General features: G+C 35.3%; 4 protein-coding genes and 1 long non-coding RNA gene across 12 annotated transcripts; 3 read left to right on the plus strand and 2 right to left on the minus strand.

The window, feature by feature from the left end:
* The first annotated feature begins 13,149 nt into the window (after window positions 1-13,149).
* On the plus strand, window positions 13,150-59,131 carry LOC127840871 (signal recognition particle subunit SRP72-like). Of its 2 annotated transcripts, none has more exons than XM_052369299.1 (16): window positions 13,150-13,316; window positions 30,686-30,803; window positions 36,395-36,518; window positions 40,936-41,079; window positions 42,741-42,852; window positions 43,298-43,454; window positions 46,367-46,424; window positions 48,577-48,708; window positions 49,404-49,532; window positions 50,770-50,907; window positions 52,374-52,469; window positions 55,543-55,646; window positions 56,237-56,446; window positions 57,114-57,166; window positions 57,386-57,499; window positions 58,416-59,131. In XM_052369299.1, the coding sequence occupies exons 1-16, from the start codon at window positions 13,211-13,213 to the stop codon at window positions 58,598-58,600; spliced, it is 1,980 nt and encodes a 659-aa protein (XP_052225259.1). In that variant the 5' UTR covers window positions 13,150-13,210; the 3' UTR covers window positions 58,601-59,131. The 2 variants fall into 2 exon arrangements, with proteins under 2 accessions (XP_052225259.1, XP_052225260.1); XM_052369300.1 differs by lacking the exon at window positions 13,150-13,316 and adding an exon at window positions 20,357-20,474.
* Window positions 17,913-20,335, minus strand: LOC127840872 (uncharacterized). Its single transcript, XR_008030610.1, has 2 exons — window positions 19,915-20,335; window positions 17,913-17,946 (listed from the first exon to the last, which is right to left on the minus strand). It is a non-coding gene; the product is annotated as an uncharacterized LOC127840872 (long non-coding RNA).
* A 1,322-nt stretch (window positions 59,132-60,453) lies between the features above and the next one.
* Window positions 60,454-81,783, minus strand: LOC127840870 (zinc finger protein 91-like). Of its 3 annotated transcripts, none has more exons than XM_052369296.1 (3): window positions 81,490-81,783; window positions 65,429-65,851; window positions 60,454-63,422 (listed from the first exon to the last, which is right to left on the minus strand). In XM_052369296.1, exons 2-3 carry the CDS (start codon window positions 65,796-65,798, stop codon window positions 61,042-61,044), a joined length of 2,751 nt encoding a protein of 916 aa, XP_052225256.1. In that variant the 5' UTR covers window positions 65,799-65,851; window positions 81,490-81,783; the 3' UTR covers window positions 60,454-61,041. The 3 variants fall into 3 exon arrangements, with proteins under 3 accessions (XP_052225256.1, XP_052225258.1, XP_052225257.1); XM_052369298.1 differs by lacking the exon at window positions 81,490-81,783 and adding an exon at window positions 70,330-70,373; XM_052369297.1 differs by lacking the exon at window positions 81,490-81,783 and adding an exon at window positions 69,800-69,906.
* On the plus strand, window positions 69,966-112,675 carry LOC127840869 (protein mono-ADP-ribosyltransferase PARP14-like). 3 transcript variants are annotated; one of them, XM_052369294.1, is made up of 28 exons: window positions 69,966-70,035; window positions 71,106-71,173; window positions 82,406-82,480; window positions 85,779-85,937; window positions 86,416-86,705; window positions 87,475-87,613; window positions 87,947-88,041; window positions 88,493-88,625; window positions 89,072-89,311; window positions 89,582-90,895; window positions 91,136-91,416; window positions 91,632-91,743; window positions 92,240-92,553; window positions 92,864-92,966; window positions 93,352-93,518; window positions 95,002-95,232; window positions 95,325-95,546; window positions 99,106-99,181; window positions 99,527-99,643; window positions 100,176-100,241; window positions 100,355-100,534; window positions 100,747-100,905; window positions 101,046-101,257; window positions 106,749-106,882; window positions 108,291-108,556; window positions 109,382-109,530; window positions 109,896-110,070; window positions 110,245-112,675. In XM_052369294.1, exons 2-28 carry the CDS (start codon window positions 71,122-71,124, stop codon window positions 110,517-110,519), a joined length of 5,736 nt encoding a protein of 1,911 aa, XP_052225254.1. In that variant the 5' UTR covers window positions 69,966-70,035; window positions 71,106-71,121; the 3' UTR covers window positions 110,520-112,675. The 3 variants fall into 3 exon arrangements, with proteins under 3 accessions (XP_052225254.1, XP_052225253.1, XP_052225255.1); XM_052369293.1 differs by having other exon boundaries at window positions 69,974-70,035; window positions 71,082-71,173; XM_052369295.1 differs by having other exon boundaries at window positions 69,982-70,035; window positions 71,095-71,173.
* A 3,037-nt stretch (window positions 112,676-115,712) lies between these two features.
* Window positions 115,713-121,263, plus strand: LOC127842532 (uncharacterized). Of its 3 annotated transcripts, none has more exons than XR_008031691.1 (4): window positions 115,713-115,923; window positions 116,280-116,374; window positions 116,817-116,978; window positions 118,990-121,263. XR_008031691.1 is itself a non-coding variant. In XM_052372068.1 (4 exons), exons 2-4 carry the CDS (start codon window positions 116,314-116,316, stop codon window positions 117,625-117,627), a joined length of 447 nt encoding a protein of 148 aa, XP_052228028.1. In that variant the 5' UTR covers window positions 115,713-115,923; window positions 116,280-116,313; the 3' UTR covers window positions 117,628-117,668. The 3 variants fall into 3 exon arrangements, 2 of the variants coding, with proteins under 2 accessions (XP_052228028.1, XP_052228029.1); XM_052372068.1 differs by lacking the exon at window positions 118,990-121,263 and adding an exon at window positions 117,404-117,668; XM_052372069.1 differs by lacking the exon at window positions 118,990-121,263 and adding an exon at window positions 117,404-117,668 and having other exon boundaries at window positions 116,284-116,374.
* Window positions 121,264-128,690: the final 7,427 nt, after the last annotated feature.

A 128,690-nucleotide genomic window follows, 5' to 3' on the forward strand; every position in this document is an offset into this window, starting at 1 on the left:
GTGCTATTTTCGACTTTTTTTTCTTTTATAGAGTGATTCTAAAAATAAATTTGTTCGTCTAGTATTTAAATTATGTTTGTTATTTCTTCGCCATTTACTTACATCATGTGTGTATAAGTTTTGTTCGCTTCTGCGTTTTCAATGTTTGCGAGGTATTTTTTAGATTGTGTTCAACATACTGTGCCCACGCTCATAGTATAATGCCAATGAGTTGTGCATGATAGATTCGTTATAATATTTGTTTATTTGATGCAATTTCATTTTATTGGCGGCGGTATCATTTATGTTTGTGACATGCAATTGTTTTTCAAGTGTTTCGGTGACTTTGATGGTTTCAGTTTCAAGTTTATGAATATCTTTATGTTAAAATGATGTTTCGTTTATGTCCTTTAATTATTTCCCATGGGGTGTTTGGGTTTGCAGCTTTACCATTTTTTAATTGTATTGAATATTTCCTGTTTTATTTGTGTTTGATATTGTGTATCTTATAAGATGCTTTTATTAACTTTGAAGTATCCGTGGCCTATTTCATGTAATGTGAAAGTAATTATTTTACGTGAAAAGACTAATAATTCGTGTTGTAAGTCATGTTTGATCTAAACTTCTGAATGTATCAAATGATCTAAATATTTAACATCAGATAAATATACACGCCAATGGCCTAGTATCACGAACATACTTAAGTCGATATTTTGACTCAACCTTGAGATTTCGCTCATTTTTTAGATTAGTGTAAACACCATGCTCAAGTTGGTGTTCACGAAACGTTTTTAAGTACTGAGTCGAACTCATCTTTGAGTTTGAGCAAAAATATGTGTCATGCCTGATGCAAGTGTCAAAGGCACAAGTTAACTGTTATTTTCTTCTTAGATGGTCCTCTTTTGAAATTGCAACTCAATATTGATCCTTTAATGTGGTATATTCTTTTAATGAATGTAAGCTTTTGTTTCAAGTGTGGTTTGGATGACTTTCTATTGCAGGTGTAGTTTTTAACTATAATTTTATTTATTAGCTGTTTATGGTGTGTATGGAACTTCTCCTCATTGATAGCTACATACCTACATGTATGCAGTTTTATGTTTATATCTTATAAAGTAAATGAGATATAGTCCTAAACAGTTGTGTGACAGACGGATAGACGGGCGGACGGACGACGCCGACTCTATAAATAACAGTGTACTAATGCATTTAAGTTATAATAGCATATACCTATATGTTTATATAATAAGTATTTTAAGTAATTGTGCTTGTTTTTAGTCATCGTATAATATGCACACAACGTACATTATACATTGTAGTTTGAATACGAATACGTCAACGCAAGTTTTCTATATACTGGATTTAACATCGAACTGGTAATCTTTTTCAAAATCAAACTTATTTAAATATAACAACAACATTGTAATAAGTAACATGTTTGATTTTAAATGCAGAATTATCTTATCTTATATTTAAATGTACTCACTGGAAGTAGAGAAAAGTGAATCTTAAGTACACTAAGTTCTTCAATTAATTCCTGGCCATCACTTCATTTCCTTTGAAAGCCTAATAGCATCAACAGCCTTGCATCAAGAACCAGACCTATTTGTAAATGGACGGTAATATAGAGAATACTTTTGAAAAAAGAGATTTTGTAATATAGATTCGTATGTCGTGTTACACAATAGAATCTAAAATGCCATGTATATTGATGTACATGTTTGTGCTTAAGCGTTTAAAATCATTGTCTTCTTCTATGCGTTTTTTCCCATTTGATTTCTTGTCGGCTTAATGTTTTGATTTTTGAATAGAAAGACAAAAAACGCATATAATATTTCCGTAAAAGTCTGTATAAAGTGTTTGAACCATATTCGATATCAACACAAGTTTTTTCAAACTCGTTGTTTACATGTCCAATCAGAAATACGAACAAAATGGTATCGTTGTGTAATGAGAATAGTTTGCAGTTCGTACACAAGATGCGCTCGTGATATGAAGACGTCCTTTATATAACGTCATAGAGCGTCGTCCGCAAGATTTACCAAGCGGCAAATCGACTCTATACAAACTTTTACAAAAACGTCTATCAACCAATGACCAGATCGGGCATTCTTGGGAGGCGATTAACGGTAAAAATGAAAGTAATAATTTGGTCGAAATGACATTATAAAATACCAATATCAAAGAAACTACATTAGTAGAAAGTGATCAGATTTTAAAATACAGTATTTATGAGGATGATATTGATATAATGTGTGAGGACTTCGCGTAAGGATAACAACATCTATCGACAATATTCCGGTTTCAACAATAATCGTCGCAATGATGAAGATTAATTTACTTTTTTTGTGTTCGGTAGTGGTAAAAAAGTGTTAAGTTGTTCAAAACAGTATTTTGTATCAAAATGAAATGTGTGTAACTTTAAAGATAAGGACACGATATCCTGTGATTTCATATCAACGCATCGTGTACAAGAAACTGTCCATTTTAACAATAGCCAGTGTTGACCTTCGAACATAAAATTGTGAACCAAACTTTAAATTGACTGGTTTAGTGTTACCACATGTACATCCTTATCTGTCTTCAACGGCCGAGATATATGTGGGGAAAACAGATGTGATATTTGCATGTAACTTGTAAATGATTGTTATATATTCAACAGGGAAATAATATAATTTATTTACAGCACAACCACCAACATAACGGTTAAACAATACCGTTTAAATATTAAGGTGATGAAATTCGTACATTTCGTTACCCAATTTCATGTACTATTAGTCATTATATATAGTAAATGTTGTGATAGAAACCTTATGTTATAATGTTTAATGATCTAATACAGATTTCAAAGATTCAAGTCGTTCATAATTTACATACATAACAACACAAACTATAGGTTAAGAATCGATCTACCAAGAACATGTCAGACAATATAGATGTATACGAATTCATAAATAAGCAAGTTTTACTTCGACAGGACTGCTAAACAGTAGATACCATAAACTTAATGCAATTTTTAAAAAACTTTTTCAAGACTGTATATCACGAAAAGAGAATCTTAAATTACCAGCATGCATTATTCTATATCATACAATAACAGGGAAAAGTCTGAAGATAATCGCTAAATACATGATATAGCAGTCTGAGATAAACGAAAATGCGTGAGCGTTTTCTGCATAACAGGAAATGTGTTATGCTTGTAAGGGTTCATTTACAAACATACTTTTAAAACACTTCAATATTGACTTTTTCGATTATTATTTTTTGATTCGCTTAATGAATCTATTGTAATTGTGAAAGATAATAACCACCCAATGTGGAATACTGCTTTCCGTTATCAATCTGTCTCAGAAGGCTTATATCGTAGTAATGACGGGAAAGGGTGGAGGAGAATATTTTAAAACAAAAGCATAAGAACAGTATTCAAATTAGAAGTAATTTTTCTTTTGCGTTCTTTACAGCCTTAACAATTGACTCCTTATAATTCGCCATTGTCTCGTCAACAACGAATCTTTGCATCTGTTCACCGCGCCTTCTAATGGCCTTAAAGTCGCCATCTTCTTGCTGTCTGTAATGATGCACGGCGGCATAAGAGTCGGATATTCTCACTGCTTTATCGCCGGGGCAGAGGCCTTGACCAAGATGATGAATTTGTAACTCGAAAACTTTCCGAGGATTAATAACAACTTTTGAACGAATTGCATCAGATGTTTCCGTTCTCAGGTTTGCTGTTATGGTAGCTAACTGCAGATAATTGTTGGTTTCCACTCGGCGATCATTTGAAGATGTCTTAAACGTGTAACTGTTAAATTCGAAAGCCGCTATGGACTTATCTGACACGAGCTTGTGACGAAAGAATGATTCAATCATTTCCTGCCAAGTGTACGATTTTCTGGGCACAACAAATTCATCAATGTCATTGAATGCTAAGTAGTCAAATGCGTACATATTGTCAAGCAAACAGTCCCATATGCTTGCACTTTGTCCGTAATACCAAATCTGACTCTTCGTGAAATTGTGTTTCCAAGCTTTTATAGTGATCTCTCCAAGTTCAACATACATGTTCAACAAACGCTTTAGAGAGTCACTTATTTCATAAGTGTGAAATATAAAGTGACTTGCACCTAAGATTTTAGTTACCTCAATGAACTCCATGATCTTCAAAGGAGAAATATCCCCGAACAGTGGCGGGACACACACTCCTATCTTTAGATCGCGCGGTTTAAGAGCCTTTTTTGTTGGAATTTTCACTTTAATTTTTGCTTCAGTACGCAGCGATTGTGACTCGTGATTTTCTAGTAGCACTCCATTTTGGGCCAAAATATCTGTAGTAACAGTGATCGGTATTTCACATGAAATTAATACGGCGGCATATTCTAACGAGTGACTCTCGCGCGATTGATAAAATGTTGCGTTCACCTTGTTTCCCGCCATGTTACAAATTAAATCGCCCGGTTTTCTGTACATTTCGTCGACTATTATTCCAACCATTCTTATAAACCGACCTTGTCTATCATCAAAATATGCAGAATTAATGAATATATCCGTGGCAACCTGAACGAATTCCATTGGCGTTTCACCATCGTGCCCATGATGGTGCGTGGTAAACCGAGCGTTCAATGATGAAGACGTTCGGATATTGTTAATCCGAACGATGAATATATATATTCCAATGAGAAAAAGTTGAAAAGTCATTATAAATAATAGACAACTGCCTTTTATCAACATAATCACAGCTTGTATGGACCTAACACTTGTTGACTCTCAGGCTACTTTTGGAAATGAAAACGTGTTATCTTGTACAATCTATCTAATACCGAATACATTTGAGGACACGTTTAACACATTTTGAATCGCTATCATAGCCATAAAGTACGTCGTATGGGCCCTTACGTAAAATAAAATATAATTGTAGGACATTTATAATGCATCCGAAGACATTTGAAAAGCTCGCTTTAGTACAAAGACCTTCGTTTGCGATTAACTGTTACATAATAATATGTATTTATAGTATATAACTTTTCAAAGGTAGACTAACACAATTAGTGATAATTTTTATTTGACAACGCTCAAGTATGGCTAAATAAAGATTCATAATAACGGTGTATATGATATGGTTTAATTTATACGTATATTATTTCTCAAATCACAGATTGTTCACCAGTTTCTAACAGTTTATTATCGTTCGTCGTTGTGCTAATTTAGGGATGCAAGAGGTTAACCCGTGTTATATGTAAATTTATAGTTAATTGTGTATTCTTTGACATACCCACGAAAACTGCATTTAAATCGGATTTTTTTACAACATATTGGCTAAACCTTGCTCCCTATAGTAATCTGTATTATGTACTATGGGTCTCATAGCATCGGCCCTTCTGATTGGTTGCTAAGATTTGTTAACATGCGCATGTGCTTGTTCTAAAAAATGTTTCCTAATGGAAAAAAACTAAACTCTTGCTCATATTGCTCTTAAAATGTTTTTATGATTTTGTTTTCCAAAATAATTGGCTTATAAAACATTAAAATAAGCGGCTTATTAAACATTATAAACTACTATTAATCCATAAAGAAACTAACATCATTGTGTCTTACGTAATGCAATATGCATTGTACGCATATTAACTACATATAGCAGTCACTTTGACAACAAAATACCTTAGCAAAGTGTAATATATTGAAATAGTACTATTCCTGTTGCGTAGCAACAACCTAGCCACTGTTCAATTTTAAACCTGTGATCTATCCATTATCACATTACGTTCATACAGAATGCATTGGAGAGGTTTCTAAACTGCCGCTCTAATAAAGATACCACCCGTTAATATTACCAAAACACTTTGTGGGAAGCTGTGAATATCAAGGAACGCGAGAACTTTTATTTGTATCTCTGTTGCTGCTAATTGAAACTTTTAATTATCCATCTCTACGTACACGTACACATCAATGCTCGACATCGCTTCACATGGTGACATTCTTTGGTTTCTAGCCGCATATGCGTGTGTGTCCGAAGCAACATCCATTAATATGCACCTGTAATATATCCATCGTTAATATAAATGTCATACACAAGCTACAATAAATCCGATGGATTTGATCCGGAATTGTAATTCTTTCAGTGGAATCATAAGCCTATCTAAGTGTTTCCGCATGTGTCACTCGCTTTACAGTCGTGGGTGGAACTTTCAGTGCGTTTTGGAGCATACTGATTACCAAAGTATGTCCAGTGTATCGACGACACATAGCTCAAAATACAGTTGGTGTTCTTCAAGCGAAATATATACCCAATTATCAGCACTGTGAATCCCTAACTGTCAACCGTTAATGAGACGGCATTCCCGTTTAGAGGATTGTTACAGGGAAAAGCTGACGGCAGACGGGCACGCAGAAAAGAGCCGACTTCTCCTTCACGATGTTGTTCTTATAAACATATTTATTTACATGTATAGTAATAAATGTTTATGATGTCAGAATAAAACATACAATTCCACATTAGTTACATGTCTATATTTTTCACGTGGACAATTCGCATATAATAAGTACAGCAATATTTTGAAACGTATTTTTCATCAGCATGTGTATATTTAATTTCTTTTGGACAAGCCTGCAGAAGAGTATTGTTAAATTCCATCCAGAAATGGCACGTTTTCCTTAAAAGAAAGTTTAAACTGTGTTGCTCTGGTAAATTTTATACCAATGAGTAAATAATTATTTTACAATAAAATTGAATTTGTAATTTACTCTCTTTTATTCTTTTTACAATTGACAAGCAATGCAATAATGTCAAAGTTGACCTAAATATGCGTGTTGTTTTTTTTTACTTTGGGTTGTGCGTGAGGTGCAGTGCACCTTTAATCAGGTTTAAACTCAAACCACTTAACAATAACCGTTTGAAGGTTGCTTTCCCAGCTTTAATAATGTTATTTCTAGTGTTTTGTCAGATTGTCGTATGAGAAAATTGACACTTACACGCCTTTAATTAGACATACGGATGGGAAGAAGATTTCCTGCTTCATTATGTTTAAAAGGTTTCATTAAATCAAATCCTACATGCACGTACATTGACAGGACACCAAATATTATCTTATCTTTGTAATTTGTCCTTTAAGCGTTACCTTGATCTTGAAGGTATTGACAAACGGTCTATAAGTGCAACATTGACATATAAGATGCCGACATGGATATTTGCCATTTTCAAATCATGATTGTGAATTGAAAAAATAGTGTTAGGAAATGACAATTCACTAAGTTTAACACGAAGTGGAATGTACGCAATGACCCATACAAAAAAACTTGTTTCAACAGCTGAATATTGACCATTTGCAATTATACACACGCGTTAAGTATTGTAAACGTCACCGGGATCGATGGTGCAAATTATTTATGCGTTCTTGTGAGCATTATCAAACCTCCGCAAAAAGATTTGACTATAGCCATCATGGTTGGCTCCAATCCCTGCCGTTATAACCAACCACGTGATGATAGCCGAGCCACGTGGTACAATAATGTTGCCGTTTTCTCGTTATTATTTTTACTTTTTTTATTTAGATAATTATTTTTTATTATGGACCTATGTGTTAATAAAATAGTATAGAAAGATCACGATGATGACTTGACGTGCTTGTTTTTACAATCGCGGTAGTACATTTTCCCCAGCTGACTCGTGTGTTATTGGCGCCGCACTGGAGTGCGGCGACTAGTATGTAATGCGTTTTTTTTTCGCTTATGGGAGGAGCAGTTATTGTACGGATCAATGTATATATTTTTGTTTTAAGAATATCTTGCATAGTGGTGATTTTTTGTGTAAATTAGTGTAAATAAGTACTGCATTTGTGCCTATTATATTTATTACAACATTTATTGCCAATAATGCAAATTTAATTCTTTTAATTAATAGCTTAACACACATATATATTATATTATATATTTTTATATTGTTTAAAATAGAATTTAAAAATACTGCGTTTGAATGCGACCTTAATACAACGTTGCATATTTTTATTAAAATTAATGGATGCCGCGTGGTGACAGCGTTAATTAAAATTTCTTACATCTCTTAAATATCTTATTAAAAAATATACACGTGTTTTTATATTAACAAATAAATGCAAACAACACATCTATTTTGCATGTATTTTTGTTGTTGTTAATGGTTGTCTATCATAGGCCCTAAGTACTATCCCTACCACATATAGAGCGCGAAGCGCGACACGTATTATTGAATGTAACAATGAGTTGTGGTAAAGGAAGCAGCCGCTTATCAAGGAGGAGCTGTGTCGCAGCAACCCGTTTCCTTAGAGTCAAGCACTCCTCGGAGTTTTTTTTTTAAGAACCACATATAGAGCGCGAAGCGCGACACGTATTACAATCCAGGTGGTATGGACCCTTTGGTATGGACTTTTTAGGTGACACTGTGAATGCGCGTTTTGTGACCCTTTTTCCGTTCCTTAATTAGCGCGAAGCGCGACACGTATTACTATCCAGGTGGTATGGACCCTTTGGTGTGGACTTTTTTAGTTGACACTATCAATGCGCATTTTGTGAGATGAAGCAGATTTTTTAAAACCTACACAGTTCTGTTCCAATTATGAAAATTGCACACGGATGCCAGTTAAAAAAGGAAACCAATGTTGATAAAATGAACTATGGAATATTTGGGGGCTACAACACAAAATCATAGATAATGGTTATTTGGGGGTTATAACACAATATCATAGATAATGGTTATTTTGGGGTTATAACACAAAATCATAGATAATGGTTATACAAGTATCTTTTTCTATTTTTGTTTAAAATAATCGGCCAATATATTAATATTTACAGTAGAAAAAAATCGTTCCATGTAACTTCATTGAGTGCCTTTAACACTGAAATTCCCGACGCCCTTTGATGCTTTGCATCAATACTTATCTTGTTTCGCAACTACAGTGTATGATGAAAAAACAAATGATTGTCTTAAGAGAATGTTATTTATTCTATTAAAAAAAACACGTTGAATATGCTGATCTTGACATCCAAAATTTATTTTAAGAAGAATTTCACAATATGTATGCACAATATGAAACATTAAAAATGCGATCACGTCAGATAAAAAGAAAATACATGTTTAGAAAAAACCTAATAGGATGACACCAGGTATAGTTTTATTGAAAAGACTCAGGGTGCAACAATTAGTAAGCATAGTATTTTCATTTGCAATTGAACAGCGGAAAATAAATATAATATAATTTAAAAACATTTTTGTGGTGACCATGGTTGAGGGGGGGGGGCGAAATCTACAGGGCGAATGACCCTGCTATTTAACGTCAGGTCGTATTTGCTTTGCATATCGAAACCCCGTGCACAATAATGCATGACGTCACACAGGTTTCACACTAACACATTATTGTGCACAACAATTTACATATGCAAGTGCCATGCCAGATGTATATCACGAATTATATTTAAAATATAGATGAGCTACTTATTAACGTCCTTTAATTGCCTGTTTGTGAAAATAATATGACTGAAACAAATTAATGTGTGCATGAGTTATTTTTTTTATTTAATCAGCTTGCATTTTTTCTTCAAATAATATAATACAAGTTTTGGCGTTTTGGCTGTATAAAATCGTGCAAACTTTCATCACTCCATACTACACAGATATTATTTCCGTATTGCTATGTATCAATCCGATCATTAAAGCCCATTGCATAAACGAGACAACAATCATTAAGGAAACAAACTCGCAATAAAAATCTGTTGAATTCAAGCATATTATCTATGATTTAATAAAACAAACATGAATGTAAAGCATTCGAGAACAAGAGTCGGCACTCAACAAAAAGCCATCCCATATTTGCATTTTAGATCAATCTATATTCCAGCAAGCATTGATTTCGCATAAAGGAAGGATCACCATATTCATTGGAGGCAATAGCAACCACTCCTTGGCCAGTGCACAAAAATGTACGGAGCTTAATGAAACACGTTCAATTATGCCAACAAAATGGAACTCGGAAATAGTTTCCGTTTACTTCACGACATTTTTTAAATATCCTTACAATGAAAATGATGTTTATTGGCAAATCATCGGTTTTAAAAGAAGTCTTAATTACGTTGATTTTGATTCCGAAAAATGCCTTAATTTACATGAGTTAACTAAAGGACTATGCTGGTTTAAACATTTGGCCTTTCGTTCATTAAACAAAGCATTTTCTGCCAATTGTAGGGACAAGACGGAGGCTGAAATTCTAGTATAATCGTGTGACAACATATTCGAAAATGTACATTAGAAAAAAACACACCATATTACCATGTCGAAAAAACAGTTCCGTTATACTTAAATATTTTATGCTATATAACAAATTGACGAAGTTTAATTGTGTTTTGCAGAAGCTGAACAAACGTTTTTTCCAAAACTGTCTTTGACTCTTTCCCACTGTACATTTATTTTTCATTACACCAAAAGAAAAACAGAATGCGCAAAGTTGAAATTTGAAAAAAAAGATTGTATTGGCCAAGAATAAGCGAACACAAACAACAGATGTCTACCTTGTTTCTATAACCTATTCAAATCTAAAACAATGCATGGTCATAACACAATAAAATGTTTTAATAGATTCTATTACTGTTTGTATGGAAGCAATGTAGAAGATTTGTTTCCAGACCCAAACTATGTAGCATTCCCTTCGCATCCATCATTTAATGACTCTATCCCGTTTTATAGCACACATTAGAATTTAATAATTAATATTTCTTCGAGACATGATCGAAGCGACACTTGTCAACAGCGTTTTATACTGGACGTTTAACTTAACTTGGAGTTTGGAAATTCCTTTTCGATGCTTTCACCATACAGAGTGTGAGTTTGGCATGTTTTGCAGTAAATTCTCCCATATAGTGTATCAAAGGTCGGGTCATTCGTTCTTAATATAATTTGACGTGAAACTACTACTTTACTAATTGTACTTAACATTTCGTATAAATGTATTGTTTCATTTTCTGGTAGACGACCATTAATAATGTGGATTCCAAGACAAAATAAATATACATTACAGGCGGAATATACATTAGATGAAATGCCAACTTGTTCGGAAGCCCAGAGACTTCACTGAGGCGGACGAGCTTCTGTAATCGTAATCTCATATATCACACTATCACACTAACGACACAACAATGTCTCCGAGTATCTCATATATCACACTATCACACTAACGACACAACAATGTCTCCGAGTACGAGATCGAAAACCATAACATTCGAAAAATCTTAACCGAAGCACCAGTAGAAAATGTATATACTATCGTTATTGGGAGTCTTGTGATAATTATTCTACATGCAATCTAAAATCGGAAAATTATCTGCAAACGTAAATGTAAGCATTATTTTGTTATTACCAGTCTTTAATACTATCAGCATGTCGGACGGCAGGTCATTCAAATGTTGCGCTCGATCCACTTTTATCTGCAATCTTAATAGTTGTATTTTCTAATTTCTTGCGTCTAACGCGTCCAATCGGCTATCTTGTTGACCCGATATTGTAACAGTCAAACATAATCACGTATAACAAAGAGCTTTTGTTTTAAGAGAAAATGTTTATTTGAACGATTTATCAGTCTGGGTAGTTATCCGCAACAAAAGAATGTGATTCGCTCTCAAACAGCGCCTTTCCTACTTTTGAACCGCGATCAGTTTGTATCTCAATACAACATTGATCTGCTATTGCATCAGCCATGACTTTAAATTGTTCGGTTGGTATTTTGTGTACGATGTTCCGTTCAGAAGGATTGTGATGGTTGTTGAAATCATAACTTTTTCGTCGGTTCTATGCACATGCGTGCCAATGTTATCTGCAAAATTTTAAGTTATACTACAAAGAGGTTCCAGATTAATCAACGATGATTGCGCAGAATTAGAACTTGCACAGGAATCTAGTTTTTCACACTTTTAATTTCTTTTTGTATTAGATAGACGTTTTCCTTTAAATACTTTGTGAATGAAGCTCTTTCGATTACATGAATAAATAGCTGTGCAAAATCAAATGAGTTTCGGTATTTTACCACGTTACATTTAACACCTTTGAGTGTGACAAAATGTTTCCATTTTCTATGCGTTTGTCTTGGAAAATGGTAAACCGGTAAGCTTTCAATATTACTTCGTCGCCTTTTTGGCCAGCTTGACATAGCCAAGGTGGCATATTCATCCCGTGTATTGTTTATTTCCGCGAACGTATCTCGGATGACTTTTAAATTGTGCTCGTATTCTGAAATTACCAATCTAGTACCGGTGTATATCATAGAAGTGTCAATTAATAGTGTCCAAAGTGAAACGTGTGCTTATATATGAAACGTAATCAATCACGTTGCCTTGTCTTTAGTACGTGTTGTCTAAGACATAGAACACAGAATAACATTTTGTGATTAACATGTTAAAATTACCAACATCCTTTCGTGGTGAGTTTTACATTTTGCCAATTTTTTCAGAGTAACATATGGTGATGTAGACTAAGGTATGTTATCATCTCGCAAGACTATGTAATTTTTTGTGTGGTCAAGACAACAACCGTGCATTTAACACGATATCCTTTCGGCGTCCTTGAACACTTTCATGTGCACACCTTAAGCATACTTCATCGATTGCACATCTTGTACTTACCGGTAATTATCGTGTAAAACTATGGTGTTCATTGGCCAGTTTTTCTTCATAAAGCTCTTTATTGTGTACGTGTTACTAAATGATCGAACAGATGATGAAAGCAGAGACGTAGATACGTCGACGTCTCTGATGAAACCTAGTCATAGTTATAACCGCTGCAGATATCGCTATCATTATTTCCAATTTAAGAAAATCCGAGCAACGCCAAAATGTTGCGTATGTCATGAAAGTGAAAGTTGGCTGTGTCGAGCGTGAAAACCACATGGGTTTCTAATATTTAATATTTATTTTTATCTGTGTATGTATATAAGGGTCACACCAACAATTTATTGATTGCTATCTTTGAATTCTATGATTAACTAACATTCAGTTTATTACTTATATCAGCCAATGCTGAAGACAGAGTATTTGTTTTTATATTCGGTCATTCTACCAGTTTCCTTTTCGTGTGTAACAATTAAACGGTTTAAATATATTGACGTATCGAAAATTTATTCCGGAGAGGTCGTTGTGTTTACTTCTGTGGTCCGCATTCTAGCCAACATTCGGTGAAGAAGTCAAATATACTCGTTTGATTAGCCCGTCCGGTTTTGCCAACATGTCACAAGCACAAGGTGCTGTTTCTTTATCTTCGCTTTACGCGGAGTTAAATAAACATGGACAGAACCAAGACTTCGAAAGAGCATTAAAGATTGCAAATAAAAGTAAGTGTTTGGCCTTTCAAATAATCAAAATTGGTAATTTTATAATAAAACAAAACTCCGGATAGCAAATAGCATCCACCATATGCTAATTGATACTGACTACTGAGAATAGTAAACCATTTCGGTGGCATTGTTAAGGTTTTGAAAAGTAAGCCTGTTCCTTCTCCTATATAACATTATTTGCTACCCTTGTTTCTTATAAAAAGATTGAACAAAAACTTGTTACATTTTAAGAAGAATTTAAAAAAAGTTTTATTTATGTTTAAGTGTGTATAAAAAATGTTCAGACTTCAGTGAATCAAATTGTTCAAATAAGTTGGCCTCATGCCAGTTGCGATAGAGTATTCTCCTTTTTCGGTGTTTAGTTACCACTGGAGTAGTGAGTAGCTGAAATAATTTGCGTTCAGAATAAATCTGAACGCTGAAACTCCGGTCTGTAAAAACCATAACGAAAAATAAATACAATACCATACATGCCATACGTCCCGATCTCGGCTGGACAGTCCCGCTTTTGGGCCCTTTGTCCCGCCGTCCCGATATGAGACGATTTGTCCCGACATTCGTAAAAAACGATGTAAGGTCTATAGGTTCCCAATAAAATTCGCTATTCAAGCTCTGTTTCGCTAACACTTACCCCTCGCTAATCCCTTTATTTCCCCAATTAACAATCCGATTCTACTTATCGTGTGTACCAGTGTTGTTTATGACACCTTATCAGCGATTTATCGGCTAATTATTGATTTCATCAGGCATTCACACCATGGTGGTCTTCAAGATAGTGGTCGCTTATTGCTATCGATAGTTGTATTATAATGAAATAAATATTGAAAATGTGTTTATTTTTGTATTTGTTTGAAACAGTTAACAAAACAATTGTTTTGTGAAATTAACTCTACGTCATTAATGAGTCTTTTACATTCAATGCTTAGTTCATAAATAGCGGGATAATCCGAAAGTGCAATATACCAAAATCGCAACAAAAAGTCCAATAAGTGATACCCATCCTGTCTAGTGTAATTGGGTGTAATTGTAATAAAAACAACGAGGTGCTATGCATGACAGTTTGACCCTACACCAATTAAGCTAAAAACAACGAGGTGCTATGCATGACAGTTTGACCCTACTCCAATTAAGCCGCGACAATTGACAAGTAACAAACTGCGCATTGATACATGCTTAAAAAACAACGTGTTGTTATTCATGACAGTTTGACACTACCCCAATACAGCGACGGACAACTCACAATTCAGTTTAATCTGTGTATATAAGAAGAAAACAAAATATGATTATTAACATTAGAGAAAAATATTCAGAAAGAAGAAAGAGAAAAACTTGACCATAAAACGGTTGAGGCGTTGTTGAGAGTTAAAATGAAAACATAGACGGTTTGCTTCCACCAAAAACCTACCTCGGAAATGTGTACGGCCGCGCATTCCGTGTGTAACTGATGTAACTGTTCGGTAGACAGTTTACTGTAACCCATACTTTCAGTGTACTGGATAGCCTCCCCTGCGTTTATGTTTGTCATTAAAATAATGAGTATTGTCGTAATGTTCTAGATTTTGTACTCTAAAAAGATGAATATTATCCTCGTTGTTTGCTATTGTATTATTTTATAAAACTGTTATTGTTATGTTTTAGATTCCATGCTTCATATCAGATGTTTTATGTCTTGAATAAAAGTATCAATAGTTTTTGTTAGTACTTTACCAGTAAAGGTGGAATGATAGATCGTTTTAGGTGTCCCGCTTTTTGGTCAAATGTCCCGACAATTTTTAATGGAATGTCCCGCTTTTGACCAAAAAAATTATGGCATGTATGTACAATACTATTATGGGAATTACAGTATTTTCAAGTGTATATATCTAAAATCTATTCGTTGTTTGACAAATATGAACTAAGATCACAAAAATTACCTTTATTTCATTCAAAATCATAGACATTGAACGATCATTTTCTCAAAGGCATCCATTTTGGCATTGTTGTTGTTCTTCTTATTTCGTACCATAGCTATTTCGTACCTATTACTTTTGGGGTATTTCGTTACTGTCGATTCAAATATTTATCCCCACGCTTTTTGAAAAAAAGGTGGGGATATTGTGGTCATCTCCGCCGTCCGTCCGTCTGTCTGTCCGTCCGTCCTGGCCACTATCTCCTCCTACACTAAAAGCACTAGAACCTTGAAACTTACACACATGGTAGCTATGAGCATATGTGCGACCCTGCACTATTTGGAATTTTGATCTGACCCCTGGGTCAAAAGTTATAGCGGTTGGGGTGGGGCCGCGTCAGAAATTATCACTCATTTTTTTAGGTTATTTTACATTTACTTCTTTATTTCTACACCGATTCACTTCAAATTGATACTGGACCTCTTTTATGACAATACGGTCAATCTCAACCATGCATGGCCCCATTCCCAACCCTGGGGGGCCCCGCCCACATAGGCCACACCCACCAAAAATTTCCATTTACTATAATTTTTTCATTTCTACACGGATTCACTTCAAATTGATACTGAACTTTTGTTATGACATTAGGGTCAATCTCAACTATGCATGGCCCCAATCCCAACCCTGGGGCGCCCGCCCACATAGGCCACACCCACCAAAAAATTCCATTTACTATAATTTTTTCATTTCTACACGGATTCACTTCAAATTGATACTGAACTTCTCTTATGACATTAGGGTCAATCTCAACTATGCATGGCCCCATAACCAACCCTGGGGCCCCGCCCACATAGACCACACCCACCCAAATTGCCTTTACTATAATTTCTTCATTTCTACACCGATTCACTTCAAATTGATATTGAACTTCTCTTATGACAATACAGTCAATCTCAACTATGCATGGCCCCATTACCAACCCTGGGGCGCCCCGCCCACATAGACCACACCCACCCAAAATTGCCTTTTACTATAATTTCTTCATTTCTACACCGATTCACTTCAAATTGATACTGAACTTCTCTTATGACAATACGGTCAATCTCAACTATGCATGGCACAATTACCAACCCTGGGGCGCCCTGCCCACATGTCACACCCACCCAAAATTGCCTTTTACTATAACTTCTTCATTTCTACACCAATTCACTTCTAATTGATGATGAACTTCTCTTATGACAATACGGTCAATCTCAGCTATGCATGGCCACATTACCAACCCTGGGGCACACCTAGGTCAAACATTCGGCGTGGGGATACGCGTCGGCCTCTGCCGCGCCATTTCTAGTTTGAGTTATAATAGTTATAATTATTCTTTTGCTTCTTCTTCTTTTTATGATTATTATTTCTAATTTCATTTCTTACTGTTTTGTGCATATTGCACACTTTGTTTGTTCGAACTCAGTTTCAAACATAGTTGAATTTAACCTCCACCAAGGTAGATAACATGAACCTTTACTATACAGGATTTATATTGGATGAAACAAACCTGAAATATAGTTTATTAACAGGTAAATTTCGATTATTTTGCTCATTATATACTATTTAGGCAACGTTCTTTCATAATAGTCACAAATATGTGTGTATTTAAATTCAGGAGTGATGCGACCAAAATTCGTGTCGGAACTCTCGCTATTAAAAAGACAGAGTGGACTATTGACGCCAAGAGTCTGCCAAAGCAAAAATCATCAAAAGACTATATGGCGGCAATTTATATTGACTAGAGTAGTGAGTGTTATTGAAGGTGTGTTTGGAACTAGAGGCTTTGCATGGATAAAGCCCCATAAACACTCAAATATCAACAAATGTTTTGTACAATATTTTGTAAAATAAAGTTAACACATAGAAAATCAATGATCTTTATTGAAATAGCCAAAAGTTCAATGATTTAATGATTTAACAAGATACAAAATGCTTTCTCCTTTTTTTTATGTGTGTGACAATATATTCCATGTGAATTTCCTGCGACAATCATTTACAAGCCAATTTGATATTTGCTTCGGGCAGCGTCGGAAGCACGACATAATTCTCATGAGAAGCATCTAAGATGCTATTTTCTCATACTAGCTCATGAGAAGCACCTAAGATGCTGTTTTCTCATACTAGCTCAGGGGTTCCACTGGCCCAAAAAAAGTTGTCGCCACTTTTTGCGGCGTGAATACTGTCAGTTATTCCACCTTATTAATAAGAACAATCATTTTAAGAAACCTTACTACATTAATGTCATTGACTATATTATCACTTTAAAAAGTATGTTATTTCATAAAAAAAACAATAAGTACCTTCATAAGTCATACCTTCATAAGTCTTAATAAGCTTTATTTGTATATAAATAACAATTTTTTCAACTTGATAAACAACACCGATAACCAAAATAATATAATAATGTTAACATCAATGTATTAAACAGTATGCTGCATAAATGTTTCGAAATTAATTATTTAAACATAAAATCACACCAATGTTCATCATTTGAAAGGGAATCAGAAAATAAAGCATCTCACTTCAAATTGTTTAACAGTTATATTTGGTCATTTGGACATGATATACATCAGCTTCTGTTGTTAACAAGTTTTCTGTTAGTGGTGGATGATTTCCAGGTTCAATTAAATGACTGTTGTTCACGCCTTTTTCCTGACAGAAAGGCCCAGATAATTGCCACAATCCATTCTAGTTGCCTGAAATAACATAAAACATATTTTTACAAACTATCAACATCAAACCAACACATAAATGTCCCTATCTTTAAATGTCCGAATTTAACATATCCGAAATATAGTACATCAAGTGAATGTTTTATATTTAATTCAGAATTTGTTGTTATCTTACTCAATTTTTATCCTTCCCAGAACATTACAATAATGAATCTATTAAACAGAAATGCTCACAAAAACCTGTTGAAACAAGTTTTTATTCGTTGATGTGGAGAAATTAAATGCTTTTGCCAGCCCCATGGTTTTGATTTTAACAAAGAAATAGCGGCCCTAATAATCATTATAATTATTGATCGTCGTGACAGTTTGTCCCCGTGTTACTTAACTTATTGCTCAATATCATAAAGGAGCCGTTAATCCGATAATAACCCCCATAAAACTTGACAATAGCAGTAACAAGAAATATCTTTAAAAAAGATATACGGCGTAAATAGTTTAATGAATGATATCAAGTATAGCGAATGTCTTTTTCTGTGCAGTTCTTAGCTGCATCACACGCAGTACGGGATGTTACGGGGAGTTTTCGCGGCTTATTTTACATTATAACATATTGCTGGTCATAAACCTATAGATACAAAACAGAAAACCAAAAGAAGAATGGAAGTGAAATTTAAACATATGAGTCAACCGGCCACACGAGAAGTATCCGTATTTATAGGCGCGTTCTTCGAACAAACCTGTTTTAGTGGTTTGTCGGGCATTGCTATTTGATTCGATTATTAACAGTATCAATTATCATCGTGCTAATGCTTAAAGTGATATTATGGGCATTTTGCACTGTTGAATTGAGCTGAAAAGAATTAACAGGTCAAAATAGTTAGTTAAAATGTGGTTACTGATTAATTATCTGCAACTACCAGTTGTTTATAAAAATATATTTTATATTCGATATTCTTACGTGACCCACCCAGTCCTGTAAGCTGAAATGATCCGTAAAACAATTTCGTGTCTTTGTGTCGTATGAACAAATCTGCACTAAAACTAAATTTAGGTTCAACTCGTAAACGCATGATCAGTTGTCAAACGAAAGTACGGTTGATATTCAAATGCATTATTTTTCTCTTTCTGGTATATTGTTTTAGTATGATGATGCTGCATTAATTAATATAAGTGTATATGAAGTAGAAACATCAAAAATAATCAACGGTTGCGATAGACACCTATAAACTGTTACATGCTCATAATATCACTTTAGTACATTAGGCAATATGGACGAATAATTATTGTTAAATTTATCAACAATAATATTTATCATTGTATTGTTGAAAACACATTAAGAATCTATTATTTACATACCATAATTATATTGCTGAATATCTTCATTTAACATATTTCTGGTCTAAAGAAAATTCCAGGTCACCTAGTTCACGGATAGCGTCTTTATTATATAACGATTATTTTACTGGCCGCCAACTCCGGTGATGACCTGTATATAAACTCTGAATGTCCGCGAAATGACCCGATATACCTCGCGGGTTGAAATGCAATGCTTTAAAGTGAGGCCTCGCTTCCATTGCTCTTTATACTTTTACATGTTAACATGTTGACAGGAATAAGGAAGTAAGAACTAAATATGAGAAAATAGCCTTTTAAGTATAAACGCTCTTGCGCTGGTAATACTCTGAAAATAAAAGGTGTGCGCACAAACTGTATTGATGTCGAGAATTGAGTGTAAAACTGTTCTATCTATAAAGCCTTTTCATTCGAGATAAAATTGTTTCATACAGTAAAACAGTGTTACAAAGACGCGGATATGTTTCCAATGTTCTGGTGGTAAACTCAAATCAGCCAATGGAATAAATGAAGTGTATTCATTCGTATCTAGCCGCGGGAAATTTTATTGGAATTTTATTGGACACTTACAAAGGTCAGGCTAAGGTGAAAAGCTGGCTTATGCAGCTTACGCCGAAAAACACCGTTTGTAACACTTACACGCTTCGGTGATTTCTAATGCACTCTGCACTGTAGGTCGCTTACATCGTCGTAAGTCAATATTTACAACTGACAGACGCTGGCCGCTATTGCTCGGTCGCGTGCTTTCGACTCGCAGTACATTTTCGCAATCGTGATACATCGGCTATCTCGGATTCCTCCGTAAGATAGGCCTCGTGGCCAACGGTCGCCATATTGCCTTGTATTACTACTTTACTACCCAAAAGGTTGTCAGTCTATTGTTATGAGGCTGTATACGATGCGCGTTGAACTAGCGCCAAACTTTTTACCGAAACTTTGATATTAATAGCACTATTAACGTTCATTTGTGTTGCATTTTGACCTATTATCCAAGTGATTTACTTTTCCATTATTATTTAATCACCCTATCATCCAATTTTTAAGATGAAATTACGGTGTTTACAAAACCAACCAAACCGAAAGTGAAACTGGATGCATTACGTTTCGCGATGTAAACATTAAATATTTGTTCAGTTTGAGGAAGCGAATCGATAATAGACGTTGGAATATGTATGCAATACAGACTATCATTGCCGATTGTAATACTGGCTAAAAAATACCTTTTATGACAGGTCATGTATAGAACGTTAATCAAATAGTGACCATAAATCACTACAAATGTCTGGGTTGTTCATTAATATAATTAATGCACGTTTCTGATCTAATTGCCTGTATCTAAATGTAATTACCATGATATTGATACAATTAAAACGTTTTTTTTTCATAAATTAACATTACATGTTTTATTTTTATCATTTAGGGAATATATAATTGTATCATTATCATCATTAAATATTCTGAAGATCTAAATTATCATGATTACTTTAAAGTAGAATTTTTAAATTTTACTCATTATTTTTAATGAATTTGCACATTTGCTTGATTCAAAATAAAATGTATTAATAAGGGTTTCAGTTGTTAGTTTTAACCCATTTTTAGTTCGATTAAATTTAAAGTACTAACTACGTACATGTATGTGAAATGCTCTTGAGTTCGTTTCCTGGGCCTAGAACCAGTACTTGGGTGTCTCTTGGAGATTTCTTAAGAATGCTCCCACACTGGGGATCACACCAGTGACCTCCAGAGCATTATACAATTGAGGATGCATCAAGATTAAAAAATGGTACATGTATAAATTAATAAAGAATCAATAACAATCAGAAACTGTGCATTTTTTTCAGTATTGTGTGAAAGGATTTAAAGTAATTATGTGTTTTTGAAATATGATTTATGTGAATTTGAATAAATATATAAAATTTAGTGATTTTCTCAGACAAAACTGTTTATTACATACTAAAGTATTCAGAATGTATTATTGTAATATTCATTCAAATTTTTTAGTACAAAAAGCACTTTTCCCTGGCATTTGTATTTATAGTACTTACATATTTTATAATTCTGACAGCATTTATAAACTGTGTTCATGCAAGCATGAAACCGGTTTCATTTTTTTAGTATTTAAACAAGAGGGCCATGATGGCCCTGTATCGATCGCTCCACTGCTGAAAAAAGGCTGAAACAAATTTCTCTGCATGTGCAAATACTTAAATATAGGCCCTATTTAAGCACATGTACACTTTTGTGACCTTCTGGGCTGGGTCAAATTTAACCCCAGGGGCATAATTTGAGAAAACTTTGTAGAGGACTACTATATCTCACTACATACAAAATGTGGTAGCCCTAGGTCCTAGAGTTAAGGACAAGAATATTTTTTAAGTTTTCACAAAATAAGCAAGATATAAGCGTATATAATGTTCAATTTTGTGACATGCGGTTCAGGATCAAATTTGACCCAAAAGGCATAATTTGAACAAACTTGGTAGAGGACTATAAGATGTTACTGCATACCAAATTTGGTAGCCATAGTCCAAATGGTTTTCGACAAGAAGATTTTTAAAGATTTCACAAAATAGGCACTTTAAAAGCGTTTATTCAATTTTGTGACCCCCCCCCCCCCCCCGGGGCAGGGTCAAAGTTGACCCCAGAGGCATTATTTGAACAAATTTGGTAGAGGTTTATTAGATGTCACTACATACCAAATTTGGTAGCCCTAGGCCCAATGGTTATGGACAACAAGATTTTTAAAGTTTTCACAAAATAGGCTCCATATAAGTGTATGTTCAGTTTTGTGACCCCGGGCAGGGTCAAATTTGACCCAAGGGGCATAATTTGAACAAACTTGGTAGAGAACTATAACATGTCACTACATACCAAATTTGGTAGCCCTATGCCTTATGGTTAAGGACAAGAAGAGTTTTAAAATTTTCACAAAATAGGCACTATATAAGCATATAATTGATTTTGTGGCCCCCGGGGCAGGGTCAAATTTGACCCCTGGGGCATAATTTGAACAAACTAAGTAGAGGACTATAAAATGTCTCTACATACCAAATTGTGTAGCCCTAGGCCTTATGGTTATGGACAAGATTTTTTTAAAGTTATCACAAAATGGGCATTATATAAGCATATGTTCAATTTTGTGACCCCCGGGGCAGGGTAAAATTTGACCCTAGGGATTAATTTTGAACAAATTTGGTAGAGGACTATTAGATGTCACTATATACCAAATTTGATAGCCCTAGGCCGGATTGTTATGGACAAGAATTTTTTTGAAGTTTTCACAAAATAGGCCTTATATAAGCATATGTTCAATTTGTGACCCTCGGGGCAGGGTCAAACTTGACCCCAGGGGCATAATTTGAACAAACTTGGTAGAGGATTATAAGATGCCACTACATACCAAATTTGGTAGCCCTAGGCCCAATGGTTATGGACGAGAAGATTTGTAAAGATTTCACAAAATATACCCTATATAAGCATATGTTCAATTTTGTGACCCCCGGGGCAGGGTCAAATTTGACCCCAGGGGTATAATTTGAACAAATTTGGTAGAGGACTATTAGATGTCTCTACATACCAAATTTGATAGCCCTAGGCCCAATGGTTATGGACGGGAGATTTTGAAAGTTTTCACAAAATAGGCCTTATTTAAGCAAATTTTCAATTTTGTGACCCCCAGGGCAGAGTCAAATTTGACCCCAGGGGCATAATTTGAACAAATTTGAAAGAGGTTCACCCCAGGAACATTCCTAAGAAATTGGACCAGTAGTTTAGGAGAAGATGTTTAAAGGAAAAGTTAATGCACGGACGCACGATGGACACAGGACCTTTGGCCAGTGGAGCTAAAAATCAAATTAAACATTTAGTTTTGATGTAAAATCAGTTTTTATATGCAAGTGTCTATTTCACTTATTAATTAAAACAGCATATTATACATTATTGAAAAGATTATTCCAAGCTTGATGTCATATTTCAACTTTGCATAGTGTAGTTAATTGAACATTGTATTGAACTGTATGGGCAGCTATATTTTTTAATTTATGTATGATGTATTATACAAAATGCATTATTTCTACCACAAGTAGACCATATAAGGCCTACTGCTACTAAATAGGCACTGGTATGAATTTGACACTGTTTTTGATGCTCTTACAAAACTTTAATTATTACTTCACTTTAGTATATTAAATAAGTTTTTGTTCAACATTTTTTGCAAAAGAGTGTCTTAATGCATTTGAAAATATACTTAAAACAAACTAAAAATGCATTTTAACATACCTTTTTCCTGGTAAAGTGTATTTGGGATGATAAAAAATACACTTGAAGAGTATTAATGCTGGAAAAATGCAGAAAAAAATACATTTGTTTCTGTTAGAAGTGTGTCTGGTCTGCATTTTTAAGTATATTAAATGCACATCAAATGCAGATAAATACAATGCCAATACTGTTACATGTATTGTAATGGACATAAAATGCACTTGTTCTTGTATTTAAATGCTTTAGTGAATTGAAATAACCTTTTATAACGTTTTAACAATTAATTATACCTTTTTATATAAATTTTCTTTTGAAATGTGACACTTAATTGATTTTTGCACCACTAGTAAGAGATATAATTTGTGCTCATATTGCTTTATCATTACACTATATAATATCATTTGTTGTATGAAAATTACCCGTAAAATTCATGTGAAAGCTCAAGAGATCAATAGCAGCGTGCTATACCCTGCTCCTTTTTACATGACTTGATGGTATTTAGTCCCCAATTCTACATGGCCAAGGGCAAATTAATGTGCAGATTTGACAAATAAGTCATAACTGGAATCAAATACCGTATTTTACCATGTATAACGCGCTACCATGTATAACGCGCATGCGATTTTTTAAAGCCAAAATGGAGAAAAAAAGAATTCAAGACCAAAAACCCGAAAATTTGGCCGAAAATGGCCGCCATTCTTATATTGCGCAATCATTTAATCTGAGTTTTTCGGGCGCTTAATTTTTTGTTTTAAAGTAGGGAGCGTTTTTACGATCAGGAGCATGGGTTGCATAGCACTATATTTTTTGATAATTTTTTTATTCTCTCGTGAACACCGATATGTCCTTATTGCTGCGCACTGCGCGTGTTTTTTCAAGACCCCTACGCGTTAAATTCGAACCACCATTACCTTTTACTCACATTTGAACAGTGTACCATTTTCATTACCTGCCGCTCACAACATCGTATGACATCTTCTTCTGCAGACCCGCAACATCGCAATGTCCAATTTTACGCAAATCGTCCGTGGATCCCATTTTATTTTTCATCGACTTAAATATTTCCCCATTAAGAGATGCTCCCCATTAAATCCAGTTTGACCCGGTATTTCGCGCCTTCACTGCGTCTAGTTGATATCATTTGTTTGTCTCTATTGAAAGAAAATAAAACGAGTCTATATCTCTATTGTTGGTTTGTAACCTACGTAGTATACTCGCACAGTAGCATATTTATGCAGAGATCGGAAAATGATTGATAAACGTATTCGTCGTTTCAATGCTTAGGGCCGAGTAATTTCGGCAAACCGGAACTCAACCTACGTAATACACTTGCTCAATTAACCGTTGAACTCCACCTCCGTTTTCTTCAAAAGGTTCGAAGGCGGAGCTTTGCACGTGCTATTATTTAATTGGACGATTGCCATTGAGGAACAAACACAATTGGTTCGGCATGTTGATTGCTAGACAAAGGAAGCCAATTTTGTCAGCGAGAAACTTGTCGCTTTATTGCTTCAGACAGGAAGCGGCTTTCCTTTGATGACGTCAAACTGTCAATTCACATAGAGTGCAAATTTTCGGAATTGCTAACATTAAACTTTGGATTAAATTATCAAAATAAAGCAAAAGCGAAGTTGAAAAATATGATTGAAATAATTAGCCTCAGTTCAAATAAGACATTTTGCGTTGTAAATCAACGAGTTTTCATGACAACAAAAACTACAATACCGCGACGCACGGGGATCGATATAGCTCGATTTTTTTAATGAACAATCAATGAAGAAGTGTGAAAACACCAACAAAGACATTTTTTTCATCTTTTAATTTTTGTCAAAACTGTTACTACCCCGTTCATTCCTAACCTTTCCCGCTATATGTTGTTTCGACAACGGCCCCTTCAGTCTATAACATTATAGGGTGTAGTTTTCTGCAATAACAAAAATGGCGGCAATTGTGAAGATTTACGATTACGAAATGGATTTTTTGCAATTTAGCAACTAGGAAAGCGTTGTGTCAATGTATTACGCGCACTGAATTTTTATTTTGAAATTTGAAGGTAAAAAACCGCGCGCTATGCATGGTAAAATACGGTAGGCAGACTTTCATATTACTTGTATTTAATTATCCCCACGCTTTTTGAAAAAAAGGTTGGGATATTGTGGTTATCTCCGCCGTTCGTCTGTCCGTCCGTCGTTCGTCTGTCTGTCTGTCTGTCCGTCCGTCCTGGCCACTATCTCCTCCTACACTAAAAGCACTAGAACCTTGAAACTTACACACATGGTAGCTATGAGCATATGTGCGACCCTGCACTATTTGGAATTTTGATCTGACCCCTGGGTCAAAAGTTATAGCGGTTGGGGTGGGGCCGTGTCAGAAATTATCACTCATTTTTTTAGGTTATTTTACATTTACTTCTTTATTTCTACACCGATTCACTTCAAATTGATACTGGACCTCTCTTATGACAATACGGTCAATCTCAACCATGCATGGCCCCATTCCCAACCCTGGGGCGCCCCGCCCACATAGGCCACACCCACTAAAAATTTCCATTTACTATAATTTTTTCATTTCTACACGGATTCACTTCAAATTGATACTGAACTTTTGTTATGACATAAGGGTCAATCTCAACTATGCATGGCCCCAATCCTAACCCTGGGGCGCCCGCCCACATAGGCCACACCCACCAAAAAATTCCATTTACTATAATTTTTTCATTTCTACACGGATTCACTTCAAATTGATACTGAACTTCTCTTATGACATTAGGGTCAATCTCAACTATGCATGGCCCCATAACCAACCCTGGGGCCCCGCCCACATAGACCACACCCACCCAAAATTGCCTTTACTATAATTTCTTCATTTCTATACCGATTCACTTCAAATTGATATTGAACTTCTCTTATGACAATACAGTCAATCTCAACTATGCATGGCCCCATTACCAACCCTGGGGCGCCCCGCCCACATAGACCACACCCACCCAAAATTGCCTTTTACTATAATTTCTTCATTTCTACACCGATTCACTTCAAATTGATACTGAACCTCTCTTATGACAATACGGTCAATCTCAACTATGCATGGCCCCATTACCAACCCTGGGGCCCCGCCCACATAGACCACACCCACCCAAAATTGCCTTTTACTATAATTTCTTCATTTCTACACCGATTCACTTCAAATTGATACTGAACTTCTCTTATGACAATACGGTCAATCTCAACTATGCAAGGCACAATTACCAACCCTGGGGCGCCCTGCCCACATATGTCACACCCACCCAAAATTGCCTTTTACTATAACTTCTTCATTTCTACACCAATTCACTTCTAATTGATGATGAACTTCTCTTATGACAATACGGTCAATCTCAGCTATGCATGGCCCCATTACCAACCCTGGGGCACATCTAGGTCAAACATTCGGCGTGGGGATACGCGTCGGCCTCTGCCGCGCCATTTCTAGTTTAAATCATGATCTGAATTGCTCTTTGGCAAATCTTCCTTGGTCACAGAATTCAACTGAATTTTGTTCACGTTGTAGTGATTATATTTTCAATATTTATCAGACAACATCTTTCTTCAAAAGTTTAACATGATTGCTTGGTTAATTTAGAAACAAGATCAATGCATCATAACATAAAATGAAACTAGAAATGGCGCGGCAGAGGCCGACGCGTATCCCCACGCCGAATGTTTGACCTAGGTGTGCCCCAGGGTTGGTAATGGGGCCATGCATAGCTGAGATTGACCGTATTGTCATAAGAGAAGTTCATCATCAATTAGAAGTGAATTGGTGTAGAAATGAAGAAGTTATAGTAAAAGGCAATTTTGGGTGGGTGTGACATATGTGGGCAGGGCGCCCCAGGGTTGGTAATTGTGCCATGCATAGTTGAGATTGACCGTATTGTCATAAGAGAAGTTCAGTATCAATTTGAAGTGAATCGGTGTAGAAATGAAGAAATTATAGTAAAAGGCAATTTTGGGCGGGTGTGGTCTATGTGGGCGGGGCCCCAGGGTTGGTAATGGGGCCATGCATAGTTGAGATTGACCGTATTGTCATAAGAGAGGTTCAGTATCAATTTGAAGTGAATCGGTGTAGAAATGAAGAAATTATAGTAAAAGGCAATTTTGGGTGGGTGTGGTCTATGTGGGCGGGGCGCCCCAGGGTTGGTTATGGGGCCATGCATAGTTGAGATTGACCCTAATGTCATAAGAGAAGTTCAGTATCAATTTGAAGTGAATCGGTGTAGAAAAGAAGAAATTATAGTAAAGGCAATTTTGGGTGGGTGTGGTCTATGTGGGCGGGGCCCCAGGGTTGGTTATGGGGCCATGCATAGTTGAGATTGACCCTAATGTCATTAGAGAAGTTGAGTATCAATTTGAAGTGAATCCGTGTAGAAATGAAAAAATTATAGTAAATGGAATTTTTTGGTGGGTGTGGCCTATGTGGGCGGGTGCCCCAGGGTTGGGATTGGGGCCATGCATAGTTGAGATTGACCCTAATGTCATAACAAAAGTTCAGTATCAATTTGAAGTGAATCCGTGTAGAAATGAAAAAATTATAGTAAATGGAAATTTTTGGTGGGTGTGGCCTATGTGGGCGGGGCGCCCCAGGGTTGGGAATGGGGCCATGCATGGTTGAGATTGACCGTATTGTCATAAGAGAGGTCCAGTATCAATTTGAAGTGAATCGGTGTAGAAATAAAGAAGTAAATGTAAAATAACCTAAAAAAATGAGTGATAATTTCTGACGCGGCCCCACCCCAACCGCTATAACTTTTGACCCAGGGGTCAGATCAAAATTCCAAATAGTGCAGGGTCGCACATATGCTCATAGCTACCATGTGTGTAAGTTTCAAGGTTCTAGTGCTTTTAGTGTAGGAGGAGATAGTGGCCAGGACGGACGGACAGACAGACAGACGGACGGCGGAGATAACCACAATATCCCCACCTTTTTTTCAAAAAGCGTGGGGATAAAAATGTGTGATAGTAAAAATGGCAGCAAAAAAGCACTAGATTATCTGCCTTAAATCTTAGACGTTATGTTGATGTATTGGAATTTCTCATAAATAATGTGTTCCATAGTTGTATAATTGTATAGTCGCATGCATGAGTGTTATCAATGTCACAATACCAATAAAACTTTAAAGCCTATAATTTACTAAAACAATTTGAAGTTTGATGTGTGTTTTTTTTCAAGATCTGTTATATATAATATATATATATATATATATATATATATATATAAATATATATATATATATATATATATATATATATATATATATATATATATATATATATATATATATATATATATATATATTGTTGAAAAGTTAACATGCAATAAGTTTACTGTAATTAAGTGACAAATAGTTTTACTGATTTGGTTGGATGCATATATGCAGATATATCATGGTTTGTGCAGAGGACAGTAGCAAAAACAAGAGCTGTCTCTGTAGGATGACATACGCCCCCAATAAAAGCTTTGATAGAAGTCATGAGCATTTTTCAAAACCTAAACGCCGACCCTAAGTTCAAGGTCAAAGGGGTCAAAATTTGTGTGTATGGGAAGGTCTTGTCCATATACACATGCATATCAAATATGAATGTTACATCTGAAGCGACATAGAAGTTATGAGCATTTTTTCGAAACCTAAATGCAAAGTGTGACGGATAGACATTGCGATCACTATATGCCCTCATTTGGGAGCATAAAAATGTGTTTCACATTGTTTTGGTAAATTAGTAATGTAGTTAAAAGAACAGAATCATCAATTATAAAGTTATTGATTATAAAGTGTTGCTGGCATATTTGATGCATTCATCTAGCTATAAGAAGGTCCCTGTTTTATCCCCACTGGCACTGAGCGAGGGTTCTCAAAATCTTTAAACAATATGAATAAGTACATATAGGGTCGAGAAAGCCTTGTTGATATGGGGGCTAAACACCTGAAATCAAAGCGACCCAGGTTAAAGGCCGAGGCCAAATAAATAAACCAGAGGCCGCATGAGCCTGCTATACTCTGAACAAGTATTGTTTCTTCTCAGAAAACTGGCTTAAGTGTCTTACTAAGCTTTAGACTTTGAGTTTCAGTGCAATCTATCTAAAATAAATTGGTTAAATTAAATAATAATTTGTAAAAAATAAACATTCTGCACAAATTCAATTATTTACTTTACCTGTGTGCATGAATCATTTCAGTCTTGATGGTTAGTGAACTATGTCAAAAGCACCATAGCTATGAAACACTTGTATTTTGAATATTGCAATGTTCCACAGAAATGATGCTGATGATAATTCTACACGATCATGACATGAACAATGATGAATTATTAGATATATTTCTAAATTCCATTTCCACCAACAATTCGGTTATTCCACTACCAGTTCACATGCTTCGTACACAGTTGAAAATAACACTATTCCACTCAACAACCGTGACACATGTACTAACTTTTTCAACTTTTCGCAATTAAAATTGTCTTCTACTGTTATTGTTGTTGTTGTACTTTTGAAAGTAGTTCGAAAGATGGCGACCATTAACCCAGAGATTGATTTATGAAATAAATCGTCTGCTGATCCAGAGTGTACATTTTCGGATAGGATTTTACCGATTTTTTTAAATTCGCCACTTAAAAAATTGGAGCCACATTTAAAAATTTAGCGCCATTTGGCGCCAATGGCGATTGACAGCGGAACCCCTGCTAGCTCATGCAGGGCCCTCACACTACTTTAGGGGAAGGGGTCCGCAGCCCTTAGGAGGGGGAATTTTCGCGGCGTTTCCCTTTTTGGGGGATTTTTTTACTTACTCTCTTATTATTTCATTTGTACATGTTTGCACTATATTCATTGCATTTTTCATAATTTAGTATGTTTGAAAAGATTAAATTGAAATAGATTTGAGATATAATAATCATGAGACACATCTTTCTATAAAAATTTTTTTTTTTATTTTTTTTTTTTATCTTTTTTTTAGGGGGAATTTTTCCCCCCAAAAGGGGAAAAAATTATACTTTTCAGGTGGGGGACTGCAGATTTGATAGATTGAGGGCCCTGTCATGACTAAGAATGAAGTAATGACGAGTCTGTAAGTGCTATTTAAATGGAAAATAATGTATACATGTATATTGCTCTACTTCAGTTCTACAGGATTACCCCACAGAGGTTGAAGCTTTCCAATGCAAAGTGGTCTGTCTGATAAACCTGGAGAAGTTTCAGGACGCCCTCTCGGCCATCAACAAGGAAAAGGCCTTGCACAGGTTCATGTTCCACTACCATTGAGCCGCGTTCTGAGAAAACTGGGCTAAATGCATGTGCGTTAAGTGTCGTCCCAGATTAGCCTAATCAGGGACGACACTTTCCACTTTTGTGGTATTTTTAGTTTCAAGTCCCTCCTTATCTAAAATCAAGTTTAGATGGAAAGTGTCGTCCCTGAGTGATAAGCCTGTGCGGACTGCACAGGCTAATCTGGGATGACACTTTACGCACATGCATTAGGCCCAGTTTTCTCATAACTAGGCTGAATTGAGGATCCATGGCAGGCTTTATTAAACGAGGCATTTAGCCATTAATCCTTTACCACTTAGATACATATTTTGACGCATTTGTAGTCCCTTAGAAAGTTACATTTAATTCAAGACATTTCATACTAGATTCAAGTTTAAAAGGCTTCCTTTCAAACCCTAAGATACTGATGAGCAGCAAACAGCATAAAATTTGAACAGACTGCGAGTTAATGGCAGGCTGTTCTGGTTTTATGCTGGTTGCAAAAGCCATTTTCACTTCACTTCTTATGGGGGAAAGAGTTAACAATTCTGGTCTTGTTTGTTTGAGGGAGATTTCCTGTATAAACATGTTTTAAGCATGTGTACTTAAGATGGTCTCTGTTTGAGCTTGTCCGGACTTTTTGAGACCAAATTCAAAAGGTGTCCTATGAGATCATGATGATGATCATATAAAGTACGACTCAGTGCAAATTTTCAGTTCACTTTACTGGAATGTGTGAAGAGTAAAATTTAAGCAAATACTTATACAAATACTTAATTTTCTAGTTTTTAAGATAGTTTTTACTGGTTCATTTAACATATTGGCATTCAAACTGTATTTTTCCAGTAATTTTGTATCATAACTGATGCTACTTTAATAATCCAGTTAATTACATAACATATACATATATGAACTATATGCTTTTTATGCCCCCCTTCGAAGAAGAGGGGGTATATTGTTTTCCACATGTCGGTCGGTCCGTTTGTCTGTCCACCAGATGGTTTCTGGATGATAACTCAAGAATGCTTAGGCCCTTGATCATGACTGGCAGATGACCCCTATTGATTTTCAGGTCACTTGGTCAAAGGTCAAGGTCACAGTGACTCGAAATAGTAAAATGGTTTCAGGAAGATAACTCAAGAATGCTTAGGCCTAGGATCACGAAACTTCATAGGTACATTGATCATGACTGGCAGATGACCCCTATTGATTTTCAGGTCACTAGGTAAAAGGTCAAGGTCACAGTGACTCGAAATAGTCAAATGGTTTCCGGATGATAACTCAAGAATGCTTATGCCTAGGATCATGAAACTTCATAGATACATCGATCATGACTGGCAAATGACCCCTATTGATTTTCAGGTCACTAGGTCAAAGGTCAAGGTCACAGTGACTCGAAACAGTAAAATGGTTTCCGGATGATAACTCAAGAATGCTTACGCCTAGGACCATGAAACTTCATAGGTACACTGATCATGACTGGCAGATGACCCCTATTGATTATCAGGTCACTAGGTCAAAGGTCAAGGTCACAGAGACTGGAAATAATAATATGGTTTCCTGATGATAACTCAAGAATGCTTACGCCTAGGATCATGAAACTTCATAATAACATTGATCATGGCTGACAGATGACCCCTATTTATTTTCAGGTCACTAGGTCAAAGGTCAAGGTCACAGTGACTCGAAACAGTAAAATGGTTTCCTGATGATAACTCAAGAATAATTAAGCCTAGTTATAATGATGTTATATATTATTTTGGTTATATGTTAATTTTAACGCCAAATAGTATGTAACATTTTGACGTTGTTGCAATTGAGGTCATGTGATTGTGACGTCATTTCCTTTATTTTATTACAAAATGTTTACTCCTGATGAAGGTCTTTGACTGAAACGTTGAGTGAATAGATATTGAAAAACAATGAAGTTGTTTCTCTGTTTTATTAGCCGGATTTTTTTCGAAAAAATCTCGGCTTATAGATTGATGTTGTCGGGCGGGCGGGGGGGGCGGGCGGGCGGGCGGGGTGGCGGCGTGCTCGAAAATGTTAAAGTTCTTATTTCATGGTATAACTTTGGTATGCTTGGACCTAGAGTCTTCAAACTTGACATGAAGGTTGGCCAGGATTAACAGATGACCACTGGTCATTTCAAGGTCATTCATTTGAAGGTCAAGGTCACTGTGACCTTCAATATAAAAAATGTTAAAGTTCTTATAACTTTGGTATGCTTGGACCTAGAGTCTTGAAACTTGACATGAAGGTTGGCCATAACTAGTTAGTAACCACTGGTCATTTCAAGGTCATTCATTTGAAGGTCAAGGTCACTGTGACCTTGAATGTAAAAATGTTAAAGTTCTTATTTCATGGTATAACTTTGGTATGCTTGGACCTAGAGTCTTCAAACTTGACATGAAGGTTGGCCAGGATTAACAGATGACCACTGGTCATTTCAAGGTCATTCATTTGAAGGTGAAGGTCACTGTGACCTTCAATATAAAAATGTTAAAGTTGTTATAACTTTGGTATGCTTGGACCTAGAGTCTTGAAACTTGACATGAAGGTTGGCCAGAACTAGTAAGTAACCACTGGACATTTCAAGGTCATTCATTTGAAGGTCAAGGTCACTGTGACCTTGAATGTAAAAATGTTCAAGTTGTTATAACTTTGGTATGCTTGGACCTAGAGTCTTGAAACTTGACATGAAGGTTGGCCAGAACTAGTAAGTAACCACTGGACATTTCAAGGTCATTCATTTGAAGGTCAAGGTCACTGTGACCTTGAATGTAAAAATGTTAAAGTTCTTATTTCATGTTATAACTTTGGTATGCTTGTACCTAGAGTCTTCAAACTTGAAATAAAGATTGGCCAGTACTAGAAGATGACCACTGGTCATTTCAATGTCATTCATTTGAAGGTCAAGGTCACTGTGACCTTAAATGTTAAAATGTTAAAATTGTTATAACTTTGGTATTCTTGGACATAGAGTCTTCAAACTTGACATGAAGGTTTGCAAGCACACTTAGATGACCACTGGTCATTTCAAGGTCATTCATTCTAAGGTCAAGGTCACTGTGACCTTGAATGTAAAAATGTTAAAGTTCTTATAACTTTGGTAGGTAAAAATGTTAAAGTTCTTATTCCATGTTATAACTTTGGTATGCTTGTACCTAGAGTCTTCAAACTTGACATAAAGGTTGGCCAGTACTAGAAGATCACCACTGCTCATTTCAATGTCATTCATTTGAAGGTCAAGGTCACTGTGACCTTCAATGTTAAAATGTTAAAATTGTTATAACTTTGGTATGCTTGGACCTAGAATCTCAAACTTGACGTAAAGGTTTGCAAGCACACTTAGATGACCACTGGTCATTTCAAGGTCATTCATTTCAATGTCATTCATTTGAAGGTCAAGGTCACTGTGAACTTAAATGTTAAAATGTTAAAATTGTTGTAACTTTGGTATGCTTGGACCTAGAATCTCAAACTTGACGTAAAGGTTTGCAAGCACACTTAGATGACCACTGGTCATTTCAAGGTCATTCATTTGAAGGTCGAGGTCACTGTGACCTTGGATGTAAATATGTTAAAGTTGTTAATGCTTTGGTATGCTTAGACCTAGAGTCTTCAAACTTGATATGAAGACTATCATTCAAGCTTGGATCATATTTATGTGCCCAATCTATCTGCTAGAACTGGTGTGATAGAAACCTTTTGGAGTGATCATAAGGCTGTCTGGATTTCTGTGTAGGTATGTGAAAGCAAAACAATAAATAGTATTATTTCATCTAAGTTTATTTTCTTACATTTGATAATGAAATTGATGGAAACTTCAAACAATATCTTACTAATTTGCCAATAAAAAAATTGAGATCAAACTTTCCTAATTGTCAATTCAAGTTCATATTTGTGACCTTAAATGTTATTGTTGTTCATGTATATGCATGCATTCAAAACATAACACAAGGTTTGCTCATGCCTTAAAAAGTACTTACATTTCATTTTGACCTTTGAACAATATTTCAGTAATTTAAGTATTGCATTGACAAAAACACGAAAGGTACTTTCCTGTCATTTAAATCAAAAATCCGGCTTCAATGCGGTCATCTCCGACCGCGGAACTCTTGTATAATTATTTATTGAGCAAATACTTATCAAATCTAAGCTGACAAGTTACAACAAATAATGCTGTGACAGCATTTCAAAAAAACATTATAATTTACAAATCTATTAACGTCTGACTTAAATTGGATTTTTTAATTATTATATTTTGTGTGTTTTGATTTTTTGCATTTTCATTCACTGTCAGGCTAGTGTCAGAGTGACAAAAGTATAGAAGCCAAAGGCAATACTACTTACCAGTAATTAAATAGACAAGTGTTGGACACAACAGTTGTTTTACTTCCTTGTTTAAGACTTGAAGTGGACAGTACATTAAGACTTGAAGTGGACAGTACATCCAGTATCTTTATTATAAAGCATTTAACAGTGTATAATGTGACCTTGGAATAAGCAATCAAACTTTGAATGGCTTTGCTCAGTGAAATATTCTGCTTTGCAACACACAATGATTCAAATAGTATCCTTTGTTCATAATAAACATACCTGTCGCTCAATATGGTTCTCCATAGCTGTGCCCATGCAATACATTGACACAAATTAAAATTTACTGTTTTACCTTGCCAATGCATGGTTGAACTCAGTTTCCTTTGAATACTTGTACTGGTGTTGAATTGTGTTCATGCAATGCATGGGCACAGTTTTCATTCAGGTGTTTTGTAGTCCTGGTATACATGTGCATGAACAGAACTCCTCATCCAAATGAAAACTGTGTCCATGAATTGTGTGAATATAGTTCAACACCAGTACAAGACTTGTACACAATTTCCCCCTGTATACTTGAAGTATACAGGAGAAACTGTGTTCAAGCATGGAGAGTTTTGGAGAACCCTATTGGACAAAAGGTATGTTTATTATGGTCACCGACACTCAATGCACTGTTCATTTGGTTTTAAGGTGACTGAATAGATTTTCTACCAAAGGCTAATATGCTATGTGCCTATTTAATAAGCTTTACTTTAATTTACTGTTTAGTGTATGCAAATTAAGGCGCAATATATACTGTTCTCTAATACAATTGTTTAACATGTAAGTAACTCCAACCGATCCAGACAATGTTTTTTTTTTTTTGACTCTTTAATGTTTAGGCTGTAAGCTACATTCAGAAGTCAGTTGCCTCCCCTGTCCAAAGGTGTTCATGTGTTTTCCTCCTCTGAGGTGTTTACTAAATTAATTTCACGGTGTCAGCCTATGCCCCTCAGACTACTTATCAGTTAACCCTTTACCACTTAGATACACATGTACACATTTTCACGCATTTGTAGTCCCTTAGAAAGTTAAATTTAATAAAAAACCTTTCTTAATAGATTCAAGTTTTTAAGGCTTCATTTTCAACCCTTAGATACTGATGAGCAGCAAACAGCATAAAACCTGAACAGACTGCGAGTTATTCTGGTTTTATGCTGTTTGCACATAGCCATTTTCACTGTGCTTCTAAGACGGAAAGGGTTATCTTATAAATTTGCAGCCACGTGCGATTTGAGAAGGCGTATTGTGAGTACCGACTGAACAGGACAGAGGAAGCTGTGTCCACACTGAGGGCAGGGGGAGATAACCTGGACAACAGATGCAAGGAGCTCCTAGCACAAGTGGTGTGTAACCTAAATCTTTATAGGCACATTTATTATACACACATGTGCATTATTCCAGAAATGAAATGAATCTCATAAAATACAATAATCAATCAGATTTTCAATGAGGATAAAATAAGGTAATCAAATTAATAAAATTTTCATATTAAATACTTGATTTTGTACATCCAGTTATCAATATGGTATATTTTATATCCATGTTTTGGCACATGACACAATGATTGAATGAAACACATATAAGCAATATATGAGCATTGCACTTCTAAAAAAACTCCCTTTAGAATGCATGTTTGTGGTTTGGACCCTGTATACTGGTGTTATATTTGAGTTAAAGTGTATGTTTTTTATGTCCCCCACTATAGTAGTGGGGGACATATTGTTTTTGCCCTGTCTGTCTGTCTGTTGGTCTGTTGGTCTGTTTGCGCCAACTTATACATTTTGCAATAACTTTTGCTATATTGAAGATAGCAACTTCATATTTGGCATGCATGTGTATCTCATGAAGCTGCACATTTTGAGTGGTGAAAGTTCAAGGTCAAGGTCATCCTTCAAGGTCAGAGGTCAAATATATGTGGCCAAAATCGCTCATTTTATGAATACTTTTGCAATATTGTAGATAGCAACTTGATATTTGGCATGCATGTGTATCTCATGGAGCTGCACATTTTGAGTGGTAAAAGGTCAAGGTCAAGGTCATCCTTCAAGGTCAGAGGTCAAATATATGTGGCCCAAACCGCTTATTTTATTAATACTTTTGCAATATTGAAGATAGCAACTTGATATTTGGCATGCATGTGCATCGCATGGAGCTGCATATTTTGAGTGGTGAAAGGTTAAGGTCAAGGTCATCCTTCAAGGTCAGAGGTCAAATATATGTGGCCCAAATCACTTATTTTATGAATACTTTTGCAATATTGAAGATAGCAACTTGATATTTGGCATGCATGTGTATCTCATGGAGCTGCACATTTTCAGTGGTTAAAGGTCAAGGTCATCCTTCACAAGGTCAAGGTCATCCTTCAAGGTCAAACGTCATATAGGGGGACATTGTGTTTCACAAACACATCTTGTTGTAGCATTATCACAGATAGACTGTCAAGTAAGGACTAGTGTAATGATAATAATAAAAATAATATCATGAATACTCATAATTTATTAAGGTAGCGCACCTCTAATGGGCACATATCCAAATATAATCTAATGAATTATTTTCTTAATCAGCATCATTTCACTGAACTACATGCAAATTTGTAGGTAGGCTTTCCATGCTTTTTAAAAAAATATACCGATTTTTTCAAAACCACCCCCACGCTCGGCTTTTGTCCAGTTTATTTTCACCCCTGGGGTATATAAAAGTTCCATAATTCATTCAAATTTCCAAATATGGGCATGCAGTTGGTGTGTACAGATGCTGTAAAGGTGTTTAAAGTTTAAACAAGATGAAATAAGTATTCTTTTACAGACATTTATTTTTTACAAATTTTTATCTATGGAAGAGCACCATGAAATGTAAGTGATTTCAGTCAAGTAAAAATTGGGTCGGTTAAAAACAAAGTGTCATAAAATTCAAAATACCGGTAGTATCATTTAAGTCATATTTTAAACTTAGTTTTTATAGAAACACTATATACAGCAAAAATACCAAGAACTAGACAGATTTACCGTTTACTTTTTGAAATAAAAATAAAAATGCAACATGCATGGTTCGTATTTTCAACAGTAAATCACCCAATTTTGCCATAACATTGTTTTAATTTTAATAATTGAAAAATGTGCATAAAAATTGCAACATATTTAACAATAAATATAGCTTATATGCCATATTAAATCAAATTACGTTAGAAAATAAATAAAACGCGTCGCAAAAAAGTATACGTCATCGGCAGGATTCGAACCTGCGCGGGAATATCCCAAAAGATTTCTAGTCTATGGCCTTAACCACTAGGCTACGGCACCTAATAGTAGGCTCTTCAACCTTCGAAGAAATCGCGGGAAATCATTAGAGGTGCACTACCTTAAAATATATATTTTGATAAAAATTGAAGACGCGTGCCATATTCAATCGGACTGCTTTTGGGACTCCTCCTTTTTCCTATGGGACTCCTCCTTTTGCCTATGGGACTCCTTTTTCCTATGGGACTCCTCCTTTTGCCTATGGGACTCCTCCTTTTGCCTATGGGACTCCTTCTTTTGCCTATGGGACTCCTCCTTTTGCCTTTGGGACTCCTCCTTTTGCCTATGAGGCTCCTCCTTTTTCCTATGGGACTCCTCCTTTTTCCTATGGGACTCCTCCTTTTTCCTATGGGACTCCTCTTTTTTCCTATGGGACTCCTCCTTTTTTCCTATGGGACTCTTTTCCTATGGGACTCCTCCTTTTGCCTATGGGACTCCTCCTTTTGCCTATGGGTTTCCTTTTACCTATGGGACTCCTCCTTTTTCCTATGGGACTTCGCCTTTTTAGCTCGACTATTATATATGAAATATATATAGTGGAGCTATCCTACTCACCCCGGCGTCTGCGTTAGCGTAAGAGTCTGCGTGCAAATGTTACAGTTTTCGTACTACCCCAAATATTTTCTTTCTCCCTTCACATATTGCTTTCATATTTTGCATACTTGTTTACCAACATGACCCCAACCTATAAACAAGAGCAGACAACTCTATCAAGCATTTTGTCATAATTATGGCCCATTTTCCACTTAGAATATGCAGCAAATGTTAAAGTTTTCGTACTACCCCATTTATTTTCATTGTCCCTTGACATATTGCTTTTAAATTTTGCATACTTGTTTACCAACATCACCCCAACCTATAAACAAGACCAGACAAATCTATCAAGCATTTTGTCATAATTATTGCCCCTTTTATACTTAGAATATGCATATTATTGATAAATCTATGTTGAAGTTTGCGTACTACCCCAAATATTTCATATATCCTTTGACATATTGCTTTTATATGTTGCATACTTGTTTACCAACATGACCCCAACCTATAAACAAGAGCAGACAACTGTATTAAGCGATTTTTAAATAATTATGGCCCATTTTACACTTAGATAATTGAACATTTTGCTTAAATTGCCATAACTTCTTTATTTATGATCACATTTTATTATTACTTTGACAAAACAACACTTACCTGAATACCACAATGGATTCCACCCAAACAATACCCAACGCCCCTACCAGAATCCCTTCCCCCCCCCAACCTCACCCCCCCCAATTTTTTTTTTAAACATCATCTAATAAATTACCACACCCCACATTATACCCCCCTCTCACCCCCACCCCCCCTACCCCCCCACCCCCCCCAAAAAAAAAGTTTTTATTTTTTTTAAACATCTAATAAATTACCACACCCCACACTATACCCCCCTCTCAATCCCCCCACCCCCCCTACCCCCCCAATTTTTTTTTAAACATCATCTAATTAATTACCACACCCCACATTATACCCCCCTCTCCCCCCCTTCCCCCCCTACCCCCCTCCCCCCCCCAATTTTTATTTTTATTTTTTATTTTTGAAACAACGTCTACTAAATTATTGAATATGAACAATTTCCCCATGATGGCTTACCTTATACTGTCAAGCACTCGAGCTGGCTGTCCTCTGACAGCTCTTGTTCCTATGGGACTCCTCCTTTTTCCTATGGGACTCCTCCTTTTTCCTATGTGACTCCTCCATTTTCCTATGGGACTCCTCCTTGCCTATGGGACTCCTCCTTTTTCCTATGGGACTCCTCCTTTTTCCTATGGGACTCCTCCTTTTGCCTATGGGACTCCTTTTTTCCTATGGGTCTCCTTCTTTTGCCTATGGGACTCCTTATTTTGCCTATGGGACTCCTCCTTTTGCCTATGGGACTCCTCCTTTTGCCTATGGGAAACCTCCTTTTGCCTATGAGGCTCCTCCTTTTTCCTGTGGGACTCCTCCTTTTGCCCATGGGACTCCTCCTTTTTCCTATGGGACTCCTCCTTTTTCTATGGGACTCCTCCTTTTTCCTGTGGGACTCCTACTTTTCCCAGGGACTCTCATGTTTTCCTGTGAGACTCAAATGTTTTCCTATGGGACTCCCAAGTTTGAGATCCCTGATTATGAGACAACTTTATTTTACATATTTGGTGACAGTGTTCTCCAGAAGCACGAGCAGCCTGCGATTTAATTGGTTACTAACAATCTTGTCGCCGACTACTTTTCCCCTAAATATCAATTCAAAACATCACACAACTGTTTTAGTTCTTAGTCGCTGGCTACTTAGAAAATATAACTGGCTACTCAAATTTTTATGGAGAACACTGTTGATGAACAACAGTATAGGTTACTTTTAGTAAAATACAAAAAATAGTTTTTGCTCAAAATGGTCGCTATAACATCATTCCTGAGAATGTATATTTATATTGATGTACCTATATCATAGTTGTACAGACTGGAGGAGTACCAGGAGTGCTATGACCTGTATCGAGACCTCATCAAGAATTCTGAAGATGAGTTTGATGAGGAGAGACAGACCAATCTGGCAGCCGTCCTGGCTTCACTGCAGCTGTGGAACGCACAAAATGTGGTATACAGGCAATCTTTCTTGAGAACATTGCTATGCAGTGTTTGATATTTTGTTCTAGCCAACTAGTTCCTTTGTCATTGAAATTCTTTACCTTTGAAAGATTTTTAACCAGGTTTTCCGAAGAAAAAAACTGGTTATTAGATTGGCGTATGTCGGCGGGCGGGCGGAACAAGCTTGTTCGGGCCAAAACTATGTCGTTCATTGTGAGATTTTAAAATCATTTGGCACATTTGTTCACCATCATTGGACGGTGTGTCGTGCGAAAGAATTACATCGATATCTCCAAGGTCAAGGTCACACTTTGAGTTCAAAGGTCAAAAATGGCCATAAATGAGCTTGTCCGGGCCATAACTATATCTATCATTATGTGATTTTATAATCATTTGGCACATTTGTTAACCATTATTGGACGGTGTGTCGCGTGAAAGAATTACGTCAATATCTCCAAGGTCAAGGTCACAATTTGAGTTGAAAATCTGGTTTTTGTGACAATTTTGTCCGTCCCTTGTTATAATGTCGTTTAAAGTTGTATCCTTAAGGAAATTTCTTTAGCCTAATGCTGAACATTTCAGCCATTTGCCTAGTTAGTGATTCAGACTTTTGTTTTATGCGTAAGGTTATTGTAAAAATATGAGAGTTAATAAGAGAAATAAAGGATAGTATCATGGTGGACCATGCTCTTATAGTTTTTCATAAGTTGTCCTATTACAAGTGTAAAGTCACAGCCTTTTTCAGATTGAGGCTTTGTACTTGGAACATTAGATAAGTAAATATTATGTCAGGAAATTATGCTGGTTTAAAGTACATATAAAAACAAGAAGTATAACATTGATTTTTTCAAATATTGATTTACATGAATATGAACAAAAACATGAAAATCTTACAGTAAGACTTTCAGGAAATATATAAGGCAAGTGATAATATGACACAATATTATCCCTTGAATGCCAGATGGTTCATCATTTTATAAATGAGCAGTGCTCTTTGGAAAGGGGGTTTAATGCATGTGCGTAAAGTGTCGTTCCAGATAAGCCTGTGCAGTCAGCACATGCTAATCAGAGATGACACTTTCTGCTTTTATGATATTTTCTGTTTAAAGAAAGCCTCTCTTTAGCAAAAATCCAGTTTTGGCGGAAAGTGTCGTCCCTGATTAGCCTGTGCAAACTGCACTGGCCAATCTGGGACACAACTTTATGCACATGCATCCCAGAGCGGGGCTGATTTGCTGTATGTATAGTGATCCAAATTTGTTGTCTTCAGGAGGCTCCTGCGTTCAGCGAGGGGCTGATTTGCTGTATGTCTAGTGATCCAAATTTGTTGTCTTCAGGAGGCTCCTGCGTTCAGTGAGGGTCTGATTTGCTGTATGTCTAGTGATCCAAATTTGTTGTCTTCAGGAGGCTCCTGCGTTCAGCGAGGGGCTGATTTGCTGTATGTATAGTGATCCAAATTTGTTGTCTTCAGGAGGCTCCTGCGTTCAGTGAGGGGCTGATTTGCTGTATGTCTAGTGATCCAAATTTGTTGTCTTCAGGAGGCTCCTGCGTTCAGCGAGGGGCTGATTTGCTGTATGTCTAGTGATCCAAATTTGTTGTCTTCAGGAGGCTTTTGCGTTCAGCGAGGGCTGATTTGCTGTATGTATAGTGATCCAAATTTGTTGTCTTCAGGAGGCTCCTGCGTTCAGCGAGGGCACGTATGAGCTGTGTTACAACCAGGCCTGCTATCTGATTGGACAGGGAGAATACAAGGCAGCCGAACAGAAGCTGAGACAGGCTGAGGGTAGGTGGTGTGCAGTCTTTAGTTTGGATACAATTTGTTTTGTCTGGCATTGACCATAGATTAAAATTAAACTTGCAATGTTTTCGCAACATGTAGTAAGATAGGATTTCTATATTTTATTGACAATGTTTGTAGCCATTTATAAGATATGATCATCTTTTTGATCTATTGTGAGTTTGGAGGCTAAATTTCAGTTTGTAGGAAGTAATATGATGAGTTTTTATTATGTTTAAGTAGGTATTACACTATAATGACAAATTGATCATAATTTTATGCTTGACATAAACTTTGCAGCTACTGAAGCATTGTGGTTAAGAAGCAATTAGTTAAAGAATGACTTTGACTTGTTATATACATTTTAAATTGAAGAACTGCTTTTAAAGACGGACTGGTAATAACCATTGCAAATAAGAGACTTTATTTCCAATTATTTTTCTGTGGACAGCGATGTGCAAAGAGAGTCTATCTGATGATGGAGACATACCAGAAGAGGAGCTGGATGAAGAGCTAGCCATCATCCGTGTCCAGCTGGGATATCTACTGCAGCAACAGGGCCGTGTGGCAGAGGCCAATGTGCTTTATAACACGGTCATGAAAAGCAAGTGAGTGCTCTATAACATGGTCACAAAAAGCAAGTGAGTGCTCTATATAACACGGTCACAAAAAGCAAGTGAGTGCTCTATATAACACGGTCATGAAAAGCAAGTGAGTGCTTCATTATACGGTCACAAAAAGCAAGTGAGTGCTCTATATAACAAGGTTATGAAAAGCAAGTGAGTGCTTCATTATACGGTCATGAAAAGAAAGTGAGTGCTTTAACATGGCCTTGAGAAGCAAGTGAGTGCTCTATAACACTGTCACAAAAAGCAAGTGAGTGCTATATAAAACGGTCATGAAAAGCAAGTGAGTGCTCTATAACATGTTCAAGAAAAAGCAGGTGAGTGCTCTATAACACTGTCACAAAAAGCAAGTGAGTGCTCTATAACACTGTCACAAAATGCAAGTGAGTGCTCTATAACACTGTCACAAAAAGCAAGTGAGTGCTCTATAACACTGTCACAAAATGCAAGTGAGTGCTCTATAACACTGTCACAAAAAGCAAGTGAGTGCTCTATAACACAGTCACAAAAAGCAAGTGAGTGCTCTATAAAACGGTCACGAAAAGCAAGTGAGTGCTCTATAACACTGTCACAAAATGCAAGTGAGTGCTCTATAACACTGTCACAAAATGCAAGTGAGTGCTCTATAACACTGTCACAAAATGCAAGTGAGTGCTCTATAACACAGTCACAAAAAGCAAGTGAGTGCTCTATAACACTGTCACAAAAAGCAAGTGAGTGCTCTATAACACTGTCACAAAATGCAAGTGAGTGCTCTATAACACTGTCACAAAAAGCAAGTGAGTGCTCTATAACACAGTCACAAAAAGCAAGTGAGTGCTCTATAAAACGGTCACGAAAAGCAAGTGAGTGCTCTATAACATGGCCTAGAAAGCAAGTGAGTGCTCTATAGCACGGTCACAAAAAGCAAGTCAGTGCTCAATAACATGGCCTTGAAAAGCAAGTGAGTGCTCTATAACACGGTCAAGAAAAGCAAGTGAGTGCTCTATAACATGGCCTTGAAAAGCAAGTGAGTGCTCTATAACACAGTCACAAAAAGCAAGTGAGTGCTCTATAACATTGTCACAAAAAGCAAGTGAGTGCTCTATAACATGGTCAAGAAAAAGCAAGTGAGTGCTCTATAACACAGAATGAAAAGCAAGTGAGTGCTCTATAACACTGTCACGAAAAGCAAGTGAGTGCTCTATAACACGGTCATGAAAAGCAAGTGAGTGCTCTATAACACTGTCACGAAAAGCAAGTGATTGCTGTATAACACAGTCATGAAAAGCAAGTGAGTGCTCTATAACACTGTCATGAAAAGCAAGTGAGGGCTCTATAATATGGTCACAAAAAGCAAGTGAGTGCTCTATAACACTGTCATAAAAAGCAAGTGAGTGCTCTATAACACGGCCACGATAAGCAAGTGAGTGATCTATAACACAGTCATGATAAGCAAGTGAGTGCTTGATAACATGGCCTTGAAAAGCAAGTGAGTGCTCTATAACACTGTCACGATAATCAAGTGAGTGCTCTATAACACGGTCACAAAAAGCAAGTGAGTGCTCTATAACACTGTCACAAAAAGCAAGTGAGTGCTCTATAACACTGTCACAATAAGCAATTGAGTGCTCTATAACACGGTCACAAAAAGCAAGTGAGTGCTCTATAACATTGTCACAAAAAGCAAGTGAGTGCTCTATAACATGGTAAAGAAAAAGCAAGTGAGTGCTCTTTAACACGGTAATGAAAAGCAAGTGAGTGCTCTATAACATTGTCACATAAAGCAAGTGAGTGCTCTATAACATGGTCAAGAAAAAGAAAGTGAGTGCTCTATAACATGGTCACAAAAAGCAAGTGAGTGCTCTATAACACAGTCACAAAAAGCAAGTGAGTGCTCTATAACACAGTCACAAAAAGCAAGTGATTGCTCTATAACACGGTCACAAAAAGCAAGTGATTGCTCTATAACACGGTCACAAAAAGCAAGTGATTGCTCTATAAAACAGTCACAAAATGCAAGTGAGTGCTCTATAACACTGTCACAAAAAGCAAGTGATTGCTCTATAACACGGTCACAAAAAGCAAGTGAGTGCTCTATAACACTGTCACAAAAAGCAAGTGATTGCTCTATAACACGGTCACAAAAAGCAAGTGAGTGCTCTATAACACAGTTACAAAATGCAAGTGAGTGCTCTATAACACTGTCACAAAAAGCAAGTGAGTGCTCTATAACACTGTCACAAAATACAAGTGAGTGCTCTATAACACTGTCACAAAATGCAAGTGAGTGCTCTATAACACAGTTACAAAATGGAAGTGAGTGCTCTATAACACTGTCAAAAAATGCAAGTGAGTGCTCTATAACACAGTTACAAAATGCAAGTGAGTGCTCTATAACACTGTCACAAAAAGCCAGTGAGTGCTCTATAACACAGTCACAAAATGCAAGTGATTGGCTATCAAACGAGCCTCATTCTGGGAACTGTTGGCTTAATACATTTGTGTATAAAGTGGCCCCAGATAAGCCAGTGCAGTCTGCACAAGCTAGTCTGGAACAACACTTTATGCACATGAATTAATTCCAATGTTCTTAGAAGGTGGCTTAAGCCTTACATGAATTGTTTGTATGCTATATGAAATGTGGGATTTTTGGTGTAGATGTACATGTATGTGTCCTGTTCTATACATGTTAACATGAGGAAAATTGTGTCACAGATACAAAATTCCAAAAGTTTATGTTAGTAAGGTTTTTATCAACAAGAACACACATATAAATGTATTTGAGAACTTTTATCTAGATATTTCTTCTTTTTCATGTTTTAATGAAAAATAAAATCATTAAATTGTTATTATTTATTTTGTGTAATGTATTTAATATTTTTGTCACTGTCATTGTTCACGTTCCATTTTAGGCCCTCTGATGTTGGATTGATGGCAGTGCTTTCCAACAATCTTGTTGCAATTAACAAGGTAAAGCTTGTGTCTTTGTTTATAGAATTTAATTTTATTGCGATTTTTAGCTCGACTATTAGATATGAAATATATATAGTCGAGCTATCCTACTCACCCCGGCGTCGGCATCCCAATCCGTTGCAATGTTAAAGTTTGCGTACCACCTCAAATATTTCCTATGTCCTTTCACATATTTGCTTTTATATTTATGCCCCCCTTCAGAGAAGAGGGAGTATATTGCTTTGCTCATATCGGTCTGTCGGTACGTCCACCAGGTGGTTGTCAGATGATAACTCAAGAACGCTTTGGCCTAGGATCATGAAACTACATAGGTACATTGATTATGACTCGCAGATGACCCCTATTGATTTTGAGGTCACTAGGTCAAGGTCACGGTGACCAGAAATAGTCAAAATGGTTTTTGAATGATGACTCATGAACGCATACGCCTAGGATCATGAAACTTCATGGGTAGATTGATCATGACTTACAGATGACCCCTATTGATTTTGAGGTCACTAGGTCAAAGGTCAAGGTCACGGTGACCCAAAATAGTAAAATGGTTTCCGTATGATAACTCAAGAACGCATACGCCTAGGATCATGAAACTTCATGGGTAGATTGATCATGACTGGCAGATGATCCCTATTGATTTTGAGGTCACTAGGTCAAAGGTCAAGTTCACAGTGACCCGAAATAGTAAAATGGTTTTCGGATGATAACTCAAGAAGGCATACGCCTAGGATCATGAAACTTCATAGGTAGATTGATCATGACTTGCAGATGACCCCTATTGATTTTGAGGTCACAAGGTCAAAGGTCAAGGTCACGGTGACCCGAAATAGTAAAATGATTTTCGGATGATAACTTAAGAACGCTTTTGCCTAGCATCATGACACTTCATAGGTATATTGATCGTGACTCGCAGATGACCCCTATTGATTTTCAGGTCACTAGGTCAAAGGTCAAGGTCACAGTGACAAAAATCGTATTCACACAATGGCACAGTGCTGTGCAAGTTTACCAAGTTATATTTGACATGTTAAATCAGCTGGCCTGAGAAATACAAGCAACTATTTAGTTCCAATGTGGACTTGACTATAGGTTAAAGACTTTGCAGGTGAATGTGTTGAACAAACTGAATGATCATTTCAGGACCAGAATTATTAACCAGGTTTTCCGAAGGAAAAAAATGGTTATTAGATTGGTGAATGTTGGCGGGTTGGACAAGCTTGTCCCGGCCATAACTTTGTTGTTCTTTGTGAGATTTTAAAATCATTTGGCACATTTGTTCACCATCATTAGACAGTGTGTCCCGCGAAAGAATTACGTCGATATCTCCATGGTCAAAGTCACACTTTGAGTTCAAAGGTTAAAAATGACCATAAATGAGCTTGTCCAAGCCATAACTATGTCATTCATTGTGAGATTTTAAAATCATTTGGCACATTTGTTCACCATCATGGGGCAGTGTGTTGTACGAAAGAATTATGTCAATATCTCCAAGATCAAGGTCGCCACGACTACAAATAGATTAATTTTGAAACACAGGGGGTTAATTATAAACAATCAGTTCAGTTTGAGTTGTCTTTCTTTATCAGACTTTTTTTATGCCCCCCGATCGAAAGATCGGGGGTATATTGTTTTTTGCCTGTCATTGTATGTGTGTGTGTGTGTGTGTCCCAAAACTTTAACCAAAACTTGAACCTTGGTCATAACTTTTGCAATATTCAAGATAGCACCTTGAAATTTGGCTTGCATGTGTCTCTTATGGAGCTGCACACTTTGAGTGGTGAAAGGTCAAGGTTACCCTTCAAGGTCAAAGGTAAAAAAAACAAATTCAAAAACTTTAACAAAAACTTTAACCTTCTTCATAACTTTTGCAATATTGAAGATAGCAACTTGATATTTTGCATGCATGTGTATCTCATGGAGCTGCAAATTTTGAGTGGTGAAAGGTCAAGGTCAAGGTCATCCTTTAAGGTCAAAGGTCAAATTTATGGCTTCAAAGCGGCGCAATAGGGGGCATTGTGTTTCTGACAAACACATCTCTTGTTCACATTGAAAACCTGGTTTTGTGACAATTGTGTCCCTTGTTTTCTTTAAATCTTTGTGCACATGTTTCAGGACTATTGTGTCTTTAAGTTCAATCTGTTTGCCCTTATTTCAGGACCAGAATGTGTTTGACTCTAAGAAGAAGATGAAGGTCGCCACAGGGAGCAACCTGAAGCATAAGCTGTCAGCCATACAGAGACGAGACATTGACATCAACCAGTGTCTGCTCTACATGTACACCAACCAGGTCAGCTGCTAGTTACATGTGTCTTGTTCTGAGAAAACGGGGCATAATTCATGTGCGTAAAGAGTTGTCCCAGATTAGCCTGTGCAGTCCGCACAGGCTAATCAGGGACGACACTTTCCGCTTAAACTAAATTTTCCGTAAAAAGGGACTTCCTTTAAACGAAAAATACCTTTAAAGCGGAAAGTGTCATCCCTGATTAGCCTGTGCGGACTGCACAGGCTAATCTGGGACGACACTTAATGCACATGCATTTTGCCCAATTTTCACAGAACAAGATGATTTATGAGATTTTTTGTGGCATAAGGAACTGTAGGCATACATGAACCTTTGTTTCGGATATATGACATTGCTGCAAAAGGAAATGTTTGTACCATTGAAATCAACCTTTGTTTGGACATACTGAATTGTTTTCTAGAATGCACGTAGTTTCACCTGTGACATTCTTTAATCTTTGCTGATTAACATGTTATGTCCAAGATGAGTTATTCGGTTAGTGCTAAGCTTCAACATGTGGCCCATGAGTACTAGCACTAGTGTTCCTGCAATAGACCACTGACCCATTATACCCTTACATTTATCTCCTATTATCTTTGATGTTTGTTGCACGTAGGCTAACCAGTATGTCACCACAAGATCACAGATGAGAGATACTCTAACACCTATCTCCTATTATATCTTTTGTTTGTTACATGTAGGCTGACCAGTGTCACCAGCTGGCCAAGCAGCTCCAGAAGCAGTTCCCGGACATAGAGACCCCAGTACTCATAGAGGCTGCACAGTTTGCACGCGACAAGCAGCTCACTGAGGCCATTGACCTTCTCACGGTAAGCTTTCAGTGGTGTCTTGTTCCGAGAAAATTGGGCTTCATCTATGTGCATACAGTGTCGTCCCAGATTAGCCTGTGCAGTCAGCACAGGCTAATCAGGGAAGACACTTTACGCTCTTATGGTATTTTTCGTTTAAAGGAAGTCTCTCCTCACCAAAAATCTAGTTTAGGCGGAAAGTGTTGTCCCTTATTAGCCTGCACAGGCTAATCTGGGACAACACTTTACGCACATGAATTATGCCCAGTTTTCTCAGAACACGACACAGTGAATCCACTCTTCTCGTTTCTATACTTTCTGTGTAAATGTTTCTCTTTTTGTTTAAATCAGGAAATCTTCATGTTTTTTATACCCCTATCCCCCTTGAAGAAGGCAGCATAAAGCGGTTGCAGTGTCTGTAGGACTGTCCAAATATTTCATGGCTCAGCTTTAACTGGCCATATATTGAATGTTTTTGAAAATAGCTTCACAAATGCTACCAATATAAGAGGACATTTAGCATGCGAAATTCATCAGGTTAAAGGTCAGAGGTCAAAATTAAAGTTTGGCCAGAAAAAACAGCTTGTTTTTTACATAAGTGGAGTGTTAAGACAAAAGTGCAATGTGGACAGATTCATGTCCTATGGACACATATCTTGTTTCACCGGCATCTCAAAGGTGAAATACATCAAACAAAATTAGTTGTGAATTTATTTTTATACCCCAGAAGGGTGGCATATAGTTTTTGAACAGTCTGCAAGTCTGTCTGTCTGTCAGTCAGTCTGTCCGTCCCAAAACTTTAACATTGGTCATAACTTTAGCAATATTGCAGATAGCAACTTGATATTTGGCATGAATGTGTATCTCATGAAGCTGCACATTTTGAGTGGTGAAAGGTCAAGGTCAAATGTCATCCTTCAAGGTCAAAGGTCAAATATATGGCTTCATAGAGCGCAGAAGGGTGCATTGTGTTTCTGACAAACACATCTCTTGTTGTAGTCGAAGATGGGTTTAAATGCTATTAAACCTCTCTTATTTGTGAATGTGATCCCTATTTGTAAAAGTTTCTTGATCTTTCCTGAAAATTTCAATGATGAAAAAATCAAGTTTATCGAACCAAAAATATCAGAATTTGACTTCTGACATAACAAGGCAAAGAATATCAACATGCAAACAAAATCGTGATCAAGATGTGTTACACTTCACCACTATCAATTCCACTGTTCTATAGCAGTACGCATGTGTACATGTCCTGCAGGCCTACACAGGGTCCAGGAAAGCCGACCTGATAAGCCTCCCTCTGGCTGTGTGTCAGCTCCACCTACAGATGGGCAGCATTTGCAAGGCGTGTGATGCCCTGAAAACACTCGGCGAGTTCCAGTACAAGCCCGGTGTGGTGAGCCAAACTTTACATCACTTCTTTGTTATAGTTTAACCCTTTACCACTTAGTTACCTATTTTTCACCCATTTGTAGTCCTTTAGAAAGTTTAATTTAATCAAAGACCTTTCTTATTAGATTCAAGTTTTAAAGGCTTCATTTCCAACCCTTAGATACTGATGAGCAGCAAACAGCATAAAACCTGAAGAGACTGTGAGTTACTCGCAGGCTGTTCTGGTTTTATGCTGTTTGCACATAGACATTTGCACTTTGCTTCTGAGTGGGAAAGAATAAACAAATTTTTGTGATAAACATTTTCTTGATTATTTAGTGTGTGCTTTTTTGTAAGAATGTGTGCTTTGAATGTTACCATATGACACATAATCTATGTAGGTCAAGATACTTTTTTTATTCCCCCGGATCGAAAGATCGGGGATATATTGTTTTTGGCCTGTCTGTCATTGTATGTGTGTGTGTGTGTGTGTGTGTCCAAAAACTTTAACCAAAACTTTAACCTTCTTCATAACTTTTGCAATATTGAACATAGCAACTTGATATTTGGAATGCATGTGTATCTCATGGAGCTGCACATTTTGAGTGGTGAAAGGTCAAGGTCATCCTTCAAGGTCAAAGGTCACACAAAAATTCCAGAACTTTAACCAAAACTTCAACCTTCTACATAATTTGTGCAATATTGAACGTAGCAACTTGATATTTGGCATGCATGTGTATCTCATGGAGCTGCACATTTTGAGTGGTGATTGGTCAAGGTCAAGGTTATCCTTCAAGGTCAAAGGTCATACAAAAAAATCAAAGCGGCGCATTAGGGGGCATTGTGTTTCTGACAAACACATCTCTTGTCTTTCCAATGCATATCTGTTTAACTAATCTTGATAACATCTTAATAGTTTAACTACCATGAATAATAAGCCCAAATAGTTTAACTGCAATGAATAATAACTCCAAATAGTTTAACTGCCATGAATAATAACCCCAAATAGTTAATTGCCATGAATAATAACCCCAAATAGTTTAACTGCCATGAATAATAACTCCAAATAGTTTAACTACCATGAATAATAACCCCAAATAGTTTAACTGCCATGAATAATAACCCCAAATAGTTCAACTGCCATGAAAAATAACCCCAAATAGTTTAACTACCATGAATAATAACCCCAAATAGTTTAACTACCATGAATAATAACCCCAAATAGTTTAAGTACCATAAATAGTAACCCCAAATAGTTTAACTACCATGAATAATAACCCCAAATAGTTTAACTACCATAAATAGTAACCCCAAATAGTTTAACTACCATAAATAGTAACCCCAAATAGTTTAAACTGCCGTGAATAATAACTCCAAAGCATTGTGTTTTGGGCCAATAAATGTAAGAAATGAAAAAATATTTCATATATATGTTGAGAAATATGAATTTAATATATTTTTCACACAATTGTGTGGTGTTTCCCTGTGCAGGTGTCCACATTGGTGACACTGTACATGAGTCAGGAGGACACAGAGGGGGCCATGCAGGTGCTAGCCAGGGCAGTGGACTGGACCAGGAAGAACCAGGTAGGTGCTAGCCAGGGCAGTGGACTGGACCAGGAAGAACCAGGTAGGTGCTAGCCAGGGCAGTAGACTGGACCAGGAAGAACCAGGTAGGTGCTAGCCAGGGCAGTGGACTGGACCAGGAAAAACCAGGTAGGCCTACACAGCCTGTGTGGATCAATAAACACGAACAACAGTGCATTCGTATGGGTTATAAAATAGGAATATTGTTCTGCTTTCACAGGAATATTCAGATTCTGAATAAGTATCCAAATTTGAACACCGGTATCTTGAAATCTGATAACTGGTATTTTTGTGGGGATCCCTTTATGTGACATTACAGACAAACCCCACACTATTTTAATTTTGCAAAACTGTTTTGCAAGACATTTTTACATATTATCATGGACGAACCATCTTTCCAACCTCTTAATTGTTGACACGTCAAATAGAGTGACGATTAAGATTGAAAATAGTGAAACATATTAATAGGAACTTTTTTTATGCCCCCGGTAGGGTGGCATATAGCAGTTGAACTGTCCGTCAGTCAGTGTGTCAGTATGTGTGTTTGTCAGTCTGTCCGTCCGTCCGAAAAAAAACTTTAACTTTGGCCATAACTTTTGCATTATTGAAGATAGAAACTTGATATTTGGCATGCATGTGCATCTCACGGAGCTGCTCATTTTGAGTGGTGAAAGGTGAAGGTCAAGGTCATCCTTCAAGGTCAAATGTCTAATATATGGTGTCTGTCCGTCCGTCCAAAAACTTTAACATTGGCCATAACTTTTTCATTATTGAATATAGCAACTTGATATTTGGCATGCATGTGTATCTCATGGAGCTGAACATTTTGAGTGGTGAAAGGTGAAGGTGAAGGTCATCCTTCAAGGTCAAATGTCAAATATATGGCGTCTGTCCGTCCGAAAACTTTAACATTGGCCATAATTTTTTAAATATTGAAGATAGCAACTTGATATTTGGCATGCATGTGCATCTCATGGAGCTGCACATTTTGAGTGGTGAAAAGTGAAGGTCAATGTCATCCTTCAAGGTCAAATGTCTAATATATGGCGTCTGTCCGTCCGTCCAAAAACTTTAACATTGGCCATAACTTTTTCACTATTGAAGATAGCAACTTGATATTTGGCATGCATGTGTATCTCATGGAGCTTAACATTTTGAGAGGTGAAAGGTGAAGGTCATCCTTCAAGGTCAAATGTCAAATATATGGCGTCTGTCCGTCCGAAAACTTTAACATTGGCCATAACTTTTTCAATATTGAAGATAGCAACTTGATATTTGGCATTCATGTGTATCTCATGAAGCTGCACATTTTGAGTGGTGGAAGTTCAAGGTCAAGGTTATCCTTCAAGGTCAAAGGTCAAAAAAAATAATTTCTTCTAAGCGGCGTTCTCATGAAGCTGCACATTTTGAGTGGTGGAAGTTCAAGGTCAAGGTCATCCTTCAAGGTCAAAGGTAAAAAAAATAACATTATTATTATTTCATAGCGGCGTAATAGGGGGCATTGTGTTTCTGAGGAACACATCTCTTGTTGATAAATAACTTGTTTCTACATTGCTGGCAACTTTAATTGTTATGTTAATCCTCTTTTGATAACATATTTTTTGCAAGTTTCCAGCATCACTATAAATTATAATGTAAAACTTTCAATGTCGCCCAAACATCGAGTACCTGCTTTCGAATCCTTCAGTGTATACCCTTAAAAATTAGTTCGCCCCAGATTTGACCATGGTCACGTGACTTATTACAGCAGCCGATTTGTGTAAATTATCAAGCAAAGTTGAGAACGAAAATAAGACCATGTTTTTATAAGTTCTTTAATGAAAATCATTACATATGTAAAAAGCATTAAGGAATACTATGATTTGTACGTGTTTTATGATTAATCAACTTATTCTACAGGCTTTTGACGCATTTTCGTTGATTTGCCGCTACGTGCAAGTCTGCATAAACATACACAAAAAACAGTGACAAAGTGCGTATGCGCGCATGCGTATGAAATGTAAACAAATGAAGGGTTCGAAAAGAGGTGAGGTTCGAGATGAGGTACTTTAACGATACTAAACTCTATTATGATCTCTTTCAATATTTCATTTTACGTTGTTTGGAAAGTGTCATCACGATGAATGTCCATAGATCTTTGTTAATTCTTTTATCATATCAACCTGGATGTTATGGGCAATTATAAAGTACCAGCCTGACTTTCCAAGTTCCTTTACCAAGGCATTACTTTTGCACCAAGAGAGGACTAGGACCCCGGGGGTAATTTGCTATATACGGGTATATGGGTATATAGGGTTGTGCCAACAATATGTGGGGTTTGTTTTTCGACTTAAATTATACATATGGGTATGGTTTTGAGCATCTAAGTATAGATATGGGTATTGAAATCAGAAATGTGCTTGTATATAAATGCATATGGATTTGAAAGTATCAGTATCAAAATGGGTAAGATAAATTTCTTGTATAAAAATGGGTATCAAAAAGTAAATTTCAGTAGCCAGAAGCTTGACTTCTTTTATCTGTTTGTACAATTTTGACGGACGAGATTGTGTGCATATTTTCATTTCCTGTCAAAGAATGCAGTTTGCTGGTTGATGGTAAGACAGCCTCACTATTTTTTCAAAAATCTATCAAAATAGGTCTACTTTATCAGAGTTCAGGTATTAAAATGGGTCACATTTCGGAAGTCTCAGTGGGACACCCCTACCCTAGAATATTTGGAAAGTTACCCCCCCCCCCCCGGGACAAGGACCGTCAATTGTTATATTCACATAGCACTATCCGAGCCTGATTCTGGGAACACTGGGCTTAAACCTGTGCATAAAGTGTCGTCCAAGATTAGCCTGTGCAGCCCAAACAGGCTAATCAGGGAATAAAAACATTTTTGGATTTTTTAGAATTAAAATAGGTCTCATCTCAACAAAAATTCAGTGTATGCGGAAAGTGTTGTCCCTGATTAGCCTGTGCAGACTGACACAGGCTTATCTGGGATGACACTTTCGGCACATGTATTAAGACCAGTTTTTCCAGAACAAGGCTCATTTTATATTCACATACCATAATCTTATAACAGCCCCAGTCAGACGCCCTGCAGACGCTGTTAAGGGTCAACACAAGCTTCATGCTGAAGTACAGGGACCCCAAGAGTGCAATACAGCTCCTGGAGGAGTTACGCAAGTATGTCAACACTGGGCTTCTCTCTCAATCTGCTTGTGGTGTACGCTGACACTCATATGAACAAATTGATTAAATTAACAAATGTGCATGGATAACAAAGTACTTTAATGTTTTCAAAAGTCTTTGCTGTACCCCTCTTTATGAAAAAGAAAGGGTTTACTGGATCTGCAATAGATTTATGCCAGTCTATTAGGCCATCCTAAGGCACAAACTTGTTCCACAAAGATATCTTTCATTTTTCATGGTACAACATGCAAACATGCATACATTTTGTTAGTCCCCGTCAAGTGAAACTAGAGGGGACTTTATGTTTATCACCAGTCTGTCTGTACGTCCCTCATTCTGTCTGCCTGTGCCTGCGTCCAAAGTACTTTTCTAGCTTGATGAAACGCAGTATTTGGATACGAAGCCTCATGGTGTTTGTTTTTGTCAGATGAAAATTTGAGTTACTGTGGTTACAGAAATAAGTGAAAACAGAAATATGGGTCCTGAAATATGGGACGAATTAAAAAGAACTTAAGCTTTGTTGATGAAACTTTTAATGTTTATAATGTATTATCCAAAAATGAAAATCACCACTTTCATTGCAGGAAAAATCCCAAAGACCCGAAGGTGCTGGCACAGCTGATATCGGCCTATTCGAAGATTGACCCAGGGAAGGCCCAACAGGTGAGCCGTGACCTGCCCTCAGTGGAGGAGACTGCAGCCAGCGTGGATGTGGAGGCACTGGAGGCAGCCTTCAGCTCCCTGGGACCCAAGTACATGAAGAAGGCGCAGAAGACGGAGCCATCACCTGGACCGTAAGTGGAGGGGAATATTTTATTTGAATATTACAGTTGTCTGGATATGTATCTAAAATAAATAATACATTGAGAAAGAGATTCTCGGCTGCTTGTACATGAATAAGCTCAGAAAGCGGAGCCATCCCCTAGACCGTAAGTAGTGGGGAGAGAATGGTTTATTTTCAATATAATGGTTTTCCAGAAATGTATTTAACTTAAAGAATGCGTTGAGTAAAACTTTAGAATGCATTATTTTGGTAACCTGATTTTTAGTGTCGGTATTTTTTTCTAATTTTGTGTACTTTAGTCCACTAAGTTGGACATTGTTGATGGTATACTGATGATTTTGTTTTAGTTAAATGTAACTTACCCCAGTAATCTATATTCACTTCATGGCAGCCAAAGTGCGCTTTAGTCATTTTAAGTGCCCTCAAGTCCTCTATATTTTATCTATTTAATAATTATGTTTTCGAAAACTCCCTTTCATTTCTGTTATTCAGACTTCCTATTGTCTTGTCTTGTTATTAGGTGAGCTTATTATTTGCAAACTTTGCAAATAATTTGCAAATATTTTGCTGTTCTAAAAAAAAAATTTACCGTGAAGTTTGATTGGTCTTCATTAACTTCTTGTTAAAGGGCAAGTAATGTTTTGGACACATATTTTAACATTTTACTTCTGTTGCAGAGCTGGAGACCAGGCCACATTGTTACAGAAAAAGAACAAAAAGAAAAAGAAGAGTAAGGACCACTTGCATTTTATGGATATTTTATAAGAGATCATATTAATCTCAAAATACATATCTTTAAAGGATGTTTATAGAGATGAATCAGAAGTGCATACGCTATCAAGTGACACCGAATTTTTTTTTAAACAACAAGATAAAGAATACAAGTAATGCTCATTTATGGCATTAATATTCAATAGAAAAAATCTGGTTTTTTCCCTGATTTTTCTAGCCAAGCTGCCCAAGAACTACAACCCTGATGTGACCCCTGACCCAGAGCGCTGGTTACCACGACGAGAGAGGTCGTACTACAGGGGCAAGAGGAAGGACAAGAAGAAAGATATAGGTGTGTATTCAAGTCCAGTCGTTGATCTTTCAATGAGTTATTGGTAGTGTCTTTTTCCAATGCTCTCCACATTGACAGTACACATCAGCCCAGAGTATCTTACGTTTTACTGATATTCTTGTTTCAAGAACGACACCCGTTTTTTGAACCCTCATTCACTAAAAAATGCTTAGCTGCTTCATTGACAGTGGGAGATTAGAATCACAAAACTTTGTGGTCATGAATTATTTATGAACATCTCAACGGTTTCTGTTTCAATTCAGGAGGGTAATTGATCCAAATGACATGACAGTTACTCTACAGGCGGTGTTAGCTTTTGTCATATTTACAATAATCTGCTAAAATGATCGTTGCTACATAGGCTTCATTTGAAGAGCATATAACAGTTTTCTCATTAATACTTATACAAAAGGACATTTTGCTAGCCTTTCCAACCACAAGTGACACCAAACTATAATCAGCATTAGAATGACACAGTTCATATGACATATATGTATATTAATAATATTTTCACAATAAAACCATTCAAATTTTCACGCTTGACTTGCTCGGCAATTGATCGCAGGGTGCTATGACAGTCCACATGAATGATCAGCAGAACTATTGAATTGTAACTATGACATATACGTACATTAACCCTTTTCCCTATAAGAAACAAAGTGAAAATGACTTGCGAACAGCATAAAACCAGAACAGCCTGCGAGTAACTCGTATTCTGTTTAGGTTTTATGCTGTTTGCTGCTCATCAGTATTTAAGATTTGGAAATGAAGCCATAACAACTTGAATCTAGTAGACAGGTCTTTAATTAATATTAACTTTCTACGGGACTACAAATATGTGAAAATATGTATGTAAGTGGTGAAGGTTTAATACTTTTTCACTAAAACCATTCCAATCTTCATGCTTGGATTTCAGGCAAGGGGTCGCAGGGTGCTACGACGGCCAACATGGATGCCCTGGACGCCAGCAAGACGCCCCAGGGTGGGTCTGACCCCAACTCGCCCCGCCCTGGCACTGCCACCACGCCCCAGGGTCCCAGGCAGAGCAAGCCTGCTCAGGCTCAAAAGAAGAAGAAAAAGAAGGGAGGCAAAGGGAGATAAGCGCGAAGCCTTGTGGACTTGCGGTTGGAAATAAACAAAAGACATTGACATGTGTTTCTCACAAATGTGTTGTTACAGAAAAACACTACAGCAAAAGCCATTGTACATTTTGTTTCAGAAATTTGTTATTAGAATTACACTTCAATAATTGATAATGTTCTTCTTTGCTAACAAAAAAGCTCTTGACAGTGTTTTTAATGCTTAAATAGCACATTTGAATGAATTGGGTATATATTTGTTAAGATGGAATTAGAAGAAAGTACAGTAACTTTTCCCCAAGCTTTAAAGAAATATAGTGTTAGAGGCCAGGTAAAGTATAATGTGTTCATCGCAATGGCACATGTTTAACATTCTTAAATGAAAACAGCTTTTAATTATTGGTACAAAATATATTTGGATACATTTAACTACAAATTGGCAGTCATTTAAAGGTACTGATGAATCGGATTTTTGTGAAATAACTAGTTTACTTTATTTGTTAAGTCTTTTTTTAAATTAAATATTAACCAGAATAAAATGTATGAAAATCTACTTGTTTTGGTTGTTATGCAGTAGTTTCTTAAATTATAAATATCATTATGGCTGTAGGTACCACTTAATGTTGCATTGGAATTCACATGGTTACAAATCCAAGTAATGGTATATCATTGAATTGATCAGGTTGATATTTGATTCAATTATCAATTGATAAGGTGTTAACAGTCACAAATATGAGTTAAAAATCTCTCACAAACTACAACACAAATTGCTTATAACATGAAACTCTTATTCATAAATGAAATTAATATCTGATGTGTGACATAGATATCTGAATACTATTTAATTTCAGTTAGTAAAGACGACAGTGCATTACTGACTGCCTGCACACATGCTTGAATTCCGTTTTGCTAGCAGTTTTGATGGATTGAAGTAACCTGGCTAGTTTCTGTTACTTTAAGGGGTCGGATGTGTATGCTACTTCAGAACTAGGTTATTCAAGGTTATTATTATCCCCCGCTCTTTAGCCGGATATAGAATTGGTTTTGTCCGTTCGTGTCACAAAACTTTGCATGGCTCAGAAACTATATAAAATATCAACATGAAACTTCATTGTGTATAGATATCAATAAGGAAAAGTGTCAGGCACATGAACCATAACCATAAACTTTCTTAAATAAGAGGTATTGCCCTTTGTTTTTTTTATGATGCAACTTTTCAGGGCTATATCTGAGATACCATACAAGACTTCAACATGAAACTTCATGGGTGTATTGATACCAATGAGAAGTGCTATGCACAAGAACCATAACTCAAAATAAGTTATTGCCCTTTGTTGTTTTTGTTTCGTGTACCTTTTTAGAGCTGTATCTCAGATTTTTACAAGATTTCCATATGAAACTCCATGGGTGTATAGATATCAATGAGGAGAATTGCAATGCATATAAACAATTTCCCTACACTAAAATATTTTTTTAAAGATTAACAAAATTTATTTGGCGGGGGATATCCTTTCAACAAATGTGCTTTTTTTTCCAAAGCTCTCAAAGTATACAATTACGACAGTGTATGCTGCACTAGAAGAAGCCTCAGCAATTCTAGCTCTGTACAATATTTTATACGTTCCTGCTATTGCAGCAATTATAGTTTGTGAAGTCGTTCAAGCAGTGAAAGCTATTTTAAAATGTTGCCTGTTTTAAGAGTGGCAGAGAAAGCCATCTCCGCAGTTTTAGAACTGTGCCAGTCTAGGAATGATTTGAGTTATCATTTAACTTTGAAGACTCACTCAAATGTTGATATTTACCACTACTAGCCCTTTCAACTAAATAGCAAAAAAACACTGAAAGATCTTAAAGGTGTTTTTTTTATATTAAGCGTAATGTCAATACGATTTAATAAAAATATCAATTCAACTCTAATATAAATTAACTATAACAAGAAACAACAGTTTAAATACAGTACTAACTTTAGTTTTTCACGGCTAATACAAGTAAATACATGTGATACATTAAGTTTTCTACACCAAATATATGTAAATACATCTACATGTCAAATCTATTTTTCCCAAACGAATTGCATGTTGATACATGTAAATATTTAAGTTCTCCAGACCAAATACGTGTTAAACATTAAGTTTTTAACGCCAAATACATGTAAAACAATAAGTTTTCCACACAAAATGCATGTAAATATATAAATACCAGGTATACATATACATTGATGTGAAAAGTTAAGTTTTTCATACCAAATGCATATACAAAGGTAAATGTTAAAAGTAGTGCATTTTTTGCACAGTTATGAAAACAGGTAAAATTGTAATGATTTAATCAATTAAGTGATGACACACCGCCTGTCCAAACCTGAAAGATTACAGAAATTTTGTGACTTCTCATCTAATGCAGATACTCTCTTAAAGTGTTCAAACTGAAAACATTGCAGAATAAACATGTATCCGAGCTTCATTATCATAGTTGAGTAAATGCAGTCTGACTTGCGCTACTGCTATTGTTAGTATTACACAAGTTCTTTTGATGCATTTTCAGTCCCTTTTGACTCTTGAAGGTTTTGTCACAGAATGAACACTGGACACTTTTCTGTACACTGCTCTGAACATTCACAATTACATGTGCGCCATGATCTGAAGCATTTGAGTCACCTTGTTTGTTTAAATCGTGTCTCTTCATGTGCAGCATCAACCTGTTTTTCGCAGTAAAACACGCCCCGCAAGTAGAGCACTGGAATCTTCTGTTCTGATGTCGCGTCTTAATGTGTGTTTGCAATGCCGAAGTTGATCTAAAGCTTTTCCCGCACTGCTCACACGTGTATGGGCATTCTCCAGTGTGGCTTCTCATATGGCTCTTGATTCTCCATTTGTCTGCAAACATTTTCCCGCACACTGGACATGGCACGTCTTTGACCTTCTGGTGAACAACTCGTGAATGCCGTAACAAATGAGTATGCTGAGTAAAAGTGTTGCCACATGTGCTGCACTGAAAAGGTTTTGATTCTGCGTGCACCAGCATGTGAGTTTTGAGACGATCATTTGTTGTGTAGCTTTTATTGCAAATTTTACATTTGAACGAGTAAAGCATTATTTCCTCTGAAGATCCTGGGATATGTTTTTTCTTGTGTTTGTTATATCCAGAAACACTAACAAAGCTTTTATCACATCGTTCACACTGTAATGATTTTCTCTGATTGTGAATTTCCAGCAAATGTTTCATCAAGGCTGGCCTGCTCTTTAATATTTTATCACATAACTGACATTTTGATTTGCAAGATTTAAGCTGTTTCTTCGTCCTATCAACAATCTCATGAGTTACTTCCATAAAATTAGAATCAACATCACTTGAGTCACAGGATTCTCTAGGAGCCAGGCTGTTTGTTTGAACGACTTGATGTAACGAGTTCATCACAGAACCTGCAGACTTATGACTGGGTACACTTTCTTCTTTATGTTTATTACCTTTTCCATGTTTATGACGATGACAACGTTGCTTGTGCCAAAGAAATTTGACCATGGAATTCTGAGTTTCACTGCATTTCTTACAATAAATAGACAATGAATCATGAATTCTAAAATGCTTTACGAAAGCATTGCGTTTAAGTTTTATTGCACATATAGGACACCTGAAAAGAACCATACTCCACTGCGCCAGATGTTTACATCTATTCGCTCCAGTGCATTTTCTTGATGTTTTACCAGAATGGACTTTTCTACCTTTAACAAATTTTGACACATTAGAATCAGAGCCTCCAATATTATGCGTCATTGTAAGAACACTTTTCATTCTTACAGACATTTGTTTTAAATTCCTTGCTTTGTTAATCACCTGTTTTTTCCTGGGATTCTCTCGATTTTCATTTGGACACATGCCAGTAAGAGTATGGTACTCAACAACCCTGTCATTGAAACTTACAAGACTTTCACTTACATCATCAGTGGTTGCTCCTGACTCCCTTGCACTATCTGACTTTTCATTGCTTTCAATTTGATAGCCTTCTGATTTACTAGTTGTTTCTTTGACAATATTGTCTCCATCTACATGTACATTATTCGCATTGTTACAATGATCTGGCTTTTGATTATTGTTTAATGTAGCGGAGTGAACATGTTCATGAGAAATACTATTTTTGCATTGTATTTCATTTCTATTTCTATTTTTATAATCAGCTTTGTCTGATTTATCAGTACATGTAATTCCTTTCTTCTTATCATCATTATTTAATGTTTTCACATCAGTTGGACCTGCAGAGTCTTTCTCATAATAATATATCCAGCTGACAGCATCAATGCCATCACTAGTATCTTTTACTAAAGTTTTACTATCATCAGCCATTTCAATATCAGGTGTGCTAGAGCAATGAGGTCCTGTTGTACTTGATTCTTTAGTGCTAGCTTCACCGACATGGGGCATATCTGACACTTTTTTTGTTGCCTGAAATTTCTTACACCTTTTCAGCAAGCCAAGCTCATGCTTTCGCAAATGACGCTTAAGACCTGTGGCATTTGCAAAAGTTTTAGGACACAAATGACAGAACTCACTGGGTTGCACAAACAATGCCTTTCGTTTTGTACCGCTATTCTTTTTGTGTTTTTCCATATGGTCCAAGTAGGGCTTTTTCTGCACAAAGGACCGTAAACAAATCCCACACATGTAGTCCCTTTGGTTCCTGTGGATTTTAAGATGTGTGCTCAATGAGAACTTGGTTTTGTAGTTGTTACCACACAAATTACAAGTGTATTGTGACCTAACTTCCATGTGGACCACTTTGATGTGTTTTTGAAGTGAATGTTGGCGCAGGAAATCCTTTCCACAGAGGTGGCACACAAAGTTACGAGCACCTGAAATTTTTATAAAATATCAATGCACAAAGACGCTTATATTCAATTAATTACACATTCAACAAAAGCTATAACTATGTAACAAAACATAATTAAAAAATGTACTTTGATTTAGCACTAAATTATATTGCATTTTTTATGTAAACATAATTTGGTATTTGACTTACAGGAACTGTTTTGGTCAATTGAACAAATTAAAAAAAAATGTTTTAGACTTGAAAATTTTTGTTGCAATTATTCTATTTGGTAGGACACAGTAGATCACTGAAAATTACCGGTAACCATGCTCTAAAACATCCATTAAATGCATCTTTTGATGATTTTGAAAAAAATAACGCATTACAAGCACGAAACAATCAAATATTTTGGAGAGTTCTGTTGTCATCGTTATGTTTTGTGACATTACAAGGATTGATTATATATATATACAGTATAAAATACAATAAGTTTTTATCAGCACGGATGGTCGACTCAAGTGGTTTACTCCAATGGTCAGTAGTTTGAGCACAGGTGTCGATTCCTTTTTAACCAGGTTTTCCGAAGGAAAAAACTGGTTATTAGATTGGCGAATGTTCGCGGGCGGGCGGACTGGCGGGCGGAACAAGCTTGTCCGGGCCATAACCTTGTCGTTCATTGTGAGATTTTAAAATCATTTGGCACATTTGTTCACCATCAATAGACGGTGTGTCACGCGAAAGAATTATGTCTATATCTTTAAGGTCAAGGTCACAATTTGAGTTCAAAGGTCAAAAATGGCTATAAATGAGCTTGTCCGGGCCATAACTTTGTCGTTCACTGTCAGATTTTAAAATCAAATGGCACATTTGTTCACCATCATTAGACAGTGTGTCGCGCGAAAGAATTACGTCGATATCTCCAAGGTCAAGGTCACACATTGAGTTCAAAGGTCAAAAATGGCCATAAATGAGCTTGTTCGGGCCATATCTATGTCATTCATTGTGAGATTTTAAAATCATTTGGCACATTTGTTCACCATCATGGGACGGTGTGTGGCACGAAAGAATTACATCAATAATTCCAAGATCAAGGTCACCACGACTAAAAATATATTTATTTTGATACAAATGGGGTTAATTATAAACAATTATCAGATAAAGGGAGACAACTAAAACTGAACTGATTAAATCAGTTCAGTTTAGTTGTCTCCCATTATCTGACTTTTTTTTCACATTGAAAACCTGGTTTTGTGACAATTTTGTCCCTTGTTTAATTTTATTTTTGTAATTGTATTCTTGTTTTACAGTGAAGCTATTTAGTTCCAATGTATACCTTTATGAATTTAAAGCATTTAAGAACAAACTTCGAAACATGCCAAAATCTGTGAACAAGTCCTTTAAAAGGTTGCATGCTTATTTGTTTTGTCTATTCTGTTGTCAAATGACCACGGCCAGTATACAATGTTAAAAGAAGGCATACAAAGAGACAGTTTTTGACCTTCTGTTGTGATTTTGACCTTGAGCTCATGTGACTGTCTCATGCCTTCTGCACAGAATGTTAATGACCAAAACAATGTACTCAGGATTTACGAAAAATCATAGAAAACTGAATGGATAATGGAAATACAAACAGAAATAAATATACTGGCTCAAACTTCTGATCTTGAAGTAGGATACTGTTTACTAAATGCCTTCTTCACATCATCTCAATGACCAAAACATTTAATCCAAGTTTTTTCGAAAATCCTTTAAAGTGTACAGGAGATAAAGAGCGGACAAAAAAATGGGGCTCAATTTGAACTTGAAGAATGCCCATGACCTTTAGCCAGCACAAACAACTCATGCCTTCTGCATAGCACCTCAATACAATGTACCTTCAACATTTGAGGCAAACTTCATTAAAATTAATCAAACGTAAATGAGATATGGACGCGTCATGAAAGTGTTACAGAATGACTGACTGAAGATGGATGCAAGGGAGCATTCCTATAATTGCCACCTGAGTGTTAGTTCCAATTGGGTCTTATCCTTGTAGAAAAGCTTACATACCTGTGTGAACAATGATGTGTCTCTTGAGATGCTGTTTTGTTTGATAGGCCATGGGGCATCTGTCACATTGCCAAGGCCGAGCTTGCTTGACGCTGACATCGTGAAGCTTTTCATGAGATTTTACAGCACACAGGGAACTAAACCTCTTTTCACACTTTGAACAAGAGTATTTTCTACCAAAATGCTTTTCACAGTGTACTTTAAATGCTCCAATGTTTTGGAAAAGCTGCCAACAAAGCTTGCACGAGACCCTTCCATCTTTCTCCACTGCCAGCTGAGACCACTGCTGAGAACAACATGTATCGGTGGGTGCTGTTTTGTGACAATCAGTTGAAGGTGAATCAACACGACTTGAGTATGTGTGATTCATGATTTATTTCCTGTCCAAGCACTATCTGTTTCCTTCGCCAGCATACATATTACCTAAGGACAAATGAAACTTTTGTTAAAAAGGACAAAGTACCCCTAATAAGAGGGCCCCAAGAGTCCCTGTTGTTTTTAGAATTTACAATGTACAAGTAAATACATGTACAAGAGCTTGTTACAGTAGTGCCAAATCCCCGCCGAAATGTGTTTGATTGTATGACAACATTTGTTTAAGAGAGTAGAATAATATTTGTAAAACATGGCAGCTGTGTAATTTATTTATATTTCAAGGAACAATTAGTTATACAGTGTTGGAATTATGCTGTAGAGAATAAAATATATGGAAATGAAAGAAAGGGAGGTAATTAAAAAAGAAGACTATAAACAGTTACTGTTCTTGATCACTGTATTTTTTCTTAAACTCATCAATTCATTTAACAGTGAATACTTCAGTGTTCAAATTAAAATATGATTGTAAAATTAAATAAAGGGAGATATTAAACATTGAAAAGCTAACATTTTTACTATGAAATGAAATTAAATATAATTTAAAATTATAAATAAATATATAAAAAAATATAAAATAAATAAAAAATAAATAAAGGGAGATAATAAAAAAAACTACGGCTGAAAGAGATATGGTTCATGTTCACTGCACTTCTACTTGCCATCTGTTTATATTTCTAGCTTCAAGTAAATCCCTTTAGTAGATTTAGAGTCATGCTCCGGACAAAAATTTACTTTGAAATTATATAAAAGGGGAGATAATTAAAAAACTAAGGTAAATAGAGTTATGGTTCTTGGTTACTGCACTTCTACTAGTTGCCATCTGTTTATATCTCAAGTTTCAAGTAAATCCCTTCAGTAGATTTAGAGTTAAGCTCCGGACAAAAATTTACTTTGAAATTATATAAAAGGGGAGATAATTCAAAAACTAAGGTAGATAGAGTTATGGTTCTTGGTTACTGCACTTCTCCTAGTTGCCATCTGTTTATATTCTAAGTTTAAAGTAAATCCATTGAATAGATTTGGAGTTATGCTCTGGACAAAGTTTCGGATGGACGCACAGACGGACCGACAGACGGACGGGACCAATTACTATATCTCCTCCGAATTTTTTTTCGGCGGGGATAAAAATGGGACTTCAAGATTGTTCACACAAGTTTTAGTGCATCTTGACCTAGCAACCTAGTTTCTTCACCCCACCATACACAGTTTATAATCGCACCATGATACCATTTGCACCCATGGTTTGACCAAGTTTTATATAACAATAGACAATAAATTTGGTTCCTAAGCATGGCCAAGTTTTAAATACAGTCATTTATGAAAAACTCACCCAATAGCTAACCAAATGTTTCAACCGAGCGTTAACCGTTTTCAACATGGTAATGAATCGCTAAGTTAAGGAAAACAAGAGGGCCTGAAAGGCCCAAGGTATCCCCCGCAAGATATGCTTTGTTTGAGGATGGGTGCAAATTGGACGGATGAACATAATGATAGATGGACGGACGGAGGACAATAACACAAAACTAAGACAAAGGAAGGTTCTTAAGCACAAAAGTGCCGGACGGACAGCCCGACGGACGGACAACGCCAAAACAATATCCCTCCGCCTCTGGCGTGGGAATAAATTCATACCAAGTTTCAAAGAAATCCGCCAAAGCGCTTCCAAGATATGGCTCCGGACACAAAAATGCCTATAGTAAAAAGCATTTTTTCAAGATACAAAGGGCAATAAGTCTGCTTTTAACAGATGGTGTACAATGCCATTTGGCGTTCATCATCCTCTTATGCATATATATACTCATACCAAGTTTAAATGAAATCCGCCAAAGCACTTCCAAGATATGGCTCCGGACACAAAAATGCCTATAGTAAAAAGCATTTTTTCAAGATACAAAGCGCCATAAGTCTGTTTTTAACAGATGGTGTACAATGCCATTTGGCGTGCATCCTTCTCTTATGCATATATATACTCATACCAAGTTTCAATGAAATCCGCCACAGAACTTCCAAGATATGGCTCCGGACACTAAAAAGCATTTTTTCAAGAAACAAAGGGCCATAAGTCTGTTTTTAACAGATGGTGTACAATGCCATTTGGCGTGCATCATCCTCTTATGCATATATACACTCATACCAAGTTTAAATGAAATCCACCAAAGAACTTCCAAGATATGGCTCCGGACACAAAAGTCAAAACAATATCCCTCCGCCTCTGGCGGGGGATAAAAAGATAAAATTTAATGATGATAATGCAAAAATGTGATGTCAACAAATCTCAACAATGTTCATAATAATCAGATAAGTCAACCTGCCCCACCACTAGCATGTATTGATGATACATTAATAACTTTTATGGGAGCAGAAACATTTTCAAACTTTTTAGAGGCCTTTCTGCTGAACCTTTAAGCACAGTGGTATCCTGTGCCTGAATGTCCATAACAGGGGTAACCATGTACCTGAATTTTCAAAACAAGAGTAACCATGTGCTTGAATGTCCAAAACAGGGGTAACCATGTGCCTGAATGTCCAAAACAGGGATAACCATGTGCCTGAATGTTCCAAACAGGGGTAACCATGTGTCTGAATGTCCTGAACAGGATATACAAACCCTGTCTGAATTGGTTAAATATTACAATCTTTAAATAAACAAATAGTTCATAATGTAGACATTGTTGAGAATAATGAAGGAACACTCGTGTTTATGTAATTTCCTAACACAGTTCTCACCAAAACATGTATATACTTCATATGTTTTAAAGGAGTAAATACTCTAGATAAACAGGTTATTGATAAGAGTTGGTATGGTTGCCATGCTTAGATTTCGGTTGCACTTAACATGTCCATCCCTAGTATTGGCCCTCTTAATGAATATATAAATATTTTGGAAGTGAACAAATTCATAACACCATATATATGTCAGTCTATAATTAAGTGTGTATTCTTGGACATAACAATGAAAACTGCATTCAAATCGGCATCGTTTTACAAAATACTGGCTAGATTAAGCTCCCTGTAGTAATCTGTATCTTAATCTGTATTTTATTAAAAAATGTGCGCCATATACAATTTTTTTTTCTTAAAATATTTTAACATTTTATTAAAAAATAAGCGCCATATAAAATTTATGATAAAGCTACTCATAATCCATAAACAAACTATCATAATTGTGTGTTATGTTATTAAAAAACATAGCATCACCCTGGAATAAACATGAACGACTTTCCAATGAACACCGTAAATCATTAGAATGATCATCGTAATAGTCAAGGATAACCATCAAATTAATTACAACTTCTAAAAATTGAAAAATATTAACTTTCCATTACTTCTTGAGGTTTTTTCATTAAAGTCACAATACTATGAGGAGGGCCGATACTTTGAAAATAAGGGATACAATGAAAGAAACTGATGGGCAAGTGCTAAATTAAATCCCTGAACTCCAACTCGGTTTAATGTCTCATTAATAAACAAGAGCACCGCATAACAGGTGCCAACACTAGGCTGCGGGTGCATTTTTTAATAAATGAAAGCTTGTCAGATTTATTTTTTTAGAGGTCACAGTGACCTTGACCTTTGACCTAGTGACCCAAATATGGGTGTGGCGTGTAGAACTCATCAAGGTGCAGCTACATATGAAGTTTCAAAGTTGTAGGTGGAAGCACTTTGATTTTAGAGCCAATGTTCAAAACCGTGACAAAATGTTAAGGTTTTAGCACGACGTGGACGGAGGACGAAAAGACGACGGACACGACACGACGAGCTGGCTATGACAATACCTCGGGTTTTCTCCGAAAACAGCCGAGCTAAAAATTAATTAACCTATTGGCCTAAGCATTTGCTTTTTTGTATTCATAAATATTTTATTTCAAAAGCTTCATTTCAGCCAACAAATGGAATTCAAGTGCACTGCCTTTATATCAACTGTATTATTATCCTACCTTATAATTAAAAAAAATAATATTTTCAAAATTTAACGCATTTTAACTTGTTACTTACGTCTGTCGTAAACTGCTTCTTATTGGATTTTTGAAATGACAATCAAAATAAATACAATCGAAATTTGTAAAAATTATAATGGCAAAATTGAAAGAAAGGGCAGTAACCGAACGAATGGAGATTATTTCTACGGATCGACTCCGAAACGTAAATTGCCGAAGTAGTACGAGTGTTGTGAAATCGAAAGTAGTGGGATAAGTCTTCTTTTGATGTATAGCTCAGCAACATTAAAAAAGGTTTGTAGTACAAAAACTATGTAATTATTGGGATTGAAGTGCATGCTCATTTATGGCGTTGCTCAGCAATCCTATAGAAAATCTTATTTAAAGGTAAACGTATTTTTAAATTGATAAGAAGCGTATATTTGTATATTTATCTACTTTCGATTTAGATTTTAAAATGGGAAATCTCAGAGACTCGTTCACATTAAAGCAACGGACCATGCATTGCTGAATTGCAGCAGTATCATAAATTTGCCCCCCCCGGACCCTACCCCCCCCCCCCCCCCCCCCCCCCCCCCCCGTGCTTACCACACTGCGCCAGAGGTTCCAGATTGTTAAATGTACACCTATTGTGTATAGTTTGACTTTTTAACAGCGAATATTGATACAAATACACAGTTTGAAAAAATAAGCTCTCATATGAATATAATGTTGTTCTTATGTAACAAGTGACTCAGAGACCCATTGATGACTAGTTCAAACATTTAACATTCTACCGAGTTTTCGTTCATTACCGGTCGAATTTTGGTGTACTATTTATTCCATTCACGGGATCTTGACTTGTTATGTCCTAAAATCTATTATGAAATTATAGATATCCTTATATTTATGATAAAATGATAAATATAGGAACAACAAAACATTATTATAAAATTTTGAAAGTCTTCTTTAAAAGTAAAACACATTTCACGAAATATACCAATATATATTTTAATAATTCGAACAATTATTTTCAGTAAATGTGATATTAATTTGTTGAATGTTTTTTGTTTATGCACTAAATTATAACATACTAGGTTTTCTAAAACTATTGTGTCAAAAGATGCACAATACGTACATACATATTCGCATCAGTAAACACGTTTCGGCCCAGTGTAATATTTACCAGAAATCAAACATTTACATGTAAATAGTTCTTAGTAACATACGCATTTAGCAAGGGTATGTGTTTGAATACAAATTACACCCTGATCGGTGGAAAAATGGTTATGCATTACTCATCATGGGAAAAGCATTAATCGCTTCCAAAGATTTTCAATTTACTTCCTCTTTTGCTTTAGACTTCGACGTCAGTGTCATTTTAGATCTCGTTTGTGAACAATGTCAAAAAGAGGCAGTAGACCATTGCCTGATATCCCGAAAACAGAGTCGGGTAAGCATTAATGCCAATAGATTATTTATTTTTGTATACTTTAACGACAGTGTATTTATGTACAAGTCTAAATAAACTGTCGGTTCTCTACGGTTCGGTTCAATTATTTATACAGGTTTTGATTTCAAATGTTTCAATGAAGTTTGTGTACAATATCAATAATAGTCTCAGTTCCTTTCCGTTTTTAAATTCATTTCATAATTTGTAGTGCTAGCAGTTCAACATGTATGAAAACTAAATGTTATATCAGATTCAAGAAATAATGACACACCAATAGACGTGATTTATATGTGCATGGATTATAATTAAAGAGGAAAATAATAAATAGGGGAATACCTTTAATATCTTAAGTGACCTGTTCATGTTTAAACTACCGGTAAATCACAATTTTTTAAATTCAGTTTCAGAAAAGTATATATAAATTTCGTTTAAACTAGCGAAATCACACACCTGACTAGGGAACATGTTTAAAATATCGGCTCCTTGAACGAAAGAAAAGCTTCATTATATGAAAAAGCAAATAGAACCACGATTTATATGGATTTATACCACGTAGAGTGTTAAATGTAGCTAGTTATAAATATCTGTATTCTGTAAGTCATATGCTTTAAATGTGCTTTCTTATACCCCCCGGCTTGCATGTAGACTGCTTAATATTTTACACGCGCCTACTAGATTCAAAAGTTATCTGCAACCATCCGCTTTTTCGTATATCTTGTATAATGTTGTGTTGTTCATCAAAGTTCATTTTATTTTTTAACATTTCCTTCTGCTTTCTAACCACCATTTTTCTAGTATGTTATGCTTTTTTCCAGTCCTGTCCAAGTCATTTATTAGGGCTATTTTGCTGCAAACTTCTCTTGTCATACAGCCTGATTGGTTTAAAGCCCCTGTATTGTAAACCTTACTACCCAATGGGTAATGATGTTACTTAATACAGAGTGGCTGTTGGAATTTTTAATTCAAATGTAAGAATTTGTCGCCAAAAATATACTATCAGTTTTAATTTTACTCATGTATTGATACAATTTCTGTCGAGTCTGCTATGATTTCCGCAGTTAGCAATTAACAAATACCTAAATCGTTGTTAGTATGTGCGATTATTGTTGTATGCGCTGATATTATTGGTTGTATTTTACTTCTGTCCGGTAATGTCGAACCTTATCCAGGCCCTCAGAACGGTGCCTTGTGTCTACTTCACCTATATAAGATCGATGCGCCACAAAATTGAATTTATCAAAGATAATTTACTAGATTTTGACATAATGTGTTTTACGGAAACCCATTTAACCGAGGTTATCATTGACGAGCAGACTCTAATTGATGATTTTAATCACGCATTATTTCGGAAGAATTTTTCGAGCCATTCAAGCGGACTAATTGTCTATGTAAAACAATCATTATTATCGAGGCGTATTCTCGACCTCGAAAATCCCCGTCTACACTCAGTTTGGCTAGAAGTTAAATTGCATAATTTCAATACTCGGGTTTGCTGCTTTTACCGACCACCTAATTCTGATGTTACTTATTGGAATTATTTTGAAATCAAGATTGATAAAGCGCTTGATTTAAACCAGAACGTCATAATGCTCGGGGACATAAATGAAGACCAATTTAAACACAATGCTCGCCTCTTTCAATCAGTATCCCTGTATAATATGCACACCATTATCTCTCAAGCGACAAGGGTCACCGCAAATACTGCTACATTAATTGACCCGATATTAATCTCGGATACCATTTCATGCTTGAACAGTGAACCTATCCATCAAACCGTTAGTGACCACCATGCTACTGCCATTCATGTTTTAATTCCTTTAATAAACAGCCAACCGAATCAACGAAACATTTGGTTGTACAAATATGCCGATTTTGAGCGACTTAACAATCGTATTACATGTACAAACCTGGACTTTATCCATGATTTTAATGTCAATGAAGCAACTGTTCTATTTACGAACAAACTTATCGAACTGATGAAACTTTGTATTCCAAATAAACTTGTCACAGTGCGCCCTAATGACAAACCATGGTATGACTCATCTATAAGAACGATTGCTCGTAAACGAGATAGACACAAACATATATCTATAAACAATCCTACTACTGCTAACTGGAATAAATATAAGCAACTTCGAAATAAGGTTGATAACATGATAAAACATGCGAAAGAACAATTTTATTCAAACCTAGAAACATCTCTTGATGAACTTAACACTTCAAAAAAAATATTGGAAAACATTTAAGCAAATTATAAAAACAAATTCTCATCCGAATTCGATACCACCTTTACAGTCAACGGACTCTGACGGCAACCTTATAGACCCTTTCAGTTATTCGCATTTACTAGTGTAAGAGTTGTGTCCCTTAGCCGGATGTGACGTAATAAGATAATACAAAATCCGCCAGAGAGAAACTTGTGCAGTGTCGCTGATAATATCAACGTCTCTTGCACTATACCGTATATGCGTAAATTATAATATTTCATTTTTTATGATATTGATGCCTATTAAAGCTATCACTTTTCGCATATTTCATTTTAGTACATTGAAGCGTGAAAATACATTAAACATAACGTTCAATAACCCTGTGTGTCGCAAGACAAATCCCGCACTGTTACCACTAAACTTTAAACGTAAATATTTTATTAAAATGCCAAATATTGAAAAAAAAAGCGCCAAACGTTTATATTTTATAGTGGCATATGATTTGAGCGCGTTTTTACCACTTGGGAACATAACCTTTACAATTGAAAACGGGAATTGAAGTGTCAATTCCGCCAACCTGCAAAGTTTAGACTCCGCCCACTGTTTGGCAAAAGGCAGTGGCTAGTCGTACGGCCCCGTACGGGTAGACAAGAGGCTACCCGTACGGCCCCGTACGGGTAGACAAGAGGCTAGCCGTACGGCTCTGTTCGTATAGCCTTTCCTATGGAGATTGTCTAGCCGTACGGCTGTTTTGACACATAAATATATGGATTAATTATTGATTTACGTGCAGATTCCGAAATTTCTGGCCATTAGACTGGCTCGTGGAGTCGTCGTCACGGTATTTGCAGTCTGGTTTATGTTTCGTCGTGGTTGGAAATCCGATTTGTGCATAGTATATAAAGGGTGTAAACAAGTGAGATATGAAAATGTAAATTCATTTCGCCAAACAACAATTACAACAATCAATAGAAATCTAAGTTATGGAGAATATAAATACGGATTGTACATGCAAAAATCAAATGTATACAATAAATATATAGTAAATAATCTTAACTAAGTAAATGAAACTTGCGATATCACAATGAGAAAAGTTTATAACAAAACAAAAGGAAACATTCAGATAATAGCACTTGACAAAAGTATACAGTCGATTGTTGTATAACGGATAGCTAAGGACTTCGAGTCTCATTTCAACGTAAACGCCATGCATTTAGTAATTAAACCATTAAACTTAGATAGACACGTGTCTTTCCTATTGAAACATGCCAGCGGTTTTAAATTTCCGAAATTTTTTAATTTGTATACAGCGCGAATGTCATGGTACACTGATTCAGCCATTACCGGATCGCTTAGGTCTTTATCGGATTACATGTGTATCACGTTATTTCTTGAAATTTGACACAGCATTTGTAAAAAAATAATTGCAATATATGCACATTTTCAGAAAGGAAATTCATTTCTGCGTTTAATAAGACCAAGTTAATGGAAATCGCTGCACAATCGATGAGGTAATGGCTGTTCAAAGCGATGCACCCTATATTCGTGTTATTTTGAGTTGAATACGTCTTGTTATATATGATAGTGAAAAATATGTTTTCAGAGAACTTGATTTTCCGTTATAATTGGATTATTTTAAATTTAAAATTGTGTTTTCACTAATTAATATCATAGCCACACGCTAACTACATGCGTATTGGACAACTTCATTGAGTTTATATTTATTTCGAGACAATCTCCACATTCCTGAATATGGGTCACCACATGTCCGTTATTCACTAAATCCCGAGTTGCAGCTTTCATGCTTATTTTATATGGTACGCATCAATTTGGTTTCTCAGCATTCTTACTTTTGTAAAGGACACATCATACTCAAATATTACATCAATGCACATTATGTTTACCAAACAAAATCTGTAAAATTCAAGAAACCATTTGTCTGCACTTTTCCTGTTGTCATAAAAACGGTGCGTACATAACGTGACCTTGTTTTGCTTTCGAAAAAAAGAAACAGTTGTAAACATTGACACACGTCAACAAAAACATGAATCGACTTAACAATGATAGGCTTTTTGCATTCAATTCATAGAAAACTATAAATCTTAACATAAATAAAGTATTTTGCAAAAAATGTTTAACCTATCCGTTACTCACTAAAATCCGCTATACACCAATCGACTGTACAACACGAAGTTATATACCCTATTTTTACAATATGAGGCAGCGTTTCACGACAAGTAATGTCGACTATGCCAACAAATAAATCATCGGAACGACAATGATTGCTTTTTGATGTGTAATTTTTACTTATTTATATAGTAATGATGCAGCGGCAAAAAAGACGCTGATTAGACAGTGTGAATACACAGGCTTATCCGTGTGTATGACAAATGAAGTTGTTCATATCTTAAATCATGTCACTTTAAAGAATTGCCATGCGCGATGCACTAGAAATCACACCATATACAAACTTAACTAAATCCACCGACATATACAGTAATAGTTCGCTCAAACCGAAGGAAACAATGATAATTGTCTTAAATTTGATCAAACGCAGATTTTGTGGTATATAAAAGCTTGAATCCATGTAGAACTTTCTCGATCTACACCGAAAATAAGCACCATGTTCATTTTAAGTCGTACTTACATATTCAAACTTTTATTATTTTAATCATTTAAGAAAACCTATACCTCTTATCTAGATTATACATTATTTACAGAATCATACGTTTGTAAAACTGTACACAATTTGAACGCTTGTAAAGAATCAAATAAGCAACCGTATTACATGAAAGGAAGCCGTAACAGATGAAGATTTTTTTAACTTTTATAAGCTTAAACAAACTTATTACTGATTAAAAGCACTGAATGACAATTCTATACTTTATAAGCCGTACGGCTAGACAATCTCCATAGGAAAGGCTATACGAACAGAGCCGTACGGCTAGCCTCTTGTCTACCCGTACGGAGCCGTACGGCTAGCCTCTTGTCTACCCGTACGGGGCCGTACGACTAGCCACTGCCTTGGCAAAAAGAGGTGGATTTCATATAAGCGCATAAAGGGAAGGCTGACAAAATCATCGTGTATACTGATAATCATACAACATATCAAATAAAAAATTTCTAGTTATGTCTGAACAAAACATTTGCATGCAAGTAAATGCATTTTTGAAACGATTATATTGTTGTTATTATTTGTTTTACTAACAACGAACTCGGGAGTAGAACACAATGTAAGAGCTCGGTATGTGGTTATGACAAAAATCTCCAACTTGGCACTTCTTCGCGACCATTTTTTTGTTAAAAAATTCTCAGCAATTGAACTTTTTTCAGAATAAATTAAATTTAACGAACGAAAACAAGTAAGGATGAAAACAAACAACAATTAAATAGATCGATTTTATGTACGCAACATATTGTACCTGATTTGAAACTTTATTTGTCTGAAAAAAAACGTACCTTGTTACACATAAAATAAATTCTCTTGAATAATTAATTGTTTGATTTAATTGTTCACACCAATGTTGACACTCTTTGTTGCAGCATTTTATCCCGGTGTTTTATCGCACATTTGTTCATCGCAACCCGATTATCTCGTTATGATCGGATACTGCCCAGACAATTACACAGAAAACAATGTGTCATAAACCCAGGGACATATACTTGGGTCCCTGCATAAACCACATGTTGCAGCCTAGTTTCTGGTAATTTAACACAATTTATGATACCCACATGTCACCCCCCTTGGCATATTAAGCAGTCACTTTAGCCAAATTTTGAAGCCAAAATACGGAACCTTTGCTTCAATAAAATATTTTAACATATTATCGGAAATGGATTTACAGGAACAAGTATATATATATATATATATATATATATATATATATATATATATATATATATATATATATATATATATATATATATATATATATATATATATATAAACCAGTTTAATTATAATAATGCAGTGTTTAATAACTATAAATAAATTTAAAATATTGTGAAATTTAACTGCTACGCAAATGAGGTATTTAACATCTTCGTGTATTGTGGTGTTTTCAAATTATATATTGTATACATGTACACATATTTTGTTTGGGTAATGGTGAGGCTGACGGGCTTTATCGATCGCATTTTATCGGGTGCCGTTTGTCCGGGTATACAACTAAATCGGGTGCCGATTGTCCGAGTCGACAAATTTACAGGGTGCCGACTGTCCGCGTATGCAAAAACACTGGGTGCCGATTGACCGGGTGCCGTTTGTCCGGATACCATTTAGATTGACGGGTATCGGCAAATGTAAACTCCGCTATTACGTGTTTAGATTTAAGTACGGTATTTCAGTGTACGAAACACCCTCATAAAAACAAGCAATCACAATAGGGTAGAAAATAATTGCGTTAAATAAATTAAATATATAGATTTATTGATCATAAAATGCTAGATTTGTATCACTCCTTATCATTAGTAAAGAGATTTCAATATACATGCAAAGACCGTTCAATTTGCATAATATGCATAGTTCTTTTACGTATGTATGCTAACATTTATTAATATTTTCATTCAATTTTAACGAAACGAAAATCCATTCAACGGAAAAGAAAATTAAACAATTGTTATGTATTCGGATTTTTTAGGGCTTTGTTTTACAATTGATTAAATTCATCGCTGATGAACAACAACAATATCCACACCACTTATCATTGTGATCAAATAAATATATGTTTCATTATTTTTTAAACATCATTTATAAAAGTCTTACTATAAGAAAGAATACGGCTTATTTAGTTGTTTTGTTTTGTGGAATTTTCAGTATTTAGTCTTCCGATCACGTTCTCTAATGAACAATACCGCTGCTGTATCAGCAGTATAAACTGAATATCAAAATTTCATTAGAAAATAATACATTTTTAACAATAAGGTAAGAACACATCTTTACGTGCATATGTTCAGTCCATTTACATCGTTGAAAAAAACATTTTCTAACAAGATTTCTGTTCTCGTTTACAATCGATACACTCGATTATCATCGCATGACGTCACACAAGGGAGATAATTAAAAACCGACAATAACTGAAAGGGTCTATTGTACATATGTCAGACATTGACAAATCAAACTGTTTAAACAGATACTTTGCCTCTATCGCGTCGTTGAATGACTCGACCGGTGTTCTTCCACAATTCATTGATAGTTCTTCCACAAAATTGTTTAACCTGTCCATATCAGAATCAGAAATTATAGACGTTATAAAATGCTTAATAACTAATAAAGTCGTCGGTGGCGACCTTATAAGTGATATTGTCCTTAAGAAAACGTGTAATTCTATTGCTAAGCCATTGTGTATCCTTTTTAATAAATCACTTAACGAAAGTACTTATCCCGCCCGATGGAAAGATGCGATTGTAATGCCTCTATTTAATCAAAGTACTGGCAGTACTGGTTTGACGATGTTTTTGAAGAGGATGGATATAAAACATCAATTTAAATTTATCTATATCACCACAATTGTTATGTTGATACGAACATTTGGGTACGATAAAAAATTTGGGTACGAAAATTTTGGGTGCGAAAAAAAATTTGGTACGAAAAAAATTTGCGTACGAAACATTTTTGGTACGAAAAAAAGTTTAGGGGTACGGGGAAGTAGTACCCGTGGGTAACTTGACCCATTGAGCGAAACTGGGAGGCGGGTCACATTCTTGTTCATTAAGTATGGCAATACATTCATGATGATTCTCGAAAGTAGGTATGAGCACATAGCCTGACCATGTGAGCTCAATCGTATGAGCACTTGACTATCCGAGTTCGCCCACGAACATATGGATAAGTTAACTAATAGCGAAATGACCTTATACATGTATATGCTGAAATCTAACAATCGAACGAAATATTAAACATGGTATGTACACTTAGGTGGTTGTGTAATTTCTGTTAGAATATCGTATTCAATATGTAAATTTTAAATGATTGTGCCCGCACTTGAGTTTGTTGCCTTGTTTGAGTCTATACGCGCCTAGGCTGCACCCAGTGTGTGTATTTGTGTTTTTCCAAGGTAATGAGTTACCTCCGCGCTGAGGCTGCATAATGTTGGGACCCGGAGTGTGTCCAGCACTCCTACCTAATAAGATTAGATTGACGACAGTTGGGACGAATTTTGAATGATAGCTGCAATTTCCAGCTATTTGTTTTGTACTGAAATACTTTTTAATTTTTTTATATGGTCAAATGCTGCGGGGGGGGGGGATGAGATTTTTTGGAAAAAAACAACTGTCAGGAATGGTGACCACAAAACATACAAAATATAACATTGCGCCGGGAGCGGGAATCGAACCGGTGTCGTAAAGGTGAAAAAGCGAACGTCCTTACCACTGCGCTAGCGAGACGGACAATTACGCAAAAGAAATGTTGTTTTATCTATATATATCATAGCAGTGCAGCGTTTACAATTTGCAGGTTCGAAATCGTTCGCATTCTTTAGTTTTGTGATCACGTAAAAAGTTAATTTTACATGTTTTTATTCGCAATTTATTTACTAAATCAAGAACAAATATCAAACAAAATAGAGAAAATATAAAGTTGTTTCATTGGTCCATAAAAATAAAATGGATGTAAAATTACTCATTTGAAATTAACGTTCTGATACACTTATTGAATCTGTTTCCCCAGGATATGCTGTTCTATTAATATTTACCTTTATCAACACGAACGACAACTCTGCTAGGAGAATGTTATCAATGAAAATCAACGAGCAATCTCCTACGCAGTGGCGAATGCCAAGGGAAGTAACTGAAAAATCGAGTTATCTCAATCGGACTGGCTCGGTCTTTTACATAGGGCGCCATTGTGAAGAATTGTTTTACTGGTTATCAAACCTTGGACGCTGCTGTTCCAGCATCGTCAAAAAGGGGAATCGAATAATCCACCCAATTACCGTCCTATTTCATTGTTAAGTTGCGTAGGCAAGCTGATGGAGAGGGAAGTTTATAAACTTTTATATATAAACATCTGCTTGCTTACAAACTGATATACTCAAACCAGTCGGGCTTCCTAAAAGGTCACTCCACAGTCGCTCAATTAATCGACATTTTTATCAAATAACGAAAGGTATTGATGAAAAGAAACTAACATGCATGGTATTCTGTGATATTTCTTAAGCGTTTGACCGCGTCTGGCATACTGGACTACTTTTCAAACTAAAACAAAATGGATTTGATGGAAATGTTCTCAATTGGATCAAAAGTTATCTTGGGAGTCGCACTCATAAGTCGTGGTTGGTGCATCAATATCTCAAACGGAAGAGCTAAATGCAGGTGTTCCACAGGGTTCTGTTCTAGGCCCATTATTTTTTCTTGTTTATGTAAACGACATAGTCAAGCACCTTCAATGTACTGCCCACCGTTTTGCCGATGACACTGCCCTCTCTTGTACTACCTCAAATATGTCTAACATTGAAATTGTTCTGAACCCTGGCCTACACGTTATTAGTAACTGGGCAAAACACTGGCTCGTAGATTTTAATCCACATAAAACCGTGGCTATGTTATTTTCTTCACACCATGCTGTTCCCCATCAACATCTTTAATTTAATAATGTACCGGTCAATTTTGTAGAAAACCACAAACACCTCGGTCTTACACTCAGCTCAAACGGTTAATGTCACGATCATATCATTAACATAGTAAAATTGTCATCAAAACTACTTGGAATTATGCGAAAAGTTTAATACATGGTCTCTAGAAAAACTTAAAATCAAATGTATATTTCCCACCTACGACCTCTACTTGAGTATGCATGTGTCGTTTGGGATGGCTGTGCGCTTTACGAAAAAGAAATGTTAAATAAAATACAAAATGAAGCGGCAAGAATAGTCACGGGTCTCACAAAATCTGTTTCTTTGTCTAACTTGTATTCAGAAATCAACTGACATAGTTTAGCCGAGCGTAGGAAGTATCTCAAACTTATGCATATGTACAAAATACATAATGCCTTATGTCCAGACTGCTTACAAAATTTACTACCAGTAACTGTTTTTCAACAATCTGCTAGACACCTGAGGAACGCAAATGATTATGTAATTGTTACTAGAAGAACGGAACTTTACTCACGTTCATTCATCCCGTCGGCTGTCGACCTATGGAACAACTTACCTCGCGACATAAGAATGTTAGATTCTCTATCAAGATTCAAAATTAAATTGAAACAATTAATTCTTCCAAGTGTCGAAACTCCATTATATTTTCATGTTGGTGATAGAAAATCGTCCATTTTACATGCTCGACTAAGAAATAACTGTAGCGATTTGAAACTGCACTTGTTCACCAATCACTTAGAACATTCACACTTATGTGTATGTGGAGAAGTTGAATCGGTGTATCATTTCTTTTTTAATTGTCCACGCTTTTCTTTACAACGTACAACTCTTTTCACGCTATTGAACAAATAAACTACAATACAATGCTGTTTGGTAATGACATGTTAGATAATGACACCAACAGCTTCATATTTAAAAATGTTCAGATATTTATAAAGACGACAAAGCGTGTTTCATAATGTTGTTGTAGCACATAGGTTTTTATTTTCATGGGCTGGACTTCACTATCTTAAGGTTGTACTGTATGTAAAAGTGTTTTATTTCCAATTCTTTAAAAATCATGATTTTCTTTCTTTTTTTACTTGCGCACTTTTTTGTTTTCTTATGAAAAATGTACTTTTTTCTTATGACAAATGTACTTTTGACCATGTAGCATAGAGCTTTACAAAATCACGATATCATCACGATGATGTAATGTTAATAACAAAACAGGGATAGACCACATATAATGTTGTTAGAACTTTAGATCCTACCCTTTTTTCAAAATAGTTGTATTTCTATGTATATTTTGTACTTTTGTGATTATTTTGGAAATAAAATATGTTTAAACTTAAAAGTTATAAATTTATAGAAAATTATATGTCTATTCATCTGTAGTTATTGACTGTTCATCCTAAGACATACAATTATCATACTTTATGACTTTTCAGGCGTATACGAGTCAATCAACACACAAGCCATGACTACTAGTACTATGAGCAGTATAAACGAACTTCCCGTACTTGGTGAGCGATGCTACTTTTGCTTTTACCCTTTCAAGCGAATGCACGTTTTTATCCTTGCTTATTCATTTTACCGGTAAATACCTTTTTATTAGCTCTCATGAGCACAACTTGCTTTTGAGTTTGCATGGCTACGAGGCCCAAAATGGGTTGTAAATATGAAAACGTAAAAACATCAACCTTTACTCTGAAACCGCACAACACAAAGCTTTAACATTTAGTGAACAACATCGTATTGTGGTCCTCTACAAAGTTTGTTTTTGGAATTATGCTTCCGGTTTCAAAGCTGACCTCGCCCCGGGGGTTACAAGTTATGTACACAAAGACTTGTACAAGGAACTTAAATACATTTTCTTGTATAAAACCGCAAAGCCCGATACTTTCATATTAGTTCGAAGCATTATATACAGGTCCTCTAATCTCTGTTCAAATCATGCCCTTTGGGTTAAGCTTTCCATGTCTTGATGACCATAGTTAAGCTTTAAAATTAGTCACCAATCTTAATAGACGGCCCTTTTAATTAGATTACAATGTTAATCCTATGCTTGAAACATATAGACGTTCGGCCCAGCTTTGACTTGTGTTATTGTCTAAATATTTCAAAATTTAAAATTACAATAAATAGTAACAAATTACTGTCACAAGCGGGCAGTAATTGTATCCGGCTGGCCATTATGATCATATCGGACCCGTGTCAATTTTCTATATCTGCAAAGAATCCGGTTGCGCAAACTGAACAAAATGGCGACCGAACTCAGTCTCAGCCGAGACATCGTCAGGGCTATTTCGTTTTGTAAGTCTGTTCTGTGGCAGTAACATGTTAATATGAAAAGAGTGTTTTTTTATTTACTGACGCTGTTTATTATTGTGCTATCTATTCAAAACGTCATTACATCTAAGGTGTTAATGTCTTTTTCCAAGCGATTTTTGGTTGGTCAGTAAATTTGTGCAGCCAGTTGTGAACGGTTATTGCTTGGGCTTTACTTCTGAACTTGAAAATGTGCACATTAACAAAGGGTTAGAGGTTGGCGATGATCTAGATCCATTTTCTTTATCGGGGGATGTTGGAAAAAACCATTAAAGCGAGATTATACGAATTTGTCAAATATTTATGAATTTATATAAAATGTGTAAAAAAAAACTTATTATACATATATTTCAATATAAATTAAAATAAAAGTTAAGAAGAACATGTGTCGAAAAATGCGAAATAAGCCAGATATTAATGTGTGAAATCGAAAATGACTGTACAGTCAAATTCGCCAGCATGTCTATCATGTATGTACGATGTGAATCTAAATTAAAGCGGGTATATACGATTTTGTCAAATATTAATGAATTTATATAAACTGTGTAAAATACTTATAATATATATATTTCAATGTAAATTAACATAAAAGTTAAGAAGAACATGTGTCGAAAAATGCGAAATAAGCCAGATATTTAATTCTGAAATTGAAAACGGCTGTACAGCCGAATTCGCCAGCATGTATACCATACATGTACGATGTGCATCTAAACTTAGTTTAACGGTTTATTTGAATTCCTGCAACGATATCTATTCATACGACACACGAACACCGTCTCCGATCCTAATACAAAGACGAATGCTTCGGTTATTGTAAGAAAATATGTACGTCACTATCGGCTTGGGGCGCTCATTTGTCTTTGCTGCATTTTATGAAATTCGGCTTTTATGTATAATTTTTCTTGCCTATTTTGTGTTATTGTAACATATTTTATCAATATATTGGAATAAAACACATATAAAAAATCGTATATACCCGCTTTAAGTTTAACGGTTCATTTGAAATTCCTGCAACGATATATATTCATACGACACACGAACACTAACTTAGATCCTAATAATAGACGAATGCTTCGGTTATTGTAGGAAAATATGTACGAAATATCTTCGTCCCAATAGGCTCGGGGCGCTAAATTGTATTTGCTGCATTTATGAAATTTGTCGTCAATAAATAATTTTTCTTGCCTATTTTGTGTTATTGTAACATATTTTATCAATATATTACAATTAAACGCTTTAATGAAGAGCAGGCTTACTTCTATTTAGTTCTTCAAATAACTGTTTATCTTAATTATTAAACAAAGAGCATTATGAAGCTTTTTCGGTTGAAGATGACCTTTACTCGGCAACGTAGACAGCAATTACCTTTCCTGTTTGTGAGAAAAAGCCCAGTTTCTGCACAATCAAAAGAATATATAACCTAATAGGCAATTACGAATAGAGGCAATGCCTTAACTTAAAACAAAGAGTTACAATAAATCCATGCGGAATACGTCGGACCTCGGACATTTCCGATAAAATTTAGAAACGGACGGTCGTCGTGTCTGACAAAAGAAGATATGTAAAACTTTGAGATAGATGGATTAACGATAAAATAGAACGGTTCGTTACCAACCAGTCGAGCCTAATAGTTAGTTATCTGTGCTGGTGACGTAAGCATCTGTAAGTGCAATACTCAGAATCACTAAATCCTTGTTATGATTGTAAAGCATAAGCGAGGAACGGTACGAACTTTCCTTTTTCCCTGACCATTTGATGCGAAAGTAAGCATTTTTAAGCAAGTTAGTTTTCACCGAGTTCTAAAGGGTTTCATATTGCTGTTAAAATTTACTTCTGATTTATAAGGCAATACAAAGCTTTCTTCAATTTTAATTAAACATTTTGCAATACGCAATAAAAGAAAACGCCTAATTTTAGTTATCATTGTACTGTATGTTAAATTGTTAAACAATTGTGAACGTTAATATCATCAAAATAAACTAAATTAGAGGTATTTTCTCTGGTTTGCATAACAGAAGAACGAATTCCGGTGAAATCGGATGAGATCCTGTAAAACTCAAAAGTTACCGGACCTCATATCCTGAAAGATATTATTGTGTATTTCGCACGGGGTGGTTACCATGATAACATGGCGTGTACATTATGTTTTAATATTGACAAGAACGGATGCATGGACCTCATATATACATAGCTTAACACAATGCAGTTCATGAGAAATAAATTGTAAGCAAATAAAGTAGACTAGAATTGACTTGCTGTACATGAAAAGTGTAAAGTTCAAGTTACATTAGACTGTTGACTTTAATGGATACAATAAGGTAATAGTGCACTTATCACATTTATTCTTGCTTATTAGCTAATACAATGGACGATGCAACGTTCTACCTGTGTTAAGGTCTGCTCTAACCGCATGATATGTGGTTTAAAAGGATACAAAGTAGGATATATGCGTTGTTTGTACATTTTCAAATAATTTGCCATTGTTTATTGTAGATCCATGTACCGTTATAGTGCAGAATGTGCCTGACGCCTATATGTCGGAGGAAATGTTGGAAATGTTTTTCGAAAGCAAAACGTTCAATCATGTCCCATCTGTGAAAAAAGTGGTTCTGTTAGGAAACGAGGCGACGGTGACATTTGGTAACCGGGAAGGTACTTAATTTATAATCTGTCACTACATGGGATAGAACCACTCAAAACCGTCTTTATGTAAAGTTTTATTTTCTTTACAATTATTTTGCCTAATAAAGGACAATAGCTGATATCTAAAACAATTATGGCGAGCAATAGTTGAATTGTTTTATTAGCTTGGAATGAGTAACAAATTGATAACGTTTGCTCAAGATAAATGATTACACTAGATGACACCGAATAAAAATATGCTTTAATCATTGTACGGAGATACTTGAAGTAATTGCGTAAGTAACACACTTGCTACCTTAAGTTTTAAACTTGTGCACTATGATTGACAAGTTATTTTCCGTCAATAAATGTTTCAAAGAGTTCATGAATAAAATACATTACATGTTTACAACATCGGTTCCAATGTTTTAACAATACAGACGCTTGTTTTGTGCTACAAAACACCACGAAAAACCGTGAAAATGCCACATTGTTTTTCTTATTTTAGACGCTAGTTTCGTGCTACAAACACACCGCGAAAACCCTTGCGAGTTGAAGGGACAGAGGCTGACAATTCTTCCAATGGCGCCAGTGGCTGCACCTGTACCGGAAAACCAGTACTCGGACGAGTATGTTAAACAAACCGATGCCTCTAGATCTTCATATAAACAGAAAAGCGACCAACAAGACAACCCTTCGGGAGAGTATTGTCGACCAATCGATGTTCGTAGATCTTCAGTTGATGAAAAAGAAATAAGCGACAAAGACAACCATGCGGACGATTTCGACACCGTTGAGGTACTTCCTCTTATGTCTCACCCTTACACAACGCATCAGTCACATAGCGCTCGGGATGATATTTTTTAATCGTCTTTTGTCTGTCGTTTGTCGACCGTGATGCGTCATATAGACTTGCCTCGTGCACTCTCTAGAGGCCGCATTTATTGCAATATCTTCAAAAGACTTGGTCAGAACATTTGTCACAATGATATCTCAGCCGAGTACGAAATTTTGTAAACAACTTTGTGCCTAGGTCAAAATTAATTAAAAAGCATGTGATCACAATAGAACTCACATTTGTTGGCGCAATCTTCATGAGACATGATTCTTTTGCATTGAAAGATGTAGCTGACATGAAGCATGGAAATTTTCCTTACGTCGTTAATTTCAAAGTTACACAATTTGAGTGCTCTAAAAATCAGAAGTTGTTACCCTCTCATCCGTAAATTTATGTTAAACTATATATATTTCATGTGAATAATTTAAATTAATTCAAAATAACGTGAAATTGTGGTAATATAATCAAGACAAAATACCTAAGACGTTGACCGTGTCATAAGTGAAATGAAAAATGATGGCACACACGATTGTATACATAATGCGTAACTTGGATAATGTTTAAAATCTGACAATTTCGCTACTTCCAATCAATACTGTCACATTTGACCATTGCATCTCTATACATATGTAATTGCAAAGCCAAATTATGTTAGATCAACATAAGTTATGTTTTTTATGCAATCGAACTCAATACCTTGTATACCAGCTTTGTCATTTTCCGCCGCAGGTTGAGGGATTTACCGATGAAGTGTCTGATGATTGTCTGAGGTATTACTTCGAGAACACAAACAAATCACGCGGAGGGGAGATTGAGGCATTTAGTCGCTCAGAAGGACATGCCGTCATTACTTTTAAAGACAAAACAGGTACTTTAGTCGCCTAAACGAAGACATAAGTATGTTCAGTATTGTAGATGACATATTGCCATGAATTGTACAAGCACTTGCATTAAATGCGTTAAGTCTTTCGGATAGTAACAAGAATGTCTCTAAAGATTCTGTTTTTGGAGTATACTTATTCCTGTATAATTCATTTACAACTTCATATAGGAAAGCAGAGTTTACATTTCATATGTGGATTAAATGACTTACTTCAATCGGCTTCTGTTACCTAAAGCCACCGTTCTTGAATTGAACTATAAAGGTCATTGCAGTATTGTGTTGAATGTTTGGGCTGTTAAAATATAATCAACATTTCAGCTGCACGAAATGTAGCACAAGCACAACATACGCTTGGGAAATGTAAACTGCATGCGGTACCTGTTCTTACCAATCACAAAGCAGTTATGTTCACAGTAAGTAAGAATTTACTCGTAGATGACCTTATGCGTACAGTTTTGAATGGTTTGAGCAGTCAATAGGTTTTTAAAAGCAAAACATCCTTAAGAAGAACTGATAGGGTTAGGGATACATTTACAACATAAATTGTTGTCTATTTTATATTTTAACGCTAAAGCTTGTTTGCTTGTTAAACTTGAGTTTTTCGCCGTTTTCAACCTTGTTTCAGTTATATCAAGACGTGCCAGTTAACCAACGCACAATTGCTCTTGGTTATCCGGGTTAACTTATGGCAGTAACTAGCAACTGCCTTAATTGATTTAATGTTTATGACCAATTCCAACGCAAGTTTAGCCTGCACACATCGGGGCTTGAAGACTTATATGTTTAGTAAAGCCATACTTCTTGTATTTACTATACCATTTAAATTTATAATTCGCTAGTTATTTATAATATGCGTTGTTCTAGAATTTACCTGAAGAACTTAGCGAGGAAGAATTTGCCTTATTTCTCGAAGCAAAACTTCAACTTGACGAGCCTCCCAAAATTGTTATATCTAGAAGAAAATTGACTGCTGTTGTTGAGTTCAACTCTCTTATTGGTAAGAATGAAACATGCTTATATTCAATTATTGTATAAATAATGCGATGGGTACTCTTCATTATTGTAAATTAAACATACGAAAAATAAAATGTCATTAGAGAAAGAAGCTTTCACGTTTCTCCAGCTGTTTGAAACCTGATTATGTATTTCATTTCATGTAAATAAGCATGCATTTAATGCTACTTTATGTGTTTGATTCATTTAGTTCAATTTAATTATTGTATGTGCGATTAAACATTTTCATTATTATTTTCCGGCTGCTTGGGGTTTTTTCATGCATATACTTTTCTTGAAAGTAGCCGATTGATCAACATGTTACTACATCAAAAAAAAGTCTTCTTCGTCTCTTTTATGTATAGAAAGCTAGTTGTTGTGTGGCTATAGTCAGCGTCATCTGTATTTAATGTCGTAAAGAAATGTGTTTGTGTGGCGTACCAATTACAGAAATCAGTAAGGCGGTCGAGGCGTGCGCTAAACATAAACTGAAAGGGAAACACATTGAGGCCCACCAGGTTCCCGTCAGCAGGTCTATATTGGTTTATGAGATGCCAGAAGGATGCACGCACGACAGCGTGCTGTTTTACTTTGAAAACACGAAACGTAGCGCTGGTGGACCTGTTCAGAGTGTTGAAGTCAAGCATCTGGAGGACGGATATTGTATTGTACACTTCATGGATCATAAAGGTACAAGTATTCCTTTTATGTTGTTTTAAATCTTTTATTTATTATAAGTTGTACATTGTTAATAAACTATCTATGTTTTAGTATAAGGATACAATATGTTTGCTGATTGTTTCGTGGATGTTACGAGAGAAAAAACATCAATACAGTAACGCCATTTAAAACAAAAGATTACATATATTGGGACATCGCATTGAAATGTGTACGGTTTGTACTTTGACAAAAACAAGCAGAATTCCTCGAGATTTTTAATTATATTTCGTTGTCTTACAGTGGTCGAAAGCGTTTGCAATAAGACGGACCATTCGCTGAACTCGGTTACTATTAAGGTGGCACCCTATCGCCGTGAACTAGGCTTACCAGACGAATGTGAAGCAGCCGTTGGACCAAAAACATGTTGTTTTACTTTAGACGTAGAGTCATACGACCAATACAAGGTGAAGTATTTCAGAAAACAACCGGCGATGCAGGCCATATTAAATGAAGAATTACAGGTGTGTTCCGCATCCGCGAAAAACTGGGATGGCAATATAACTGTTGAATGTACCATTGCAAAAAACGACCCGGCATTTCGTAAGCTTAAGAACTGGGAAGAGACGACGAGGAAAATTGTACACGATGCTTTTGAACGAGTTGTAGTGAAGAAGCGTTCAGTTGATAGTGAAATGTGGGCATCAGTTAAGGAAGGTTTGCAGAAGGTTATAATTTCAGACCCCGATCGTGTAGCTCTATTCATGGAAAAAAATAATGGATTAATTATACTTGTTGCAGAAGAATCGATTATGGATAGTACATGGAGAGCAGTGTTAGAAAATATAGAGGGCGCGGAAACAACTTACAAAGCGGGCAAAGAGGCGGTTTCTCAGATTGTTTCGATTAAACTTTTCAAAGGAAAATACTTGAAGAAGTCAGGTTTTGATAAGCACACTCATGTCGTCCGGATGGAATATTGTGAAAAAGCACCTAACATGGAGATAACACTAACGGGAAAGAAGAAGGATGTAGACGAATGTACTCTGAAGATTTATACGGAAATTGAAGACATCGAATCGAAGAAAATTGTACTGGAACCGGAGCGTACACGTTTACTTAAGCGGGTAGATATTCAAAAGGCTGTTACAAAGGAGATGAACATGAAAAATCTCACTGATATTTGGGAAATCTATGAAGATTCCGTTATTATGTACACCAAAGAAAGAGATGATTTTAAAATGATGGAGCATATCATTGTTCATGCAGTGTCCAAAGTTGTTGTAACATTAGATAAACATTCATTAGAAGCAACTTCTTCCGAGAAATGGAAGACTGTGGAAAAAGGGTTGAGGTCTAAATGCAAAGACTGCTTAGAGATCAGGATTGATGATAAGCTGATGCAGTTATGCATCTTTACCACGCCAAATATGGAGGATGAAGTACAAGAATCCGTAGAAGAGTTTCGAAGCAAAAATGCTGTTTATACAGAAAGCTTCTCGGTTGATGCCTCAAGGGCAAAGTTCATGAAAAAACACATGGACACAGAGGTGTCGCAAATTAGAAAGAGTGTAGCAAAACTTGACATCCACAGCAACGGATGCATTGAGATAGAAGGTACATACATTTTATGACATATGAAGCCAAGATTAATATTAAATTTAAGAATAATGTATAAAATATAAAATATCTATACTGCCATCTTGATGACGTTTTTAATTAGAATATTTATTCATATTCAAGATACCAACCAGCAGTGAGTAACATATGACTAATTACAATTTAGGTCAGTCTCGCAAATTATCATAATACCATCAGTCCTCAGAACGAATTAACATGATATGTATGCGTTTGCAGGAACGTCAGCAAGTATTAAACCGGCAAAGAAAGCGTTGGTTGAGTTGGCAGACAAACTCTTTGCTGAGGCGCATGAAATCGAGAAACCGAACATCAAACAGTACTTATCTTGTAATAAGGGAATGGAGTGCATACAGAAGGCAGAGTCACATGGGCCATGCGTTATCGAGACGAAAGGATCTGGGTTTTCCAAATCCATTCGAATTGGGAAATCCGAGGGCCGTAAAATGACATCTGAGAAACCAACACCATGCGCAGAGGTGACTGTAAACGGAACAAAGGTAAACAATTACTAAATATAATTGTTTTTTATCATAACCAAGAGGTTTCAATATTATATATATATATATATATATATAAAGCGAATAAGTATTTGTATTAGTAGAATTGATATAAGTTTGTGATAAAAAAAAGAAAATATTTAATATCCTTTCTTGTTGATATTATTGAGGTGGTTGTTTAAAAATGATTAAGGTTTTCAATGATTTTGTTTCAGATAAGTGTCGTTGTCGGTGATATAACTGAACTTAAAGTTGACGTGTTAGTAAATGCTGCAAACCGGGCGTTAAAGCACAGGGGAGGGCTTGCTCGAATTATCCAGGAAAAGGGTATGTATGCATTAACAGCAGACAAATATGAATTTACACCATGTACTGTAGGTGCATGTTATGTTTGTCATTATTTAAGGTATACAATTTGACATAACATGTTCAATAAAATCTTATTCTGTAATTACACAAAGTGTTACATTTTGCTATTGTTTTCCTGTGTCCGTTCACAATTTTATGTACATGTTCTTGTTTGAAATTACGAACGTTTTACATTTTGTCCGTTCTTTACTGTAAGGGTAAAGTTCCTCTTCTAGCGCAGCTGAATAAGATCCCTTTTGACTGATATTGTGCGATAATTTATGAAGCGGGATAATAGAACGCCAACTTTTAACATTGCTTAAGTTAGGGAATGCAAACTTACTGCATATATTTAATGCTTTTCAATAGCTACTTTATACTTATATAGAAAAAAATGTGCATTATTGTTGAAATAAAGGTATAAATATGTTTACAATATATTCTCTTATATTGAGATATTTTTTACTGTTCGAAGGAGGAGATGCGGTGGCTAAAGACTCGGACCAGAGAATTAAAAACGAAGGCGATGTGAAAGAGGGCGAAGTATACATGGGCGTTTCTGGAAACCTTGGTTGCAAGGCGGTGGCCCACGCGGTAGGTCCGCAATGGAAAGGAGGAAAGGACGGCGAGGACAAGCTGCTCAGAAATGCTGTTCTCAACTGCCTAAAGGAGTCTGAGAAGGGTGGCTTTAAGTCCATAGCCTTTCCGGCACTCAGCGCCGGCATGTTCAACTATCCAATAGACCAGTCTTGCAAAGAAATTATAGCTGCAATCGTCGGATATTTAAAGGTGTTAAATCTTATAAATTATTATGAAGAAACGGATCGGTTACAATAGCGGGGTTTGAAAATTGTGATGACATGATCAATGTTTTTAATTATTATGATGCGTAATACTTCATTATTTTTGTGTTTGTATCGTTTACACGAACTGGTCCAAAATCTAGTCATGGAACACCCCCTTGTTTAACTGTATATGTATATTTTCAAATAATGTAATTTTACTTTTCGCAAATAAACCTTTTAGTTATTTTCTGTAGTGTACACTATACATAATGTTGTTTAAGTGCGTTAAATATATAACATTTTTGACATTACAGGACCACAAATTCAATGAAGTTATTTTATGTGACATCAGTGAAAACACGGTGAAAACATTCTGTGATGCCCTTCTTGCGCAATACCCGAGTACACATATGTTATGTAAGTAATAAATGTATAGTACGAACGTGATTAATGGATGGTATTTTCAATTGACTTAGTTGTTGGAAGTAACGTAGAGAGAACATCGGACGTGTAGTCCGCAAAGTGTTTGGTTTCATGATTAGCAAGATGTGGATCACACTTCAAATATTAATGGATGCTGTTTTGGCTAATGCTTTATTAAAATGTTTCAAATATATATTTATATATGTGAAAATATTGATTATCGAAGAGTTTAACACTAAATATGTTAAAATTCATAGAAGCAAAGAATTAATACAATCTTGCTTTAGGTTAATTCTTTTGGTAGAAAAAAAGTGCAATTAGACATAACAGGTGACGGTTACACGTTAATAACTCTCGTTAACTTTCTTGTCTTGAAAAGTGAAAGTAGGAGAGACCGGGTTAGGGGGACAAATAGATATTCATGATGTGGAATCAAGGCCGTCATCGGGGCGATCCAGACAAAGGACAGAACATAGCTCTTCTAATAAAGTGTCGTTTGGCAAGGTGAAAGTGGAGGTAGTAAAGTCAGCATTGGCACAGGAGCAGGTATTGGTCGATTTGTCTCCTTCATAGGCATATAATGTGCACATGTTTGTCTCGAACTTTTTTTTGCTATAGTTATGATTAGTTATTGCGTTTATGCAACAACTACAACTTATAATTTTTTTTTTAACCCACCAGTTACATTTTAACTGTTTACGAACATTATTAATTGGATTTGACATACCAATAAACTTAATAAAAGATTGTCCGTTATAAGTTTATTATGTAGCAGTTAAATTGAATACAAATATTTTCATAAGTTTTTTTTAACGCGTTACAAGCTAAGGGTTGTGAACAAGTGCGTTATGTCTAGCAATTAAAGGGGCCTTTTCACAGATTTTGGCATTTTTTAACTTATTCATTAAATGCTTTATATTGATAAATGTAAACATTGGATCGTAAAAGCTCCAGTAAAAAATCAAGAATACAATTAAAAAAAGGAAAAGAACATTGCCCGGAGCAGGTTTCGAACCAGTGACCCCTGGAGTCCTGCCAGAGTCCTGAAGTAAAAACGCTTTAGCCTACTGAGCTATTCCGCCGAGTACACATACTTGACGTATTTTATACCTTATATAAGCAATCTTCGTAGTTTCACAAAATTTAACGACAAAAACAGAACTCTCCAAATTATTCAATCGTTTCGCGTTGCAACGCTTTATAATTTTTAGGTTTTAAAATCGTCAAAAGATGCATATAATGGCTATATTAGACCATGGTAAATGTTCAGTATTACTGTTTCCTCACAAATATCATAACTAAAATGAAAATTTGCGAATCTGAAAGAATTTTTTTCAATTTTGTCAATTTACCAAAGCGTGAAAAGATCCCTTTAAGGTCGCGTGGAGTTTATAAATTATATAATTAAATTTTGGTGAACACAAGCAAAAGTAAAAGGTAAACATATTCTCGACACACAATCTAGAAATAAGCATGTCCCGTTGCATGTCATGTATACTATCATATGCGGTTCGGTCTATAAGAAGCAAACGCTCACAACTCAGTTACAGCGTGTTTTTGTATTGCGTGCGAGGACATGCTTTCTTACGTGTATGTGAGAAAGAACAAGTCATAATAATTGCAAAAGACACCTTGGCATATTACTTTTACGGTCTCCTCTATAGAGTAAACTAACCCTTTGATGTTTTGAACTTCTTACTCTCGGTTATCCGCTACGTTGTAGTGTACAACAGTTTAAAAAAATACACACTAATTAATTATGATTAATATTAGTTCGCACACCTATTAAAACCTCTTAAGTTAAGGTCACACTATGTGGCAAAAAGCCATTTTGAGCCACAAACGATTGCTATTGGCTTAAGTGGAGTTAGGAGATAAACGTGGAAGGTGTAGTCATTCGTGACCTTAAGACAAAAGTCTTGATGATTTTTATGTAGTTAGCCAACATGTTTGTAAATATAATTATTGTTCAATAATGAATGTTGTAAACGTTCCTGATATTCTTTTTTGAACTTCACATTATTTTCAGGTTGATGTTATAGTGAATTCTGCATCGGCGGACTTGAAATTAAACAAGGGCATGTCGTCAAGAGCCCTGTCGGACGCGGCGGGCAAGGGCCTTCAAAGAGAACTTGACTCTGTGTATCCCCACGGCATACAAGCGGGGCGGGAAGTTGCAAGCACTGCAAACTTTCAACTTCCATGCAAACGCATTTACCACGTGGCTGTCAAACATTATTCGTCCAAAGAAGATCTTAAGGTACTTTTTCTTTTTGTATTTCATGTATTTAATGCTAAACGAGTTATTTGTATGGACTGAGAAGAACGTTATTATTTATTTGCGTTTTTAAGAGTATTGAACATGTGGTTTCGGAATGCTTGAAACTGGCCGACAAAGACGGACACGGTTCAATCGCCTTTCCTGCCGTCGGCACAGGCGGTCAGAAGTTCCCCGTATCCGACGTAGCCAAAACGATGCTTTCCAGTGTAGATTGGTTTTCTAGGCATTACAAGAAGTCATCCGTTGCGCTTGTTCGAATAGTTATCTACTACAAGGACGATGCTGTATATCAGGTACGGTCATTGTTTTCATAATCAGTACAAGTCCAGCATGAGTGATAAGGTTCAAAGACGTGTGCATTATGCAAAATTGGTACACCAGTATGCATTCAGCATCTTAATGTTTGAGGCATATAATGATGTCCCTAAGTATGTCCGTCCTTATGTAGAGTCTAACTTATATAGCAGATTTGTATCGATTCCTTAAGTATCAACACCGAGTGTTTTATATACGCAAACAGCTGTTGGTTATCGCTGTTTCCTATTCACCATATAATCCATCACGTTAAACTTATAATTCGCTGAATTCATAAATGTATTAAACATAATTCAAATAGGCTATTTCGTCGTAACATAGATTTTACTAGGTCACCAAACTGCAGCATTTGTTAATATGACACTTACATAGTTCATGCCGACAACCTTGTTGCTTTTACCCATTTCCCTTTCTCTTGCAAAACATTAACCTTGCCATGCCCTTTGCCTTATAAATAATTCAAACCGAACAAATTTGAAATGTAAGGTGTATTTTAACGATTTTAACCAGCCCGACTTGCTACAATTCTTTGATACGTACATAATGATTGCTTATACCCATTCAAAAACTTCCCATATAACATTACTTATTTACTTCTTAGAAATAGGCTATGACGCACCTACTGGGTCCATTTACGTTGCGTCAGGCCCAGATTCTTTTTTTGTATAGTTTTTAATATATGGGTACGAGCATGTATATCTTTAAGTCGAATATTCATAGCTGACATTGAATTATGTTGTTCTTTTAATGAAAAACGGCAATTTTAATAAATGCTCTATAGTTTGGTTAAATGTGTACAAATTTGTTTCTTATTCAATGAACTGACCTCGTAATAACATATAAAGAAGTGTAACTCCAGCTGCATGTCAAACATGCCGAAGCTATGCTCATGCAATCAACAGTCCCTATGGTCAGACGATCGGTATTTTGTATCCCTTATAGTTTGTGTTCGTGTATTACTTGCTGTGGAAGATTCGAAACTAGAAATGCTTCTGCCAATCTAAACCATCTGTTATATCGACGCTTACACTTCATAGCATACATTAAATTAGTTTAGAAGGTGTCAGATAATATTTGAGGATGTGATTGAGCCGTTTAATGACAAAACCCGCATAACTGACATCAGTGGTGACGTTTGCAAAATACATCTTTGACGTAAACATTTGTGAAAATGCGCATATATGTTGTTGTAATAGAAGCACTGAACTAATACACAATTCACTTATCCATAATCCATGCAATAATAAATAACTGTCTAAAAAGAAATAAGCAATTTCACCTTAAGAATTATGTAATTATCTCCCGGCATAGGCGGAGGGATATTCTTTTGGCGTTGTCCGTCCGTTCGTCTTTCCGTCCGTCCTTCCGTTTGTCCGGCACTTTTGTGTCCGGAGCCATATCTTGGTAGTGCTTTGGCGGCTTTCATTAAAACTTGGTATAAGTATATCTATGGATAAGAGGATGACGCACGCCAAATGGCATTATATACCATCCGTTAATAACGGAGTTATGGCCCTTTGTATCTTGAAAAAAAAAGCTTTTGAATATAAGCTTTGAGCTTTACAGTATGTCCATTAACACATAAGCCAGAGCCATGAAACTTGCCATAGTTGTTCTCAATCATCTGGGGTTGCTTCACGTTCAACACCCATAATCCTAGGGGCTATGGTCATGGACCTTTGTATCTTGAAAAGAATGCTTTTTAATGAAAGCTTGGAGCTTTATCTCCCTTAACACAGGAGCCAGAGCCATGAAACTTGCCATAGTTGTTCTCACTCATCTAGGGGTGCTTCACATTCAACACCCATTATCATATGGGCTAAGGTCAAGGTTTCATATTGAGGTAAAAGGTCACACATTTGATGAATTATTCATTATTTAGTCATTCTTTTAAGATCCAGGTTGCTATGGTCATGGTCAAGGTCACACACAAAGGTTAAAGTCACACATTTGGATTGAATATGCCTTATTTGGTAAGGATTCTACCATACTAAAATGGATTCTCAAAATGTCCTGATGTAATTGTTCTCAATTATCAGGCAGTGATATGTGTTTTTGACCAAAGTCTAGGTCACACATCAACGGTCACACATTTGTAGAAATATTAATTATTTAGCCATTATTTTACTATGCATCAGTGGATTCTGTAATGACCTTCCATAATTCTTCTCCATCTTCTTCCTTGCTGTGTTTCATATGTAAGATTCTGGGTTAACCCTGGGTTAAGGTTAAGGTTCATGTCTAGGGTTAAGGTCAACGTCACACAATATACTTCATGTAAGGTCATACGATTCACATCAAGGGTGAAGGTTACACAAATGCTTCGTGTAAGGTCGTACGCTAAACACCTAAACAGACCAGCATTTTTTCCAGAATTATGTATACATCTTTGTACTTAGAAATTACAGGTTAGAGATTTTGTGCTCAAACAAGGGGGAGCATATAGTCGCTGACTTGTCTGTCCTTCGTTCTCTCATAATTTTATCTGGAGGAGGATATTGTTTTGGCGCTGTCCATCCGTCCTTTTATCTGGATGAGATTGTTTTGGCGTTGTCCATCCGTCAAGAAAACTTTTGTGTCCAGAAGCATATTGTGGAACTGCTTTCGTGCATTTCAATGAAACTTGTTTGCATATAAATGCATTTCATTTATCAAACAAAATATGCATAAAAAGTTTTAAGTGTTTGACTTTCCCAAATACTAATGATACACACATGTTGGGCCCATGTACACCAACCATTCTTAAAGCGGGTATATACGATTTTGTCAAATATTTATGAATTTATATAAACTGTGTAAAAAACTTATTATATATATATTTCAATATAAATTAAAATAAAAGTTAAGAAGAACATGTGTCGAAAAATGGGAAATAAGCCAGATATTTAATTCTGAAATTGAAAACGGCTGTACAGCCGAATTCGCCAGCATGTATACCATACATGTACGATGTGCATCTTAACTTAGTTTAACGGTTTATTTGAATTCCTGCAACGATATATAATCATACGACACACGAACACTATCTCCGATCCTAATACAAAGACGAATGCTTCGTTTATTGTAGGCAAATATGTACGTCATTATCGGCTCGGGGCGCTAATTTGTCTTTGCGGCATTTAATGAAATTCGGCTTTAATGTATAATTTTTCTTGCCTATTTTGTGTTATTGTAACTTATTTTATCAATATATTGGAATTAAACACATATAAAAAAAATCGTATATACCCGCTTTAATTTCTTGTACATTTAGACTAATTACTCCCCCCCTCCACCCCCACCCCCCCACGCTAAAGGCGGAGGGATATAGAATTGGCATTGTCCGTCAGTCCGTCCATCTGTCACAATTTTGAAATTGGCGGGAGATATCAACGAATATACTTGTTTATATTGGTTTGGGTGTAAAACGGCTTAACCATAATATGTATCTAAATACAGACGCGTCGATATTGCATATTTGTGTTGTTGCCACTGTTTTGAAAAAAAAAGAACACTCACTGGTTTATATCTGCATAATCTTTGTTTATGTATTTGAAGGCATTCGTCGATGCCTTAAACGGTCCACAGGGAGCGTCCGGTGGGACAAGCGATGCATCTACTTGTTCAAGTAATGGTAGGTGTACTACACCATGTTTCTTATGCCATGTAAGGGGGAAACGACAGATGCAGCATTGTTTTGTCGATTAAGCTTAACTTTGCGTTAAATAAGCACAAATAAGAATGCAAGTCTTTTACACATGTGTAATGCCAAAACATTACACGGAAGATTTTCAATAGTAAAGGTGTCGTACGAGTCAAATCTGACTGGCACTCAATTGAAGCTATAATATACTTTATAACACATTTATATGATACTCGTATAAAGTAGTCTAAAGCATGAATGTATAGACGTTAAGTAATACTTTGACACTATTAAATAGATGTGTTCTTGCAAAGTGTTTTTTGTTTTGTTTTGAAGCATCAAACCCGGTGCAGATCGGAAGTCTGAATGTGACTGTTGTGCCAGGGGACATTACATCTGAACGTGTTGATGCTATTGTTGCAAGTTGTAACAAAGACCTGGATTTGGACAAAGGTAATAAAGTTTAAGTAATTAAGTTAAATAATTAATTCGTACGCAGTACGCAAAGTAGTCATCATATCAGTACAATTGTTTTTGTTTTGTACTTGCAGTTTTATACGTTAACATATGTAGGTTTTGTCCATGTTAAACGTATGTGTATATGTCGCTTTATTTATGTAATGCTTGCGTCACTGTTCCATGCTGTACACATGTGCGATCTATGTGTGTGTATTATTCACAGACACATGATTAAGCTGCTTGTGTGATTCTTGCAATATGAACGAATACTTCAAGTCATGTATGTTTGTACTCGAATAGACTTCAACCATTGTTACTATGAACACTGCGATGCTTTGCTTACGTTTGTTATGTTGGACTATTAATTTGGCCATTATAACATTTACAAATACAAGGTGGATATGTGCTTGGTATTAAAGGTATTACTTACCGAATCACTATCCCTGAACAATGCAGGTTAGTTTTCGGTTTGATACTTTGTTGAAATACATTGTGTACGACACATACAATTTTATTTTTACTTCAGGACAAGTTACAAAAATAATTCGAACAAAGGCAGGAAATGCTTTACTTCAGGATGGAAATTTTACAAGTGAGTAATATTTTGAAATTTTCTTTTTCCTTTTGCCAAATACTTTGAACCATTTTTAGTGCTACTTCCATTCAACATGTTTTAAGTTAGTTTAAGTTATATTACAATTACAGAAGAAACCATGAAAAAAGAAGGACTTGTCATGACTGTTGGAGGCAATTTACATGCCAAACATGTGATTTTTGTTGAAACTAAATCAAACCCATCTGCGTGGCAACCTTTGATTCTCGCTGCGCTGCGAAAAGCTGCAGATGAGAACTTGAAAAGTATCTCGTTTCCAGCCCTCGGCACAAGTACGTTGGTTTCACATCTTCTCAATTTTACAAACATAAATTTATTGTTACATACACATTTGATTATACAATAATAGCAAAAGTGCTGTTTGTGCCTTTGAAAAAAAAAGACTGAACATGTACCCTTGTATTGAATGTTTATCTTCAACGTTTAAATATTTTAACGGCTGTTATGCTGGTGTTGTATCGGTAATAAGTCAAATTTATTTTAGATTACGGATGCAAACCTTTTGATATTGGACTTACAATGCGCTCTGCAATTGATGACTTCAACAAGCAAACAGTGAAGAATCTCACAGATGTCCGAGTAGTAGTTTTTCAAGCGGACATGGTAGCTGATTTTGTCATGGGCCTTAACAAGGCTGGTGCTAGTAAGTGTGCAAAAACGCCTTGCAAGAACAACACTACAAATGTTAAGTGTGTTTCTATAGTATGTATAGATGTATTTGTAAGATATGTCTGGAGAATCTTTAAAACTTCGTGTCGTCAGGACTTGGTTTATTTATTTAAGGTCATTCAAAGCCGCGGCGTTCGAAATCACCAGTTCAAGAATGCAGGAGTACCCGACCACACAACAAAGATGACGATAAAGTTCACTTCACGATTTATTCGTCTTCCAAAGATGGAATTAAACGTGCCATCAAAAGTATAGACCAAACCATCAAGGACGAGTGGCAAATGGCGTCCATCAGTGATTGTAAACCTATACTACACAATAAGCAGGTAATTATCAACTTTATGTGACTAAATTATGAAACATGGCAAATCGAAGGTACTTTATTATAGTGAAACACTTAGAACAAAATGCATCAGTCATATCTAAATGCATCAGTCATATCTAAGCCGATGTTAGCATAATGATATATTAGTAATGTATACAGTTTTTGAGACGATATAATTGATTGAATGTCAACGATGAATATCACTTCATCGACCTCCCCCCATTGACCGCAGGGCTGATTTTAATTAAACTGCACAGAAATAATCCTTTAGTAACACATTTGCAAACCTGGTAAAATCGTTTCGCTCCGTTGCCTATATAGGTCACTGGAGCTAAAAGGAGATAATGAAAATTAAACCTTTAAGAATATTCTTCTCAAAAAGCACACGGGTCATTGGTGTTTTTTTTATTCAATATAATACATACAATGTATACATGTATATTATCATGCAGCACAGTGATTGTACAAAGCAATAAAGTTCAGACATGTTATACAAGATATGCCAATATATATATATTTTGAAAGAGAAAAGAAAAGAACAACAGAAGAATAGTTATGAACAATGATGAGTTGTATAAAGTCGGAAGAAAGAATACTGGACTTGTGTGTTTTGTTGTATATTCACTGTCACAATGATCTTATAAGATTGAAAAAAATATATCTATACAAACATATTTTAGAAAGATAAAATAAAGTTAGAGTGAAATGTATATAAGTGGACAAAAATTATGAGAATTTAATCCGATTCCATTTTTGTTCAAAAATTTGTATTGTGTCATTACTGAGGGCTATTTCTTTCTCGATCTGGATTTTTAGTTTAAGACTATGGACAAAACAATTAAAATTTGGTACTTGATTTTTGCACTTCATGTTAAAGATAAAATATTTCATCAATATAAGAATAAAATTCTCAATATTATTACAGTCTATTGATTTCAATGAGTAAATTCCGAAACTTACATTTAAGAAAGATAGTTTAACGTTTAGTTGCTGTTGTTCAAGAAAAGATACTAATTGATTCCAAATAGGCTGGATGTGTTTGCACTCCCAAAAAAGATGTTCTATAGTTTCAATGTTTTCACCGCAGAAGTCACTAAGATTTGAGTTAGATAATTTGCATTTAAAGAGATATTTATTTGTAGCTATAATTCTATGGATGTATTTATACTGAAAATTTCTCAGTGTGCTTTCAATAGTTGCTTTATATGGCATGGTAAATATGTGTTTCCAATTAAGTTCATGTTCTCCGAAAAGGACTTGCCATTTATTTTGGGTTTTGGAGTTTTCTGTAGGGTTTTTAATTTGTAGTGTGTAAAATATTTTATTCGTTTTTTTTTTCTTCTAAGTATGTTTTCTACGAATGTTGTTTGAGTACATGGTGTATTATTTGTATTGATTTCAGATTTAATATGTATGGGTATGCTTTTGATTAGTGTGTAGTACTTCAGAAAATTATTTGAAGGTATTCCGTATATGTAGCATATATCATTAAAAGAGTAGAAATCCTTGATTCTGTAGTCATATAATTGGTCGACATATTTAATGCTTCGTTCAAACCAATCTTTATAGAAAAACGTCTTATTGTTTGAAGTTATGTCGTTATTGTTCCATAAAATAGTTTTACTGCTGGTTTGGGTTTCTAGGTAATGAATGACATCACTCCATGCTGATAGAACATCACACAGAAATATGTTTTCGTTTGCAATTTCATGTAAGATAGTATTGCTGATGTTACATTCAAAGAGTAAGGAGTCACCATATTTTTTTAGGATTTTCTGGTAGAATAATTTCCATTTACTCGTATTGGTATTATCTAGGTATCTTTTAACCCAGCTGCATTTGCTTGCATTCAAGAATGAGTCAATGTTCGTTAATTGGATACCTCCATTTTTAACCAGGTTTTCCGAAGGAAAAAACTGGTTATTAGATTGGCGAATGCGGGCGGGCTGGCTGGCTGGCTGGCGGGCGGGCGGGCTGGCGGGCTGGCGGGCGGGCGGAACAAGCTTGTCCGGGCCATAACTATGTCGTTCGTTGTCAGATTTTAAAATCATTTGGCACATTTGTTCACCATCATTGGACGGTGTGTCGCGCGAAATAATTATGTCGATATCTCCAAGGTCAAGGTCACACTTTGAGTTCAAAGGTCAAAAATGGCCATAAATGAGCTCGTCCTGGCCATAACTATGTCATTCATTGTGAGATTTTAAAATCATTTGGCACATTTGTTCACCATCATGGGACGGTGTGTCGCACGAAAGAATCACGTCAATATCTCCAATGTCAAGGTCGCCACGACTAAAAGTATATATTTTTTTTAAACAAACTTACAAAGGGGGTTAAATTTGTTTGTTCATTTCAAAAGTTCAGTTTGAGTTTTATTCCTTTATCAGATTTTTTTTTCACAATGAAAACCTGGTTTTGTGACAATTTCGTCCCTTGTCTACAGATTGAATTAACTGAGTTCGTTTTATTTTATCAGGCTTACCGTCCCATATGAAATTTAATATTGCTGATTTTATATCGTTAATAACATCATTTGGTGGATTTGGGAGAACTGTTAATACATAAATTAGTTTAGGAAGTGCAAATGTTTTTAATACTGTGTTTTTTCCGATTAGTGTAAGTTTACGGTGATGCCATGATTTTAAGCAGTTTTTAAAATTCTGTAATTTAGGTAGTATGTTTTTAAGAACTGTATCCTTGTCATTATTTGTGAAAGTAATTCCTAACGTTGTTGCTTCATCGGATGTCCAATTAAATTTCATTTCTTTTTTTTTATAGGACATTACTTTGTTTTAATTTACCTACTCGTAGCACAGTACATTTATTTTTGTTTAGTTTAAGACCCGATGCCATTCCGTAAAGGGTTAGTGACTCTATTAGGTTATGGAAAGAATCGTAATTGTCGTTTAAAAAGTAAGTTGCATCGTCAGCAAATAGGGACTGTTTGATATCTTCATCAGGTTCTAGTGATATGCCTTTTATGTGTTTATTTGATTGGATGTGGTGTGATAGATACTCAATGCAAATAATAAATAGCGATGATGAGAGTGGACATCCTTGTCGAACCCCTCGTTCGATGTTAAAACTGTTTGAAAAGAAGCCATTGTTAATGATTATACTGGTATAAAATAGTTTAACCCATTGAATGAGACTTTCACCAAAGTTCATATTTTCTAAGCAAGAGAACATAAATGAATGATCAAGCGAATCGAATGCCTTTTCAAAGTCTGCAAAAAATATTAGACCAGGATTGTTTGAATTGTTGAAATAGTTTATGCATTCTTGGATAAGACGAACGTTTTTCACCAATATAACGTCCTTTTATGAAACCAGATTGAGATTTTGAAATGATTGATGGTAATATTTTTTTTATTCTTTTTGCTATACTTTTAGTTGCAATTTTATAATCATTGTTCAGTAAACTAATCGGGCTTTGGTTATATATTTGATGTGTGACGACGTCCATTGGGCCTCTACTAAGAATGTACAAACCATGCCCCTGAGGTTAAAACTGGCCACGCCTTAGATGTCCCATGATAAATCTAGACTTATATAGATCATAACTTTACAAATCTTCAATTAAAAAACCGAAATTATCATGGCTAAAATAATTTGGTGTGTAACACCGTTTGGTGGTCCTCTACAAAGTGTGTTCATATTATTCCCCGTGGGTCAAAATTAGCCTCGCCCTAGATTTACTTGTTTTCCTTTTAAAACTATGATAAACGTTTGAAATATCTTCTTCTCTGAAAATGCAAGACCGAGCGGTAAGACATTCAGCACGTTATATCTCAAAGTGGTCCTCTACCAAGTTTGTTCATATCCTTCCCCTGTGTTAAACACTGTCCACACCCAGGGGCCACAAGGTTTAGAAATACTTTAAGAGTTGATAACTTCCAAATTTCGTATAAAACCACATTGGTAATTGGCTAAATACTTGTTGTGTAGTATCGTATTGAGATCCTGTACCAAGTTTGTTCAAATCATGCCTCTGGTGTAAAACTGGCACCGCCTTATGGGTTACTTGTATTACGTATAGTGAATAAAGTGAGCCTTTTAAAGATCTCTGATGTCGTAAGGCCCAGAGTTTTTTTATTGGTTTATCAAATCTTGCTGTCATCAAAGTTTTCTCAAACCATGTTTCTGGGATCATAACTCTCCCCGTCTCATGGGTCAAATGATACAGACTAAGATACTAAATAGTTTTAACAATCTCTGAGACCGCATGGAGAGGGCTCAATATTTGGTGTGTAAAATGGTATAGTTGTCCTCACATGTTTTATAAAGACTTGTATTGTTAATAACTTGAACAATATTGAAGGGTTCGGAAGGTTTAATGTTTAATGTTTGGTGTGAGACATCAGTTTATGTTCCTCTGCTTACTTTGTTCAAATCATGCCCGTGGGGTCGAACTCGTCACCATGATAGAGGTTACTTGTTTTAATTTTATTTGCAAACAGAGAAAATGTGCATGTGTCTCAGGCGATAGCAAATCGGTGTCATACAGAGTAAAAAACTAGATACAAAATAAAGTGTTTTTTTAATTTTTAATCTGCTCATCACAGTATGTTTTTTTATCCCATCATCAGACGTGCATTGTAAAAATAAACCACTGTGGAATAAATTTTCCTCTATTTCAGCAGTGCTGAAATATAGCTATCACGCGCGGCGAAGAATGTTCATATTAATCGGAATCAACTATAAAGTTATCATTTTTAGTAAAATCGAATCAGATTCAACAAAACAAACAATTTGATACCAAGATGAAATATATTTTAAGCACATAATGCAACTCAAAAAGCAAATAAACACTATTTACAAATATTAAGTGCGCGTACTCGTGACGTCATTATCAACACGTCATACGACACAATGCATGTTGTTTCACGCTAAAGATGCAGTTGTTTAGTGTCTTTTTTTCCATCATTTCTTAAAAATCGGGGACGTAGAGGTATGATAAACAGAAAAACAGGTTAGTTACTGATCTTTTTGTAATGTATTAGGCTCAACACGATTAAAATAATGAAACAATGTTTGCTTAAAATATCTTTGGGATTTTCCGTCTAGTTCGATTTTCCTATTCTATTTTTAAAGAAATAATTTACGACTAAGAAAATTGATGGGATAAATCGAATACTAGGTCGGTGCCGAATAAAGCAAAGTTTATCTTGCTCGGCACGAAAATCTGAACCACTCGCCAAAGCTCGTGGTTCAGATTTTCTAAGCCTCGCAAAATAAACTTTGCTTTATTCGGCACCGACCTAGTATTCTCTATATACATCTTTCAAGCGATCGATTTAGGGCATTAAGGCCCACTTGTTAAATGTAAAAGAATCGTATTGACTATTAAATTGCTTCACGAATATTGTCATACCATTACTAAAATACGTTTTATAATTTCAGTTAGTTAATGTGTTACAAGTAACCAAATGTGCTTCACATCATATTTAATATGAACGATATGTATGAACAATAGTATATAATTGCAGATTAAAGAACTGGAGATGCATGCTGCAAACAACCACGTTGCACTCACTGTCGATCAGAGTGAAGGTAAAATCTGTCTCACTGGACTTATCGTGAACGTTTCAAACATGAAGGATCAAGTTCATCTCATGCTAAGGCACGTATGGTTATTCGTATGTTTTTATTAGTCCCCTACCGGTTTCACCGGAGGGGACTTATGGTTTGTATCCGTCCGTCAGTCCGTCACACTTTTCTGGATCCTGCGATTACTCTAAAAGTTCTTAATATTTTTCCATGAAACTTGGAATATGGATAGATGGCAATATGGACATTATGCACGTCATTTCATTTTGTTCCTACGTCAAAAATTGTGGTTGCTATGGCAACAAATAGACTAGAAATACTGCTGAAAATGGTGTTTTTTTTCTGGATCCTGCGATAACTCTAAAAGTTCTTAATATTTTTTCATGAAATTTAGAATTTGGATAGATGGCAATATGGACATTATGCACGTAATTTCATTTTGTTCCTACCTCAAAAATTGTGGTTGCTATGGCAACAAATAGACTAGTAATACTGCTGAAAATGGTGTTTTTTCTGGATCCTGCGATAACTGAATATTTTTTCATGAAACTTGAAACATGGATAGATGGCAATATGGACATTATGCACGTCATTTAATTTTGTTCCTACGTTTCGAATTCTGGTTGCTATGGCAACAAATAGACTACATATAATGCTGAAAATTGTGGTTTTCTGGATCCAGCGATGACTTTTAAAGTTCTTAATATTTTTTCATGAAACTTGACACATGGATAGATGGCAATATGGACATAATGCACGTCATTTCATTTTGTTCCTACGTCTAAAATTATTGTTGCTATGGCAACAAATAGACTAGAAATACTGCTGAAAATGGTGTTTTTCTGGATCCTGCGATAACTTTAAAAGTTCTTAATATTTTTTCATGAAACTTGGAACATGGATAGATGGCAATATTGACATTATGCACGTCATTTCATTTTGTTCCTACGTCAAAACTTCTTGTTGCTATGGCAACAAATAAAAAAAATTTCTGACAATGGTGGAATTTCTGACAATGGTGGAGCCGGTAGGCGACTTTTATTTCTTGGCAATAGTCTTGTTTTCGATATGTTGATCCAACGAGAAACACTTGCCACTTTTCAACTGCTTTAGTTTCACTGGTATCAGTCAGTTTGGCTTATGTAACTAGGAAAAGTACATAGGTAAAATGCAACTTTTCTTTTTCGGATCATCCGTTTTGACTATATATATGTTTCTCTTATATAAAGTCAAATATGGGCTAAAATAAGTCTGATAATTGCTCTTCGGTTTCATTTTTTACATTAAACATACATTCAACATAGTTATTGTCTTAGTTTAAACATATTTATTTTATTTAGTTCTTGTGTTAATATCCGCTACTTTATACTTTAATTGATTAAAATCGCGTTTAATATTAAAAGCAGTATACGACATAATATTTCTTAGCTTTTATGCACATGTCATTACATTATAATTACATCGCATATATGTTGTTTTAGAAATGCCGATAAATACAAGCACGATCAAGAAAACGCCGAATTACTGCAATCTGTGGTGCAATGGGTCTTCATAAAAGAAACAAAAACAGTGGCGTTTGACAAAAGGACGAACCAGATCATAGAGCAAGCGTTCACGCAAAAACAAAAGTCTGTTTCGTTTAAAGTGGGTCGCAGTGACTATACAATCGATTTTAACAAGATGAAGGAGTGGGATGTGAAGAATACAGGAACTAAATACCCAGTACTTCGGAGAGATCTGCGAAACGGTAAGGGTGTATAAGTTGTTTTAAATAAGCTCTGATAATGCATACGTTAACTTAAGTGTGCATGATGTGTTGTGTCAATTTAACTATAGATAAAAATCACTGGGAACTAGCCTGGATCCTATTTCATTTTATCTATCTGGAGTGTATGATGATCTTCGTCAACGATCGTAGACGTCCATAATGTTTCATGTAAAGTAGTCAAAATATAAAACAAATTTAAATTAAAACCGAACAGTATTTAGACATTGTGATCCATATTTTATTATTTTCACATGCGTAATAAAATAGTCAATCGTGGATATAGTTCACGTTCAATTTTGAGTTAGACATAAGACTGTATGACAACTTAAGTTTGTGTAATGCCTTCAAATTTGGAACAACGTTGATTTGTAACAAGATAAAATAAAAAAAATTGTTAAATGTGCGTTTGCCAGTTACCAGGCTTTGTAAATAGAATATTCTTTGTCTACTGAAGTTGAATACTAAAAGGTTGATAGGAACTCTGAAACCTAAAATGGTATGAAATATGTATCGCCTTTGTGAAAATAAAAAAGAGCAATTTACAAGCGTTGTTAAAATAGGTCATTACCGAACAAGCAATTTCGCTCAGTTTAGTTAGGTGTCGCTATGATAGCAATATGATTCTCATAGTTTATGCATATGATTCATTATCTTGACAGAATGGACATGAGTTTTTTTAATTTGAAATAGTGTTTACGTTCGGTGTAATTGGTAGGATAATTGTGTAATTCATATCATTAAAGTCGGTTAATAAAGACTACGAATTCATGTAAAGTTGATCAATCGGGCTGTGATTTTTTTCAGAAACTAAACTGGACATTCCTTCGCATTGGAGCGCCAGTAAGGACCCTGCTCAAGTTGAATGCGTTACGTTATCGAAGAGCGATAAGGAATACGTGCAAGTTGAAACAGAATTTTCAAAGTCGATGGGTCAAGGCGGGCATATTACTAAGGTGAATATAATGCTCTACAGACACTTTGTCAAACAACACGAAAAATACCAATCCAGATTCAACACGAAACAAACTAAATATCTTTATATTTAGAAGTATTATTCAATAGAAACTTTAAAGTTTTATAGAACATGATTTATGAATTTATTATCAGTTCATCCTTTACCATAACAATTTCTAATTGCATTTGTTCACAAGTGTATGTGTTGAATTTTGCATTATTGCATAATTTGAAGATTCATTTTTTGATTTCATTACTGATATTCGTCATATTCGCTAATAAAGTATAATTATTTGCTAATAATAAGCTGTTTATAAATTATATTGCAAGTTATGTAATGTTATTTATATAAATCTTAATTAAGATCGAGCGAATACAGAACGCAACACTCTATACGCAATACCTAGCCAAGAAAAAACAAATGCAGACGTCCTGCAAGAGACAGAATGTGGAACACACTCTCTGGCACGGAACAGCCCATGCCGCCGTCAAAAGCATCAACGCTCACGGATTCAATAGAAGCTTTTGCGGGAAAAACGGTAATTTGTAAAAGTCATTTACACGCTTATAGTTTAGACAAATATATGCAGGACATAAAAAAACGGAATTTTATAGTTGTATTTTATTACGATTCATTATTGCCAGACCAGCTGTACACATTATTAACGATATGATTCCCCCAATTCTTAACACAACGATAACTATGATTGTAGCTACCGCAATTGGAGAAGGCGTCTATTTCGCAGTGAACGCAACGTACTCAGCCCAACACACTTACTCGCCGCCCGATTCCGCCGGACACAAGCGAATGTATCGCTGCCTCGTTCTGACGGGAGATAGCACGCAAGGTGCTCAGGGCATGCGAGTACCCCCTCCTAAGAACCCAACCGTGCCCCATATTTTATATGATTCCGTCTCGGGCCCAGGCATGTTTGTCATCTTTAACGACACGCAGGCTTACCCCACACACTTAATTACATTCAAATAAACTTTTCAAATTTGCGCGAATCCCACTTCAAAACGTTACAGAAAAGTGTGGAGAACTAGACCTATTAATGTCCTGCAATGTTAAGGGAGATTGTCGGTAAATGTGTCAACTGTAAAAACACTTAAAGTTGAATATATTTCTCTTATTCACAAATAATTATTCGGTATATCTATGTAATAAATACGGAATATGACGCTAGTCAATTGTTCCAAGTGTTTGTATCACTCGAGTGGCTTGTGTGATGACGTATCACACGAGAGGCGGAGCCTCGAGTGTGATGCGAAATAGCACAATCCACGAGAGTGATACAAACTCTTGGAACAATTGACTAGCGTAATATTTCTTTTATTATATACAACAACTAACGAAAACAGTTAACAATTGTATTTTTTACTTTAACAAAACTGACAAAACAATGACTAAAACGGTACGCCATAGTTTATTAAAGACGCGTATGAATACAGTTTATGTAAATTAACGTGTAAACATTCGAACCGGGAAAACACAGGTTTCCGACACACTTACCTTAATGCCATCGTTAATCCAATGTTTATAACAATTAAGTTTACAACTTTAATCCGATGTTTATAACAAAAACGTTGAAACAATATGCACTTCCACTTCTATCTTCCATGTCTTTATCGAAACTTAGTTTAAACCACACTATTTTATTATATTCCTATCGAAATATACATTTATGCATGATAAACACACACTCCAAGATTCGTTTTGAATTCGTTCGATGGTTTTAACAAATAGTTTACTGTTAAAAAACACCACGTCCGACATATCCTTAAATTCCATAGAGTTTAGATAAAACTATTGTGTTTCGTCACAGAAATGACGTCACACGATTTACTACGTAATATATTTCGTAATATAAAATATTTCTATTCGGTGCGCGTAATGTGACGTCATTAAATGGGTCGAAGTAGTCCGGCTAGTATGGTAATACGGAATTGGAAACAGCGAGTAGCGTAATTCGGGATTTTTTATTTCAACGATTGATACAACCTGTATTTTGTTGAAAGCATTAAACAGGTATATAATAACACATTTTACCAAGATTTCTTGCTATAATTTACGCTGTGCGAAAATGAAAAGACTGTCGAATTCAGCATATTTACTATTTAGGGCTGGCACACATTATGCAATGTGCTAAATGTTACTTTCAATTGTTGGATTGTTTTTGCGTTTTCATGAAAGTATTGTGTTGATTTTTGTGTGAGTTAGTAGCTTACATGCAAACCCAGCTTAGAGTTGCACAATTATTTTAAGTAAATTAATTTAGTAAAAAGTTGATAAAAAAACTGGTTCAGTGGCATATTCATGTGTATTGTTTCTTTAAGATACAAAGATGGTGTGTTCCTTGTGATATTAAACGTTGTGTTTTACAAAAGTATCTTTTTGTCTTTATTAAAATTGACACCAAACGTAAAGTTTAACTGCATATTTAGTGCAATTGCCAGTTGATTTTTTTTATTACCACGTTTTTGAAAATAGTGTATATTACATTGTAACAATTTGGATATAGCCTTCTTAGGTCACTTATAAACTTAAAAAAAATAACAAAATAATGTGGCCTTAATGTCCAATTTGTATGTTAGCTTGGTTTTATTATTATAAAGTGTTGTATTAAATTATTGCATTTGTTTTGGAGATTATTGTTTTTGACATTTATTGGATGTGAAGTGTGTTTGTTTTGTACAACATTACTTTGGTACATGTTGTTTTAAACTTAAATGCAAATTGTCAAATAATTTTGAATATGGGCATGGATTTATTGTGTACATCTGTATGAACTTATTTTAAATTTCAGTGAGCGTGCACTGTGATTTCGTGTATTTTCGTTGACATGAAATATCGTTGACTCGTTAAATTGTGCTTATTCGTTGTATTTCAAATTTAGCTAATCATACTGAAAAATACCTAACTTAAAAGAAACATGCTCTGCAAATGAGTTAAAACCATGTGATTTTTATGTCTAGTGGGTATATTAGTTTGTTGTATTTATATATGTTGCCATTATTTTATTTGTTTGGATATGTGTGTGTGTGTAACGTTTTTGTTGTGATGTGAGTTTGTCTTGTACTACAGTTTCGTTCTGTTCTCGTTGTTTTAAACTCATATGGTCAAATATATTTTTTTTGCATATATTTATTTGTTGAAGAGTTTTCGGCGTCGAACTACTTATGTCCATACTGCTATATTACAGATGGCACTTACTTGACATCATGCAAAAGGATTTAAACTTTTCATCACGATACACACAATACAGGACAAGACCAAGGGTCAGAATGTATCGTCCAATATTATTTACTTACATTACTTCGAAAGTTACGGAGCACATCACTGTCTCAAAATTGATGAAATGTTTGGACTCGTCTTCACGCGATAAACTCTGCATGCAGCAATTTTGTTTCAGATAACATACTAACGTAGTGAAACTTCAGCTGCATGACCATGATTCTGATCCGAGACAAAGCACTAGACACAGCTCAAACACAATCACAAAATCATTTAGACAAAATGAATGAAAAACATTTTATTGGAACGCTTTAAGCCGAGCATTTTGTGGTTTAAACAGTTGCAAGAGCGTCACTTCCAGAACATAGTTATTAAACGCTTGCTTTATATATATTAACATGTTATTCATTTTAACCAGATATAAAACATAATACATTTCAATTATCAATCAATAACTTGTTGGTTTGATGCAATCGTCAGAACGCATATAGCAAACATATGAGACACGAGGAAACGAACCATAAAAGAATCGATAACAACTCATGATTGATTAAAATTATGTATATATAGTATAATTAATTACTAGTTTCCAGATCAACGTCACAATGTTTAAGAAAGAGCCGTAATAACGAAAAGTCAGACACATAGCTTTGGTATGTATCTTTATATGAAACTGTATGACAATAATATATCCAAAAAAGCTTTGAGTCGATTCAAAGCCCATAAGTTTCATAAACGAACCAGCAGACAGACTTAAGTGCTGGGATTCAGTAAAGCGTTCGATTAAGTCGACAACTATAAACTCGTTGTCAAGCTAACACTGAATGATCAACATGAACAAAAGCATATCGTAAGTTCCAGAAAAAGAATCGCAGCAAAACTGTCGTGGAAAACTAAGGACTCCATGCATACTTCATGCATTTTAGTATTGTCCATCAGTGATCGTTTAAGTACATATCTTTTCTTTGACCTGCCATGAAGTGAAATCAATTGCGGCGTATGTTTTCCGAGGGCGCTACTTTTTTGCTGACGACACTACAATTATGTCGTGTAGATTACAATTATATCCAACAAGAATCATACTACTTCTCCGAACAGCATACTGGCACTGTATTATGTATCCTTATCAATTAAGTAACATTAACATATAGAATTACACCTAATTGTATTTTTCTGTAGTAAACATCTTATCATATGTAACTTAATGATAAAGGATCTTGCTTGTATTTCTAGTCTAGTCGCATTTGTTCACGATTGACAAAAGAATGTAGTCTGTTGGATGTAAGACATCCCATTTCATAAAATGACTTGCTCTTGAAATTGCACTTTTTTATTTTGATATAAATCTTGTACCTGAACTGCTTCATTAAAACGCACAGCACCTATATAATAATAAGAATAAAATGCCATAACTAACACAACTGTAAAAGTGATGTCTTTAAGTTATAATCTATGCACATACTGATGTAGCCAGCTAGTAATGAGTATCATATGGCAAATTAAAATTAATGACAATCACGCATGTCATTATAATAACGTCAATCCTTTTAACGAAATTTCTTCAACATGATATTTATGCGTCAGGAACGTCAGCGAGTATCAAACCTGTAAAAAACATTGATTGAGTTGGCAGACAAAATACTGACAAAGACACAAGAAATCGAGAAGCCGAACATCAAACAGTACTTTTCTTGTAATAATGGAATGAAGTGCATACAGAAGGCGGGGGAAAAGCGCCTTACGTTATGGAGGAGAAAGGATCTAGGTTGTCCGAATCAATCGGAAAAATAAGGGCTGTAGAGTGTTCAAATGTGGATAATGCACAACGGTCGATAGACATAAAAGGGGCCTTTTCACGTTTTGGTAAATTGAACAAATTGAAAAAAAATGTTTCAGATTCGCAAATTGTCGTTGAAGGTATGATATTTGTGAGGAAATAGTAATACTGAACATTTACCATGCTATAACATATCCATTATATGCATCTTTTAAATGTATAACGCGAAACGATTAAATAATTTTGAGAGTTTTGTTTTTGTCGTTATATGTTGTGATACTACGAATATTGCTTATATAAGTATTAAATACATCACTGGTTGCATGAGCACGGATGGCCGATTGGTCTTAGCGAAAGACTTTTACTCCAGGGGTCAGTGGTTCGAGCCCAGTTGAGTGTTACTTTTTTCTTTCTTTAATTTTATTCTTTGTTTTGCTGGGGTTTTTTAGATCAAATGTTCAGAAACATCAATATAAAGCATTTAATGACAAACTTGAATACATGCCAAAATCTGTGAAAAGGCCCCTTTAAGCGATAAGATAACCTCTAAATGAGCATGTTTAATTCCGGAAAATTAGAATGATTTTTTGTTGTTGTTGCTTATACGAGAAACAGATGTTTCGGGAAGTAACAACTTAAATACTACTTTTTTCTGACACTTTTTTTAAACATCTCTGATAAGGTATTGGATTGCATTGCAAAGAAAGCAAATTACAAAACAAAAATTAAGTATCTATATTCGTCCTACACAAAACAATCTTTTTTTCTATGAACTTTAAGTGGGCGGTATAGTGCACTTAGTTCACTGCATTGATATTTCAACTTTGAAAACGTAACAGCACAAGTATTTCTTATATTTTATGGGATATATTGTCTATATTGGTTGTGAAATTAAACAATGTTTAAATAGAACACTTTTCTATAGTAAAAACTACCTTGAGGATAATGAAGAAGCCTCGTGTTTATGAAATATCTAAACACAGGTCTGACAATAATGTTCTTTATTTGGTTAAACCATTTAAAGTAAATATGCAAGATTATCGGGTGAGTAGGCATGCTTACAACAGTGCGAGTGAATTAAATTTTACATTCGCTCTAAGATTTGTTTGCTATTTGCGAGAGTGAGAATGATCATTTATATAGTCGATTGCGCTTCTTAAATCGGAAACTCAGTCACAATAAGCTAGGTGCAAGGTTATTGATTTGTTTTCTGTGTGAGGATATGTTTTAATGTTTTATATAAAAGGTGAAGCAGAGATCTATTGATAAATAATTTAAAAAAATCTCATTATACCGAGTTTTAGTTCGTCACATGTCGAACTTTGGTTATTGAACTTAGTATTTAATGGAAAAATATGTGCATGTTTGAAGTACTCAATTGTAAGTAAATCTTCTTTCACGTTTTCAATATATGCGAATATTAAATTTAATATTTATGTTCAGTATTAACTACAATGTAAATTTGTTAATGTCAGTTTGTTTATTCACATTAATGTTGTACAGATGGGCTTCTATAAATAATGTGACAAACATACAATATATTGTAACATGTTCGGAGCACTGAACACGTATTGTGTAATGAATACCAGATCTTAGTTACTATATATAAGCATTACGACAGGCCATAGGTTTTTATACTGATACACTAAAAGTGGTGTTATGAATTACTCATACTGTCAAGTTTTTTAATCGCTACAAAGATTCTAATTTTACTTTCTCTTTTGTTTTCGATTAAGGTAGAATTGTCAATTAACATATCTTCTGTGAAACATGTCAAGAGGTTTACGTGGACCCTTGCGCGATGTCCCGAATGAAACAGGGTTAGCGTCGGGTAAGTATTCTTACCAACAATTATAAAGATTTTTATTTCAAAAGATTTATATTTATTGTCAACACGAATTTAAGTTGTTTTTTGTTGTGATTCCATTTCATAATTTTATAGGCTACTGTTTTAGCCGTAAACATACTTGAAAACTAAATGTAATATCCGAGTTAATAACAAATGTGAAATTTTAAAAATGTCAGATGCGATTTACTCGTGTATTTATGATAGTATGTTTAAAAAGATAATGTAGTACAACGACTTTTAAAATTATGATTTAAAGAACTTGTTCACAGTTTGGCAAAATTACCATTTTCAAAATATAATTCATACATTCAAAAAAGAATGTATACATTATTTTTAAACAATTGACACAAAACCCCTTACTTAAACTAATAACTATACTATTTTGTTTTTGCATGATTCAATTATATGCTTTTGTGTATTGTAGATCCATTAACCGTTCATGTGAAGAATGTGCCAGACGTCTATATATCGGAAGAAAGTTTGGAAATGCTGTTTGAAAGTAAAACTTTCAATCACGTCCCGTCTGTGAAAAAGGTGGTTCTGTTAGGAAATAACGAGGCGACGGTGACATTTGACTACCCGGATGGTAAGTTATTTATAACAGAAAACTATTTAGTTTAGAAATTGTTAGACACAATCTCTCCAAAGCGTCTATTTTTAAATTTAGTATGTGAATTATTATCTTGCCTAGTTTAAACAACTGAAATCTTAAAAATAATGGAAAGCAAAATATTGTGTGTAGGTCAATAAGTTTTGAATGAGTAACTTATTGATAAGTGTAACACAATAATTCTCATTCTACTAGATGTTACCGAATAAGAATGCTAAAAACGTTTACGCAGACACTAACGTCCATTGCGTATAAGTAACAAATTTGTAACTTAAAGTTATAAGATTGTATCTATACGATGCATTACATGTAATTATCTAGCGAATTATGTTTCAAAGATTTCATGATTGGAGGTATTATATTTTTATAATTTTGTTGCATCATTCATTTTCACATCACAGATGCTAGTTTCGTTTTACAAAAACACCGAATACAACCATGCGAGTTAAAAGGGCAGATGCTGACCATTCTGCCCATAGGGCCAGTAACTACACCTGTACTGGGGAAACAATACTCGGACGAGTATCACCGACCAATTGATACCCGTATATCTTATGATGACTTACAAAATGCATCGGACGACTTCGATTCCATAAATGTATTTCCTCTGATGCCACACACTTAACGCACCAACCAATACGCGCTTGTAGTGACATTTTATGATCATCGTCGTTCGTCATCAAGATATGTCTTGTGATCACCAAAAAGACCTCATTTATGTTTTCAATAAACATGTTCACATGATTTGTCAAATAATATCTTGGCCAAATGAGAAACTTGGTCAGGTGTAGTCAATGAGTTTAATTACAGGAAAAGCTTGTTAATACTATAGAGACAATATTAATTGCCATCTTATCTGCATGGAGTCGCAAAACATTTATCTCAATAATATGTCATCTACATTTGAAACAGGGTCACATAGAAAACAATTTGGTCACTAGTTCACATTAACAACGCTTATGGACACTATAGAGTCTAAATGTATTGCCCTTTTGCCATGCAACTCGGTAAAAACATTTGCCTTTATTATTTCTGAGACTGAGTTCGGAACTGGATCACAAGGATCACAATCAAAATAACTGTGCAAAAGTAAGGAAACACTTGCGAGCACATAAGATACGTTTATAAGATTTATATCTTCCTGAAATTTGAAAAGAACATTTATCTCAATGCTATATCTCTGCCGAGTTAGCAACTGTGTCACGTTGGGGTCCAAACTAGGTCAGATGTAAATTAAAAAAAAGTGAACAATTTAAAAACCACATTCATAAACTAGTCTTCATAAAACTTGGTCCGATTAGTTTTCCCAATGATATCTCAAACGATTTTGAAACTTTGTCAAGTGGTCAAGGGAGATATGGTGCCTTTCTAATAAAAGATATAGCCAATATGAAGCTGGCATGTATCACTTATATGGCTTCAATAAATAAACTAGTATTTGATTGCTGTAAAAGTCACATGGTTTAGTTATTTTCACTCATAATTCAACTCATTAAAAAGTTGATATGATATCTTTGTTGTATTTGGCATTATTGTGGTTGGTTCAAACACTTTGCTACCAAGTTTACTGGGAAGTTTTTATTGTAAGTCTATGGTGAAACCATGTGAACACTACCTGATGGAAATATGTTAGTCCTTTAGGCTGTTCATCGAGAGCGTTAAGATTTTTCTCCTTCTTGTTTGTTTCTTTGGATTGTTAGTCAGAAGTATGTAAAAACTCTCAGTTAAACTACTCACAATTTTCCTGAGTAATCTGGTTAATTGGTGCTATCAAGTGTACATAGTATGCTAATGACAGACGAAATGTATAGGTTCTGACGCGAGCTGTCATGACATACCAAATTTTATTAGAATATTTCAGGAATATTTTGTAGAAAGCGAACATATGGCGAGCTAAATATAAACCTTTTTGAAAGGTAAACAAAGATAACAATTTATTTTATATACTGTGTGCATAGCTTTTGACTGTACAATTGATTTTGACTAGATAAAGGCGTGGGATGTGAAGAGTCCAGGAACTAAATACCCAGTACTAAGAAAAGATCTGCGAAGCGGTAAGGGTGTATAAGTTGTTTAAAATAAGCTCCGATAATGTAAACGTTACCTTAAGTGCGCATGAATTGTTGTGTCAATTTAACTATAGATAAAAATCACTCGGAACTAGCCCGGATCCTATTTTATCTATCTGGAGTGTATTATGATCTTCGTATACGATCGTAGAGATCCATAATGTTCCATGTAAAGTAGTCAAAATATAAGTAAATTTAAACTAAAACAAAACAGTATTTAGACATTGTGATCCTTATTTTATTATTTTCACATGAGTAATAAAATAGCCAATCATGGATATAATTCAAGTTCATTAGGAGTAACACATAATACTGTATAACAACTTAAGTTTGTGTAATGCCTTCAAATTTGGAACAACGTTCATTTGATATATAGAGGGCACGGAAACAACTTACAACGTGGGCAAATAGGTAGTTTCTCAGATTGTTTCGATTAAACGTTTCAAAGGAACATACTTGAAGAAGACATGTTTTGATAAGCACACTCATGCCGTCCGGATGGAATATTGTGAAAAAGCACCTAACATGGAGATCACACTAACGGGGAAGAAAAAGGATAAAGACGAATGTACTCTGAAGATTTATACCAAAATTGAAGACATCGAATCGAAGAAAATTGTACTGGGACCGGAGCGTACACGTTTACTAAAGCGGGAAGATATTCAAAAAGCTGTTACAAAGGAGATGACCATGAAAAATCTCACTGATATTTGGGAAATCTATGAAGATTCCGTTATTATGTACACCAAAGAAAGAGATGATTTTCTAATGATGGAGGCTTTAATTGTTCATGCAGTGTCCAAAGTTAGATAAACATTCTGTAGAAGCCATTTCTTCCGAGAAATGGAAGACTGTGGAGAAAGTGTTGAGGTCTAGATGCACAGACTGCTTAGAGATCAGGATTGATGATAAGCTTATGACGTTATTCATCTTTACCACGCCAACTATGGAGGATAAAGTACAAGATTCCGTAGAAGAATTTCGAGGCTGTACAAACACTTTAAGTTGAATATATTTCTCTTATTCGCAAATAATTATTCGGAATAGCGATGTTAGATCTTTTTTCACCAAGGTTTCCTGCTTTAATTTATGCTGCACGAAAATTAAAAGCATATCGAATTCAGCATATTTACTATTTAGGGCTGGCACACATTCTGCAATTTCTAAATCTTTATTTCAAATGCTGGATAGTTTTTGCGTTTTCATGGAAGTATTGTGTTGATTTTTGTGTGTGAGTTAGTAGCTAAAACGCAAACCCAGCTAAGAATTGCACAATTATTTAGATTAAATTAATTTAGTAAAACTTTAAAAACCTGGTTCAGTGGCAGAGTCTTGTTTACTGTTTCTTGAAAAACACAATGCTGTGTTCCTTGTGATATTAAATTTACAAAAGTATCATTTTGTCTTAATTAAAATTGACACCAAACGTGCGGTTTAACTGCATATAGTGCGACTGCCAGTTGATTTTGGTATTACCACGTTTGTGAAAATATTGTACATTAACGATTTGGATATATCCATCTTAAGTCACTTTTAAACTTAAAAAAAGAACAAAATCACGTGACTTTTATGTCAAATTTGAATGTTAGCTTAGTTGCATTTTTATAAAGTGTTTTAATTATTGCATTGGTTTGGAGACTATTTTGAAATTTATTGGATATGAAGTGTGTTTTTTTGTATTATATTATTTGTGTATATGTTGTTATACACTGAAATGGAAATGGTCAAATAATTTTGAATATGTGCATGGATTTATTGTGTACATTTGTATGATCTTATCATAATTTCAGTGAGAGTGCATTGTGATTTTGCCTATAGTTGACTCGTTAAATTGGACTTATTTGTTGGATTCCCAATTATGCAAAACAGACCGGAAAGATACATTACTTCAAATAAAATTCTCTGCAAAATGAATTAAAAATCATGTGACCTTTGCGTCTAATTGGTATATTCGTTTAGTTGTATTTATATATATTGCTTTCGCTTAAATATTTTTTTCAATGTATTTGGTTCGACAGTTTTTTGTCTGGTATTACATCATGTTTGTACACGTTGTTTTAAAGGGAAATGGAAATGGTCAAATAATTGTGAATATCTACATGGTTGATTACCTTACATCAGTATGAGTTTCTTGTTTACTCTAACGCTCTTGTACTACTATTTTTTAGAGAAACTTTAACATATGTGGTAAAATTGTCATGAATATTAAATCTTTTTTTAAATTTATAATAACGATTTTCGTTTTTGTGATTTCAATACTTTGTTAATGCCAATGCATACATACATCAAAATTATGGACCGATAACCGAGCTCACTATTATCTCTATGTGTATTTAAATATGCTGCTAGTTGCATATATTTATTTGCTGAAAAATTAAACAAATAATATTCTCGATAAAACTTAACCCTTTACCACTTAGATACGAATTTTGACGCATTGTAGTCCCTTAGAAAGTTAAATTTATTTAAATTCCTTTCTTACTAGATTCAAGCTATAAAAGCTTCATTTCGAATGCTTAGATAGTGATGAGCAGATAACAGCATAAAACCTGAACAGGCCATGAGTTGCCCGCAGGCTGTTCTGGTTTAATGCTGTTTGCACATAAGCATTTTCACGTTGCCTCTAAGTGGGAAAGGGTTAACTATGGATATTCAATTTGACATTCAGATAAAAGCCATACATATGCGGTGTCAACACAACTCACCTGTGATATTGTAAGAACCATATTTGGAGATTTCACCAACCCGCAATGTTATATTCCAATTGGCACTTAATAGACATTATACACACGGATGAAAACCTTCCCATCACGATACCACAATCCAGGAAAGATTCAATGTCAAAGTTTATAATATATCAACCAATATCATCTACTTCCAAAGCTTCAAAAGTCACTGAGCATTTCATTGTATCATACCACCACATTGCTATCTGCCTGATATCACGTTGCCTAATATATATTTTTTATCATGGACAACAGGTAGTTCTTATATCAGTCAATAGTGGCGGATGGTCATATAACTCGAGTTCAACCATAAAGAAATCATTTGTTTGTAAAATCGAATCAAATTCAATAAACAAACAATTTGATACCAAGATGAAATATATTGTTTTTAAATGCAACACAGACAGCCAAAAACATTGTTTAATATTAAGAGCGTGTGCTCATGACGTCATTATTAACACGTCAAATGACAAAAATCATATTCTTTCCCGCTAAAACTGCATGTTTTAGTGTTTTTGTTTAATTTTTTTTTTAATCGGGGACGTAGAGGTATGATAAACAGAAAAACAGGTTACTGCCTGATCTTTTTGTAATATATGAGACTCGGCACGAATAAAATAACGGCTCGGCAAGCCTCGCCGTTATAATATTCAAAGCCTTGGCTTATACAAAAATATCAGGTAGTGACCTGTTATTCTCTATGTCTCAAAGATGATTTCCTCAGCAAACCACACGATATATACTGCAGTCAGCAACTTGATTTCAAGAAAAACATGAACGAAGTAAATCTTCAGCTTCATCACCATGAGAGAAACCTAAACACAGTGTGTGGTCTGTTATTAACGTTTCATTCAGACACGGGACAAAAGCACCAGACATATCAAAATAACAATCATTAAACAAATACATACTCATTTCGGTATTCCGAATGAAATAAAAACCAATAATTTTCCCTAATATGAAATGGATTTTTACCGATAATTTGAAATACAAACGAGCCGTTCCAAAATAAAACATGTATTTATGAAAACATTCTTCTAAAGATAAGAATAATATATTTTATTATTGTTTAGATAAGTAATATTGAATGGTGTATAGAATATTTCCATGCGTCTTAGTTCTAATTCAAAGAAATGCACTGCCAGCGTCATAAAGGATGCAATTAACAGCTCTCTTGTCGTGAAATGACGCACGTGTAATGTATACGCATTGATAACTCATATTAACTCATATTAAGCCGCAAGAAATAGTCATGTACATGATTAAATATATAATATGTAATTCCCTTCTATATTAACACCAATAAAACACTTCGTACGGTTACTTACGTACAGTTTGAAGACTGGATCAAACTTTGTATTCATTAATTTCATAATGTCTTCAGCTAATATTCTGATACTACCGAATGTAATCGAAACTTTTGTTTAGAGTTTTTTCCCATTTTTTAATGGAATCTATAATGCTTTCGTGATATAAATAATGGCTTAGTTGAAAATTACAGAAAAGATCGTGTGGTTGTAAATAAATGCCACTCTATCAAAAATACAGCATATTAACAAAATAAATAGCACAACGGTTTGTCTCGCAGTCATGCACACAACTAAAGCATGTAAACTTATCTATGTTCTCATTAAATGAAACATGTCTATCTTAAATGTCAGAAGTATAACTTCATGTGTTCTTTGTGTAAGGATTAAATAGAAAGAAATGTCGCTTTTGCCATTTTTACATCTGAAAAAAAATGCATATTACGTGTTTCTTTATATAGTTAAAAAAAAGTAAAAAAAAAGTTTGTTTAAACTTTTATAATTTTTTTTTAATTTTGGAGTACAAGAGTTACGCTTGTTCGTATGATACCTTCATTTATGCCGGTACCTTTTTACAAGTTATTGTCCTAGTATCAAGATGTAGCAAAACGATTACGAAACAGAAAATAATGGTTTGCAACAGGTTTTTTCTCGGTTAAGCTATGAACGGAATTATCTAAATGCTTCACAGCGAGTTGATTATAAAATGTCATACCAATTTTTATTTTTAATATGAGAAATATGTTTCTTAAAAGATTAAAGAAAACAATTTTTATTCAAAGTCTTGGGATATAAAAACTTTACAAAAATGTATGAAAAGCAAATACAAATCAATACAAATAGGATATTGCCCATCCCACGCTGGTAACGCTGATTCTTGGATCACGGATGGCACTTCGATTACAGAAAACAACAAAAGCCACGCGCGAGATGTGAGTTCTTATTTTCTGTTCATTGGGTTTTCAGACACGGAACTATTTTGGCCGATTAAGGGTGAACCACTTCTATAAAGAAAAAAGAAAATCGCGGGGAAAACGGTTGATTAAAAAAAAAGACGATACAATTCCATCGAAAATCGACATGAAGTGAATGATCAGTACATCTTTCAAAAAAAAATAAAAAAGCTAAGAAATTACTAAAGAAATTGTTTACTATACAAATTTAAATTTCAATAGGTCTGCACATTTTACAACATGTTAAATTTGTAGTTTACTGATGTAGTTTAGGAAATTCAAATGTTTAAAGAGTCCGATGCTATATTTTCATGGACACTTCCTAAGCCGATCAGCTCAATAACACTGACACTTCTGTTCCCGATTACCGACACTTTTTAACAGATATAACACACAATTATTGGTGCACCAAAAATGCAAAATTCTTTGTTGAAAACTGCTATAGTAAGCAAGCAAAACTTACCAATTTTGTACTGACGTAAATTAAAATAAAATTCACCGAAAATTTGCCTAATTGTTTTCTATCCCGTTTGGCTTCGGGCAGCTCATGATACTACGTCGGGCTTCCGACGCTACCCGAAGCCAATCTCGCGTTTGCTCGTAATATTCGGATATAGTCGCGGGAAATCCACAAAGAATATATTGTGGCACAAAACATAAAAACGAGCATCTTTATATCTCATTAAATCTATGATGCCATACCACATCTAGAAGTGAAATGTTGGCTATTGCAATAAGGAACACTGATTTTAATGGGTTAACATATAGTTTACGAAATACAGGTATGTTACGAAATATTCGTTGTATTTCAGTATTTATGAAGCTTTAAAATCGGATATCAGAGTGCCCAATTGTTGAGAGTCTTCGTTATCCGAATAGCCCTTTATCGGGAATGTATCTAAAACAGCATGCATACCACCTATTGAAACATACTCTATATTCGTTCATATTTCTTTTACGTACTATACACATTTCAGTATTTGAAGCACAGTAATTTTTCTACGAGCTTGAATAACAAAATATAGTAGTCCTATATTTCTAAGTATGTTTATTTGATAGAAATGCGTACTGATCATCCAGTTTATGCTGTTTTCCGATGGTATTTTCTCATTTTTGGCAAATAAATACCCCGGTACCATTTTTTCCTTAAAATTCATCCTTCACAATACAAAAAGATATACTTTACATCAACTCCACCATTAAACGTGTCTCAAAAATTAATTAATATTAAGGATATAATTTTAAAAGAAAGTTTATTTCGCGCGTGGCTTTTTTCTGTTATCGGAGTGAAATCCGTTATCCAAGTATCCGCATTACTAATGTGTGGCCGAAAGTAATGCGGTCCTTAACACAATATTTACTCATATATAATGTTTGCAAAATTGAATTTAAAACCGGTCTGATTATTTCGGTAAATTGAAAACCGCGTTCGGAGCTCCGTAGGTGATGATAAGTTTCACTATTGAGTTAAATAGTTTGAGGTTTTATGATAAACGTACGTGGAGCTATAGCAAAGTTCTTGTTTAATTGGGAAAAATAGACCAAAAATCGTCTTCCGTCATTATTGACATTTGTACGTCCATTATTACACACTTCGATGTCGGGGGTGATATTTGTGAAACTTTTGGCTGATTTTGACATACTTGGTGGATTTTCATCAAATAAACCGTGTATAATCATCGATGGAGGCTTCCTGCTGGCAACCACAACGACATAGGTGTGTATTGTTTGATCTTTCATGCTGTTGCATATATGTAGTGTAATTCAATAAACCTGTGAAATCATCGTTGGATACATTTTCTTTAATTATATATAAGGACCAAAATAATTTTTTCAAGTACCTGGGAACAAAACCATACCTGCTTAACCGTCTCCATGTTCAATGTATGAACTGCATTAATGTTATGAACTATGCTAGTATTATCCGGGCACATGCCGTGATTTACGAATGCAATATACCTGTTCGATTATAAATATGCGGAACGTGATATTTTGCTTCCAAAGAAAACGTTCTATTGCAGTCATAAAAGTTGAAAAGTGTTCTTTTCTGTCTCTGTATGGAACTACAATGGTTACACATTCTTTTGATGGGCAGCTGGCACTGTCTATGAAAATATAGATTGCGTTGCATATAAATTTGAATAAATTGAACACACAACCAATGAACGATATTTTATAGAATTTACAAAGACAAAGTGCAAATAACGTATACAAAATAAGCATTCTATAGTTTTACTCAATAAGATATTACTAAAAACAAATACAAAAATATCAACATGTTCAAAACAAAATCGTAGCGATTTAATTACTTTTGTGCTACCGTGTTTGAATTAAATTGCAATGAAAAGTATAGGTGTAGAAAATACTAAAAATTATGACTTGCTTCTTTCAAAATTAAAAGGACCAAGACAAAAACCAACAAGCAACACTACTATAAATTGTTTTAAGTTCAGACAGCATGAACTATTTTTTTATTATGCATTCACTGATTAACTCTAATCATAGGCCAGTTTCTTACTTTTATTATAACAATTTATTTATATCAACTAACCAATTATTTGTATTGCGAACATTTATAAATGTTATATGTGTGATGAATATTAATTGTATAAAAACTAAACTAAACAACGAAATGCATACAAATATGCAATAATGAGAATGTAGTTTTAGTTGTAAACCAATTTATTTTAGCTCGATTGCATCACATGGAAAGTATTAAGCCAATCGGTCCCTCCGTTCAAAAGTTATTGATCGGAAACAAGTTTCACTTTTAGTGTGACAGTGACCTAGACCTTCGACCTAGTGACCCGAATTTCAATATGGTATATCTATTGGCAAAGGCCGATGCACATAGGAAGTATCAAGCCAATTGGTCAATCCGTTCACAAGTTATTGATCGAAACCATTTACACTATATGTGTGACATTGACCTTGACCTTTGACCTAGTGACCCCAATTTAAATTCGGTCATCTTTTGGCAAAGACCGATACACATGAAAAGTATCAAGACCATTAATCAATCCGTTCACAAGTTATTGATCGAAAACGAACTGGTCTACCGACAGACAGATCAACCGATCGACATCCAGCAAAACAATATACACCAGGGGGAATAAAAAAGTGATGGAAATTATTGTAAAAAAAGGGCAAAACATACGGCTATTTTGTCCCAAATATACATAGTATAATATAAAATGTTCTTTTTATTGTTCTGATGTCAGATTCCCGAGATTACCAAGAAGGAACTAGTGGACAAACATTTTTTTGTTTAAGCTCTTGAATAAAATAATATAATCGTGCAACGAAGCAGACTGATTGAAGCATTTCCAATATAATAATATGATAATTAGTAATATTGACACAAAATATTAGTTAACGTATTGACCATAGTCGTATGGGAATGTGTGTAAAAGGTTACACATACAACAAGTTGTATTTTTCTGTTAAATTGTGTGTTAATCCGTTGGAATAGTCGTCGACAACCCCCGACCGCAAACACAGTGGTTAACTCGCACAAGAGTGTCCATTGAAACAAAAAAAAATAACAAAAACAACTAAATAGTATCAACACTGCAAAAAAAAAACAACACGTCGTTAATGCCGTCAAATTCATAATTATTTTATTCGAATAATCTTCACAGACAAAGTAACGATGTTCAAATTTCGGAGCGCTCTCTTTAAATCTGTGTTGAATAGCCAATATTTAATCGCGTATACGCGAGTTAACGTTACGGTGGCGGAATTAACAATATCTACACCGCCCAAACACAAAACAAACTGCACACAACTTGTAATACTGAGTTGTCGCACATACCCTTATGTACACACAAGTACAGTGGAACCGGACACCCCGGGACCGAGAAGAAATTCTGGTTTAGAGAGGATTCGGTTTAGAGGGAAATTGATATTTTTTTTACTTTTAGAAGGTAAATTATATAGCCTAATGTGGAAAAACACACACTTTCAGCAAAGTTTTATTATAGTCATATACTTTGTTAGATGTAATTGAAATAAAATTGAGATATAATAATTATTAGAAAATCATTGTATTCATTTTCTTTTTTACAAATTGGGATTCTTTTCACCATTATGCTTTAAGAAAGAGTTGGTAAACAAGAACCGTTCATACTGCTCATGGTTAGGTCATTATAGTCTTAGTTATCTTAATTGCCAATTTGAAAATCTAAATGAATATATAAATGCAACTGCTTCAAGAACTCTGCAAATCACCATTTTATATGACACTATATTAGGAATTGTCATTAACAAGTCAAAATAAATAGCATTAAGCTTATTAAAAGTTAGCACGGTTTCCAACAATAAAAACAAAACACACTAAAGAACCCTATGTTTGTTATCAGTAATTATTATCACTTCTTTTGATCGATATGTTCATCCGAGGACAAGTCTCTCTAAATTGTTTTGCGACTTTTACAGTTTGCAAAAATTCTGACCTTTATCAATTTCACGCTTTTTTAATCCGCTATTGACTCTAGGTCTGAGGTGCAATAAACCGGTCTTGACCGGTTTTAAGAGGTGCAACTACGTATGGATTGACCCAATTATTATTCAACGGAATGAAGGTATTCGGAATTGAGGGGATTCCGGTCATACGGAGATATTTTACACATGG

Source organism: Dreissena polymorpha, chromosome 8, assembly GCF_020536995.1.
Source record: "Dreissena polymorpha isolate Duluth1 chromosome 8, UMN_Dpol_1.0, whole genome shotgun sequence".
In the NCBI taxonomy this organism is placed as follows: Eukaryota; Metazoa; Mollusca; class Bivalvia; order Myida; family Dreissenidae; genus Dreissena; species Dreissena polymorpha.

What these genes read in the sequence shown, in the direction of transcription:
- LOC127840871 (XM_052369299.1), top strand. Translation starts at nt 13,211, where the DNA reads ATGTCACAAGCACAAGGTGCTGTTTCTTTATCTTCGCTTTACGCGGAG. An exon ending in ACGGAGCCATCACCTGGACC is followed by an intron (nt 56,447 to 57,113) that starts GTAAGTGGAGGG and finishes CTTCTGTTGCAG; the next exon opens with AGCTGGAGACCAGGCCACAT. An exon ending in GAACAAAAAGAAAAAGAAGA is followed by an intron (nt 57,167 to 57,385) that starts GTAAGGACCACT and finishes TGATTTTTCTAG; the next exon opens with CCAAGCTGCCCAAGAACTAC.
- LOC127840870 (XM_052369296.1), bottom strand. Translation starts at nt 65,798, where the DNA reads ATGAATCACACATACTCAAGTCGTGTTGATTCACCTTCAACTGATTGT. An exon ending in ACACATCATTGTTCACACAG is followed by an intron (nt 63,423 to 65,428) that starts GTATGTAAGCTT and finishes TAAAAATTTCAG; the next exon opens with GTGCTCGTAACTTTGTGTGC.
- LOC127840869 (XM_052369294.1), top strand. Translation starts at nt 71,122, where the DNA reads ATGTCAAAAAGAGGCAGTAGACCATTGCCTGATATCCCGAAAACAGAG. An exon ending in AGGACGATGCTGTATATCAG is followed by an intron (nt 95,547 to 99,105) that starts GTACGGTCATTG and finishes ATGTATTTGAAG; the next exon opens with GCATTCGTCGATGCCTTAAA. An exon ending in CAAGTTCATCTCATGCTAAG is followed by an intron (nt 106,883 to 108,290) that starts GCACGTATGGTT and finishes ATGTTGTTTTAG; the next exon opens with AAATGCCGATAAATACAAGC.
- LOC127842532 (XM_052372068.1), top strand. Translation starts at nt 116,314, where the DNA reads ATGTCAAGAGGTTTACGTGGACCCTTGCGCGATGTCCCGAATGAAACA. An exon ending in TGAAACAGGGTTAGCGTCGG is followed by an intron (nt 116,375 to 116,816) that starts GTAAGTATTCTT and finishes TGTGTATTGTAG; the next exon opens with ATCCATTAACCGTTCATGTG. An exon ending in GACATTTGACTACCCGGATG is followed by an intron (nt 116,979 to 117,403) that starts GTAAGTTATTTA and finishes TTCACATCACAG; the next exon opens with ATGCTAGTTTCGTTTTACAA.